Below are 144,179 nucleotides of genomic sequence, written 5' to 3'. Positions count from 1 at the left end.
AGGCTGCTGCTGCTTCTGGGGATTTGCCCCTGTGCACTCTAGGAAGAGGGCCTCCGCCAGCCATTCCCACTTGTTCCAGGTCCACCGAAAGCTGCGGTGATATTTTTTTTCCAGCTCTTGCAATCTCGTCTAGACACTCTGAGGAGGCAGAGGATGTAATTACAGCTTGAAACGCTTTACATGCACCAGCAACTCCGCTCCTCCTGCACGTGTGTGACTCAAGCCCCAAGAGGCCAGTGAAATCTGATGATCTGCTCTCCCAGATAAGCTGGAAGTGAAATCCTAGAAGAGGTTCAGGGTCCAGTTGCCTTTATCACACAGCACCCTTAACTCGAAACCAATTTCTCCATTTGGTTCAATTCAATTCAAAGCAGCCAATGTGCCTTGTGCGTTTCCTAGATGCCCACCTTCCATGTATGCGCTGTGCCGGCCATTGTGCTGGTTATCCCCCGGGGCCTCTGCACATTCATCCCTGCTTTCCTCTGCCCTACTTGGCCCTGGATGGTTGACCTTTATCGACGGCATCACCAGGCTCTTTTGCCCTCTGGCCTCCAGCTGGATTCATCCACGGCAGGAGCTGGCAGGACAGAGATTCGAAGGCTAGAGAAGAAACACGCTGGTCCTCTGCGCTCATAGTGGGCTCTCCTTTGGCTGCATCTTCTGTCTGGTGACTTCTTATCATAATCTAGGAATACCAGGTTCTCCCCTTGTCCCGGCCAAGGTGATATCAGCCTCCTTCTGTGGCTAGTCCATGGCAAGTCACAACCTCCTGCCATTCCTTCATCCTGCCTGCCCACATCTCTTTAAATACCACCTTCATTATGCTCTTTTAAATGAAAGCTATCACTGTGCCATCTGTCCCTTGGCTGGACCCTGACTGACATGAACAGGATCCTGTCTCTGAGAAGCTCACGGTCTGCTTGGACTGTTACCCCAAACGTGGGTCAGGTGCACACCACCTCACAGCTGCTCTATCTGAAATCCAGTTCTATTATGTGCTAAGTATTTGTCCTTCACTTGCCTCACCTTTCTTATTTTTAACCAAACATTAATTCAGTTTCAAAAAGAGACTTTTTTATCACCAGAAAAAAAGAATACTTACCAAAATAGAAGACAAAACAGTATGGTTAAGCTCTGCCTCAGTATCATTGTAGTTAAGAGCACACACTCTGGATACACTGCCTAGGTTGGAACCCTGGTTTGCCCATTTTCCAGCTGTGTGACCATGAGTGAGTCACGTAACCTCTCTGTGCCTCAGTTTCTTCATCTGTAAACTGGGAATCATCATCCTATCTACTTCATAGGGTTGTGAGTAGCTGAATTAATCAATGTAAATATAGGTAAAGCCCTCAGAACACTGCCAGGCATGCAGAAAGTTTAAGCTGCCATTGTTTTGATGATGATGGTGATGATGGTGGTGATGGAATTACATGACTCAGGCTCTGAGCTGGAGAGTTAATAGCAAGGAGGTGAAAAGCATCAGCCTCAGACGTTTCCCCTGAGGTAATCGGAGTTTGGAAAGAAGTGAAAATAAGAATGTCCTTATCATGTGGTTCAGTGTCATTTGTTTCTCTGTAGACCATCTAAAATTATTGATGTACCACAAAAATTGGCCTTAGCTAGCACCAGTGGCATACCTTCTACACCTTAGAAAATACAGGCAGGAAAACCTACAACTGTTATGCAAACAAGCAAACTGTAAGAGGCAGCACAGGGAAATGAATGCCTTGGGTGGAGAGTGGGAGGAAGCAGCTGGCCAGTCTATCAGCATCTGAACTGGGGTTGGAAAACTGGCAGATAAAGGGGTTCTTGGGGGTAGAGGGAATAGCTGGTTCTAAGGCAGGTGGATAACTTAGTGTGGTACCTTCAGGAAAGGACAACATTCACAAAGAAATAACAACTCCCTACAAAAAAAAAAAAAAAAAAAAAGAGGCAGCAATGTCTTATAAAGAGCTGTCTACAGAAGCAGTTCTCAAAGTGTGGTTCCCAGAACTGATGCATCACCAAGACTTAGGGACTTGTTAGAAATGCAAATTATAAGCTCCCAGACCTACGGAATCAGGAACTCTGGAGGCAGGTCCCTCGCAGCAGTCTGGGGTTTAGCAAGCACTCCAGGCGAGTCTTATGCATGCTAGAATTTGAGAGCCACTGGCCTAGAGGAAGATGGAGTATTAGCAATAACTGAGGGCAAGATTTTGCACAGAATAGTGGTAAGAGCCATTTACTGAGCATTTTTTATGCTCCAGGTGTTGTGCTAATCAGTTTACCTGTTCTATCACCTGTAATCCTCACAGCAACCCTGGCAGGTAGATACCCTATTATGCCCATTTTACAAATAAGCAAACTGAGGCTTGGGTTGAAGTTTGATAACCATTAGTGCCTAAGGCAAGAGGCCTAGAAGACTGAGGCCATTGGGTGGTGGAAAGTAAGCCAGAGGATGGATGTGAACTGGCTGTCAGAAGACTGTCTACACCAGCCAGCATTGTGAGTAGACCCTCTATGGTGGTGGCAGTGTTTCGCACTGGCATGTCTGATATGACAGCCAGTAGCCACAGGTAGTTAATGAGTTGACTAGTGACTACTAGTGAGACTAGTATGACAGAGGAACTAAATTTTCAATTTTATTTAATTTTAATAAAGAGCCATATGGGGCAAATGGCTACCACCTTAGTATAAGTCTCAAGTCAGGGAGCGAGGAAGTTCAGAGGCCGGGCTTGTCCGCAGGTCTGGGTGACTCCCACAGCCAGGAGCTTACCCACTAGCGCTCCTAACAGAGAGCCTCTCTGCTCAGGCCTGAGAAGGACTGGGATCCCTTCCTCGTCAAGTCTCTGGGGAACTAACCCTCTGACCCAGGATGGCGCTCTCAGCGCCGTATTCTTAGCAAATTGGGACTTGCCCGGTGACTGGAGGAAGGCAGAGAAAGGAGCCATAACAAGCTAGCCCCGAAATGTTCCTGGTGGTACGACTGAGAGCTTTCAGGGCCAAGAGATGACACGCGACCCCGTGATTTCTGAGCCCTGACCGTGCCCCTGCCGGCCCTTACATCAATATTAGACACGGAGACCAGACCAGAGACTCCAGGAGGTCTCCTGGGAAAGATGTTGTTTAAACTAAGTTCCAGAACTTGAACACATTTTATATTTTTACTTGCTCGATCCTCCCTGGAGCTGATGGAACATTGAAAACTCCTGCTCTCAGGAATTCTTGGCTGCATCAGCCCTATAAACTGTTCAAATCCACCTCCTGCCTTTCTTTTCACCATCCAATGACCTCATTATTCTAGGCCGGGGGTTGGCTGACTTTTTCCAAAACGAGCCAGGTAGTAAATATTTCAGCCTTTGTGAGCCATAGAAGGTCTCAGTTTCATATTCTTCTTTGCTTTTTTTTTTTTTTAAGACAACCCTTAAAAAATGTAAAAAACGTTCTTACCTCTCAGGCAGGGTTTGGCTTCCCAGCCATGGTTTGCTCCCTATTCTAGGCTCTCTTGCCTTGGGAATGAATGTTGAACAAGCTTCACTGGGAACAAGGATATTCTGGGTGAGCTTGTTGAAACCAGAGATTCCTGTGCTTCTCTGAGATTAAGACTTAGTGGGATGGGGCTAGGGTGCAGGAGCTGCACTTTTTAACGGATCCTCTAAGTGGCCATTTTAATGCATATGATCTGTGGACCACCTTTTGAGAAACACTGTTGGAGGTGGAAGGGCTGGGGAGTGGGGTGCTCATTCAGTGACTGGCCCCATCCGTGGACAGAGCCAGGACTAGGGGAGGGAAGGGCTCTGTCCGGAGAGTATCTGAGTTAGGGCCACCAGGAGAGAGAGTGTAGCCAGAAAAGGGTTCTGCCAAGGGCGGAGCAAAAGAGATGGAGAGAAACGGATCTCCGGTGACTGAATGTAGCCGCTGGGAAAAAGCCTTCTCTGAAGGTGGCCACACCGTTGCGCTTTCAACAAATTCCCCTTTATGACTTCAGCCAGTTTGAGTCAGAGTCTTTGCTGCTGGCAGTTGAAAGCACCCTAACTGATACAGACCCCTCTGCCCACCAGCCTTCTTTGATCCACCTCTTTTGAGAGAACTGCCTTTGAAAGAATACTCCCAAGGCATCATCCAGATGTTTAATCCTTTCCATGTCAAGGCCTTTGTAATAAGCTGGGTAGGTCACACGTACCTCCCTGCACCTGAAGGCAGAGTGCGTGGAGTTGAAAGGCGGCCAGGGCCGGAATTGGGAAATTTGGCTTCTAATCTTGCTTTTATCATCGTATAATTGTTTGAAACGGGTGAATTACAGAACTTTCCAGGTTTAGCTTTCTTATCTGGGAAATGAGGGGTGGAAAGAGCCATTTTTTAAAAGCTCCTTTTTGTTCTAGATAATACCACTGCGTTCCAAGTGTCAACACTAATCACCGTGATTTTCGTAATTCACTCCTTTCCCTCTTCCTTCCCACACTGTCCTCCCTCCCTCTTTTTCTTCCTTCCTTCCTTGCTTCCTTCCTTCTTTCCTCCCTCCCTCCCTTCCTTTTCTCCTCCTTTCTCTCTTTCTCTCTCCTCTTCCCCCTTCCTCTTTGCTTCTTTCCAAAGAAGAAACACAAAACGTGAGAGCTTTGACTCTGGCGCAGTCTGGCCTTTCCTGCCAGAAATTACATCCCCAAGAGCTCATATATATTCACATTTGAATCAACAGCCCTTAAAGGTTTCTCTAGGGAACTTGTACATTTCCTTCCTGGTTTGAAGAATGGAGCTAATTGACACAACATGAATTCTGATCAGGAGGAAAGGCATTTTTTTTTCCCATTTGGTAAAAAATAATCAGGCTAGTCAGTTGAACAGAGACAATGATAGGGAAAAAAAATGCGCTTGCCTTTCAGTTTGGTGGTGCTGTTGGAACGAATAACCAGCGCCCCATCTCCCTGGGAGAGCAGCCGCCCTCTCTTGGCAGGTCCTCCTCTTCATTGAAGGAGGACATTCCCTAATCCCGCCTTCAGCAGGTCATGACAGGAGCCAGGGAGGCCTTGGTGTTTCGGGCTCACACTCACGTGAAGTCGTTCTTATTTGACTTTTCACAACGTTTGTTCTTTATTATTTTTAAATCCCAACGCATTACCTGTTCAAAGCAGAAAATGCAGTAAAACAGAAAACACACAAAGGAGAGAAGCAGCAACACACATCACCAGTAATCCCCCAACCCAGGGATGACCACGTGCCGTGTTTTAACTGTTTTGTTTCAACAGTGTCTTTTTAAATCACCGAAGTGGTATATGCTCAATGCTCAAGCAAACATGAGACAGGAAAATTCAGCACCGCTAATCCCACTGCCAGGAGAGTGGCAGGAAGGCTGTGAATGCCCGCCCCCGCCAGCCACCCTCGCGCTCACTGCCTTTCCTCACCGTTTTGTTGTCCTCGCGCGCCAGGATTTCTTGTTCTGTGAGCTGGAGGCATCCGGCCTGGCAGAAAGGCACAGGGCATTTGCTTTAGTGTTTTGGAACGATGCTTCCCTGAGGGCTGAACCGCAGGGAAGGTCTGTGCACGAGAAAACCAGCTCCTGGAAACACCCAGCCCCCATGACTCCTCTGTCCTCATCAGTATTGAAACAAGAGGGTCAGGACCAATCCCACAAGAGGGTTTGCAAATGGGTTTCAGTGCCAGTGTACTTACTCACAGGTGACTATATGGCCTAAAACAGTGTTGTTTTATTTGCAGAGTTAGCTTCTGATGCCATTATATAATTGACCGGTTCCCCTCTTCCGTCAGAAATACCATCACTTTTCCTAACGCCCAGGCTCTACTTCCCTTGGCCCTGTCTTTTCCACCTAGAAAAAGTCCCAAATATTTTCTTACCAGGTATGAGATAAAGAGTAGTGTGATAAACATTCCGTTTGCTCTGGAGTCAGTTTGACTTGGATTTAAATTCCGCTCCTGACACTTACCAGCGTGTGAGCTTGGATGCACTAACGAGCCTCCCTGAATCTCTGTTTCAGTCTCTGTGAAAGGTGATAGCAGCCACGAAGTACGGAGTGTTTACCGTGTGCATAACACTCTTCTTGCTGCATTGCGTATAGGAACTCATTTATTCCTCATGAACACCTGATGGGTATTATTATTTTCATTTTCCCGGACAAAGAAATTGGCCCAGAGAGGTTAAGCCACTTGTCCCCGGTCACACGGCCAAGCGGCCAACTCAGAGTTCAGACTCAGATAGTCTGTTCTGAACCTTTTCTCTACTAACCCTTCCAGTGAGGGAAGTGTTTACTCCAAAGGGGACCATGTGGGTTCAGTGGGAACTTACATATAGTGCCCAGAGCAGAGTCTGACCTGTCCGCATGCTTTACTTTTCTTTAAAAAAACTCTTAGAAAATTTTCCTTTCTTAATTTTATTATCCTTGTCCCTTTTCCCCCCCTGGTGGGGGAGTAGAAGTTGTAAAAATTGGAATTTTAGGAATGCGTATGACCTATAAATTTTTAATGATCAGGTCGTAAAAACACCATTGTAAACTGTGCATTTACTATGTTCCAAGGACTCTGCTAAATATTTTAAATGAATAATCTTAGTGAGTCCTCACAGCAGCCCTGTGAGATGCACAGTGTAGTGTCCTTTTCATGTGGATGACAAGATTCTGCTTGGTGTGGTTAGGTCACCCTGGTGAAGGTCACACAGGTAAGTGACAAAGCCAAGATTCAAACTCAGGCAGCTTTACTTCAGAGTCTGGACTCTTACTCACTTTTGCTAAAAGAGGTCATTCTTCCCAGTGTTAATACGTTTTCTGGGGTGGGAGGTGGGGCTGGGTGAAGATAGATGGAATCCTCTTTGAAAGAATGTGACGTGGTCATTCACAGACATTGGCTCTGGCATCTGTGGGTGGGGGACTCCCTGAGCCACAGAGACATCCATCTGGAGCAACAGCAAGGGCTGAAAGCATTTGCAGGGACTAGACATTTGGGTCCCCCTCCATCCTCCGCCTTCTCCTTGCAAACACTTTAGAGCTACCCTGATTGGGGAGGAGCAGAGTTTTAGACTTTTTTTTTTTTAAGCACAGAGGACAAGAGGACCAGAGGACCAGAATGTGGGGATGTAGGGCTTAGGCAGTGAGATTAGGAAATGAAGGTGGAATCCCAGTAAATCTTGAGGAGAGTAGGGTTTGGTCTGCAAGGTTTTTTCTTTCTGTTTTTTTTCCCTTTTTCTGTCTTCCCTCTCCTCTCCTCTCCTCTCCTCTTCTCTTCTCTTCTCTTCTTTTCTCTTCTCTTCTCTTCTCTTCTCTTCTCTTCTCTCCTCTCCTCTCCTCTCCTCTTCTTTCTTTCTTTCTTTCTTTCTTTCTTTCTTTCTTTCTTTCTTTCTTTCTTTCTTTCTTTCATTCTTTCTTTCTTTCATTCTTTCTTCCATTTTTCATTAATAGTATCTCCTTTACTTCCAATGAGAAGGGGGAAGTAATTAAATTTATAGAGTTCCTACTATGTGCCAGATGCTAGTCTACTGATATTATTTCTTTTGAGCTCTGTGACACCTTTCTGAGGTAGGTAGTACTAACCCCATTTTGTAGGTGGGAAAACCAAGGGCCAGGAAGCATAGGTGACTTGTTCTGGATCTCGAAGAACTGAAATGGCTGAGCTGGGATTTGAAATCAGGCCCATGACTCCAAAGCCCACCATTTCTCCTGGGCCCAGAATGAAAGGACACTAGAGTGATTGGAGACCTCGTGTCCCAGGTGATGTCGAGGTACGTTGCAGTCCAGTGAGGCCAACACTCGGGGACCAGCACAGCTCAAAACACACAGTATGGGGTCAAGATTAGTCCTCCCATGGGTCAGAAATGGAATACTGCCCGTGTCCACACTGTTTGTGGAAATGGTTTTGTCCCAGAAATCACTGCTTATTTGTTTGGTTGGTTTAAATTTCAGTTGACAGAGTGAAGAATGCTCTATTTTTTTTTTTTCTTTTCTTTTCTCCCCTTAACAGAGGCACTGGGGATTGAACCCAGGACCTCGTGCACACCAAGCACGTGCTCTACCACTGAGCTATACACCCCCATCCCAAGAAGGCTCTAAATGAACGTTAGAAGCTGTTTGGGGGAGTGAAGCACGGTTTGTGCAGGTAAACGTGGTGAAGGCGGGCGCCCTCCCACAAACACAGCCCTACTGGAAGCTTCCTGGTTCAAACTCTGCTGGCTCCTGGATGGTTCCTGCGAGCGCTGTGCCTCTCAGCAGCTCCCACGTCAGTCTTGCTGGGTACCTTTGCTCCCACTGGGGGGTTCCCATCTCTGCTCCTCTCTGCAGTCAGTCCGCTGGAGCAGGACGGCCCGGGGCATTAGTGGGATTTGTGCCCTGCCGGCCAGCTCTGCCCTGGCGTGCAGGTGCCCTGGTGTGCAGGTCAGTGACTTCTGAGCGACCCGCGGCCCTGACACAAGCGGCCCCTGGGCTTCCTCAGCCTCTTCTGCTGCGTAGAGAAGCCAGCTCCCTCCTCTGTTTCCTAGGGTTTCCTGGTTTACTTCGTTTTGGGAGGAGAGGGAGGAAAGAAAGAAGGGGCAGCCTGCAAATGATCTCAGCGAGAAGGACTTCTGGGCCATAGAGTCCCTTCCCCACAGGCGACCGCCCGTGGAGTTTTCCCCGACGTCTCTGTGGTTCTCAAGTTTCCCAACCTGTTCCCAACGCCCGAGCGCTTGGCGTTGGCTTTTCAGCTCAGAGAAAACACTCGGAGCTGCCAGGCCACCAGTTTAGCCTTAGGGCTGCGACTACACAAATCAGGAGGACCTCCTGCCCAAGAAGGACCAGTTCATTGTCAGAAGCAGGGCTTTTCACAGAAGTCCCGGGAAGCTGGCAGGGAGGCCCCTGTGGGCAGCCGGCTGCTGCGGCCGCCCATGGGGCCCCCCAGTCCCGGGCCCCGACCCTGAGCCGTGTAAGTCACACTGTGACTGATGACTGGAATGGAAAAAAGGCAGCTGCAGAGGGACAGCCCTCTGGGATAAGGGAGAGACAACGGGGCCTGGGCCTGGCGTCCATCCCTGCCGGAGCGGGGGGAGGTGCTGCTGCCTGGGGATGAGAAGATGGGTTTTAAGTCGGACCAGTTCAGTTCAAATCCCATCCCTCACTGGCAGCGGGGCTTCGGGAGAATCTGTGTCGCTTTCCTGGAAAGGGACGGAAGTAGTAACCCCCGTCTCTTAGGGTTGTTCTGAGGATTACAGGCGCTAACGCAAGGGAAAGCCTGGCAAATAGTTTAGATCATTTTTAATTTTTTTATTTTTTTGAGTAAAGGTAGATTTATTTAGAGAGATATGTACTGCATGGGGTGTAGGCTGTATTTTGTGATTATATAAAATGCTCAGCTCAGTACCCAGCACTGAGGAAACGCTCCATGAATGGTAGCTGTCCCATGGGATCTCGGAACGGCATCCTTGGGAGGGGTCTCATCTGAAGCGAGATTAATTTTACCTTCCTCTACAGGTGAGGGTCCTGAGGACCAGAGAGGGACGCTGGCCAGTCCAGGATCACACCCTAGCTTGTGGTGGAGAGGGTGCCCACCATATCATGCTTTCTTGCCTTCTCTCCCTTCGAAGAACACTCTGCTTTGCTCATCAAATTTAGTTTGGGGTTTTAAAAGCTGGGTTTGCTGGGGGAGAGTCTCTTTTGCAGTGTCGCTCTGAAAGGGTCCTGGCTGCCAGTTCTGTTTGGTTTTGGAGTCAGTGGCACGACGGGAAAAAACACTAGACCTGGCAGCTGCAAAAATGGGTTTAAATTTTACCTGCGATCATCAAGTCTGTGGTTTGGGGGCCAGTGAGGAAACTCTCTGAGATTCAGTTTCCACAGCCCTTCCCTATTCTGGGATGCACAGGTGGGCTGGAGCACTCCTGAGTTTCTTGGTCCTTTCTTTCGTGGATGGATGTGTAATTTAAAAGCAGGGAGAGAAAGGAAGAATGTCTTAAGCTGCTGTGATGCTCTTGTCACTCCCCTGAGACTCCGTTTCTTCTTCGGTAAAATGGGAACATAAACAGTACCCAAATGTGTTGATGAAGATTACATGAGTTAATATAAAGAGCCTAGAACAGTGCCGGTCACACAGTACTCAATAAAGATTGCTGTTATTATTGTAAAAGGTCAGGTTGCAGGAACAAGGTACTTGGCAACTTTCCCTGCTCCAGGCCAGTTCTGTGCTTTTTTTTTCACTCTGGAAAATCTGACTTCTATTTCTTAAATACTGTGAAGGAAGGAGGGGGAAATGGTCTACTGTTGATGGAGGGCCACAGAGCAAAGAGCTAGGGATCATCAGCAAAGGCCCTGTGGGCATTCGAGCCACTCTGGGGACTGCTGTCAGGGTCTTCTTGCTGTTGCTTATGTACATCAGCCCGGAGCTGCTGCCCGTAGCAGTCCTGAACCTCTGGTGCCTCCAGATCCCGGCTCAGGCTCTCGGGGCTCGTGCCCTGGCTGGGTTGGTGCCCTAGTCATGAGACAGGGAGCTGCAGCCAGGTGGAGCAGTGGCACGTGAGCTACCCAGGATTTCTGGGATGGGAGGGCATTGCTTTATAATTCTGGCATGGATTTGCGGTGGGGCTCTGGAAGCCAAGATTTTCTCTGTGGCTGGTGGCCGCCAGAGACACAGATTGCATCATTCTTGTTATTTTCTGTGGCCGGAGCAGAGCAGAAGCTTTTCTTGGTTCAAACAGGAGTCGTGGGCCAGGCCAAGCAGAGAAGCAGGGCAGCTGTCAGGAGAATTCAGGCTGGAGTGGGCTCAGGGCCCAGACCAGCTGCCTGTGACCGGGAGGAACGTGGCCCAACCATGACCCCACCCGCCCGCCCTTGTCCAGCTGCTTGGAAGGAGGAAGGAAACCAGCATTTTCCCACCGCCATTGTGTACCTGACAGGCTCATCCATCTCAGATCAGCTCAGCTCATCCTCTTAGCCTCTCGAGACTGAGTGGTTCCTCTTTTAAGGAAGAGGCGGGGGAGAGGCAGGAGTGTCCAAGGGCCTGGGGAGGGGCAGAGCCCGCACACAAGCCGGGAGTCTTGACTGCAAAGCCCACCTTCCTTTCGTGGCTCCGGGTAGCTCTCGCTGGCCTGGCCACCATAGCACCGGCAGCACCTAGCCTGGGTTTCATCAGCGCCACGCTTGGCCAGAGGAGACAGAAATTAACCCAGAGGCAGCCAGCTTCTGGCACTCACGGCCTGAGGAAAGGAGAAGCTTGTGCCCAAGACCCCCTCCCGGTTTGACTATCCCACGCCAACCCCCACCTTTCACCTTCCGGCTCCCGGTGCCCTGGACAGACCCTTGGCCTGGAAGGGGCAGCCTGTCCCGGTGCCAGCCCAGCGGGCTTGGCCTGCGCAACAATAGCTGGAAGGGCCTCTTGGAGCAAGTACTTCCTGAAGTGCCCAGAACAGCCGCCGTCCTGCGGCTCAGGAACAATCACGGCGCAGCCAGCTTCCCGGCCGCTTCGGACTCCGAGCTCCCCGAGGGGCAGGCGGACCAGGAGAGCAGGGCTCAGACTGCTCAAAAGCCTGGAGAGTCTAGGACAGACCTCAGTTTTCTTTCCTTTTCTTTTCTTTTCTTTTTTTTCCTTTCTCATTGAGGCTGGGGAAAAAATCCTGGATTCTCACTTTTTTTTAGCCTTCCTGTAAACCAGAGGCCCCATCCTTGATCTTTGTACCTCTGTCATCTTTCTTCAGACTTTGTAAACAAAGAGGGGGAAAGGGAAAAAAAAAGCCAAAAGGAAGAAATAAATTTTGGAATCAGACTATACACTCAGTTATTCATTCAGCAACAGTGAACGAGGCCTGCTATGTGCAAACACCACCGGGGTCAAAAGAGAATCGTTCAGTAGTCACTCTCTCAGGTATTTATCTACTCATGTCCTGCAAATGGCAGAGCCCCTGCCCAGCTCCGGGCGCTGTGGGTCTGGTGACGCCTGGGCTGTTGGGCTCTGCCCGCTGTGGGAGGCAGACGAGGGAACCGGCCGTTGAAATACCCAGCTTCTGCAGTGAGAGCTGGGGAGGGAAGATTCTGGTCATGAGGGTGCACATGGGAGGGGCAGCAGACCTGACCAAGAGTCCGGGAGAATGGACAGGAGGGAGCCCAAGGGAAGAAGAAGCCAGGCGGTGGGGTGGGAGAATGCACAGGAAGAGATCTTGGCGTTTGTGAGGGCTGGACGTGGAAGGGAATGCGTGTTTTCTGAGAACACGCATTCGGAACATGCAAGAGTAAAGTCCGCGTGGCTGGAGAGCCAGTGGAAGAGCAGCTTCCACTCCTCCCCGCCTGGGCTACAGTCCTCACTCGGCCACTTATTACTGTGTGTCCTTGGACACGCTATCAGCTTTTCTGGAACTCACTTTTCTTGTCTGGACAATGGAGAGGATGAAAAGAATAGTCCCTACTTCATAGGTGGTGATAAAGTTGACGCTGAGCTGGCGGACGTGAAGTGCTTAACTGTACCTGGCAGGCAGCAAGGGCTAGGGAAGTGTCAGCTGTGACGAGGTGGGAAAGATTGGCAGGCAGCTTGGAGAAGCAGTGATTCCACACACCTGTCCTGAGCTCTGATCATGGGCCAGGCACTAGCAAACCAAGCAGAATCAGAAAGACCCAGCTCCCGCCCACAAGGAGCTTGCAGAGTTGGTGTGTTAAGATCTTGGACCTGGAATCAGACAGATGTGGATTCCGGTCTTGTCCCAGCTGTGTGACCTTGGGCCAATGATTTGCCCTCCCTGAGCCTCATTTTTTTCATCGTAAAATGGGTGTAATGACAGTACCCTCCTTCTAGGGTTAGGGTGAGGAACAACCGAGATAATCTATGTAATGTAAATAGCATCAAAAGCGCAGTGTTCGAAAAATGGCAGCTTATTAGGACAGCTGGTATAAGATGAAAGAGAACTAATCCTAACACAAGTGCAGATATCTTATAATAACCACGATGAGAAGCCCTTGGATACTGTGGTTACAGCCTCTCAGCGGCTTCCCATGGCTCCACAGGAAAGATGTGCTGCACTCACTGGCTTTATCCCCTCTCGTAATCTTTCCTGTCCTTTCTTTCTCTCTTTCTCTCTTTCTCTTCCTTCCTTTCTCTCTTTCTCTTCCTTCCTTCCTTCCTTTCTCTCTTTCTTTCTTCCTTTCTTTTCTCCCTTCCCTCCTTCCTTCCTTCCTTTTTCTTTATTCCTCTTTCTTTCTTTCTTTCTTTCTTTCTTTCTTTCTTTCTTTCTTTCTTTCTTTCTTTCTTTCTTTCTTTCTTTCTTTCCTTCCTTCCTTCCTTCCTTTCTTTCTTTTCTTTCTTTCTTTCTCCTTGTTCTTCCTCTACTTCATCTATCCTGTTTATATTTACGCTGCCTGAAATGTTCCACTTCCAAACCTCCAGATCACAGGTGAAGCATCATTTACCAACGGAAGCCTTCCGTGAACCCAGGTGTGGTCAAGTTTATGGTCTGCTGTTACCCATGCTCCAGTCCTTTTTATTTTGATTAGTGTCTGTCATCCCATCTAGACCATAAGCTCCATGAAGCCAGAGGGCATATCTATTCTAATTATTATTGTATCTCCAACTTAGTATGGTCCCCATATTAAAAAGCCAATAAATATTTACCAAATTGAATGAATAAACAAGAACACAGCATAGGATTAAACTCTTAGAACGGGAGAAGCTGCCCTCTGTGTCCTCTAAGTCAAACAGCAGACGTGAGACCCCGCTTCTTGGCGTGGACAGCAGTGTAATCGATCCATCACCCTGTAATGAACTAGAGGATGATTAAGAGCTTAGGTAAACGTTGAAACCTTTGGCAGCCTTTATTTCCCTCAGATTTTGCCATGACTCAAAGCACGGGAATTTTTCAAAAGAGAGCGCTTTCGCAGACAACCCACACCCAACAGTGGAAACCTTAGAAGCATGGAGCATGGGGGGATGTCCCTCGGTGAGGGATTAGGGGGCTCTGAACAGGTTTTCAAAGGCATATGGAGACAAGATGTCAGTGTGAGCTTGTTCCCCTGACAGCATCTGAAATGCTTTTAACCAGCAAGTTTCCAAGAAGCTTTTAAGTGAAGAGGTTAATGTTGTAGGTTTATAAATAAATGGATGTTTGTGGTGACTTCACTGTGGTTCATGTGATGGGGCGAACTGCAGGGTGAGGAGATTACGTGTTGCATCAATGGTTTAATTGCTTTCTCTGCCTTTTGGTTCAGTGAGCAGGAGAAGAGAGAGCCCTGGATGAGCACTCGGGAGACCTTTCTTTCTAATCCTAGCCTTGCCTCTGATGAGCTGTGTGGCCGTGGAACTGTTCTCTGTCTTGGTTCCTTCATATGCTCAATGAAATTGGGAAAAAAAAACCAAACAAACCCAAAACTTCATTGAACTGTGGTTTAAAAGAAAAAACTGATTTGTAATAAGAGTCTCTAGAACTTACAGAGTCCTTATTATATGTCGGCACTTGTCTGAACTCTGTTGATCTTCATAACAACCTATAAGATGGATTTTGCTATTGGCCCCACTTTACAGATGAGGACACCGAGGTGCAGAAAAGCTAAATGCTTTGCTCAGGGTCACACAGCTGGTCAGTGGTGGAGCCAAGATTTGAACCCAGGATGCCTGGCTCTGTAATAGGTTTTAATGACTGTCCTGTATTATACTGTCTTTCTAGGTAGAGGGTACATGGCTTGGATAAAAGGGCTTTAAGAAGAATAAGGCCCAGCTGCTCCCTGGCTGGCCAGGGTCTCAACAGAGTCCTCAGCCAGAGGGAGAAGCGAAGAGTGCCCAGGAGAGGTGTGATGTCTTTACGGCAACTGCCCCCTCTGGAAGGTGAACTTCTTGTTTTTACGGCTAGTACTGGGGGAAGACAGTGCTGAGATTCTGGGCCAAGAGACAGATACAGACTTGAGTCCAGGCTCGGCCATTTGGTGTGTGACTGTTAGGGTAATTACTAATCTGATCTGAGTTTCATAGCTCACCTGAAAAATGGCCCTATCAAGGTTATAGGGTGTTGGATGGTTCATATGAGAAAATGACTGGCGCCTAGTGGGTGCTCAGTGGGTTACTTCCCTTCCCTTTATCTCATGATCCCAAGAAGATGGATTTATTTAGTGTCAGTCACACCTTGAAACTAGTTTGGGTTATGTTTATTCTCTGGGTTCTTCAGACAAGCTGCATTTGTCCATCAAAGAGCAATTTCCTGTCCTTTGGTCTGCGGCAGAGGACCACGTCCCATGAGGTTTCAGCCTCATTGTAGGGTTGCGGCCCCTTTCTAGTGATGAGGTGAAATGGACATGAAACATGAAGCCACTGGATTCCACACACTTTTCCTGGGCACTACTTCTGTGCCAGGCATTAGAACCCAGGAATTTTGTTGTACAACCAGGAAACCAACTGGCTGATGGGCTGTGGCCTTGGTTGTGGGACTTGAAGACCTGGCGAAGGCTTCCTTTAAGGAAGCAGGAAGCCGGGAGAGCTGGCAATAAACCCAAGCCGGCGTCCATAATGAATGCTTGGAGTCCCTTACCAGGGATTCCAGATGCAGAGCCCTGTGATGTCAGGAGGAATAGGGAACCCACAGAGACATCTAAAAGCTGGACTGGGTCTGGATAAGCTCAAGATCCAAGTGGGGAAGGTTCTAGATAACCCCAGGTAGACATGTATGACCTGAATTTATGGAAAAGAGGACCATGTTGTGTGAGTGCCATGTGTTAGTTTAAAGATAGATAGTGGGGATGGGTCTCAGGTGATGTATGCAGTGTGGGGAGACAGATATAACCTGAAATTCCCTGGCCACACCAGCTCCGGGGCAACCATTCAGGTAGGGGTATAGCATTGTAACATGAAGGGAAACTGATTTTGGTTTCACTAGGTGGTGATAATAATATTTGCATGTATTGAACACTTACTGTGTGTCAGGGGCTGTGAACATGCATGTATTATCTACAGCAAGCCTGCAATATTAAGACCTGTTTTCTCCATTTGCAGACAAAGGACCCGTAGGCTTCAGGAATATGGAATGACTAAATGTTGGTCAAATATTTAGAAAACTGGAGGGCTGGACAGTGATTTCCAACTGCTTGGCTTCCTCTCTTCGCATGTTTTCTGGGCTCCTGTGCGCCCTCCATCCATATCCTTTCTCTTCCCCTGGCAGGGCTGTGGAAGGCCCTTGTGGTCTAGTTGAACCAGAAAATTTTGCTGGCTATTGCCATTTCTCCCACTTAGGGGTTCTTATCAAAGAGCTGCTGTGCCTTCTCTCCCTCCACCAGCCTTGGCCACTTGCTCCCACTCGTGTTGGGATTTCAGGAGGGGTGCAAGTTTCCTGCGCCTAGACTTGAGGATCCTTGAGTGGTGCCATATAGGGTCCCTCATAAACATGACCAGTTTTCTGACAATTAATGGCATTTCAGAACAGAACCTTGAGACATTCTCTCCTTCCAATGAATGATGTCCTTGCCCATTGAGAAGTCTTCCCCATTGACGCCTGTTTACCTATGTCTTACAGCATTTATCCTAGGACTCTGGAGGAAGCCTGTCTGTCGTGAGGTCCTTGTGACATTTTACTCAAGGGTTGTTATGTAGACAGAACACCTCAGGTGATGCTCTAATGACCACCGAGAGGAGGGAAGATTAGACTCCCATTTCATTGGGCAGAAAAGTGTGAGACTTGGGCTGTGTCCTCAAGGTGTTGATAATGTCATAGATCTGGTTGGATAGGATATCAGAAAGAGCTCTTTGGCTGGTCTTGTCCCCTACCCTCTCTTCCACGTTTAGGGCCTGAAGGCTAGTTTTGGTATCTGCTTGGTTGTAGAAGGTGGTTCCTCCCCTCTGCCTCATTCATTCAGTATTACCTACTAGATGTCAGGGAATGTTCTAGATGGTGGTGACATGAGATAGACCCTGCTTTCACAGATCATGCAATCCCATGGGGGTGACTGACATGAGAATAAGCACTCGCATCAGGGATGTAGCTGGTGTTATAGGGACTCGTGAATGGAACACCACTTAATGAGATCAGGGAAGACTTCCTGAAAGAAGTAACAACTAAACTATGCCTACACTTGTGAGGAGGTGGTAAGGAGTGAAGTTTTCCATGAATTGCATCATCAAGGTTTGAACATTTTCTTACTCCAAACAAGATGGTCATATTCATTGTATAAATTGGGATTGAGCAGATGTTTAAAACAAAGATGAAAAATTCTAATTAAAGACTCATGTGTGAAATAAAAAAAAAAAAAGGTCAGAATTTCTCTCTTCCACCTCCCTCACCCTTAGGGCCAGGTAGACCCACTTGGGTATGGTTAAATTTTTTGAATCTTGATTGATACTGACAAACAAGAGGGTGTTTGGGGGGCAGGTCACCAAGAAGTGGAGAGAATTGAACCCTTGTCATACAAGGATAGGGTCGTATTTTAAAGGGGATACAGTAAGGCAGAGGCATAGCCATGGAAAGCCTCCCATTTTGCCTGGGACGGAGTAGACCTCCATCCTCCTCCTCCTCTTTACACGCACACACACTCCAGATGGAATGTCCTATGTGATGACTCAGAGTCATTAATAACATGACCACTTGTGCAGCCCCAAGATTAGACAGCCAAAAGCCAAGAGTCTGTTGTGTTGAAGTGGTGCTGGGTGGGAAGTGCTCTCTCCAGAGACCAGGGCAGGGTATGACTTGCCAGAGGAGGGTTCATTGAATGTTTAGACTGTGACTCATGAAGGTCGTAGATGAATAAATAGCTCTCTTTCTGCCGTGACTGTTGACAGGGCTGGTGACAGCTTACCTTTGCAGTTGCCAAAAAGAATCTGACTCTGATTTTTGACAAGTTCAACTTTCCTAACCAGCCAGACCCTCCAGAGGGACCACGTTGGACACAGACCTGGCCAAATGCAAAGCGCCATGAAGCAACGAGTGATCTTTAAAGGCATGAAATCAGAAAAGCCAATATCTCCTCCCAGCCAAGAAAGAGTCATCATTGGGAAGGAAGGATTGGAGGAAGAAAGTTTTCTGCTGACAGGGCTGGGGGATGGTTATTTCGTGTCTTCATAGGGCTAGTTGGCCATAGATTACCACTTTGTTAACAGTCTTAGAGCTTCACAATTCTAATGAGAAGAAATACAGTCCACTTTTTGGAAACAACTATATAATTTAGAATATATTTGGCTACAAGTAACAAAAAGTCTGACTGATAGTGGCCTAAGCCATAAAGATGTTTGACTGTCTCACATAACAGGAAGACTGGAGGTAGGTAGCCTAAAGTGAGAACTGCAGCACAATAGAGTCATCAAGATGCCAGGAACTTTTCCATCCTTCATATGTACACAGGTTATTGATTCTTCTGTTTGCCTCATGGTTGAAGGATGGTTGCCACATCCCCAGACGTCGCAACAGTACTCAAAGACAGAAGGATGGCAGGCGGGTAGAGGTGTGGAGAAGCATAGCATCCTTTTCCTGGAATGACTATGTCATTTTGTCAGTGAAGGAACAAAAATATCCCAGAAGCCCTCCCAGCTGACTTACTGTTATATCCAAATCACCAGAATATTGATCAGAATTGGGTCACGTGTCCACCCTTAGCTATAAGACTGGGGAAGTGAAAATGTTAATTCAGTAGCCATGCATGACTTAGACCTATTGTGATTCAACCCCTCTGTTCTGGACACTTTGCTGTCTTGAATAAAACTGCTATTCTGTTGGCAAAGAAGACATTTATTGGAGGTTTCTACCATATACCCTTAGAAAGCTACTTAAACATTACACTATGAAGACACATCATTAATATAAAATTAAAAAAAAAACAGGGATAGAGGTGTGAATTAGTAGAATTTTCAAGGCAGAAAGGTCTATAGGAATATCATGGATCCCAAAGACTATCAGTGGGTGCTAACAGAAGATTGCAGAGACACATAACAAGACACTTATTGTGCCCTTTGCTGTCCTCATCTTCTGCGACACTTTCCACCCCCTCCAGGCAGAGCCCCAGTCCCTGCCCCCTGCTCCAGTAGCACTTTGCACTCACCTTGATTATACCTAGCACCACACCAAATCCAGAGTCAATGGGGATGTACTGTGTCCCTGCTCTGTCCTGGCCCTGTGCTTGGTGTCCCTCTGCATCAGTTCATGGCTTCCCCTTGTCATCAGGTAGTGGGCATTCGTGGGAGGTAAACTCAGGTAGCCTTGCTCTGTACTCCTTCACACTCTGCATGTCACTCCGTAGTGTTGCCCTGGGTTTCCCAGAAGTGGGACAGGGTTGCATTCACCCCTTCACTGCTGATGCCCAGTGCTGTGCCTGATCCATCCTGGTGGCTCTTTGCTGAATGGCTGAGTGATGTAAGTTTTTCATCAGAATGGAAGAAAATACTTCCAAGTGATGCTACCAACAAGGGACTAATTTCCAAAATATAAAAACAGCTCATACAGCTTAATATCAAAAATACAAGCAACTCCACCAAAAATGGGCAGAAGACCTATACAGACATTTCTCCAAAGAAGACATCCAGATGGCCAACAGGCACATGAAAATATGCTCAATCTTGTTAATTATTAGAGAAATGCAAATCAAAACTGCAATGAGGTATCACCTCACACCAGTTAGAATGGCCATCATTAAAAAGTCCACAAGTAATAAATGCTGGAAAGGGTATGGAGAAAAAGGATCCCTTTTACACTGTTGGTGGAAATGTAAATGGGTGCAGCCACTATGGAGGACAATATGGAGGTTCCTTACAAAACTAAAAATAGACTTACCATATGATCCAGCAGTCCCACTCCTGGGCATATATCCAGAGAAAACTATAATTCAAAAAGACATACGTACCCCAGTGTTCAGAGCAGCACTATTTACAATAGCCAAGACATGGGAACAACCTACGTGTCTATCAGTAGATGACTGGTTAAAGAAGATGTGTATGTACACACACACACACATACACACACACAGGAATATTACTCAGCCATAGAATAGAATGAAATAATGCTGTTTGTAGCAATATGGATGGATCTAGAGATTATCATATAAAGTGAAGTAAGTCAGACAGAGAAAGATAAATATCATATGATGTCTCTTATAGGTGGAATCTAAAACAAAAAAAAAATACAAATTTTATTTACAAACCAGAAATGGACTCACAGACATAGAAAACAAACTGCAGTTACCAGGGAGGAAAGTGGAGGAGAGCAGGGAGGAATAGATTAGAAGTTTGGGATTAATAGGTACACAATACTATATATAAAGTAGACAAACAACAAGTACCTACTGCATAGCACAGGGAACCATATTCAATTTCTTGTGATGAACCATAATGGAAAAGAAACTGAAAATCCATATATGCATATATGTATAACGGAATCACTTTGCTGTATACCTGAAAATAGTTGTAAATCGACTACACGTCAATAAAAAAATAAGAATTAAAAATAGTCAGAAAAAATAGAAGAAAAGAAGTTTTTCATCAAACATTTCGTGCGAGATCACCTGGGCGGAGCCCACCCAGTTGCAGCCCTGGTTCAGAGGAGGAGGTCACCGAATGCTCAGTAGGGATGTAGTAGAGTAAACCCTGGACCAGTTGCCCTGTCATTGGGTGACCCTGGGCAAAGCATGTCGACGCTCTGGGTACTAACATTTTTCCTCTAAAAAAAAATAAAAGTGAGAGAGAGTGATAGAAGAATTAGTCTTCATCTTTTTTTTTTTTAAGCAAGAAATGTACTCTTTATTTCCCAAATGCAATATCAGACTGAAGTCTGATCTCAAAAATGTACAGTGGAGAGGCTCTGGCTGAAGCAGGGTCACACCAATATTTGTTGCTGTCATAACAAATTGCCACGATGTTAGTGGCTTAAAATGACATCAGTTTATTACCTTACAGTGCTGCGGGTTAGAAGTCAGAGAGGTCTCCCTGGGCGAAAATCCAGGTGTGAGCAGGGCTATATTCCTTTCTGGAGGCTCTGGGGGAACCTCCATGTCCTTGCCTTTTCCAGCTTTGAGAGGTGACAGGTCTTGGCTCACAGCCCTTCCTCCATCTTCAAAATTAGCAACAACGTTGCATCGCTCTGACAATTCTCCCTTAACCGCAGCTCCCTCTGACCGCAGCTGGGAAAGGTTCTTCACTTTTAAGGCCCTCTGTGATTAGATGGGGCCCCCTTGGCTAATCCTGGGTAATCTCCCCAGCTCAAGGTCCTTAACTTAATCACATCTGTAAACTCCCTTTTGCCATGTAAGGCCACATATTCGCAGACTCTGGGGCTTAGAATATTGACGTGGTTGGCGGAGGGGAGGTGGGGGGAGGGTGGGGGTACATTATGCTGCCTACCACAAGCCGGGTGTGGGGAGTAGAAAAGTGGGGTGGGTTGGAGCCTTTCTCCCTGGCTTTCCCTTCCTGGGCAGCCCTTGTCCCCACAGTGTTCCCCTGAGCTCTAGAGCAGATTTGAAGACCACAAGGCAAAAATATGAAAACGAATATGTACGTTCAGGTATGACTGAAGCATTATGCTGTGCACCAGAAACTGACACAACATTGTACACTGACTATGCTTCAATAAAACACACACACACACACAGAATCTCAGTGGTCTCTAAGATCTCTTCTGGCTTGAACGACTGGGCTGAATAGCCCTGTGATCTTGGGAAGTTATTATCTCTCTGCCTCTCCATTTTCTCAACTGCAAAATGTAGACATTGGGTCTTTCTACCTGATAGGATTGTGCTGAAGTTAAAGGCAACAATCTATGCAAAGCGCTTAGCCCAGTGCTGGCACACAGTCAATGTTCAGCAAAATTCAGCTATTTTTGTTATTAGGTGCCTAAAGTCCTTTTCCATGCCAGTACCTGGCACCATCACCCAAGTCAAAATGTATCTGTCGCAGATGGGATGAGAAATTACTTTCCCTGGGCCATTTAGCCTCTAGGTTGAAAACTGAAAAACGTTTCCCTTATTTTACCTCCAAAACAAGGCATGTTTTTATGGTGGGTACCAAGGAGAATGGGGAGACTCGGGGACAGCAGATGTCTGCTCACATCGGAAGGCAGCGTGCAGGCCCCGGCGTTTATTTAGGAACATTTAAAAAGGGCTGAGGCGACAGCTGTGAGACAGTTTATGAAACGCAAACACCAGAGAAGTTAACCAAATATCAGGCTCAAATTTTACAGCTTCTGGAAGAAGTACTCTATTCCAGATGACAATAAAAATCTGGCCTCTCTATAATAGGTAAGTAGTCCCCTCATGTCACTTTTGAGGGGATGAGCCCCAGGGAGGGGCCATTCTTTCTCAAGAGATACAGCTCCCTTCTCTTGTCTCCAAAGCCTCACAGTGGCATCTTAAGCGACAGTCACCGGGTGTACAGCACTGGTGACCTTAAGGGGACTCATCTTCTCTGATTCAGTCACACCGCTTGGAGGATTCTACCCTAAACTCAAAATGTGGAAAAAACTTCCGTGTGCAAAGATGCTAATTGCAGCTCTATATGTAATAGTCCTAAACGGAAATTATCTCAAATTGTCTGTATCAGGAAGACTTAGTAAATTACAGCACAACCAGATAATGGCACATAAGGCAGCCAGCGCTTACCAGGAACTCTGCATAACATGAGGAATTGCTTAGAGCCTGTTAACCGAAAACACAAGGATGCAGGACACACATTTGTATGTGTAGTCTCATCTCTGTGCTGTTAGGGAATACACCGAAAAGTAATTCCTGCTGGTTCCCAGGTGTCAGAAGTATGGAAAAGGTGTTTCTCCCTTCTTATTACGATTTTCCTCTATTTTCCATCATTTACAACCGAATGAACAGCATAGGGGTTATACACCTGGGGGATGAAGGCTGACTGCCTCCTGACCTGCCCCTTAGCCACTCTGAATCTGTTTTCTCACCTGTCATGTGGGAATAGTCTATAGGATGTCTAGTTTGTTTGTAGTTTGTAGGATGTCTGTGAGCGTTAGAGAGACAGCCCAGGTGAAGGCTTGACATGGTACTTGGTACAGAGTGAGCACTCACGGGATGCCAGTGGGAGTTCCTAGTTGAAAGTATCTCCAATACAGCTGAAAACTAGAAAAAGAGGAATACAGTTTGCTTTCCTATCTTTCGTTCAAAGACTTACTCCAAAACGTTATTTAACAAACTTTCTTTTTTCTAATCCTTAAATCCTATGATATTTTGGGAAGTAGTTAAATAGTCAGCAGCCCAAAGTTCTTCTATTTGGAGAAAAATCTAAGACCCCAGATTTTTCTTCATCTGCCAACAACCCCTGCTCTTCTTCCTTCTCTAAGAGTCAACTCTCATCCGTGGATACCTCCCAGAGATCTCCCTAGATGCTCATCTGTGTATCTACCAACTGTATCAATTTGGCTGCACATCACAGAGAGCTGGGAGGAGAGGTGTAAAGGAGTGCATTAGTTAGTGATGCATTGCTGCAAACTTAGAGGTTTAAACCACACGCTTTTATCATCTCATGGTTTCTGTGGATCCAGAGTCCGGGCGTAGCTTGGCTGAATCCTGTGCTCCGAGTCATGCAAGGCTGCAATGAAGGTGTCAGCTGGGCTGCATTCTCATCTGGAAGCTTTGCTGGGGAAGAATCCACTTCCAAACTCACTCAGGTTGTTGGCAGAATGTATTTTCTTACCGCTGTGGGACCAAGGGCTTTGACTTCTTCCTGACTGGAGGCTGCCCTTGGCTCCTAAAAGGTGCTCACTGTTCCTAGAAGCCTCCCACAGTTTGTAAGGACTTCCTGCAGCTCCTAGAAGCCACCTGCAGTTCCTGGCCTCTTGGGCTTTTCCACCATGGCTGTTTATCTATTAAGTCAGCAAGGATTGTCTCTAGAACAAGTCCACTAACAAGATGACGCCTTATGTAACCTAACGTAATCACAGAGTGACAGTCCCTCATCTTTGCCCTATTCTATTGGTTAGAAGCAAGTCACCACAGGGAACTATATTTAGTATCCTGGAGTAACCTATAATGAAAAAGAATATGAAAATGAGTATATATATGTATATGTATAACTGAAACATTATGCTGTACACCAGATATTGATACAACTGACTATACTTAAAAAAAATTGATAATCTGATCACACACATGCACAAAAAGAAGCAAGTCACAGGTCCCATCCATGTTAAAGTGGAATAGATGGGCACCCTGGGACCACCCTCAAGTCTGTCACCACCAAAAGGAAGGGAGCTATTTTTTCATGGTAATGAGAAGCCTGATGCAGCGAGATGGGGGTTGAGGGAGCGCATCCATTTTGCTATCCATGTCCCAGGCTCTTTCCCTCTTTCTGAGCCTTTTGATCCTAAGGTAAGTGCTGCTCCCCTAAGCTTCACATCCTCTTTCAAAGAAGGAAGCATGGAAAAGGGCAAAAGACTCAAGTTAGTGAAGCAAGCCTCTTTATCAGTAAAATGATTGATTCCCAGAAGCCCCACCAACCCACAGGTCCATTGCCTCTCATGGACCCCATCCGTATCACCTGGCTGCTTCTACAGCACAGGCTGTCAGGAAATAGATGTATTTTAATAAACCGTATCCATGGGAACCCCCCAAAATCTGCCACAAACATTCCAATACGTGGGCACCTGGGTTAAAGCTTCCAGCAAGGGCTAGCCTACGAATAAGTTACAGAGCTGGGATGAGAAAATGATACAAATTCTATTTATACATCACAGACTCATGGACATAGAAAACAAATTATGGTTACCAAAGGGGAAAGGAGGGGACAGTGGGACAAATCATGGGGTTGGGGATTAACAGACATGCATTTCTATATATAAAAATGGATCGATAAGAAGGACCTACTGTATAGCACAGGGAACTATATTCAGTTTCTTGTAATAACATAATGGAAAAAAATCTGAAAAGAAAAAATATATATGTGTATATGTATAACTGAATCACTTTCCTATACACCCAAAACTAACATTGTACATCAACTACACTTCAATAAAGAATTAAAAAAAGAAAAAGAAAATAAATGCAAAATTCTTTGCACAGTGCCTGGCACATAACAGCATCTCAATCCATGTGGCCCCCTTTCTCTCTTCTCCGTTTCATTTTCTGCGCTGCTCCCACCTCTGGGTCTGAGCACCCCAAGCACTGCGGCGCCTTCAGAGTTAAGCACCCTGACACGCAGGCAAGTCTCAGTTTGCGTTGGGAGCCTCAGAGGAAAGCTGATGGGGGGAATGTAACAGCCGCAGCTGGAACCCTGCCAGGGACCATCAACTCCAACGCCCTTATTTGCTCTGGGGAGGAGCAGCTTGGAAACTTTTTATGAGATTCCAGAAGCAGCAAGGTCATCAGTTTTACAGCCGCGCTGCTTCATTTGTAAATACAGCCTTTGAATGAGAATGTTTGGGCTCCTTGACAAGAACAAGGCTGAGGCCGGCGCTTTGGGAACAGGGGACAGTGAAATAAAGAAAAGATATTCTGTTCCCCGCGATGGCGAGGACTTCCGAGGAACTTTAGACTCCCCGACAAACAACAACAACAAACCAGTTGTCCTTCAGAGAACTTGATTTCACAGTCCAGCCCCGGGGTGGGTCGGAGGCAGGTGATCTGATTTGCCAGGTCACAGGCGTGACAACATGTGTTTACCATCACGCTCATTTTCCAGCCAGCTGCAAGTGTCTGGAGGGGAGCTCGTGGTCAGGCGTGTTTGCTGTGATACAGTCAAGGCCGGGGAGGAGGGCTGGGTCCCAGCCAGCCTCTGTGTGCTCTTGTAAATAAGAGCCCACTCCTCCAGGGACACCTGGGCCTCTTTCTCTCATTACTCACTGGACCGTGGCTTTTAGTGCAGCTGCATATTTATGAAGCTGCGCCCAGGAAACATTCAGCCTGCGTTGTCTGGCCAGCTGCCAGGGCCGGCTCCGATGGCAGTTGTCTATGGGGACAGGGTCACTCTATCTTTGGGTGTCTTTCCTTTGGGCCACGAGGCACGAAGGCAGAGGCTGCCCGTGTGTGTCTGTTTGTCGAGATGGAAGGAGAGTGGAGGCAGGAAGTGGTGGAAAAGCAGGAAGACATTTTTCATCAGTGGACGAAATTCCCCTTTATAGACACAATTCCTGGCCCCTAAGACACCGTGAAGGAATATTTGTTGAAAAGATCAGGGATTTTAGTCATTTATCTAACATTTATTGAAGTCCTAGTATTGGTCAGGGGCCTAAAATCTGATGACACAATGCAAAGCTTGACAGAAGAGATCTGAACTCTCCTGGGGCTTCAATTCTGGTAGGGGGACAAAGACATGAAGAAATAAATGAGCAAGGTGATTATAGAGAGTGACGAATGCCCTATGAGGGAGAGATGGCAGGGGGAGGAGAGAGAGGGGTTGAGGGTGGACGGCTACTTCAGACTGGGGGGGCTTCCCTCCTAGGGAGATGATATTTGAGCTGCGACCTGAACGGTGAGAAGGCTCCAATCATAAACTACCCGGGGATGTGCATTCCTGGTGAGATGGAGCTCCCCCTGGAAAGTCGAAGGCAGACTGGCCATAGGAGGGAGAGGAAACTATAATCCAGACATCTCAGCTGAGGAGGGGCTCATCCTTCATCCAGAATCTGGGCAGAGATGAGGAAGCAAAAAAAAAAAAAAAAAAAAAAAAAGAAAGACAGAAAAGAAAAAGAAAAAAAACAAGCAAAAGGAGTAAAAGGAGTAGGAGAAAGAGGTGGTGTTGAAAACAAGGCATTCAATGGAAGTCTGTCTGTCTGTACTCAGAAGAGGTGGCTCTCCACCCTCTCACCTGGACTCCCAGCAGCTAAGCGTCTATCCCCAGGGCAAGCCAATTGAAGTGTCGTTCTCTGAAGACATTGGATGGCCCTGGAGAAATTCATGGGGCCCCCCGGTGTGGGGTGGCAGCTTCCTCAGGGGCAGCCTGCTGGTTGGTTCCAGACTCACCAGGGTGCTCGAAGCAGCTGTTGACTGCCTTCATTGTAAATAGGGACAGTTGAGATTTTCTCGACTGTGTGGACAACAACACTTGCAACATAAATGAATGAATATTTCCACTCGTTAAAATTCCCGGCTTAGAGCCTGTCAGAGTTGAGGTGGTGGTGGGGGGGGGTCCCTGGGAGCCAGAGAGGCCATTTGTCTGTAAGCCTCACAGCCCGAAAACTTTCAAAGTTGGTTTTTTTTTTCACATTATTTAGAAATGCAGAGAGGAATGAATGAGGAAGTATTCATCTTTAAACTTACGTCTCATTACTGAACCATAATGCTTAAAATAGAGCATGAATGAACACATTACATAAATCCTGCAATTGACCTTGCATTGTATTTTTGAGCATTAGAAGTGTAACTTCGTTAATATAAACATAATATAATTAAAAACAAACTGTTTTAACATTTTATTTTGTTTGCTATGTGCTTTAAGAAATGAAAATGACCTGGACACCCAAATCAGCTGGATGAGAGTTTGAACGTACCTAAAAGCAGCATTATACATTTACTACAGTTTCTTGGATGGTTCTCACTCACTTACAGCCAGTTCCACTTGTTTTGAATTTTACTAGTTTACACTCAGAAGTCCTTATATCTGAGGTCATGGAAAATCCTTCTGTTGGACAGAGCTAATAATTTGGACAACATTATCAGCCTGCTGGAGAGAGAGCATTGGGTGTCCCCAGTATTCTCTTGGAGCACATTTTACATAGTAAGAGAAGTCCTAGGTAATAAAGACATGGAATTAAAACCGTTTTAAAATGTAGAAAGTGAGAAGTCTAGGAGGATCAGAAAGGTGAAGGAGGGAAGACTATTACATGCCAAGAGAAGCCCTGACATCTTCCTGAAACTCAATGCAATTTTATGCTGAATGCCTTCTGTAAAGAGTTCCAAATGGACTTTTGCTGGCTTCTCCATCATTACTGCCAGTCAGAATCCTACCCATTTTTCAAGATCCATCTAAACCCTCCTATTTCTTTGAAGCTCTCTTTGAATGTCCAGCCAGAAGTGATCACTCCTTTCTCCATGTTCTCGTGGTGCCCTTAATTCATTCTTTCAGTCTCTCTCTCTCTCTCTCCCTCAGCTCTGGTGGGCACTAATATTTGTACTATGATTTATAGTTCATCAAGTGACTTTCATGTGCGTTTTTCATATAATTCTCAGAAACTCTAAGACACTAAGCATAGGGATACAGGGGCCCAGAGACATGAGGTTGTTAGTAGCCTGGCTTCCGAAATGGTCACTACAAGTCAGACAAAATAACCTGAGAGATCTAAAATTCAGTAGCCAAAGGCTGCAGGATTCCGTTAAGAGTCAGACAGTAAAGACATTCACGTAGCTTTGGATTCTGTTACAGTAAAATGCCTATAACATTAGACGGAAGAGACAGGCAGAGACCTTAGGAGCCAAAGAGAATGTTTGTAATCTAATCAAGAGATCAGGCTGGGCTGGTGTTTCAGACTCTGGTGAGTAGACTTTTGTGAGGCACAATCAGAGGTCGTGTATAACCAGAGTCCCAAGATGTGACCACGCCCCTACTGAAGTTACAGCTTCGTGGACATAACCTCTAAAAACAGAGTTCAGGATGCCATATCAAGGTTACCAAAATCTCTGATCGTCGAGTAATCCCAAGAATGCCGAGATGGCAACTCCCGTACTTCCTGGGATGATTTAATAGTTTTCTTACTTTTTGCAAAATGCACCACACAGGAAGCCAAACCTCCTGTCCAGCCAAATAGCTCTGTGGAAGGCAACTTCAGCAAACAGGGGCATGATTGCCTTTCTCACTGGGCAAGCGTCTTCCTTCCATTCTCTGGACGTTTTAGGTTACATGCGTATACACATGTTTAAAATAATAAAAACTACAGTATAAATATTTTTGTATTAATAAGGAGTCAGGCCATATTTGGTAATTCCTGTTTAAAAAATATTAAGGTGAAGTTTAAGAAAATTTGGCCTATTAAAATGATACTCTGGTCATTCTAATTTAAACTGTAAAATTTACAAATTATTGAGACTTACATCTTTAAGTGGATACAGCAATCACATACATTATTTATTAGATTAAAAATCTGGGAATATTTGTTGATTAGACAATTGATGTGCTTAAAATGAAAAATTGAATTTATAAGTGCAGTTTAAACTATTTGAAGGAATTCCATCACCTAAGTTTGCAAATGTAACCAAGCATTGGTGAAAGGCCCTTTAAAAGTGACTAAAAAAAGTGATGCTTAGAATTCGCTCCTCTTATAAATCGAAAAACAAGGTTTGTAAGTGGAATGTAAAACCCAAGGAGAAAATATAGTTTAAAATGTGTACCTTTCGTCAACTGACCATTCACTTGAAAGTCCAAGTTAAACTCCTCAATAGTCTTTTCAGTACACAGAACTCACTCAGGCATCAGAATAATTGAGGTTCACAGAGGTGACTTGTCCAAGGTCACATGGCTGGTAAGTGGCACAGTCACAACTTACACTCGGGGTCTAGATCCTGTATCTCTCACTTAAACTCTGCTGTCTTTTTGGCTGCATTTTTAGTACCTCTTTTATAGCCTCTGTAATATTTTGCCTTGGATTTGGGTTATTTATCTGTGTCTTATTTTGACTGCACGGCTCTCCCCAGCTGCCAGCACAGGGTCAGGCATGTGGTGGAGGTCGGGGGAACTCAATAAATGTATCAGATTCAAATTGCTGTGGGCCATAAACGGCCTCTGCGAAAGGGTGGCTGGCATGGGGGATGCTTACAGAATGTTCTCTGTCTGTGACGCTGTTTAGCTTTAAGGGGGGCCTGAGTCTTCAGCCTGGACTCCAGAGGACTGAGCTCTGATGCCGTGGATATAAACTAGCTCTATGCTGTCTGCCTTCTTTTAAGATTAATTCCATGGATATCCTCCATTATCTTCCCACTGCTCAGGATAAAGACCAAAATCCTTTCTATGCTTCATGAGTCCAGTGCAGTCCAGCCCATGCCCACTTCTCTGGACTTTTGTACATGACCTTCATTTAGTTCCCCGAACAAACCAAGGTCTTCCCCAGATGAAGTCATGTTTCTACGTTGAACACTTAACAGCTTTTTGAACCTCTCCTTCACAGCACTTCCTAGAGGTTGTCATTCTGTCTTTTTGTTTGCAGTTATTTAATAGCTTCCTCCTATCGAAGGCCTTTAGGTCTGGGCACCTGCCTCTTTTGCCCACCATCATGCTTGGTGTACAGTTACGAGCTTCATAAATGTAGCCTTTTATTGTTGCTATGATTAGCATTTATTAAATGTCTGTTCCTGGGATGAGTGAATGAATGAATGAATTTGGATGGATCGACTTTGTGGTGATCTTTTAGACTGGCCTGATCTCCACTCAGCCGGGAAGGATTTTAGATGAAATCTTATCAGACAGATAGGGGACATGATGTCTGAGATTCCTTCCAGGCCAGTGAATCTTTTGCTCCAGGAACGCTGTTTGTCACTTCGCTTTAGCCATTGCTTTTATCATTCTTAAGGGGAACTCTGTGTGTGTGTGTGTGTGTGTGTGTGTGTGTGTGTGAACCAGAGAGAGAGAGACAGAGATTGAGACAGAATGACAAAGAGACAGAAAGAGACAGAGAGAGAGAGAGAGAGACAGAGAGAGAAATAGATTTTGCTGGCATGCAAGGTGATGGGAAATGACCCAGAAAGGCCCCTGGAAACGACCACGGTCTCTCTTCTTGCCTCATTCAAGCCAGTGGAGATCTCATTCGGCAGAGGGCAGGCCAGCTGAAAAATGCCAGGCCCTGAAACATCAATGAATTTTGCCTTCCCAAATAATGGGTTTATGATTAAACGCCAATAACTCAAAAGCACCCTCCGTGAAGAATGCCAGTCTCAACCGGTCATTCTTGTTCTCTTGAATCCCTTTCCCCTTTATTTTTCTCATCCGTCCCTCACAATCCGTCTGATCGCAGCCATGAGTGGGAATTTGCTGAAATTTTCTGATGACATGGAGACGCTTACCCATGATGGTGAACCCCTCCTGAAAGTTGGAGGAAAAGACACCAAAGAGCACGGAGCAGGAAAGGGGGACAGATTCTCTGAAAATGGGCTGTAGGATCGCCACTTTCTTCCTCAGGGAGACTGGTGTAATACTGACCTCTAGCTGGGTGGAGGGAGTGAATTCAGCGGCTGCCTTCTCTGGTTGTTAGATGTTGGCTGATCTGAAATGGAAAGAGAATATTCGAACACCTTCTCTTCCCTAATAACATTTCGTGTCTCCTGCCTGGCTTCTCTTCTCCTCCTCGAATAACAACATCACCACTCATACCGGATTCACGAGGTGCTAGGCACTATGAGTTCCCATAGTAGCTCTAACTATCCCCAACGACCCAGTGGGGTAGGTGTTATAGCGTCCATTTTCCTGGCAGGAAAACTGAGGCTCAGAGAGTTTTGAAACCTGCCCAGCATATACCATAACGAGCTGGCTGAATCAATATTCTAAATCAGACTCGTCAGCTCCAAAGCCTGTCCTCTTCCTCCTAATTCTGAGTCTGGCAGAAACCCCAGGGAGGGTTTGGGTGTCTGTTCCACTCACCGGGATCTGCCTTTGGGGAAGGTCTCTCAATCATTGTGCTTATTTGTTCTTCTCCTACCTGACTAATTCCTGTTTATATTCAGAAGCCCGGCTGAGTCTCCTTCCAGATAAGTCAGTCCCTGTAAAAGCAACCAGCTGCCTCCCAGGCCCCTGACTTTCTCGGCGATAACATCTTCATTTTTGCAGACTGAGAGCTCTGTTTTAAGCCATCGGGTGACTGGTTAGTGGCGAATCCATGAAGCTACCCGATAATGGATGACCGAACATGGAATTTGAAAACCCACGGGGGGCTGACATGTCCAAGAAAGTCTAATTCCGATTTCTGTTTATCTTTCTCTGTGTGTGTGTTTAAGATGTTCTAGTTGAGATTTTTCTGGTGGATGGATGGGTTTCAAGCTGACTGTTAAAATGGAATTGGAGGTAAAATGTAGGAAAAGAGTTTCATTCTCACCTTCATGAAATGATGGAGCTGAGCCTGTGGGTGGGAAGGTGCGTGCAATCAGAGGAGGAGCTCTGGGGGAAAAAAGCATTACAAATTTTGTTCTTTTAAAACTGTATTAGCGGGGAAGGGTGTAGCTCAAGTGGCAGAGTGCATGTTTAGCATGCTTGAGGTCCTGGGTTCAATCCCCAGGACCTCCTCTAAAAATAAATAAACCTAATTACCACCCCCACTACCAAAAAAAATACAGTAATAAATAAATACAAATTTTTTAAAATGTTAAAAAAATATTAGCTGATGTAAGGCTACTATTGCTTATTATTGGGGTGTTTCAACTTTTCATGGTGGGGAGTCTCCTAGCATGTATCTGGGTCATCTAAGACTTATTGGTGGCTTGTAAGCTACGAGGCGTGCAGCGAATGGCCTTTGTCTGGATTGCTCCATCCATGTGAAGGCTTGCCTGTAGCAGTTTGATACATTCCTATTAGGGTGCAGTGTTGACCTGACTTCACAGTATCTTGTTTTTAAATTTTAAACACACAGTTACACAACTCATTAAAAATAATCGCATGTCCTTTTAGACATTGTCTGTAAATCAGATACATTACTTTTGTTCTAAAAAGGTGATTATAATAATCGGACTACAATTTTTATTTACTGCCATCTTTCTTATGCAAGGTGGCAAAGGCTTTTCTTTATTTCACTGACTTTCACTGTCCCACACTGACTGAGCGCACACTCCCCCGATGCTGGACTAGAGGTTAGATAGGTGCCATCTCATTCCCTTGTATAAATGAGCTGTCACTGGGTTAATGAATCTCCTGCTGTGGGGAGTTTTGATTTTTTAAATACCTTTTGGATGTGGAGGTTACACCACATTGCTGTGGTAAATGTGCTTGTCTGTATACAGGATTATCTCATTAGAATAAATTTTCAGAAGTGGAGTTGTTGGGCCAGGAGTGACAGCTCCACTTCTGAAAACATTTGTTCAAATTCCTCTTCTGAAAAGTTACACTAATTTACATTTTATCCACTCACAGGCATCTCCCTCCTAATTTTGTCGTGTAAGAAATGACTTCTCTTGAAAAATTTTTAAAAAAATTAATTAATATTTTTTATTGGAGTATAGTTGATTTACGATGTGTTAGTCTCTGGTGTACAGTAAATATGCTTCAGTTATACATCCGTATATTCTTTTTTCAAATCCTTTGCCATTATAGGCTATTACAAGACATGAAAGTTAGTTCCCTGTGCTACACAGTAGGACCTTGTTGTTTACCTATTTTATAGATAATAGTTTATGACTTCTTAACCTACTAATAAGCAGTATAAGAACACTGACAAAGTTGGAGACTTTAAATACTGTCCAGGAATCTCAATTTCGTAAACACACATAGACAAGAAGTAAGAGTGAGCATTCGGCAAGCTGGCATGAAGGTATTCCGACCAGTCATGGTCTGAAAGGAAGCTGTGTCTTGTGGCGGACTTGGACATGGAAGAGCAGAATGTGTCTGGAGAAACCCAGGCAGGCTGATGGGGCTGGAGTGAGGTGGACGATGGGAGGAGAGACAGAGACACGGTAAGTGGGGGGCGCTGGAATTTCCCTCTAGAGGGTGGGGCTGTTCTGTTGGCTGTGGATTGACATGAAGGCTTTTGAGAAAGGAGATGTTAGGAAGGAGTAGATGTGACTTATTGAAAGTCGTCCTGGTTCCGTCTCATCTTCGCCTTCTCCCCTTTGTCATCCCTCTGCTCCTGCTTTCTGTGGGAAGCCAGAAGAGAGGGCTGAGAAAGTACATGTTCGTTTGTGTCTGCAGGCAGTATTTACTCCTTAAAATGAAAAGCTGGGGGTGGGGAGGGTTGTCCTTGTTGCGTTGTGTTCATGTGGAAACCTAGGGGAGCTTAAGAGTAAAACTGGACAGCCAGAAGTGCTGATGGCCTCATGATGCAAAATGAACTGGATAGTCCCTTTTTTGCTCCGTCGCCCCCCGGGACGAAAAAGTATGCAGACTGATTTTGGAAAAAAAATTCTGGTTTTCAATTTGCATTTCAAATTCATCAGTTTAAAAATGTTGAATGAATAATAATAGTCTGACCTTATGTTTCAGGAGATTAAATATTATACATTGCCTTCTGGTTACAGATAAAGTAACACTATAGTTCAGGTCTGCCAAGGATATTATATCTGAAAATCTAACAAGTTAGAGATATTAATGCAGAAAGGATAAATCAGAGTGGGGGAAGAGATGGGTAAGAAGTGAGTGAAGAAAGAAGAGAAATTGAAAGCTCAAGTGTGATTTTTCAGGTCCATTTTTTCTGAAGCAAAGACTCTTTTGAGCATTTTTTTTTTTACCTCCGCATAAGCTGTGAGAAACAAAATGACAATAATAGCATTCTCCTAATTGCTGCTGGTGTCTGCAATGGTATTCCCTTCTTAAGGATCATGTAGGAGGCAACTCGAGAGCCATAGAACTCTGGCCTCCAATGTGACACGTGACCAGAATGGATGCCCGTCCAAAGCTGGAGCCTCCCTTTTGATCTTCTAGTTCACAAGCAGGTCTCCTCTTGGACCTGGAGAGGAAATGACATAAAATAACAGACATGGAAGTGTGCTGGAAGATTAAAAAATAATTCCATACAGACACAGATCTTTTAAAAAATTACTGCTCTCTTTCAGAGTAATTTAACGAAACAAACTGAGCCACACCCAAGAGACTCTGCTGTCAGGCCAGAAGTCTCCGGATGACACATCACATCTCTTTCACACTGTCACCAACACAGAATGAATCCCAAAGCAGTATGTGCTGTAACCAGTGTTGCTGTGCAGTTGACAACTGTTGTTCCTTAAATATCTCTGTTTCCAATTCTTCCAGAGCTATCAACCATATTTGCTTCGTTTCACATGTCTGAGTTTTCCCTCCTAATAACTGAAACCAGATTTATCCGTGACCCTTTTGGTGCAGATAATTTTTGCCTATTGGTCTTAAAATGTCTTACACATCGGTAGGAGTTTTATTATCTTTTAAAAACGAATACTAAAAAAGACCAAGAAGGACATAATCATCATATTCAAAAATTTCTGATACGGTTAGCACTGTGTTTGGACAATGACCTCTAATTTGCTAGCATAAACCTCTCCTTTGTAGAAATGAAAGGGTCCTTCTTTACACTCTGCTGTTTTATAGCTCATTTACACAGATTTGCAGTATAAGTCAATCACGGAACTTAAAGGAATATCCTCGTGGTTGTCTTCTCTGGGCTCCCACTTTAGACATCTGAATCCCTGTGCCATCACTTCTTAAGATGGCTCAATAAATTTTCCCAAAGAGACCTATCTCTCCCCTGCATTTTTATCTCCCATGCAGTAAAAACGTTGTTTTCTATGTACAGCTGGAAACTGTCCAACTTTTTAAAAATTTTGCTGGCTTTAGATGGGCCCACAACGTTCTACTGGAGGCAAACTCAGTAAGGGAAAGAATGTTAAGGATTATCTGGGGCCGTTCACTCAGCCTCCAACAGAGTGATCATAGGTCTCGGTTAAGATGAAGGGAATGGATGGTCCTGTCCTGGCTAGAATTATTGATAGAGGACCTGAGTTGTCCAAGCTGACCTTTGGCCTTCAAATCTGGTGTAACATGGAAAAGCCCTCCCAGAGCCATCCTTCTTCATGGCAGTGTCAGGAGCCTTCTGTTTGAACATCTGACTTGTTTGCAGTCCTACAGGCGAGACAGGGCACATTCTGAGAGACATGATGTTTACCATGAGCAGGAAAGAAGACTGATGGAAAGTCCCAGCTTATCTAAAATCCAGGGGCCAGACCTTGAGATAACAGCACTCTGCTTTAAAAGCATTTACATCCAGAGAGAGGAATTCTGCGAGGCATGAAAGCATGGTCCTTGTGGCACCAACAGGGTCTCTCTAACCACTGCCCAGCCCTAGGATGTCTACTGTGGCGAGTACAAAGATGTCCTTGGGAAAAAGAAATTATATAGTACCTCTGAGCCTAACATTTTAACAACTGGTAATAGTGAAGTGAGACCATCTTGGTTTGGGAGAAAGCGAGGTAAACTATAGAGGGAGATGTATTTATTAATCTTCCCTCCCCTCTTGCTGATAATAACTATCAACTTAAGGGCTTACTGTTCCTAATGCTTTACATAGATGTGGGACAACCTTGATTTAATCATCCTTTTTTACATATGAGAAAACTGAGGGTCAGAAAATTTCAGTAACTTTTCCATGACACAGAGCTGCATATACAAAATACACACACATGTGCGGACGAAGGCTACCTCAGCGGAGTGGGGCTGATGGATCTTGCGTGTTCACCAGCAAGAATGTCTTCATATTCCACTGTTAAGAGCAAGAAGCCAACTGGCAGGCAGCTACACGAATAGCTTAGTTTTCCTCAAAAATGCAGTAACAACAATAGCAAAAGTCAATCTCAGGGCATTTTGTGAAAGCAGTAACGATTCATTCCTATGCGTTTCTCCTTGTTCCCCACGACCCTGAACAGTGGTAACTGGGGTTGTTGCTGCTGGTGAAGCAGGGTGCCAAGGTCCAGTCATGTTTTCAGTTTACAAAAAATCATTACTATCATTTTTTTGCTGACTTTGACTTCCAGAAGACCACAGAGGAGTCATACTTTCTGGAAAGACTTTTGACCCCAAATCGCGGAAACACAAGCCTTGGTTTGCTTATTCCTCAGTTACCCGGAGCACTCTGGTGCATTAAGCTTTCTCTGTGTTGATTTGGTACATTGTGGCTGGGCAGACGGAGGGCCTGGAGAGGGGCAGATACGGCTGGAGAGGAGCATGACCAGAGAGTAGCAAGGGCCTTTCAAAGGATCTGGGGTTTTATTATCGTGCAGAGAGAAGCCATTAAACAGACTGGTACCAGAGGGGGACATGACCTGATGTAGAATTTTAAAGGACCATCCTTGCTGCTGCTTCGTGTAGTTAATATTTGTGAACTCAGGCACCTGAAGGGGATGGAAGAGGTCGTGGCATCTTAGGCTTGGGGAGCGGCCATGATGATGGAAAAAAGTGCATGGATTGGCAACGTTATTTTGGAAGTAGGAATGACAGGATTTGGTGATGGATTGAATGTGGGAAGATGGGGGCGGGGGAGAAGGAAGCCTTAAGGATGACTCAAGTTTTCCTGGTTTGAGCAACTGGGTATATAATGATGACATTTGCTGAGATGGAGAAGACTGCCAGACTAAAAGGCTTAATGGAGAGAATGAAGAGTTAATTACAGATACGTTAGGCAGATCTGGAAGCACAAGCGTGCAGTGAGCGGTGGGCAGCATTGATTCAGAGGTCAAAGGGCTATCTGGAATAGAGATACAAATATGGGCGCCATTGGCATGTGGATGTTCTTTGAAGTTTGGGGAATGTGTAAGACAGACGTCTCATGGTAAAAAATGTCAAATGAGAAGGGAAAGGACTCAGCACTGTGCTCTGGGGACGTCAGTATTCAGCAGAGGGGGTGAAGCCCATAAAGGAAACAGAGAGAATGGAAACCAAAGGGGATTTCAAAGAGGAGGGAGTAGTCAGCGACAAGTCAGATGAGGCATCAACTCTGTTGATGAGGACTGTGTTGCCAGATTACGTATAATTCACTGGGGGAAATTATATGCCTTGGGCGGTCTCGAAATGAAAGATTTACAAAGATCTCAGGACATATATTGGGCAAATAATAGAAGTTTACTGTTAGCTAGTAGAGTGTAAAAGCTGTGTTAAATTACTTTTCAACCTAGCTATGTTATTAGTATGATGGGAGTAGGACTTGGGGCAAAGTCAGGACTCCTTCCCTACTTGAAATCCCCAAATGGACAACTCACACCGAACACCAAGTTTGGAGCAATCTACATGATAATCAAGGAAGAGAGAGAATTCAGGGAGCATGTTTTGCAAAACCTAGAGCTGTGTATCAGATAGGGCAGAGTATATTGTGTTCATGATCACAGAGAAGAGTTAGTAGGCATTTTTTTTCCATCTTCATTTAGCAGACTCTTTTGAGAGTAAATCCAACAGGGGGATCTTGAGAAAAACAGAGGCCGTATTTGGCTTTAAAGCCTGGATCTTGGTTTTGGGGTCTAGACTGAGGAATTCAATTTCTCTTTAAGAGCAAGGGAAGAAAGGTACCCTCTTCTTCTGTGATTGATACCAAGATTTCCCTTCAGGTGAATTTGAAAATAAACTGAGAAGACCAGCTTTGCCCCATTTCGGTTTCTTTTGAGGTTGAAAAAAAAAATCTGAAGACTGCCATAGAAGAGGAGATCATCTCCACAGGAGATTAGGAGATCTCTGGCCATCGCTGCAGAGACTCAGAGGGGACACACACGCACAGCTGGAGAGACAGAGAGAACAGGACACAGGTCACACAGAGAGCAGCTCCCAGCACTGGAGGGGGACAATGGATGCAGCTGGGAAGGGATCACGTGCTGGAACTCTCCCTGTAGAGTAGCTTTATTATGGAGGATCATTTTCTCTGATTAGGTCCCAAACCTTTTCCCAGGATCCTTCAAATCAGAGAAATAATGCACACGGGAAGGGAAAGAGTTAAGGACACGGGTGGTTTTATTTCTACCGCAGAGCATTTGCGCTTCTTTGGACTTCTGAAGTCAGTTCAGGGTGAAGTGAACTTCTCCCTTAGAGGACAAGAGTTTAAGTTCCAAGCAGGACTGAGAGGTAAGAACAGTAAGAAAAAGTAGCTCTTATGAACATCCAGGACAGGCCTAGTTGGATTCTGGTGCCACCATTTACAGCGAATCATTACTCAACAACATTAAATTCAGTTATTTGCTCAAGAGACATTTATCGGTTGTCTAGCATGTGCCAAGCATCCTGCAGGATGTTGGAAGCACAGATTAGAGCGAAGCAGACAGGGTCCCCTACCTCATGACACTTACATCCTATAGGAAAACACAGAAAGGAAACATGTAAACAACAACAACAAAGTACTGTAATTGCAGTTAGTGATAGGAACGGGAAGAAAAGAAGACAGAGTGCTGTGATAGAGAACGCCTTGAGGATAGGGGGTGGGACGGGTGGAATTTTGCTAGGAGATCAAGGAAGACCTCTCTGAGAAGGTGACCCTTGTACTGAGGTAAGAAGGAGGCAGCTGTATTCGGAACGTGCCAGGCTCTCAAAGCTGCAAATGCAAAGACCTTCGCACTTTTGAGGAAGCCAGAGAAAGTCTATATAGCTGGAGCTTTGCATGGGGCGGGAATGGCAGATGTTACATTTGGAGAAATCGGCTGCAATAGGCCAGTCAGGGGCTTGAGGGCCAATGGCTGATCTCAGGCTGCCTAGGTGACATCACTGAACACGGAGTCGGGAAAAGTGAGCATGACTGCCTCTCTGGACCCCGTGCTTCAGCACATCACAGGGCACCCCCTTACTTCCACCGCTGCCTCCAGCTACTGTTCTCAGCTGGAACCTGGGCAGCTGGAGCCACGGTCTCAGTCACAAGACTTATGGAGAGATGGGTATCCCTCCTTACAAGTAGGCAGCTGCCTCCTGGTCTTTCTGGAGTAATTCTGGTTGGACCCTGCTAAAACATCCCCCACTGTCTCCACCCGTGCTTGGAGTTCTGCCATTTATAAATAATCTCTTCCTTCTCTTCCTGGAGCCTATGCCTTTTAGGCTGTTTGTCAGCATTCCAGCCCTTGCCCATTAGTCAGGAGCAGTTTTCTTCGCCCTTCTCCTTCCACCCATCTCCGCAGTTGTGACGACAATGTACCCAGACACTGCCAAATGTCCCCTGAGAGGCCAGCCCGCCCCAGTGGAGACCTCCTGCTCTAGAGAAAACCTTACAGGTGTGTCCCAGATGAATAAACCAGAACCTTGGATATTTTTGGAATATTGTTTTGAGTGAAAACTCAAACTACAGAAGAATGCGAACTCCATGGTTCTGCTGCACAGCATTTGAAGACAAGTGAAACAAACAAGTGCAGTGTCTAAGGAAATATACATATGTAGTAAAACTTGAAAGAGAAACCAAGGGAATGAGAAAAAAAAGCAAAATTTAAGATAGTGGATACCTCTTGGCAGGGAAGTAGAGAGGGGGGATGAGGGGAGGGGCACACAAGTAGCTTCTTTTTTAAATTAAGGTGTGGATTATGGAGGGGTGTTTATTACATGTTATGTTTTATTATTTATGTGTGTGACATGCATTCTTTAATAAGCAGCAACAATTCCACAAGAAAAAAAAAATGACAAAGAAAGAAGAAAGCATGGGATATTTTCAGAGGAAGCAGCAAGTTGGTCCAAAGTGTGCCAAGAACAACTAGGTGAGGTGGGAGAACCACCCAGGGCGTTCAGGACAGAAAAATATCCATCTAATTCTGGATTGAGCTGCCTAGGGTTGTAATGCTTTAAAGCATATCCATTGCCACTTAACTGAATGAACTTGACCAAATTTCTTTCCTTTTCTGGGTCTCAGTTTCCCCAACTGGAAAAAAAAAAGTGGGGACTAGATTGGAAATCAGAGTTGGTAAGTTCATGCATATCTTACTCCATTCCATGCCATGGCAGACATGGGTAATTGAGCCCAGCACTCATTCTCTAAATTGGGAAGAGACCTCCCATTGTTTTCAGCACAGAGCTTCAATTGATCACATGCAGCAAGAAAGAAGTCTACATTCCTAGCACTCGATTCCTAAAGTTCCTTCAAGTTTTGTCATTCTCTGTGCCCCGTCCCTCCCATTCTCTATTTAATCACCCTAATTAGTTCAAGAGCTCTTTAAAGGGTGGGACTATGTCGCATGTCCTTTGCACCACCCATTCCTCGTGCTTAGCAGACATCAGGGTTTCAGTAAAAACTGGCTGCCCTGAAAACACCATCTCTTCCACCTTTTGCACCATTCATATCCCAGATCAAGAGCAAAGCAAATCTTCTAGAAGTCAGGAGGTGGATTCTGGCCAGCTGGATCAGGCCCAGATCAAGAGGACTAGGATCTAGTTTCTGTTCGAGATTTGAAAAAAAGGCAAGGGAACTTGGAGAAGCCATGTGCAGGAGTGAGGAGCAGAAGATACAAGCTCAGTATAGAGTAAAGAGAGGATGTGATGTGAAGGATTGCGGTGCTCTGATTAAGAGGAGATAAAGGTGGTCAAAACGGCACAGGGCGGATGAAGTAGACTTCTCTCTCTGTTGACTCTGCCAACCCACATAATCTGTCGGGGCTGCACCTCATCTGTTACCTCTGTCAAAATAGGGAGGTGGTTTCTTTGACTCTCCGATTCCAGTTCAAGGGACTGAAATTGAAGAAGGAAGAGAGTGGAAAGCCCAGGACACTTTACAACCAGGCACCGCACGCCCTCCAGTGGCGGAAAACCAATTCATTCAGGTGAAAATGGAGAAAATGTCTGCCTCACCTAGATTCTGGTGCTATAATTTTCTTTTCTTTTCTTTTGCTCTCAGCTGGATATTTAGGATACTATACAGATTTCTTAAAACTCTGGAATTCTGCCCAGGAGTGTTATGTAATGTTGTCAATACACAGAATGTCAACGTGGAAATTAATCATAAAAAAAACTTACCCAATTTTTCATTACCCCTAAGAAATGAAAGCTCAGAGAGCTGGTGGGACAGAGCTTGCTATGACCACCATCTTCTGGCTCCAAATTCAGTGCTTGCCTCATTCTTCATCTTGGCTTCCCTATAGCAGTATTTTTTAAACATCTGCCAAGGGCATGGCCTGTGTCAGGCATTGTTGGGAAATAATGATAACAGGTAACAGATACCAATTCCTGAGTTGTACTCTGTACAGAGTGCTATTCTAAGCACGTCACATTTAATTTTTACTTGTTAATTCTCGCAATCTTAGGAGATAGTGTTATTCTCCTTGTTTTGTAGATGAAGACACTGAGGCTAAAAGTGATACTAAGGGAGTTACTAAAAGAAGCAGATATATCCATACCGTCAAGCCGTTTACAGCCTAGTGGAAAGACAGGCTTGCTCATCTCTGCTGGAAGGGAAGATACATCCTTGATTGAACTGTGGCTAATTTGTCTAGGACACAGAGTTCTGGAGCCAGGACACTAAAGCCTAAGTAAGAAAGTGGGTTTTGTAAATGGATTTCTTTTGCAATGTTGACGGATGGGACTCATATCAGCACTTTAGGTCAAGGTGACCAGTAGGCTTCATCTCATGTACTCGTCCCTACTGAGCATCACCTGCTGTTGACTGCACTCTACCCAGTGGTCCTGCCTGGGCCCAGGAGGAAAATGTGTTTGGACAATTAGTGGTCTCTGCTATGGGGAAGGGATGCCCATCAGGATGGGTGGCGTATATTTGCCAGAATTGCTCCACAGGAGCCTACCCATTCTACAGTGTTACCTGCAGGCACAGAAGCAAGGAGCTTTATGGAAACACAAAAACTCAGGCCCTGTTCCAGGCCCACTGAAGAGTATCTTCACTGCAACTAAAGCCTGAAGCGACTCCTGTGCACACTGATGTTGGGAAAGTGCTACGGTAAAGTCTGTTTACAAATAGCGCTGTGACATCTCAGGGAACAAGGCTTGTGTTCTGCTGCATACGATTCAGGGATGTCATTATTTTTTTCTCTTTTTCTCTCATTCATTTTATTTTTAAGTAATTATACAGGAAAATTGACTTATTTTTGGTGCACAGTTCTACGAGTCTTAATATACGTATAGATTTGTAAGCCACCATCCCAGCTGGGATACAGTACAGTTCAGTCAACCCCGCTAAACTCTCCGACTGTCCCTCTCTCTCTGGCACACTCCGCCCCATCTTGAGCCCCTGGTGACCACTGATCTATTTTCTGTCACTACAGGTTTATCCTTTTGAGACCATCACATAAACATACCATGTGTGACTTTTTGAGTCCTGCTTCTTTCACTGAGCATAATGTTGTCCCTAATGGAATTTCTATAACATTTGTCCCTCTTTGTTTCCCGGCGGTAAAGAAAATACTTTACAGTAAAATTCTGTGACTCTATTTAAAATGGTGATTCCTCAAAAAATCTTGAGTCTAAATCATTCTAGGAATATATCGATGTATTTGTCCCTATGCTCTTTCAGGTGTGACACCATGAACTGAATTTACTTCCCAGACATACAAACTTTGATGTCTTGAGGTAAACTGTCACTTAGCATTTGCTCTACTTCATAAAATGCTAATTCATATTCCCTTTATTAGGTTAATATTTCTTTTCTTTTTCTTTTTAAACTGTTTTTTCAAGGATGGTGTGCCTTAACTGTCCTTGTAAGTTATGTTTTGGTTGGAACCCATAAGTACACACCTGCCCCATGCCACCCAACGGTCCAAAATGGAACAGACGTAAAAAAATACATTTTGAAACAAACAGCTCTAAAGACTCCTTATGAGGAGAAAAACAGCAACAATAACAACAGTAAAACTTTAAAAAACTCTACCCTAGAATGTAACCATCTTCATAGTCCTCCTCCACGTTTGCCAATTAGCATCCCATCCGTCGATAGAGAAACGGCGCTGGGACATGAAGGAACCGAGCAGGCACTGTTAGGCTCATTGTGCGGAGGAGGGAAGTGAAGACCAGACCGGCAGGTGAGCAGCCAGGTGACACAGCCAGCTGGAGGCAGAGCCAGAACGAGGACGGGGAACTCTGAGTCCCAGTATGTGCATTAGGCACTCGATATTACAGCTTTTTTTTTTTTTCTTTCTATTAGATAATCACAAAGAAAGACTATTAGATGTATTGCATTCTAAAAGACAGGAATAATTTCTTTTCCTATGAAAACCCAAGTTTTTTCTATTCATGGTAATCTTCTAAGAGTTCATGAATATTTTGATAGCAATTCTTTCTTTTCTCTTTTCTTTTTAGTTATCAATTCTTTTTTTTAAATGAAGGTTAGTTGATTAACAATGTTGTGTTAGTTTCTAGTGTACAGCATAGTGATTCAGTTATGGATATATATGTATATATCTAGTTATACATATGTATTCTTTTGCATATTCTTTTTTCATTATAGGTTATTGTATGTAGCTCCCTGTGCTATACAGTAGGACCTTGTTGTTTATCTATTTTATATATAGTAGTTTGTACCTGCTAATCCCAAACTCTGAAAGACGAATATCATATGATATCACTTATATGTGGAATCTAAAAAATGTAACAAATGGATAACAATTCTGCTCTGTTAAGTTCTCCTTTGACTCTAGTCACACAGAGCAACCTGATGTGAGGATATAATTCATTTGCCATCTGATCACACAAATTGACATTTTTGTTTCTAGAGAGTAAAACTGTAAAGACTGAGCCATTTTCTAGTTCAACTCCTCTGCTTCCATTTCAGCCCTTCCCGAAGCTGGAGGCCGTGACAAGGCAGGACTTTTTAGAAAATGAGACAGGCTCATTTTCTCCCTTGGAATTGCCACGGGACCTGGTAGCTGCTGCTTTACATCCTCTGCGAAGATTGATGGGGCCATTTTACAATCCAGGGAAGAATGGATTATTTCAGTGGAAGCGGTTATAATTTTTAGTTCACATCTTTGGGGACACTTTGTATGGCATCTGACCTGAAATGTGCGGGACATTTATAAATTGAGAGCCAACAATATCTTCAAAGTTGTGGAAACTGAAGCTGAGAGCCCCTTAGAATTTGATTAGGACGGTTAACCTTCATGCTTAAGGCTTGCTTTCCTGTCTCTCAGCCACTTTTTACCCATCCCCACGCTTGCCCGGCACTGCCCGGGATTAAGACCAGTGCCCAGATGCTGTGCGGCACCCCTGAAGGGGGGGGGACCTGCCCCCATCCCGTGCTGCAGAAGTCTATTCAGGGTGAGCAAAAGGCCCAGGATTCATTAACTAATGAGGGGGACGGGAAGTTGTAAACACAGCTGTCGGCTGCTGGCTCCGCAGACCCGCGTGCATAAGGCAAGTGAAGAAATGTTCCGTGGTAACATAGCCTCATTGTCCCGGGCCTTCTTAACTGAACTCGACAGCAGATCTTTGGCAGGGGAGCCAACAGCAGCAGGCCAGACTGTCCAGAGGCACCCAGAGGCAGGGCTCCCTTTTGCCTGGAGTTTCTATCCTCAGAGCCAACCCAGCATCAGGTGGAAGAGTCTTGGAGGACAGTGGGACGAAAGCAGTAACCTACTTACAAAAGGGCGTATTTCCCAGTCACGGCACACCTGTGCTTTCGGTGAGTCCTTGGAGGAGACAATATCCGACCTTCCCTTCCCCTGTCTCGTAGTAGTTACTTACCCCGCACCCCAAACCGGGCCATGGCCATGTTCTTTCTAGGAGAGACGCGTCGATCCCTTTAGCAGACAAAGTTGTTTGGCAGATGAGAATGACAGCACCGTATTTTCTGGAGAGCTGCAATCTGCAGAATATTCCTACACCTGTTTTTACGAACTCATTTAAGCCTTGTCAGTCCCAGTTGAGATGAAGAAACTGAGGTTCAGAGAGGTGGTCCAACTTGCCCAAGGTCACAGAAGAAGCCAGTAACGCAGCTGGAACTTGGGAGGCATCTTCAGTTTCCATAGCCTGAGCGCTTTCCACCACGGGACCTTCTGAGCGAGGCGGGCACCCACCACGAAACCTGACTGTGGGCTGGGGGTGCTGGAATCCCTCCGCGCGGCTTGGGAACCAAGGCCCAGCCTTGATGATTAGCACTTTCTGTGCCAGTATTTGGACCGACACTCAAAGCTCCCTGACAGCATGTTCCAGTAGCAGAAAAAGGAAACGCATGAGGCAGTTTGTAATGTAAAATGAGGGGGAAGAAAAAAAACAGGAAAACAAGTGAACTCAATGGCAGGCGGAAGATGATGGTTGCTTTGATGAGTTCCTTCCTGCTTCTGACAAAGTGTTCTACATTCATGCTTCAGAAGGCCCACGAGATGACCAGTGCCCTGGAATTTCTAATACTGGGCTCTTCAACGATTCAGCCTGATATATATTCAAGTATGTGTGTGTATTTATACTTTTAATTTATTTATATTTCTATAATAAATATATTAGAATATATTTATTATAAAATAATAAATATAAATTAAATATACAAATATATTAATATCTATTTATAATTGTTCTTTGCAAACTACAGATGCCCTCTATATTATTATTATATTAATTATATATGATAATATATATATAATTCATCTGATCAAGTTTATTGGGACATTATTTGGCTCCTAAATTACAATATATTATTGTGCATCTGTGATTGGCAAAGCACAATGGTAGAAGCTGAGGGATGTCAGCAATGATTAACCAGGCTCCCTGCTCCTGCACTGCTTCCGGTCTCGTAGGACTCACCTGTTGTATAGAACTGTTTAGAACATGAAGCAGAATGAAATAAGGGCCGTAAACTGAATGAATAATGAAGTGCTCTGTGAGCCACAGGAGGGAGAACTCACTCCCATGGGGCTGACGGAAGACTTCAGGTAGAGGAGGGATCTGTGGTGGGTCTTGAAGGACAGTGGGATTTAGATAGAAGAAAACCTGGGAAAGGATGGCCATGATGACAACTGACAGCGTCTTAGGCTGGGTGTACACAGTGTATGTAATAAGTGCTCTCTATGCACTACTTCATTTAATCCTCACAATAACCCTATGAAGTAAGCATAGTATTCCCACTTCACAGGTGAGGAAAATGAAGTGCAACAGGTAAGTTGCTCGAGAGGATGCACAGCTGGTATGAGACCCAGGTCTCAAACCCAGGTCTGTCTGATGTCAAGGACAATGATGTTAAAGCACTCACGTGACTGCTGTCTAAGACTTTCACTCCAACCTCTGCTGGAGAGTAAGGATCCTTGTCTCTGAAAAATGCTTATGGTATTTGGATAGGGATGGCACTGAATCTGTGGATTGCCTTGGTCATTTTAATGATATTAATTCTACCAATCCAAGAACACAATATCTCTTTTCATGTAAGTCAGACAGAGAAAGATCAATACTGTATAGCACTTACATGTGGAATCTGAAAAATACAACAAACTAGAGAATATAACAACAAAGAAAGAGTCACAGGTGTAGAGAATAATGATTACTAGTGGGGAGAGGGAATGGGAGAGGGGCAATATAGGGGTATGGGGTTAAGAGGTACAAACCATTACATGTAAAACAAGCTACAAGGATATGTTGTACAACACAGGGATTATAGCCAGTATTTTATAACAACTATAAATGGAGTAAAACCTTTAAAGATTGTGAATCACTATATTGTACACCTGTAACATATAATATTGTATATAAACTTTACTTAATAAAAAAAAATCCTTGTCTATTCTCACAGAATATGGTGAGGGAATCAAATGAACAAATGTTTGTGGAAAAAAAAGAAACACTGTAAGCTACAAGTGCTTTAAAAAGGAAGCAATTATTATCCTATCAAAATCTGGTGCTTTTAAATATTTGTTGAATGAATACATACTTAATTGGAAATGCAATTTATCTATTTCCCTATCCATTTATCTCAACTTTTTTGGGGGGGGGGCTACTTATGTGAATAAGAATCGTTATAAGTCACCAAAAAACCATCTTCTAGAAGACCTTTTAGTAGAAAAGCTTCTTCCCCAAGTTTATGGTTTTTGAGGATTAAAAAATGATTTACCTTGGGGTACCTTTCATGAAAGGAATCAGAAAAAAATTTCCTCTTACTAGGGGTCCTTTTTATCTTTTTAAATCCTCAAGTGTGGGCATTATTATTTTCATTTTATAGGTGAAGAAACTTAACCTTTGAGTGGTTGAGTAATTCACCCCAATTTTTTTGTATATACATATATTTTTATTGAAGTATAGTCAGTTTGTAATGTGTCAATTTCTGGTGTACAGCATAATGATTCAGTCATACGTGAACATACATATTCATTTTCATATGCTTTTTCACCATAAGTTACTAGAAGAATATTGAATATAGTTCCTTGTGTTACACAGTATGAACTTGTTTATCTTGTATATATATTTATTGGTTAGTATCTGCAAATCTTGAACTCCCAATTTGTCACCCAAATTTTATCTAGCTTGAAGTGCAGTCATGAAGCCTGAAAACATTGAATGCCTTGGAATAGGAATCCAGCTTTGGAGGCAAAGCCTGGGGTTGACTTATTATGTCTTTCACTTCTTACCAAGCTAAGAAAAAAAAAAAAGGGTACCAGTGACTCTTAGAAAAGCACTCCCCAGCAGGGAGGGTCTAGCTCAGTGGTAGAGCACATGCTTAGCATGCATGAGGTCCTGGGTTCAATCCTCAGTACCCTCATTAAAAGTAAATAAATATAATTATTCCCCTCCCCCCCAAAAGTATTCTCTAAAAGTTTGGCTAAATATGAATAGTTTCAGCAGCCCTGTGACCCTGAAGAGGGAGGGCTGGTTCCTGCCTGGAGCCCTGGTAAGTGTCTCCAGATCTCCCCAGTAGCCTTGGCTCCAACAGCCATCTGGCCAGGATCTTCAGCATAGCTGGGCTGGAGTTTTGATAGTGTTTGACTTCAACAAGTCTCCACATGAGCCTCTGATCTAGTGTTGGAACAAAGCAACAGCAGAGGGAGGCCGGGCTTGGAATGAGTCAGGTGGAGACGGATGCCTTGCTTCTCGTTAAGCACTGTTTCCCCCTCCAGGCATGTACTTTTCCCCAACAGTCAACCTCTGTCAACACAAGTCTGGGCTTCCCTCTCCCCACTCAGGCAAACACTGTTAATAGCGGGCAAGGAAAAGAAGTTCATGGTTGAAAGGGGAAAAGCTGTGCTTTCAGGTGGAGGATCAAGAGCCCTTCACCTCGCCAAACATTATTTGAATTTTGTAGAACAAACGCTGGAGTTTAATTTACATCCTCGAGTTCAATATTTGGCGTAGGCTAAGAATCCCCGGTGACCTCTCCCACTTGGTGTACCTGCTAACTGCTTTGAGATAAAGTGACAGACCCTATCAGAAGATTGTGAGTTCACTTGCTTTCCCCCACCTTCTGTTTAACTAGTGAAGAAACTGAGTTTCAGAGAAGTTAAGTGATTCACTCAGGATTATACAGCCCTGTGAAGAGTGGGCTGGGCAGAAAGAACCCGGGGCTCCTAACTTGTAATACAGTGACTCTTCAACCACACTAGACTTCATTCTGTTTTTATTGGTAACCATATCCTCTGACATATGGCTGTTTGTTCTGGATCAGCTTGAAAACACGTTCTTAAGGCGTCATCTGCTAGTAACTAATAGTATTTCCGATTGCTAAGTATTTTGACTCAGTTTACCAGCCTCTCAAATGTTGTGATTCAGAGTATAGCTTCTGGGGTCGGCCTTGGTTTGTATCTCAGCTGCACCAATTACAAGCTCCATTATCACAGGAGATTTTTACCTCTTGGCACTCCAGGTTTCCTTTTCATAAAACGGGGATACTAATAGCATCCACCTAACCCCGAGTGACTGTGAGAATTAAGTGAAAGTACATACACAAAGAGGCCAGACACGTGCCAGGCACTGAGCACATATCCAGTGAATGTCAGGGCTCACTACTGTTAGGTGGAACCTTGAAACGTCTTAGTTTTGACTCTGTCATTAACTAGCCTCTTTCTCGCTGTGCCTCAGTTTCCTCATCTGTGAGATAAAATTCTTATTGCTTCACCATTGGAAATTGAATGAGTTTATTTATATGCTGTGCCATGGGGACATTTATACGTTGGACAACTTATTCACTGCTGAATGAATCCTTACTGGTTCACTGATTCAGTCAACTGTGTCAGCCACCTTGTGAGCAAGAGAGAGGAGTTCCCTGTTTTCAAGGAGTTTATAGCCTGTCGGGGAGAAAGAAAATCACACAAGCATTTAGAGTAAAGGATGATAATTGTTTTGAGAGTGGAGTGAAGGCACACAGCAGGGGTCCTCACATAGTCTGAGGGTGGGGGTGGGGAGGTGAAGGATGACTTCTTGGAAGTGATAATTAAGCTGAAACCCAAAGGATGGGTAGGAGTAACCAGGCAAAGAAAGAGAGGCATGTTCTAAAAAGGAAGAGCAGGACACTGGAAAGTCCAGCGATTGGAGAAAGCAAGAGAATAAAGTGGTTCTGCCGGATTTCACCTCCTTTGAGACGCCATTCATTTTTAACATGTGCCCTTATTTTGTATACCCTTAAGAGAGAAAAAACCTTTCCAGTTGAACTATGGCCTAAGGCTTTATCACTTAGGGTTTTAATAGTTTCTGAGAGAGTGTTTAAAATTTTTAATTGGACATACATTTTGATATATATTTGTTAAAACATACAGCGCTCTATCAATTATAGCAAAATAAAACTACACGTGAAGTAATTTGCTTTCAGTATCTTTGAAACTTTGCTGTTAGAGTCAGACTGTTCTATATGGCGTTTTTGCTTCAGAGGCACCAACATCAAGCTTTCCCACACAACACAGTCAAGAGAGAGCCTTGGTAATAGGATGTTTCTTAAAAGAATCTGTGGACAAACTGGAAGTCACTGGGGCTGGGCTTTTCCGCTGGGTTTGTGAGAACGTGGAATTAGCTGACTTTTGATTCCCACTTGGGTGATGCTGCTAAATGCCACTGATTCACCACTTCCCACAACATTTGGTGCCCAGAGGTTAAAAGGGTGGCCCACTGTTGTTTCTGGGATTTTCTTCCAAGCTAACAACCCATTCTGACAGTATTGAAGCTGCTGCTTTTCATGTTTGTGCATGCAAAAGCCAAAGCAATTAGTTAACAGCTGTTGCCTGTTCTACAATGATTTTCGGATCCATCCATCTCAGTCAGCGGAGCGTTATAATATGAAAAAAAAGGTACATCTCCAAGGATGATGAAATATGGCTAAAGCAGTGTGTGCATGTGTGTGTGTGTGTGTGTGTGTGTGTGTGTGTGTGTTAGTGGGAGCAGGGCGAGGTGGGCAAGTGGTAGCCTGTGGTCAAACCAACCATCTTAAGATGGTTCAACTTTATCCTAAAAGTGTTAAGCTAACAAGGTTATCAAGCAGAAGAACGACAACCCTTCAGCTAAGTGTGGAATAGACTGGATGGGAGAAAGGTGAAGTTTGGCAGATCGAGGGAAGAGGCAGGCTGTAGAAGGTCCCTGCATTGTGGGTCATTCTAACAAAAAGAGAAGGCATGATCTTCATGATCTCAGACCTCCTAGTGGAGGCTTTGGCCACAAAGATTGCTAACCCAGGGTGGCCATCTCTCCTGCAATTCCCAGGAAAAGGTGGTGTCCCAGGGAAAGGATCAAACAAGACACCTAGCTTTTCACCTCGAATAACTATTCCAGGTAATAGAAACTCATCCCTTTAAGAACTAAATTCTCTGCAGCCATTATGCAAAACAGTATGGAGATTCCTAAAAAAAAACTAAAAACAGACTTAATATATGATCCAGCAATCCCACTCCTGAGCATATATCTGGAGGGAACTCTAATTTGAAAAGATACATGCACCCCAGTGTTCATAGCAGCACTATATATAGCAGCCAAGGCATGGAAACAGCCTAAATGTCCATCGACAGATGACTGGATAAAGAAGCTGTGGTATATTTATATAATGGAATATTACTCACCCATGAAAAAGAATAAAATAATGCCATTTGCAGGAACACAGATGGACCTGGAGATTGTCATTCTAAATGAAGAAAGCCAGAAAAAGAAAAATACCATATGATATCACTCATATGTGGAATCTTAAAAAAAAAAAGACACAAATGAACTTATTTACAAAACAGAAACAGACTCAGAGACATAGAAAACAAATTTATGGTTACCAGTGTGAGGGAAAGAGGGTAGGAAGGGATAAATTGGGAGTTTGAGATTTGCAGATACCAACTACTATATATAAAATAGATAAACAACAAGTTTCTACTGTATAGCACAGAGAACTATATTCAATATCTTATAGTAATCTATAATGAAAAAGAATATGAAAATGAATAAATGTATGTATATGTATGACTGAAACATGTTGTACACCAGAAATGGACACACTGTAAACTGACTATACCTCAATTAAGAAACAAAAACAAAGCAAAACAAAAAAGCTAAATTCTCTCTTGGGTGGAAATCACCAATTCAATACAAATTTAGATACCTTCTCACATTGGGACTTATTAAATATGATCTAACACTTTTTTAAACTGAGTATTATCATAAATATAATTATTCTTTGCATAAACAACAACAACAAAAGAGTATCAATTTTTTTTTACTGCAATATAATCAGTTTACAATGTTGCATCAATTTCTGGTGAAATAGCACATATTTCCCAAATGTTTTCAACTACATAATAGCATTTATTTCCCAAATGTGTTCTGGTGAAATAGCACATATTTCCCAAATGTTTTCAACTACATAATAGCATTTATTTCCCAAATGTGTTCAGAATCCTAAATATGCATATGCAAACATTTTCCTATGGAAGACACTTTAAGGAGTGCCAGAGGAAAGCGTGGTGGACTGCCAAAGATTTCAAGCAGCAAAAGTGAATCCCTAGAAGGGATAAAAAGGAGGCTGAATGCCAAGATTACTCTAAAAATTCTCTCACATTAGGAGGTAGTCCAAACCCAGTAACCTTTGTCCTTTCCCACTTCAAAATCTGTGAGTCAGTGGAAGCATGTGTATTAGTCAAGATCCTTAGTGATAAATAAGGGATTTGTTATAGGACATTAATAAATTTATTACATTTAAATAAGGGCCAGGAAACTGGTTTTGATGTTACACAGCTGGAAGGACATTGCAAGGAGAAACTCCCAGATACAATATGAAGTAAGTCATCTAGAAGAAATTTCCATTGCCAGTGACATCGGGCTCTTAGCACCTGTAATGCTGGAACCTTAATTATAACCTCCCAGAAGAACCCAGTGCCCCAGCAGTTCTGGCCTCACTGAGGGTGACCACTGTGATGGTGGTCATGTAACTCTATCTTATGTCATTTCTCCTTTCCAGGGATGGACTGGATGTTTTTCTTAACAGACTCCACTTTTACTTACATGTTTTACTTTTTTTTTTAACTTTCTATTGATGTTTATTCTACTTTAAGTAACAGAGCTGCGAAGTTCCATGTTTTAACGTACAGCGATAAAATACTTTGCAATGTAAAATACAACTTACAGGCATGTCTATCAAGTAAACCTAAAGAAACACACTTGATTTTCACAGTTGTTGTATTTGAATAAGAAAAATTTGTTTTACATGTGAAAAAACCTTCACAACACATTAGATGTTGGGACTTGCCACCACTTTAATGCAATTTAATCTACTGACACTGGTCTGATAACCAGTCATCCCAAATGGCTAAATTCTCCCTGTTCGCATACCTTAAAAAGTTTGTGCTAGAAAGTGAAAAATCTGCAGTGATGTACAATGGAATCGACTCTAGAGAACACATGAAATTCTCCAGTTTTACATTTGCAAAAGTAAGTTTATGAAAATATAAAAAATTATCAAAGTATATTGGCAGTAGCTTAGCTGCAAAGAGTTCTGGGAAATGTAGTTTTCTCCACTTTTTCTGCAGTTAACAGTATAGGAGTGGACCACAGGGTGCCAGAATTACTCACTCTTCATTTGACATATACAGATAAGAGATTAGTTTCACACCATGATTGTCAGTATTTTCCATTTCTACCCAGGCCATAAAACTATTACTAAAACACTGAACATGGTAGCAATAATAAAATCTAGAACTGTAAAAATGATTATCATCATCACCATAAAACTAACATAACAGTAGGAAAATAATGCATGTGATATAATATTTATAACAAGACAAGCATTATACTAAAATTCAAAACTGTGGTAATAAAACTCAATACTAATAAAATTTATTACTAGAGTAAAATTCAGTATTATGATGGCAATAAAACTTAATATTCTTAATAGACTAAACAATATGGGTTACACCTCAATGTTTGACTTCGTTTTTTCCTCTTGGTGATTAAGAACTTGGGTTCTGGAATCAGAGTACCTTGCTTTACCTTGACTTTCTGACATTTGGTTAGTGAGTTAAGCAATTTAGTTGTCAGTTTCTTATGATCAATCAGAGATAATGAGAATTGAATGAGAAAAAGCAGGAAAGTGTCCTGCCCACAGGAAGCACTCAATAAATGTGAGGCTATAGTCAGGGGAGACCTCGAGGACAAGCAAATGAAACCCATTCTCTCCTTCCGCAGAGACAGGAAGCCGGCCTCTGTAACCCAGCCTCCTGTGACGGATTGCCTCGAATCTCCCTGTTTAGCTATTTCCTGCTGAGTTACCCACCCGGACTCAGAAGGACGCGTCATCCACTTCCAGTTGTGGATTGATCCCTACTTTACAGACGTGGCGTTTGGGACCCACGAGGTCTTTTCTGGAGCTCTATCTTCAGGAACTAGCCTTCCCTCAAGCTCGGGGGTCTGCCTATACCTGTAAGGACCCCTCCTTGGTTGCGGTTTTACACAGAGATAAAGACTTTGGAGTCAGTCTCAGTTGGATTCAAATACTCTCTACATCTCTTACTAGCTGTGTGACCTTAGGCAAATTATTTTACCTCTCTGAACCTTGGGTTCACATGTGAAATGGTGTTAAGTTTGTTAGGAGAAGAAATAAAGGATGCTGGATGATATCTGGCACAGTTTCTAGCACAAAGCACGTAAGCTGTAGCCAACATTACACCCCCCTCCACCACCTGCTCTCTGCTGTGCCCCACGGAGCCATTATTCTTTGTTCTAACACAGTAACATGCATGTGGTTGTAAGGGCTGGAGGCTGGACCTTGACTTTGCTCTGACCCCAGGAGACTTCTGGATGTTGTTGTGATAGTTGTTTCAGTTCAAGAAAAAGAAAGCCAGCTTGTTCCCTCATGTATTTCTCCCCCTAGAAGTGGAACTCAGCGAAAATTCTGGGAACAGAGAGTTCAGGTTAATCGGGTTCTCCTTGACAGGTTTTGCTGTGTCTCTGCATTGAGTGGGTCGTTCCGGGTCTCTTGTTTGGGCAGATATTTTACTATCTCTTTACTTAATAGGTTAACAACATTTCCCCCAGGACCCTAGGGACGTCATACAACTTGTAAGACTCGACATTAAATCTTAGTAAAACTGCATAGTCTTAGTATAATCTCAGTGTAATTATTACCACAGTATTGGCATTTACAAGCTTGGTTGTACAGCAGAGAACTCAAGAGATTACACTTTGGTGTCAGAGACGTCTTTCTGTATCTCTCTCCCTCTGCTCTCACACTCTCATGGCCTTTCAGAGCTCGTTCCCTCCCATCATTCACCTGCTTTCCCGTGCTGCGTTTTCTGGTTCCCCCTTCATGGGCACAGAGTTTTCCTTCAAAAACACTGTTTGCTTTTAGTGGGGCTGAGAGGAAACATGTCAAATAAAGGAAGCACGTAGATGGAGAGAAAAGACACAAATGAATAATGGAAAACACAAGTGGAAGCAATGATGGGGAAAACAGAGTCAGTGGTGTTGGATGCTGTGTGAGAGCACATGAGGAAGGCACTGAAAAACACTTAAGGATGGAAGTAAGGAAATATTAAAGAATGGGGAAAACCACACCAGGGCTGAGAATTGTCACAGGCCTATTGTTTATGGAATAACGAACCTAGAGATTAGGGATGGTTGGCGGGGGGGGGGGGGGGGGGGCAGACATCCTTAAACCAACGAAATTGTGTGCCAATTATATATACATGGGAGAGGAGGGTCTGGAGAACTTCTCAGAACTGCAAAAGGGTACGGCGCCAAAGAACTTTTGAAATACATTGATAAAGAATGTCGGAGCTCATCCAGAGAAGGCATGTGATCAGTCACACGCTGGTAGGAGCCGGGGGCTCTGGTAAACCCAAGGTCACTTGCTCAGGACTATGAACTACGTACATCCCCGCTGATATTTGTCTCATTTCAGCCACACCCTGCTTCCCAGTGCTGCCAGGCTCCATGCTGTCCCCCCCTCCCCTGCACATTTGTGCATCTGCTTGAGTCTCCTTGTCCACCCGTCCGTCCATTCCTCCTCCTGTTCTTACTGATGTGTCCCACCTCCCCAACTTTAGCAACTGCCGTGGTCCACTCTCTTCCACAACTGAGCTCTTCCTCGGAACACCCCAGCCCAGCACCACTCACACGCTCACATAGCTTTGTTCCTCTTGGTCATTAGAAATCACTTTTCTTCTACGTGCAAAGAGGCAAACTGGATATAAGATTGCCATGAATGGAGACGGTATGGCAAAATCTAGAGGTGAAGAAATCTTCAGTTCTTGGCAATGGGGGCACACGTTTCAGTGGGTTCAGGGGGAATCTTGCCAGGTAAGAAGGGGAAATTCTATATTTTCAAAGTTTGTGAAAGGAAATTGTGTGAGGGAGACAGAGACGGAGACAGAAAGCGATAGAGAAAGAGAAAGGCTGTGGGATAATTTCCAGGTCCAACCACTAGATGGCAGCCCTGCCTAAAGAACACACTGGAAGGGGCCGGCTCCGCAATCCGCAAGCTTCCTCCTCCGTATGAGAATGTGGGCTGGGGGCACCGGGGTGAAACCTCAGTGTATCCAATGTATCCCTGTAATCTTGTTTTGCTCTGGAACACACTTCCTCTCAACCTGCTTCAGCAAGTTTCCATTTTCTCAGTCAGAAACTGCTCCAAATACGGGCCATTCAGTGTCACCATAGGAATGTTCATTTTTTCTGTGCTTTTTTTTTAAATTTCAGAGTCAGAATGGCCAGTTTTGTCTTTTATTCTCCATTTCACGAGCTTTAAGTGCTGTCTGTGAAGGGTGCTTTGTTCCTTGAAAGGAAAACTTGCAAACACAGGTAATGCTCTCAATATGGGACTTTGCGTGCAGGGAAGGCAGTAAATAAACTCAGACAAATCTGAAGGTAGCTGACCTCTCTTTCTGGGAGTTGAGTTGAATTTTTCTGACTGATCCTGATTACCCCATAGCTGAGGAACTTTGTTTTTATTGCGAGGATTACTAGAAGCAAATAAAACGCCATGAATTTAAACATACTATAGATCGAGTTAATGAGCTATAAACTCACAAATATTTGACATTTTTGCCAACAGAAGCTTCACACTTGAGATTTATGAGTGAACTGACAATTCACGGGGTCTGCCTGTTTCCCTTTTGTGTGTCAGAAGGAAACAATGTTGTACTTGACAAAGAATGATTTGTTTTCTTGCTTAGCCAGATGATGAATTAGGTTACACTAACATTAGCCTTGGGAAATACACCAAGTGACCTCTGAACCCCTCCTTGCTGGGCTGACCAAGGTCAAGATGGCCGATTGAAAACTGGGGGCTGAAGACGTTTCTGTCCAGGGTCTTCAATGCTCAGATGGGGTCCCTGCCACTGTTTGGCCTCCCTTTATCTCATCACTTCTGCAGTCAGCAGCAGGGGACATGGGGGTCAGTTGCCTGCTTGCTGCCATCCCTTGTCCCAAGACTGGGAAGAGGCCAACAGTATCCTTTCATCCCAGGTGAATAGGCCAGGGGTGATTCCATCAGTATCCACCAGGACAGCTTAAACAACTTTGAGTATTTAAGTCACAGAAAATTTAACGCAGGTAATTGGTTACACAAGTGATGAAAGATCTACAGAGCTGAACGAAGAGGGCAGTCAGGCAACCCGGAGATTAACAGTAGCAAGAAGTCATTACTATCTCTAGGCTGGAGGGGACAAAGAGAGGTGGTGGTACCTGAGCTCAGGGGCTAGGATCACCAATCAGAACCTGGAACCAGACAAGGTCTGACAACAGGAATGGAGCCATGGGGAAGATACCTTCCCTCCCCGGGATGTTACCCAAGACAGAGCAGGAGGGGGAGATGCTCTGGCTTTTCCCTTCATTGGCTCTTCAGGCTCCCAGTGATGCATCCCATAAAGTATTTTTAAATTAAATATGTGATGATCTACGGAGAAGAGTCAGTTAAAGGTGTCATCAATTTATTAATCAAAGTGCTACTTTGAAGGTGGCAAACAATTTCATGAAAACATTCAAAATAAGATCATGTAAAACAAATTTCAGTTCAGTGGCACCCTGAGTGACACAGTGTGAGGCCCAGGTGCATATTCTTAGCCTATTCTGTTCAGTTATTTTCTTAACATTCACATTATCAATTTAAAGAGGCTTTACCAATTGTTTAATGTACACAGACGACTGTCATTTTCACTTAAGTGACTTAAAAAGTTGTTTTAAAATTAATCTACTTTCTAGATCCAGTAATGCAACAAAACCAGTGTGTTGATCACTAAATAAGTATTTAAAAAAATAATCAGGCCCACTTTTCCCAAGAAGGCCTTTGTGGCATTCAGTCTCAGAAGTGCTCTTTGTTCACTCTGAGCTCGCTCCCAGCAGCACCCACAGGGGAAGGTCATGGCCTCTCATCTCATACTCCCCTTAATTCTAACCACTTGTGGGCGTTGAATCTCCCCAGGAAGGGAATTTAAGCCCGTAGTTCTCAGAGAGATTCTGTACTGTACTTCATTTTGGTTTTTAGTTTTCCACCCTGCGAGCAGACAGCTAGTCATTCTTACTAACATCTCAGAAATTACCCACAGAACAAACTGGTAGTTTCCTAGAGGAGAAAGATTCCACCTTCTTGCTTGGACTATGGCTTATTCTTGACAGATGATATCCACATGCTTTCCAATTATGTAACTTCAATAACCAGAAAAGCTAAAACACGAAATAAATTGACCAGAAAATAAAAAAAGGATGCAGTAAAATTAACAGACAGGATAAAACAATAAAATAAAATTGAATCATGATCAGGTCCCAAAAGAATGAAGATAAAAAAGCAGTATATACACATAGTAATAAAAACACGCAGTTGACCAAGGACAACAAATATACAAAGAGTTAAAATGAAAGGAATCAAAGATTCAAAGAATAAATCAAGCTAAACCGTTGTAAGTATAGGTTTAAATTTGTAAAAACTAAATCAGTTTAAGATTGGAGGTGGACTTGGCAGAGTTAGGTGGGCTCTGTCTAACCCTGCCACGTGAAAACCATCTTGGCCTTACTGGCTAAGCTGGACCTGTAAATTCTGGAGGCCTCGAAGGACTGTGGAAAGAACTGTAGAGCAGAGGGTTCTCGGTGCGCTGAAGCGAATGCTGGAATGCAGCTTAAATCTATTAAGAAAACCCTTCTCTTAGACGTAATTGACTATTTAGGTCCCAGGTCATGGTGCAGTACATGGCTCCTAAGAAAAACCATCTAGTCCAATCTCCTTTGTATAGATTTTTAACTGAAGCGTATAGTGAAGAAAAAGGTGTTAATTCTAGTGATGAGGGGTGGAGAGATGAGAGGGAGGCATAGGGAAACTTTCTTGGCAACACCATTTGGTTACGAGGCCTGTCCAATTAAAGATGCTATTCTCAAATTCTCTTTTTTCTTGTACCTGAGATTTTGGCATTGACACAAGTGTGCTTGACGTGCCGGTGGATTGGCTGTAGTGAGCTGAGCTGCACAGCCGAGATACGTCCAAGAACAGGGTTTTCCATCAAGGACGCAGCAAGCCTGGCTGGGGTGAGTCGAGGATGATGCAGAGGTGAAGAGTGGGGAGGACGGCTCTGCAGGACCCATGGCTGGGCTGGGTTTGGTGGAGCAGATGGAGAACGCTCCCCATTGCGGGGGAAGATGCAGAGCCTGACCCTGGGCCGGCCCAGCTTCACTCAGCACCTCAGGTGGTGCCTGGGCACCTCTGCACAGCTGCCCCTGGAGAAAGGGCCCCACGCACAGGCTGGCGACGTGGGTCAGGGCATCCACCGTAAGACCCCGGAGGCCTGCAGGCTTCCTCAGCTGTGCTGTTCTGGAGTGAGGGGACCCCATTCATTTCCTGTTGCTGTTGTCACGCATTACCACAAGCTTAGTGGCTTGAAACCACACAAACGTCTTATTTTACAGGGCTGGAGGTTAGGAGTCTGAAATGAGTCTTGTGGGGCTAAAATCAAGGTGTTGGGAGGATAACTTTCTGCTGGAGGTTTTAGGAGAGAATAATTTCCTTACCTTTTCGAACTTCTAGGGACCACCTGCATTCCTCAGCTCCCCCTTCAAGGCCAGCAACATAAGATCTTCAAACCTCCCTCCTGACCTTTCACCCTCTCTCCTACCTCTGCTCCCGGCTTTGACCCTCCTGCATCCCTCTTATAAGGGCCTTTATGATTATATTGAGCCCCCTTGGATAATGTCCCAATTGCAAAATCCTTAACTTAGTCACTTCTGCCAAGTCCGCTTTGCCATGTAAGTTAACATTTTCACAGATGCAGGGGATTAAGACATGGACATCTCTGGTGTGTGTGGGGGGGAGTGTTGTTTAGATGACCACAAGAGCTTCCACCCCTTTTCGTTTCAGCAGGTGGCCCAACGTCCTGGAAGAACCACCCACACTGAAGATGCCTCCGGCTCCTGGTCCTCCCCACTCTCTTGGTGGGAGCTGGAGGCAGGAACTGCCCTGTGGCTTCATTAAATGATGACTTGAGCCAGCGGCTTTAGGGCCAGCTTAGGCTCCACTTTAATAAATATATGTGTGTTCATGTATGGCTGAAACATTATGCTGTGCATCTGTGAGAATTCTCATAGTTCTTGACATTGTTATTCTTACTTTGGAAAGGTGACTTTGTCATAGACTAGTAGGTGGTGAGGTTATAGGTAGGGAGATCTGTTTGGAATTTCTTACATATCAACAGTTACCATATACTGCATGTTAAGTTTAGTGTGTTAATGTAAGTATTTGTATTATGGTAAGGATACAATCTTTGTATTAATCATAAGGGTTGAGATAGTTTTCAAACGTAATGTCATTTGTTTCTTGCATCAGATCTCTTCTGCGCAATAATCTCTAGAGGTAAATATGACTATTCTAACCTCATTTCACAAGTGAGGAAATTTACATATTTTGTGCATTTATCTTAATTACATAATCTATCTGGAGTTTATTTTTGTAGGTAGAGTGAGGTGGTGGTGGTGGGAGGGGACATTGTCCCAATTTAATGCTTTCAAAACAGATGACCAATAGTTTTTAATGCTGTTTTGAAAAGAGTATCTTTTCTCCATTGATATGAAGTGTCACTTTTATCACCAATAAAATTATAGATATGTTTCTGGACTCTATCTTATACCATGAAAGAGCCTTCTATTCTTGCACCAGTATAGTGGTTTTTGTTAACTACGACACAGTTTTCTTTGACATCTGGTAGGAGAGAAGCCCCTTGTTCTTCTTCCTTTATTCTGTTTTTAATGTTCTTGGCTGGTCTTGCACATTTTGTCTTTTACACGAACTTTAGTCTTAGCTTGTTACAGTTTATAAATGATCCAGATGGAATTATGTTTCTAATTTCATTTTATTATGAGTTAATTAATTGGAACAGAACGGACGTTTTTATAATATTGAACTTTTACATCCAGGACCACGGTATCTCTACATCGTTCAGGTCTTTAAAGCGCCTTAGTAAAGTTAGCATTGCTTTTTGTCTACATCTTTCGTGTTTGTTGCTAGCTTTATTTATTCCTATGGATTCTAAATTTCCTTTCAAATTATCTGGTACTGCCAGTCTTCCTTTGGCAAAATTTTCTCAGAGGAACTGATTTGTTTGAATCATGTAAGATTCTGTCATGCTGAGTAATAATGGTAACAATTCTAAGTAGAAGAAAACATGCTAGATTTAGAGTTACGAAACTCGGGCTTGTGCCCACCATTTAGTGTATGTAAATCATTTAACTGTTTTGTCCTTAGATTCTTATCTGTAAAATGGGAGTGATAACTTTAACGCACACAGTCATTATGAGTATCCAATGAGATGGCATTTGGGAATATGCATTATATGAATGTAACGGAATATCAGCAGAAAACTTTTCACTAAAACACTTAGGAAAAAGGTGAGTACACATTTTTATGGACATAGGAAGCTCTGGAAGATGCCTATAACTCAAATATCCCTGCATGCTACAATATCCCTGTAAGTTAAAGAGGAGTAAAGACTTGTCAGAAACCTTTTTCAAAAGTAATTAAAACCACTGCATAGGTATATTACGAGAGCTTCAGGTTGGATAATAGCAATCACTTATTGAGCATCTTCTGGGTTCTAGCCACAGCACAAAGCACTTTACACATATTATTTAAATTTACGAGGTAGATATTATTATCTTCATTTCAAAGATTTCTTCCTTCTTTCCTTTCCTCTTTCAAATTTACCGAAAAGTTGCAAGAAAAATAAAAATGATGTCTATATAATCTTAATTCAGATCCTCCAAAAGTTAACATTTTACTATATTTGCTTTTTCATTTTTCTACTGTATATTTAATTTATAATTTTTTATTATTGTATTATTATTTCTCGAACTTTAGAGAATAAATGGAAGATGAGAGGTACTCAGCATATGCTAGTCTCTACTTTGTGTAGCTCCACGAGTAAGGGAGATTACAAATGCTAGATAAATACAATGCAAAGTGAAGTAGATTTTAACAGAGGGGTATACAGAGGAGCAATGAAGAGGGACTATCTCTCACACTATGGAAAGAAATGGGGGTGCACAGTGTCCACCATTATTCATAGGATAATGCAGTGTTCCTCTTCGTGTCTTGTGCATTTTTTTGTCTTGAGTACTATTTTGACAGCTTGCTGCCCCATTTTGTTTTGTCTCATATATTCTTTGTATGTCATTTTTTCATTCTTTCTGTGTTTTTTGCCTTTTAAATGTCTTTGATAGATAAAAATATCATTGGATTAAAAAATCTTTAAAAATTCCTGTTTCAGAGTCTCTTTTAATTTGTGAGCTTAATTCGTTTATATTTAATGTAATTGTAGTTACCTTGGGACTTATTTTTGCCATCTTATTTCATCTTAAAACATTTCCTACATTGTCTTTTTCTTTCTTTTTTAATCTAATTGTCCTAATGATGAAGTGTCCTAATTTATTTTTAGCTGAATTAATCCTGCTGTTTGTCTCATATACTATGCTCTCTCTTTTAACTACTGTGTTCTTCATATCTATTATTTCCCCTAATTTCTTTTTTATGAATTTTACTATTACTTATATTACTACTATCTTTCCTTATCTCCTCAAATATTACTACTGTCTTTCCTTATCTCCTTAAATATATATTTTCATGTTTACTTTAAATTATTGACCATCTGTCCTGGCTAGTTCTTTAGTTGTCACCTTTTACAATGGTCATATTTTTAGATGGCTTGTTATTTTGTCCTGGGAGATCACACTGCCCTAGGGTTAACAATTACTCTGGAAATGAGCGTTAAAGAAGGGCCACAGGTCAGGCCCTAACCTGTGTTCACCTCAGTGAGTTTAAGGAGAGGGGAAGAAAGAGGACTTATACCACAGCACCACTGAAGATCCTTCTTGCTTACCACTACCCTACTAGGTAACTTCTCTTTGAACTCTTAAGAAAAAAAAAAAAACATGGTGACAATGTTATCAACATATGTTGTAATATTTCCAATCCTACGGATTTCAGAAGTAGGGTAGGATCTGGGCAGCTGTGCCCACTTTCAATCATTCTTCATCTCATTGTGGCTGTTGAGCTGCCTTGATTTTCCGTAGCTGACCCCTGTGGCTCTGCAACTGCTGTAGAGTTGGGTGTTGAAGGAACAGGCCATGATTTCCCCAAGGTAACAAGCCTGAGAATGAAAATAAAACTTGAAAGATCTCCAGTTTATCTTCTCAATGCTTTTCAGACCCTCTTTGACTCCAGGCTGCCCTGACCCATTTCTTTTGCAACCTGGTCAAGACAATCATCACATTCTCCAGGGTTCCTCACATTTTCTTAATGGCTCTGGGGATCCATATTTCCCTCTTATGTCTGTGGTTTTATGAGGTTTGACATTTGACTGGGAGCCAGCAACAGCCCCTGCTTGTTTTCTATTCAGACAAAAAACTTGCTAAAACTTTTCTATATAGTCAAATGGCTATCATTCCTATTTTATAACGCCTGGGTTCTCAGGCAGATTGTACTTGCAGTCTCCTAGGTTTATTTTCAAGATGTTATTCTTAAAAATATTAAAGGCATTCATCCATCTGTAACTTATTTTTGTGGATGATGTAAAATTGGGAGAGAGAGGCTTCTATTTTTATTTTTCCAGAAAGATAGCCAGTTGTATTATCATCACTTAATAAGGAATTCATCCTTTTGCTTCAGAATTGAGCTATCATTTTCTATCATACAATAAATTCTTTCAGATAGTAAGTTTTATTTCTGGATGCTGTATTGCATTTCACTGATCTTTTTGGCTGTTTCAGTACCAATACCATAATAAATGAAATAAAGTGTTTTTGTTATTAAGCTCTTGAATCAGTGACTCAGGTGAAGTTATCTCAGGATGGTCCTACAACTGAGGATGAGACACATATCCAGAGTCACTAATGCTGGCTTTGGGTCCCTATTTTAATTGGAAGTACTTAATGAATCACTTTTTTGGTATGTCAAAATATAAAAAATAAAATTTGCCCATAATTGGCTTTTGATGTAAGAGTCATCCGGTTTGGTGGCGTATTGACAAGTAAATCAGATTTTTTTCTGTTTTTCTTTTTAAACACCATATTGTTTTTTAAAGTTAATTTAATTTTAAATACCATATTGTTAGTTAAAGTTAATTTAATTTACAATGAGTGGTTGTTGCTAAGGGAAAGCAAATGATATCTTAGATTGTCTTATTTAAAAGGTTTTTCCAGTTGGATACTTGTTCATTTTCTTCAGTAGATAATCCCAGTAGGGGACAACTTGGTGATGGCTTAAACTTGAGATCAGGTCCTCCTTTGGTTCCTGGGAAAGAAGGTACATTATTTATCACCCCCAATGCTTTCAGCTGTATCCAAGAAAAAGTGCGGGACTTTCCAGATCATTCAATGCTAACTTTCACAAGGGTTTCATTTTAATTCTGGTTGAATCCAGCATTTCAAAGACACTGCCTAAAATTTGAAAGCAAATTGTATGAAGGGAATAAACAGAAACCACTAAATAAGGTTTCTTTTCATGTGCATATTTATATTCATTGCATCATGTTTCCCATCTGGCCCTGACCCACCACTGGCCCAAAAATTAAGTCTCTCAATGTACGTCTTAACTCAAAACAACTAGGGCTGCAATTTTGCCCAAGTGTATTAAAAAGGAAATGCTTGATTTATGTCTAAAAATGAAACCACATATCTGTATGAATTGCATCTTTTGTATCCTGCTTCCTCACTGCCAGTCGAAGAGTTAGGTTTCTCTGTACATGAGTTAACCCAGAACTCAGGTGGTCAGATCTGTAATTTTGCATAAATGTGTTAAAAGGGAAACCTTGTGATTTGTATCTTTCAATACATAATGAACACGAAGCAGCTGGGTCAGCACACTGATATTTCCTGGAGAGAAACCATAGCAATGTTTGGGCTCATCAAGCCTCATTGACAGTGATATTTTCCATATGGTTTCCAGGGAATGTAAATCTTAGCTCAGTGCCACTGCTTACATCATACATAAACAAGCCCCAAACACCCTTTCTGCACTCATTTTAAGTATCTTCTCATTATACTGATGTCAGCAGTTTGAGAACATTTATAACCAGCATCTTCTGGGCCACATCACAGAATGGCCTTTGGAAACACCACTTTCTCCAAAAAGAAAAAGAAGGGAAAACTTCCCTGTCTTCTACCTAGCAAGTGTGAAATTTGGCTCATTTTCAAAAGAAAAACATCTGTGCCCAAAACTGCTTGTTTATTCAGTAACTCTTCATTAAGTGTCCACTTCATTAAGTGTCTCATGTATGCTGTGTATTAAGAATACAGCAACGTCCAGGGAGAGAAAAAAACCCTGAATAATTAATTATGCAGAAAACCCTTTTATTACAGTTATGGTAAATGCTTCCAAGGAAATGCTCAGTTTATAAAGAAAATGTGTGGTTGGCAAGAGGCTGAGGAAGAAATATGACTTCCTGGGGCTGACAGAGGGATGTAGTTGCTGACCTCTAATAATATAGAATAGGGTAAGGAGACCCTCTCCGTGACACTTCTTTTGCTACCGGTGTACCAAAGGAAAAGAAGGGAAATCTTTGAACGAGGAGAGAGAAGCAAGTGCAGACCATGTGTGGCTGTTAAAAGTCCCAGAGGCCTTTTCAGTAGGGATTGCATTGCTTTCTTTGTACCATGTGATCAGAACACTGTTCCTTAAAGTGTGATCCATGGACCACCTACAGCCAGTCCCTGGGGATGCTTATTAATTATCAAGACTCCCAGACCTAGGCCTGCTGGATCCAAATGGAGGTGTATCAGGAGTCAGCATCTTAAACAAGCTTCTCAGTGGTTTTCACATAATCTGTAATTTGAGAACTTTTGTTCTGATTTAGATTCTCATGTTTACTAGACCCTCAAATGACCTTTGTGCCCTTTCACTCTTGTCTCTGGATCACCTCTGGGATTACTTCACAGGGAATGTAAAGTAAAGTCACTGGTCAGACATGTGGAAGCAGCAAGGACCCAGCCTAATTCCACATGAATTAAAATCCTCATAGTGTGGGGAGGCAGAAAGAGATCTGAACAGGAAGCCAACATGTGTGTTTGAATTCTGGCTCTGTCATTCATTACATGTGGCCATGGAAAGTCATTTCTCCTCTCTCATTTGATTTGTTCTTAAGATGATCAACATTTTCCAACTTCAGTCAATAGAGTATCACCTTCAAAAATGTATCACCTGTGTTATTAGAAATATTTTTCTTCTAATGGTTACTTAAGTTTAATTTGAAAAATGAACTTTACATCATTACCGTAAATGGAAAACCAACCACCACTATAATCAGAAAGTCGTAAGTATAAAACATAAAACAATTAAAAATTTAAAATTCTATTCCTGAAGCTCTAAAATAATCTCATCTACCTTAAATAATATTGTTACCAGACTTTGGGAAACAACAAATTAAATGATGTTTAAGACCATTTTCTGTTTTATAAATCTAAGTATTTACGGGAGTATCATGCAAATGGTAATTTCATTATTTCTGGAGAAAAAAAGTTTTAAACTTGAGAAGCAATTTCTGAAAAATCAACCTTGGGTGATTATCAGGTGAAAATTTCATGACCAAAGCTGTGAAAAACACAAAGATCTTTTTCCCTCAAAAGACATGGCATTTAATGCTACTGAGTGTTTAATTAAATGCTTATATTAAGTATACAGTCTTTAAGCAAGAAACATTTTCCTTAAAGACATCTGCTGACTCCATGTTTCTTTTTTCAAATCATTAAAACTAGAATGGGATTAGAAAAAAATTATTACAGTTTTAGCTGAAATGAAATTCTAAATTTGTTCACCATATACTAATTGTGCATCATTTTTTAGCTTTATTGAGATATAGTTGACTTACATCACTGTGTAAGTTTAAGGTATACAACATCTTGATTTGATACATTTTATATATTGCAATATGATCACCACCATAGTGTTATCTAACACCTCCATCACGTCGCATAATTACCATTGCTTTTTGTAGTGAGAACATCTGTGGTCTAATCTTTAAACAACTTCCAAGTATGTAATAATAAAAGTGTATTGTCATCTGTAATCACAATGCTGCGCATTAGATCCCCAGAACGTACTCATCTTCTAAGTGGAAGTTTATACTCTTTGATCAACGTCTCCCCATTTCCTTCCCCTCCAGCCCCTGGGAACTCTCTGTTCTCTCATTCTACTCTATGTTTCTACAAGTTTGGCTTTTTTTAGATTCCACATATAAATGATATCATATTGTATTTGGCTTTCTCTTTCTGACTTACTTCACTTACCATAATGCCCTCAAGGGCCATCTATGTTGCTGCAAATGGCAGGATTTCCTTCTTTCTCATTGCTGAATATTGGTCCATTGCATTCATGTGTTTTTATATGTTCATCTGTTGACAGACACTTTCATTATTTCCATATTTTGGCTATTGTAAGGAATGCTGCAATGAACATGGGAATTCAGATATACCTTTGAGATCCTGTTTTCATTTCCTTTGCATGTATGCCCAGAAATGGGATTGTTGGCTCAGATGGTTGTTCCATTTTTAATTTTTCGAGGAAACGTCATACTGTTTTCTGCAGTGACTACATCAATTTACATTCATGCCAGCAGTGTGCAAGCATCCCTTTCTTCACATCTTTGCTAACACTTGTTATTTGTTATCTTTTTGATAATAGCCTTCTGACAGGTGTGAGGGGATGTCTTACTGCGATTTTCATTTGCATTTCCCTGATTATTAGTGATGTTGATCATCTTTCCATTCCTGTTGGCCATGTATATGTCTTCTTTGAAAAATATCTATTTAATTCCTCTGCTCATTTTTAATTGAATTGTGTTTTTCTTTTTTCCTTCTTTTTTTTTTTTTTGGTTGTTGAGTTGTATGAGTTCTTAATATATTTTTAAATTGAACTATTGTTGATGTACATCATTATGTTAGTTTCAAGTGTGCAACATAGTGATTTGACATTTAAACACATTAAGAATAGATCATCATGAGAAGTCTAGTATCATCTGTCCTCATATAAAGCTATTAAAGTAGCATTAACAATATTTCCTATGCTGTACAATACATCCTCATGACTTATTTATTTTACAGCCGGAAGTTTGTACCTCTTAATTCCCTTCACCTATTTCACCCATCCCCCACCCCCTCCCCTCTGGAAACCACCAGTGTCTTCTCTGTATCGGTGAGGTCTCTCCTATGCTGGAGCAGATGCTGGCAGTTCCCTACACATCATCTAACCATCTTCATCCCAGTGTTTTAGTTATCCATTCTTCCTCCACACGACCATGAGCATCAGTGATAGAGACCACCCCCCTGCCTGGGGGCCAGTCCTGACCTAGTAAAGTTTAACATGGAAATCCCATTTCCTTTTGTCAGTAATTAGTTTAGGAGAGTGTATTTGACACAATCGTGGTTGAGGAGGCATGGGAGGAGAGATTCTAGGAAAGATTTTTCTGCTTCCAAGAAGGAAAGTTGGTCTTTTTATTCCTCCCCACGTAGCCACATCTGGATGTGATGTCTGGAACTTCTGTAGCCATTTTATCAGCTTGAGGATGAAGCACACACACGAAATAAAGCAGGAGCAAGAGAGCTACAGGGTGTGGGACTGAGGACATGTGATGCGGGGGTCCTGCCTCATTCCAGGGCTCCATGTTTCGGGAGACAAAAAATGTCCTTATTCTTAGATTCAGCATTTCTGTTGATTGAAGTCAAAAGTCAAATATATACATTATTGTATATCATTCTTCATAAAACAACTCACAAATCACTTCCTCGGGGAAGGCTGAGCTCTACTCCCTCAAATTAGTCCTAGCCTCTAATTGTATGCCCTTGTAGTTTCTCAGATTTTTCATCTTTATCATTTAGCACAATTTGTAATTATTTATTTCCGTGATGATTTGATCAGTGCCTGATTTTACCACTAGACCATTAGCCCTATAAGGACCCGTATGCCTGTCCTGCTCACCGCTGCATTATCAGTGCCCTGAATTGTGTCTGGCACATAGTAGGTGCTCATGAATGTTGCTAGAATAAATGGATCAATATCCAAATGTTTATGTAAAGCTCAGTGGGAGCAGAGGAAAAGGTGCTAAGCCCGATGGGGAGAGCCAGGGAAGGAGTCACAGAAGAGGCAAAACTTACACTTGATTTTGAAGGAGGAAGATGAGTTTCCCAGGTGACAGGGAGGAGCAGTCCAGATGGTTGGAAAAATACGTGTAGAGACACTGAGCTCTGCCTTAATCCATTATGTCCAAACAAATCACATTTTCATTGCAAGAAGTTTCAGTTCAAATCTATCCTTAAAATGATATTTAAGATAAAAGCATAGTTTTGCTTATAAAATGTCTCCTATTTCTTAGTTTCAATCCATAAACAGAGAAATTACCCTCTGTGTCACTCAGTTTTTCCATGGATTTCCTCTTCTTACATAAATCCCCTTGACTAAAGTTCATTTATTTATTCACCTTTTAATGGTCTGTTGGGGGAGAAATAGAGACCAACAAAGATACCTTGTGACATGTCGTTCTGGTGACCTGTGGAGTTATTCCGCTTAACCAGCCAAGAAGCTAATATCCTGCAAGACAAATCAGAGAAATAGAACAGACAGTTAGAGTCCAGACTGCCAAATAGGGGTAAATTCTAATCCAAGTTACATCAGATCTATTATGAGTTTGGGGGACAGTCAAATCTTTATATCCAGGAAATCTAATCATCTTCAGTCAGCAACAGCTGCTGTAGCCCATAATATGTCATGTCCTATATAACACTTCAGAAATTGTTGCAACAGCATCCAATCCCTCTGTCCCTCCTTTCCAGGGCAGAAATAATCTTTTCAGCGAAGAAGGAAACAGCTAGTCCATAGGGCACTGGTTTGGAATGCTGCCTTCTAGTGACAACACATGATATGTAAGAGGTCTAGCTGATTTTGAGCATAAGCCACCACTGCTCCTTTATGTTCAGAGTGCAACCGATTCCACAAACTAGGCCAGTGTCATTAGTTTATCATCATACCATGAGGTTTGTAACCTGGGTCACGATCACTAATTGTCTCCAGGAAAACAAGTAATGATTTCATCCATCATCTATATACTTTCCAAATGCCGACCTCCAGTCCAGGTTTGTATCCTGAGCTGTATGTATATGAAGACTCAACTGCCAAATGGACTAGCTCGAGGGCAATTCAAGTTCAGTCTGTTCAAAACTGGATTCATTTTCTTGTCCACAAGCTTGCGCCTGCTCTTGTGGCTTCTCTTCTTGTGCATGGATTCACTATTAATCCATTTCTGTTAACTAGAAACCCAGGAGGCCGCCTGGTCATCACCCTCATTCTTTACATGCAGTGAGTGAGTCATCAAGTTCTCTAGATTTAGCCTTGTAAGTGTCTCTCCATCCCATCTCCCTGTGTTCTAATTCAATCCTTCTTAATCTCTCCCCTGGCTTCCTGCAGTAAGTAGATTTATAGCTTCTAGCTTTGCTCATTTACAATCTCCTCCACAATGTAGCCAGACGGATCCTTAAAAAGTGAATATCTGATCAAGGCACTTTATTATTTAAAAACCTTTAAATGGCTCCTCATTGCTTTCAAGATAAAATATCAACTCTTTAGTGCAACATACAGTTTGACATTTCATGACGTCGTCCCCATCTCTGTCTTTGGCATCATATAATCTCTTCTCATCCTTATCCACCCTCTCCCTCTACAACCTCTGTTATTATAACTAATAATAGTTAACATCTATGAATACTTACCCTCAGCTAGGAATTATGCTAAATGCTTTACATTAATGTTTTCCAGACTTCTCCAGTGATGCATATCACCTGGGATCTTTGCTGAAAATACAGTTCCTGGTTCTCAGCCCAGACATATTGAATCATAATCTTTAGGGAGTGAGTCTGGGAAATTGTAATAAACACACACACACGACTGATCATCTGAGAAGTTTGGAAAAACACTGCTCTACATGAATTACATGTTCACATAAGCCTTGTAAAAATTTAATGAAATAAGAACTGTTATTAGTCTCATGTATAGATAGAAATCTGAGTCTTAAAAGTAGAAGCTGTTTGTCCAAAGGCATGCAGCTACCTGATTATCGCTATTACAATTTGTACCTAGGCATCCAATCCTAGGGTTCACACCACTGCTGCATCCTACTATCTTTCACTTGTACATCAGCACGTGTGCTGTGTTCACTCTCAATTCTCTGTGCCTCTTCTGCTCTTTGACTTGGAAAGTCATCTCCCCATCTTTGCCAGGAGAACTACTACCAACCCTCATTCAACTCAGACTGAAGCTTTCATGAACCCTCTCCAGTCTTACTTGCTTTCCTATGAACCATTCTGTTAACATAAGACATCATCATCTGTATTCTTACCTGTTCCCCTACCAGATTCTAAGCAGGCAGATCTTGAGTCCCTCTACAACCTTAGTCCAGCAGGGTGCCTGATGTATAACAGGTGTGTGATTAAATATCTGTTGAATGAATAAAAGTATCATAAGTCACTTTTTAGCATTGCAAGAACCTGGGTTTAGATGTTGAAAATGGGTGGAGCTAGAGTTATTCCAAAAATGTATGTGTTTTTAGGTATTGAATGCTGCCTCTTCGAACTGGGCCATAACCTTGTTGAACTGACCTGTTTTCATTCTAGGAGTCTCTTAGGAGAGATGGGATTGAGAACCCAACCCATTCCTTTTGAAGTTTAGAGGAATCAAACATGTGTGGCATATATATATATTCTAGTAGCCCCAGTCAAGACCTGATGATGAGAAAGGACAATGAAGGCCCCAGGAAGGGCGGAGTTACAAGTAAAAGAGGAGTCTGGGCTGGCGAGGTGGAGTTCATACCAGGGTTTAGAAAACAGAGGGGTGTGCTGGCATGGGCTTAAGGCACTTTTGATCCAGATTCCCAGTGCCATAGGCACAACGTGAGTTTGAAGAAAAATTGGCACATGAATGGCAGTAGTGTTTCCACTCGGTCTTAAGGCAGGTAGAGCTGTACGGTGGTGGTGGTGATTGAGACTTTCACAGTAGGAGGCTTGGTGAGGTCCCAAAATATATGGACTAAAAATTCATGTACTACGAGGATTTCAGCCAATGGTGACACCGAGGCTCCCCTTAGCAGTGGGGTGTGGAAGAGACTGGATGCAGCAGGAAAGGGACTTGCATGGTTGGTGGTGACACCTGTGTCCCACCAATGGGGATGAGGTGCTCATAGAAGAAGCCAAGACCACAGGTGAAGCTGTCCAGAGGTTAACAGACATCGTGTCCATTTACGAGTATCACGTACATCTTGGTTCTTCCTTTTCTAGTTAATGATCGAAGGCAAAGAATGAGGAGAACTGAGTCATGGGCAGGTGTGAGCTATGCTGGCAGTTCTTTGGAGGATTTATTTGGGGCAAGAGAGGCTTAGAGGGGACTACATTTTCTCTTAATTTGCCATATTCTTGGATGTGGTGCCATAATTTAGGTACCAAAGGAAATGTTGAGATCACCAGGTGGTGAAGTCTGGAAATCTGGGTAATAGAATTCTATAATAAAAGTGAATAGAAGAGATTTTGAAAATATGAAGACTTTTCCCAAGCCTGCTAAAGACAGTCATGTGCAGCCATAAAAAATGAGACCCTGGAGGCAACAGAGCAGAAACACGCTTTATTTGAAACACAAGCTTTATTTGAAACAAAAGCTTTATTTAAAAGAGAGCTTATTTGAAGAAAGATTTTTCTTGATACAAGACTATTTGTGGGCCTTCTGGAGACTCTCACATATGGGCAAGAGAAATTAGATCATACATGCAATGGAAGAGGAGAGCTGCTTTATCTGGAAGAGAGAGAACACGGCTACAACATCAAACAAGCTGGCACTGTGTACGATTACAAAGGAAAGAGAACTCTTGTGAGAAAGAGGACGTGTTCAATGTTAAAGAAATTAACACATAAATGACATGGCTCATGGCCTCTGAAGACACAATAATCTTGCATGTCCTACAAAATACACTCATTGGAATCTTACTTAAAGTAGAGACGGGAGAGGGTCACTTTCTCTTCTGGACACGCTCTTTTAAGATCCGGAGCCTCGACATGACCACATCCCAGTCCGCGTAAGCCCCTTCCAGATGGCGGGATATCTCGGTTCCTGCTTCGTAGCTGCGACGGCCGTGAAGTAAGCGCCAGTTATCAAAGGTAATCACGTCCCCTAGACAAAAGGGTTTCTCAGCATGAATCCAGTCATGATTGGCCGAGCTCGAAAGTGTAAAATGCAAAACAGCACTGCCTGCTTGGTTCACACCAAGAAACAGTATACTGATTTCTTTACATAAAATTGTACTTTTGAGTTTCCACACGAATCAGGCCACTGGATGCGCACTGCGTTAGACTAGACCTTTTGCCATTTAAACCTTTGGCCATAATCCAGCAGGCCCCCGTAGACATGTTTATCCTTCTGACTTAAAATATTATGTCTGTGCAACGCATCTGAATTGCTCTTTCTGATTGTGATTTGTCTCTTACTTGGAAGTGTTTATTTCTAGTTTAGCAGCTTCAAATAATTCTAAGGATAGTGACATTTTATGTTCCTAGCATTTTGTGTACATTATTTCTAAGCCTCATAAGGATCCTGAAAAGAGAGCATTATTTCATTTTTTCACACACAAGGAAGCAGAAGCTCTGGGAGGTGGAAGCAGCTGTCAGAAGATACGCTGCCTCCACGGGGGAACCTTGGATTCCGACCCTGTTTTGGGGGCTACTTTTCTACCGTGCTATTTCCATTTTATGTGGTACTGCTCTTCACATCAACCTGGTGTGGCCACCTGGTGGAGGTTTCTAGTATTACTCTATGATGCCAAAAATCAATTCAAAAATAATTACAAGTGAAAAGTATCTTCCATGTGGCCCAGTCAGCAGCAGGGAGAAATTAACGCTTATTATTTTAGATTTCAAAAGCCTCAAGTCTGATGTCACTTCATTGAGTAGAGGTGGTCCAGATTAAAAAAAAAAAAACAATGCTTTCTGCTCCTTTATCCAGGTGGCTGGAATACCCCAGGCACGTCTATTTCAGGTAGCACTATGCTTGCCAGATCAGATATGCATGATGGGTAAACATTACTCATGTGCTTTAAAGGGAGAATCATAGGGCCAATTTTATTTGTTTACCAAGACAGAGAAAAGTTAAGTACAAGCTTCAGTTTGTATTGACTGGCTATCAAAATGGAAAATATGAGTAATCAATCTTCATCTCAGACATGAGATTGTATTTGGCCTGTAGCTTGTCTTTCAATATTTATTCTTTAGGCTGGAGATTATTCAATTCTGGTCTGTTTCAGGATTGCCTAGGAGCTTATCACAAATCACTGTTTGAAAGTGTGGAGAGTCAGCTTAGAGCAAGGGTAGGGGCCAGGCGTCTGCTCTAAGTGTCCCAAATACCATGTTTGAGAAAACCTGCTCTAGATAGTGTGCTAGATGGTTAAGGCTGAAGAAAACCCATTCTCCCAGTTGTTTGAGAAAATGTGTTCACTGACCTGGATTCATCTTGAAAGTCAACTTGAATTCTTTACAGTTCATGAGGTCAACAAACTCCTTAAGGGCAGCGTAAAAAGGCTGAACTTTCTCAACAGGTACATCAAATATCGTGTCTCTGGTTGCATTGTTGAAGTTGATGCGAACCACTTGGCCTTTGTCGTCTAATCTATTTTTTTGAAGGGAGAAAAATAAAATATGGAAGTCATAAAGTATCTATTCACCTTTGTAAGGGTCATTTCATCTTGGAACGTGTTTCTGAAATACAATATTAAAGAATCCAAATGCATGCACAGAAGATATTAAGGTTATCTGTGGCATAATGTAGTAACTTGTTTTTTTTTTCATCTATTCATTTAGCAAGTATTTTTCAACATCTTACTACGTAAGTTCCAGAATGATTCAACTTAATTTAAAATGAATGTTATTCAGAAATTCCAGTTCAAAGTTTTTTGTTTCTTTAAGAAAACAAATTCATTCTTCATCCTTTAAAAACAGTAGCTTTTACATATTAAAATGTTATAAGTTCATAGGTCAGTCGCTTTATATGTTTCATCTATTGGGGTTTTAAATATGATTTTATTGGCGCATCATTGGGAAGAAAGATCCTTTTTTTTTTAAAGTTTGAAATATACTTGAAATCCCTGGGTTACAAATGGGGAAACTGAGGCACAGAGAAACGAAAGTTCTAGCTTGAGGCACATTCTTTGGCTCTTTCTCTACTAAGTATCTTTGTGTATAGGCTTCTAGAAGACTGATACTGTCCCTCCTTTAATGTTGTATTCCCAGCACTTAACACAGAGCCTGGACATAACAGGACATAGACAGTTAATATCTGTTGCATATGTAACTTTTTGTATTTTTTTCAGTATCTTGGGAGAGTACCAAAGTAGTTTTAGAACCTCAGGAGATCCTAATACTGTGATCTCGATATTCTTTCTTTGGATACGATTCATGATTATGACAATGTACCATAACACTGTTTTCAAGGTGAGAAATGATAGTATTATTTGTGAATTTAAGTTTGCTGGTTATGATTAGCATGAGTCATTAGCATGAGTATTGTCTAGTCACAGAGATAAAAGGAAGAGAAAAAAAATTGTTTTAGCTTATTGGGAAGGTGGACTTTCAGCCAGTTCTAAAGCATCAACCAAATTTACCTTTTCTTTAGGTGGAAACAGGAGGGATGGATAAAAACTGAAGGTGGGCCAAATGAGGATGATGACAAAGTGCCAAAAACTATTGCTGGACCAGCTTAGGAGGTGGTAACGTGAGCCAACAGCTGACTGGATCCCGGCATGATGGGTCAAACCAGACAAACTGTCACATGTTCCAGGGCTTGGTGACACTGATTTGGGGTCTAGATTACACTTAGCTGGCCATTTGCACAGAATGAACCATTATCAACAAGTCAGGTTACAGGAGGAAGGATGCAGTTGCCCATAGTTAAAAAATTATGGCGATCAGGGTCCTGTGCTTTGTGCCTTGGATTAATAGTCAATCCTTTGGGTTAATGGCAAGTACAATGATCAATTCTAAGAAATGGTGATCGCCAGCAACTCTTTGCCTACTGAATAGTAACCGAAAATTACCTACTGAATCCACACAGGGAAAGGAAGTGTAAGAAGGAAACAGGTTTTCAAAAAAGGCTCTTAGACTCTTAGAACTTGAATTTGTATACATTGATAAAAATACAAATAGGACTGAAAAGGTGGCGCAGTGCCCTCCCCTGTCGCCCCACCTTCTCCACATAGATGAAGAACACTCTGCGGCCTGCAGCTTGTGGCTTCACGAACGAAGAATTAAGGAAAAGGTCAGTTGGCACAAGAGACTGTGGACCTCCAGGTCTGAGTGGCACGAAGGGCAGCTCTTGACCTTTCAGCTGCACTGTTAGCACGCATCCTGCTGGTTTCAGACCCTTTCACAGCTGCTGAGGACATTTTGACTTTTATCTTCAAAATACCAGCCCAAATGCTCCCGACCCACCTCCCCACCTCACCCCCTCTTTTATTTTCTATACGTATAACAATGACACCCTTTGCACCATGCTCCGTGTTGCTGACAAGGATGTCATGACTTTGAAACTTCCTGGGGGGTCTTCTATCCCAGCCCCTCTGGTGACCTGTTTCTTTTTTCACTAACACCCTGATTCCCACACGGTGATGGCTATGCTAGTTATAGCTCTCTCTTTTAGAGTCTCTGTGTGGATCACATACCAGTGAAAGGAACTTCATGATTCATTAATCTCACGAAATCAGAATTATGTGTCTCACAGTACACTGTATTACGCTCTCATTTCTGAAAGCTCACGTATGCAGGTAAAAACAATCAGTTTGTGTGTGTGTGTGTGTGTGTGTGTATCACAGTCTCTGTCTTTTTTCCCCTGTTTACTTTTTCTCTGAGAAATTAAGGCCCAAATTCATTATTTCGCATTCTCAGCAGTGACCTGAGGGGAAATGGAGAGTGAAGTTAGTTCTGAGGGCTAGAGGAGACGTCATTCTGAGGACTGGGGCATGTTAGAGGAGATAGGTGGCTGGCATCTTGAGAATCAACCTAAAATGCTAGATTGAACTTTATTAAGTGAGATATTCTATGGGCCAAACAGGATGAAAGGAAGGTCCTGATGCAGGATTGCATGCTGAGGAAGGGTAAAGAGCCCCCAAAGGTGAGGAATAACCAGCTATGTATCAGCTGTGCGTAAAGAACCAGCATTTACACATAAACCAGCAACATGTTGAGTGCAAACCAGCAAAACCAAAACATCATTAGTGATGCCAATGAAAGAACCCAATGAAAGGGTCGTGCATCTCCTGTGATCAGAGGATCAGGGTGCTGTGGAGACTCCTCACTGCGTATAAAGTGATGTCTCACTGAGAGATGTGATGTGAATTTGCTGTGGGGATATCGCTACGGTCTGGCCCACCATACCGCATCTCACGAGGACCTGCAGGAAAAATGTATTTCTGATTTTAGAAGGATTTCAAATCTTGCAAGTTGATGACGTTCTCTCCTTGTTTTGGTCTTTAGAGACTCAGAGACAATACTAAAATCTATTACCAATAAGTGTGTTGGACTATGGAAAGGATAGCTCGCTAAAATTTACTCTGTCCTTTCTGAGCCAGGCACTGGGACAGTCATCCTCACTGCAATTGTACGTAGCAGGGATTATTAGGGATCCTTTTTTTTTTTTTTTATTGGCAATATTATCCCTTTTGGTGGCCTACTTAGCAAGCACAAGTCACTTGACCAAGAGCGCACAGACAAGAGGAGTTGTGTTCATGTGACTGAATTTGTAACCATCAGGATGCCTTAAGTTAGCTTAATTTCACCATGATTATCTTTGTCTTTGTTTCTTCGTTTATTTTTTATTGTTCTGTATTATACTTAGCTCTCTCAGCAGCCTCCAAGAGTTTTTTTGTACTAGATAGGACATAAGCATCTCGAAAGAGTTAAAAGATTTAACCAGAGGAAAATAAACCCTAACGCTCAGGAGACAGAGGACCTTGGTTAACTGAAAACCCTCTTTGTTCCATCTCCTGTTGTTAAAAATACATTTTCAAGTGAATTAATGTTAACCACTTGATATTCTCTAGGGATATCCCTGGGACCTTGATAATGGCCAAATTCTGGAATTTTACTGCAAAAAATAACAAAGACTAATCATGATTCAGATGGTAGGTATTCGGTTACTCTCACTAGCTAAGTTGTATTTTTTTTTTTTTTGCCTGTATTCACTAGCCTTGTGGAATCTGCAATCCTATTGAGTCACAACAACATGGTAATTTATTATGGGTTTTTAAGATAACTTCTAAATAGTTAAAAACTGTCATGTTAAGACTAGGAATCTCAAGAGTTGCTTCTTCTCTCTCCCACCTCGATGACTGACCTCTCAGAGGATGCTGTTCTGAGCTAGAATCTATTTTTGATGTCTGTCTGTCTTTCTCTCATGCCCTTCATTCAATCTGTCAGAAAAACATAATGTTTCGATATGCGAAATATTGCAGTCTATCCTCGAGCGGACACTTCTGCACACTGCTGCCATCGCCGCTCGGACCACTCCTGGTCAAGCCCCCTCCTCTCTAACCTGCAGCCCTGGAGTAGCTTCCTGGCTGGTCTTCCTGCTCCTGCCCTTGTTCTCCTGAGCTATATTCAGCACAGCAGCCAGGGTGATCCATTTTAAATGTAAATACATTTATATAAATATAGATGTCTCTCTTTTGGTCAAAATTTTGCTGCAGGTCCCTATTTCACCGAAAGGGAAAGCCAGTGTTCTTACAATGGCTAACATGGCTCTAGGTGAACTTATCCCCATCTGACCTCCTCCCTGCGCCACACTGGCCTCGTTGCTGTCCCTGGAACACACACGGGGTATCGTTTTGGGGTCATCTTAGGATCTTGGCTCTAGATGATTCTGGAAACTGTTCATCTTCTGGGCAAAAATCCCTCATTCCTTTAGGTTTTTGTGAAAATGTTACCTACTCAGCAAAGCCTATCCTTGACACATTATTTAACGATAGAAATTTCATCCTCCCTAAGTCTTTGGCTCTACAGATTCCCTTATCCTGCCTTACTTTTCTTTTTCTCTTAAGCACTTAAAATGTTTTAACATTCATTACAAGTTACTCATTTATTTTAAAATTCCTAATTCTCCCCTCCCCCATTAGGAAGCCAGCTACGTGAGGCCAGGAATCTTTGTTTTGTCCACTGCCGTATCCCAAGCACCAAGAAGGGTGACTGGCCTCAATAAATATTTGTTGAATAAATAAATAAAGATCATATGTGTATATAAAGGAAGCTGAGTTAGTATACTGGGGATTTGATTATTTATTAAATGGGTTTTTTTTCATATTATTTGGTTATTTCTCCTAAAAGAAGAATACACACTCAATTCTAAAATTGGAAACATCCCAAAATTCATCAGCTGATGTTGGATTAAATAAAACATCTCCTAGAAGCACAATGTAGGATAATTCTCAAATAGGAGGTTACATTTGTGGCCTTTGTAGATCCTTGAAAAATTATTACAAAATAATGTTAAATGAAAAGAGCACACAAAGTGTTCTGTGTAGGGAACATGATTTGGGGGGATCATTCCGGGGAGACATCACTATTTCATTCTCAGATCTTGTGGTTCAGGTGAGGCTGACTTCACTTCCGAGATGAACATGTGATTTAGGAATGGCCAGTCAGAATTCTCTCACTTCCTGGCCGTGGTGATGCTTCAAGGATAGACTTGGACACAAGCTGGGCAGTGAGTCTACATCTTTGTTGAAGCTGTTGGGAAATAAGTGGCTTCTCTGTGTTATGATGAACAACTCTAAGAAAAATAAAAACTTGGAGCTTCTATGATTATCTTTGAAAACAAAGCCAGCACAGAGGATATGTGATCTAAGAGGTGAAGGGAAAAAAGAGATCAATCTCAGATGATATTTTTAAACTGCTGGATCTAACTAATTTGAGTTATATTCTTTCACTCCTGAAAGTGTCCTGACCAGTACAATCACATTGATTATCACTATACAGAACTTATATTTTAAAAATGAAGTATACATGAAATCTTACTTTTTTAAAATATTGATTAAGAACAGAGATTTCATAGAAGTTGATAAAGATTTTTTTTTTTTTAAATGGTGAAAGAGTTCTTTGCTTCTCTTCCACTCTGGAATTGAATTAAGGAGTTCCTAAAAAGTAAAGCTCTGGAGTTAATTGAAGCATTCTGCTGCTTAAGATTTAGGTAAATGAAGCTTTCACTGTCAATTGTTATGGCTATGAGAAATTTACAAACAGTACTTACTCTATAATTTTGTGTTTGGATTGTACAGAGAAATCGCAGTAATCCACTCCAATGTCTGTAAAGTCCACAAAGGTAGAAGACAGAATCTGGAACGCCTGAGGATTTTTTTCCTTGAGCTTTCGGCATACGTTAAATCCATCTACAATTTCGGAATCACCCCCAGTGACTGTCTGCTTTATGCAGTGCAGAAGCTGAACCTATAAAAAGAAATAGAAATGCCTTTTAAAATGGTATGCACTTACATTTTTGACACTGTGTTAAAGGAAGATTCATAGAGGTAAATGCATGAAAATGATTTCTTTTTTATATGTATATTTTGTGTCAACAGAGAAAGAAGTTAGGGAGAAAAAGTTGCCTGTAATCAATATTTTATAGTTCAAATATCATTAAAATTGAAGACACGGATACAGGGAGCTAATATTCATTAGTAAACAGAAGCCACAGATCATAAGAGTAGTAGAGAGTGAGCACTTCATGCTGGCTTTACAGAGAAGATGGGGTTTAATTTGGGCAAAGGAGGATGGATAAGATTTTGAATATGGAGAAGAGAATGGAGAGAGCAAACCAGGTGGCTGTGTTGATGGGCATGCTAAAATTCACCCTTCGCTGGGCATCCAAAATTTTGGCTGCAATAGAGGGTTGCAACTGGGAATAGTAGATCCAGTTGGAAAGGTAATTCAGTACCTCATCGTGGAGGCTCTTAAATGTCAGATGAAAGATATTGAACTGTCTTGTGCACAGAGGGGAATTGTTAAAGGATTTTGAGTCTGGAAGTAACGTAGTCAAGACTGAGTTGAAAATTATTAGTCCAGTGGTGTCAACAGAGATAAATTTTTTTGAAGGGGGGAACTAGTGAGAGAGTAACTGTGAGAGTCTAATGCAATAGTTCAAGTGTAATGATAAGGAAATAAGGCAGGAGGGGGCCATGAGGATGAATAAACCAAAAGGATAGTAAGTTAATAGTTACTTTTACTAAGATTCAAGGGGAAATGTTTAACATCATTTCATTTTGGAAAGCCAAGTGTAATAATATTTTAAACAATATTCTTTTGAATGGAGTTGGTTAGTTTTTCTTGGTGATGTGACTCCTTTTGTTAAGTCAGCATGAGTGGATGATTTTGAATATCTAAATTTAGACTGTGATTTTCTGCTTAAAGAGACTAACACTATTTAGCTGTGAAAATTTCATTCTTATTGAGTAAATAAAATAAAAACCAATGTCTGACAGTTCTTGTAGAAAAGAAGAGGCAAATGTGATCAAGTACTCAGACTACAGGCATGTTAAGATAAGTGGGGAAAATACCCAGTTAGCTTGGTTATCTCCATAGATGGCTAGAGCAGTGCTGTCCACTAGAATTGTCTGCAGTGATGGAAATGCTCTTCCATGCTGCCCAATGCAATAGTCCCTAGTCCCATTTGTCTATTGTGCACTTGAAATGTGGTTAGTGTGACTGAGGAACTAAATTTTAAGCTTCACTTAATCTTAATTTAAATTAAAACTTAAACAGTTATAGGTGGCTCGTGACTACCATAATGCACAGTGTAGATCTAGAACACAAATCTTGCCTCCCTCCCAAACCACACAAAATTTCTCAATATTTAAAGTCTTGTACGTACTTGTTCTTACATTATGATGGTATAATGCACATTTATCCACTCTTCAGAGCAGTACTTAGAATTTCTACTTTCATCTCCATTTTATAAATGAAGAAACTGAGACTCAGAGGTGTAAAAACTGGCCAGCTGGTAGGAACTCTGCTAATACATGGCAAAGCCAATATTCAGACCTTGGCCTATTTGCTTCAAAATCCTCATAGAGCAAGTTCCTTTCCTATAAAGGGAGAAATCCCTTCACAGGACTCTTACTAATTCAGTATTCTGTGGTGTGTGTGTATATGTGTTTTGTAAACCTAACCTTCCATTTCAGGTTGATGACACCTTATTTTCTGATGTTAGGAGAGAGCTGAGCTAAATGAATAATGGTTCAGTCCTTAAGTTGATGCCATTTTTTTTAAGCTTGAAAAAAAAAAAAAGGTGCCTAAGCTGATCAAGTCATCTCATCACCAGGACAAGGAGGGATGAAGCAGCATGATTCAAAAGAAGATGAAATGAAAGTATCAACTTCAAGTCTCCCAAAGTCCAAGAAAGCAAAGCAATAGCATAACTTTGTCTTTGGGAGAATCTGAGTGTCTTTAAAATCCTTGTAGACTTTGCCATAATGAAGTCACAGAGTATTTCAAATATAAATCTTTAAAAAGGGTCAGCTGATGTCTTTTACATATGGCAAGGCCAATTAATAATCTTCTTTTGTATATTTGCATTTTAATGCCATCTTCTGAAAGGAAAAAGGCAATGGGGCCAGACAACACTTTTGTTGTGAATTCAAAGGTAAGTATGTGCCTGGTGTGTACAAAATGCAATTTCATGTCATGTAAGTCATTCAGAACCAAAAATCTTTTCTTTCTAAATGTTACTTCATGGCAGCAGGTGACTTTTGGCCCAAAGACAGGGGACGAAGCAGCATCTGTGTTTCATTAAAGACGTGGCTCCTTCTCCCTGGCCCACGTGATTGAAATTGATCAAACTGAACTCTCAACAGGTAACTCATTATCCAGATCATTTCATCTGTACTGAAAAGAACATTGACTTATTCTGTTTGTTATAAAAGAGCTCAAACATTTGTTCAAAAACCCCTGAACAATTCAAAATGGAAACCTGAACAATAGCACAAGCAGGTGCCTACATTTAAATCATTCTTTTACCAGAAATTAGACATTTCAGGAACCACCTTTTATTTAAAAATCTCCTATCAGGTCATTTAGCTTCAGATATTTCATTTGCTGGTGGAGATTGATACAATTTTGTGGCATTTTTAACCTCTCTCTGGCATATTTATTAAATCTCTATTACATGCAAAGAGCTGGTTTAAGCCTTGACACGTACGGAAGTATAAGATTCAATTCCTGTATTTCAAGAGTTTGTAGTGTATGACAATGTCTATAAAAAATCAATGTGATATAGAAATTATAGGAATTAGAAAGTTCAACTCAAGATCAGGATAGTGTGGTGAAAAAAACTAGATGGAGGCTGATTTCCAAGTTCAAGTTCCCTATTACTCAGATGTCACCCTGTGGAAGGATTTAAGCATGCCAGGAACCATTTCTTCATTTAACATAAAAAGACAAGAGCACTCCTATCTACCTCAAGGGAATGCTAAGAGGGATCAAATAAAGTAACAGAAGTAAAAATGCTTTGAAAGAATATAAAATGCAAAAGAAAAAGAATATAAAATACTAAGAATGTCAAGCTTTATACTTTATTTCAGGAATATTTATCAAGTCATTTAATTGCTCTTCCATAGGCTTTCAATTTTAACAGAGAAATAAAAACTACACTCATTTTAAAAAGCAGATAATTTAAAAATTCAAATAGGATCTTTCGTTCTCCAGTCTGATTTTAAAAACTTTATTCCATTTAACTTCTCCAAACTGTCCTCTGCAGATGAACTGAGTTGATTAGTTTGGCTTTCAACCTCCCAGGTTTTAGAAAATTTCTGGCCCAGATTTAAAAACAAATCACATTGTGTGCCTTCCTCTCAATCCCCACCCAAAAGGGTGACTGTTGGGGGTCATTCACTGTCGTCATTTAGTTTCAAGAAATTACGTGGTGTTTTATAATCAACAAAATAATCTGAAACATGTGAAGTCAAATACTAGATTAGCTTAGTTAATACTGGTGAGGACAACGGGTAATAGCAAAGGTACAGAGAAAATGTGATGGAAAAAAAATAGATGAATTTTGATTTTCTCCCACTTTACCTTCATTAGCTACAGAACAACCCCAAATTTTCACTTTCATTTACCCTTGACGATACAGATTTCTGTGTGTGTATTTCATTTAGTCCCATTAGCTCTAAAAATAGGGGGGAAAATATCTTTTCAAAGGTAGTTTCCTCATCATTTATTTCTTAGTTTAGCAAAATGATACTTTTGTAAAAATATAGCTGGAAGATTTGTGGCTCTGTGGTGAACATCTGCCTCCTTGATGAAGGATCTGATAGATGGGCGAGTAAATGCTTTCCAGAAACAGCCAAGGTTATTTTGCTCCTTGTATTCACACTCCTTTGTAGTACATCTTTGCAGCTTCTCCCATAAAAGGTGGCCTCCACTTCCTCACACCTTGAATCTGGGCTAAACTTATGACCTGCTTTGACGAATAAAACAAGGCAGAGGTGACACTGTGCTGATGACTAGCCTAGGTCTCAAGAGACCTCGTACGGTTTGGCTTGCCCTTTGGAAACTCTGCCACCTTCTGTGTGCATAAACGGGCTAACCAGGGGTGGGGGTACAGGGAGAGGATGACAGATCAAATGGAGCAGGGACAAGTCATCTCAGGCACCACCGGGGTCTACCAGTCCCTAGCAGACTTAGAAGCAGCGTAACTACCCAGCTGAACGTAGCCCAAATCATAAAAACATGAGCTAAGTAAATGCTTGTTCTTTTAAGTTGTTAAGTTATAGTGTGTGTGTGTGTGTGTGTGTGTGTGTTTGTGTGTGTGTGTGTTTTCAGCAATAGCTAACTGATATGAATGATGGCCATGTGACTTTTTGGGAAAAACTCTACATTGTGTTCCCTGGTTTCATTTTCTCTTTTAACTCTCTTGAGAACAGTACATGTACAAAAAGACCTTAAAATGTACTGCTATGGTAAAATGTCTTAGCAAAGCGAAAAGCGCCAATAGTTATTTCCAGGGAGAAACAAAGAAATGTTAAAAAAAAAAACAAAACCAACATGGAAATCTTCTATCCCTTGGGACGCTGTTCAGAATTTAAGCACAGAGATTTTGTGAGCTTGGATTGTGTTTGGAGAAAGAGCTCCATGACAAATTAGCTAGTGAAACATATAATCTTCTAGGCTCAAAATAGAGGAGGATATTGGGTCTTGGCCTGCCTCGTGGAAAATATGTCGAGGCTCACCTTACCCCAGGTGGGTGATGGAGGGCTGGATAATCAGTGTGGAAGCTTAGCTTCCCAGTTGTGTAAGCCACATTGTTTGCGTCGAGTTTATCTTGCACTTGCCAAGTATGTCTGTAAAATACAAGAAACATATGTTGAAACAGGTTGTCCCTAAGCCAGAGGAAATGTGTTAGCATGAACTTGAGACATGGGGGAAATGGAAACTTCATTTTATAAAATAATTACCATAATGACTATGAGCCAGGAAAGGAGGCTGACCTTTCTTTGCCCAAAGTAACTATTTCAGAATCAGCATCCCCTTGTTTCTCGTCTCCTCTCCAAAAAAGAATACGTTTACACATTAGTCTCTCCTATAGAGTTTATAAAGAGGTGTATATGGGATTGTAGGTTATGTTTTTTGGTAGCTTAATGCATTTGAAAAAAATGATTTATTGAGGCAAAATTTACCTAACATAAAATGAACCATTTTAAAATGAACAGTTCAGTGGCAATTAGAACACTTAAAGCATGAGTAACCAACACCTCTATCTAGCTAGTTTCAAAACATTTCCATCATTCCAAACGAAAACCTCTTACCCAGTAAGCAGTTTCTTCCCATTCTGCCCTCTTCTCAGTCCCTTGCAAACACCGATCTGCTTTCTGTCTCTATGGATTTACCTATTTTTGAATATTTGATGTAAATGGAATCATACATGACTTCTTGTGTCTGGCTTCTTTCACTTAATTTTTTTGAGATTCATCTATGTTGTAGCATGTATCAGTACTTGATTCTTTTTATGGTTGAATAATATTCTATTGTATGGATATACCACAGTGTGTTTATCCATTCATCTTTTGGAGGATACCTGTTCTGTTTCTACCCTTTGGTTATTGTGAATAGTACTAGTATGATCATGCAAACATGTTCATGAACATGCACTTACTTGAGTAACTGTTTTCAATTTGGGGGGGGGTAATCCCTAAGAGTGGAATTATGGGATTATATCATAATTTTATCTTTAACTTTTTAAGGAATCATCAAATTATTTTCCACAGCAGCTGAACCATTTTACATTCTCACCAGCAATGTGTGAGGGTTCCAATTTCTCCACACTCTCTACACTTCTTGTCTTTTTTTTTTTTTAATTATTATAGCCATCTTAGTGGATGTGAAGTGGTAGCTCATGGTTTTGATTTGTAATATCCTAATGACTAATGATGTTGAGTAACCTTTCATGTGTTTGTTGGCCGTTTGTATATCTCCTCTAAAAAAATGTATTCAGGTATTTTGCCATTTTAAAATTAGATTATCTTTTTCTGTTAAGTTGTAAGAGTTCTTTATATATCCTACACTAGACTCTTAGATAAACAATTTGCAAATATTTTTGCCCCTTCTGTAGGTTGTCTTTTCATTTTCTTGGGATGTCCTTTGATGTTCAAAAGGTTTTAATTTTGATGAAGTCCAATTAACTTCTATTTGTTGTTTTGATGTTATATGCATGAATCCATTGCCCAATTCAAGGTCATGAATACTTGCCCCATAGTTTAATGATTTTAGCTCTATAATTAACCCATTTTGAGTTTTTTTTTTAAGCAAATGGTGTGAGGAAGGGGGTCCATATTCATTCTTTCACATGTGTGTATACAGTTGTCCCAGTACCACTTGTTGAAGAGACCGTTCTTTCCCCATTGAATAAAAATAATCAGCTATAGATGAATGGAATTTATTTCTGGACTTTCAATTGTACTCTATTAATCTATATGTCTATCCTTATCCTAGTACCATGATTATTTTGATTCCTGTAGATCTGCAGTAAGTTTTGAAATCGGGAAATGTGAGTCCTCCAACCTTGTTATTTTTCAATATTGTTTGCACTACTTAGAGCCCCTTGCATTATATACACACACACGCACACACACACACACACACGCACACACACGCACACACACACACACACACACACATACATATATATGTGTACATTTGAGGATTGGCTTTTCCATTTGTGCAAAAAGACCATTGGAATTTTGGCAAGGATTGCACTGACTCTGTAGCCCACTTTAGGTAGTATTGCCATCTTTAACAATAGTGTGGTTTACAATCCATGAATATAGGAGGTCCTTCCATTATTAGACCCTCTTTACTTTCTTTCAGCAATGTTTTGTAGTTTTTCTTTTACAAGTCTTTTACCTCCTTGGTTAAATTTATCCCTAGGTATTTTATTCTTCTAGATGCTATGGTAAATGAAATTGTTTTCTTAATTTCCTTTTCAGATGGTTCATTGCTGATGTACATAAACACAACTGATTTTTGTGCATAAACTTTGTATCCTACAACTTTGCTGAATTTATTTATTAGCTCTAGTAGCCCTTTTGTATACATTCTATTGGGTTTTCTACATATACAGTCATGCCGTTAGGGAATAGGTTTACTTCTTCCTTTCTTATTTGGATGCCCTTTTTTCTATTCTTTGCCTAATGGCTCTTGCTGAAACTTCCAGTATGCTGTAGAACAGCAGCAGTGAAAACAGCATTCTTGTCTTATTCCTGATCTTAGGGAGAACTTAATGAATTTTTAATTATACTCTTGTAACTTTACTCAGATCAAGAAATATAACTTTAAGCTCAAACATATGCCCTGTCCCAGTCACAGTTCCTTTCTCTCTCCTCTAGAGTAGCCATGACCATAACTTCTACATTTATCACTTCCTTATATTTTTATTCCTGAATGTGCATATCCTTAGGCACTACATTTAATCTTGCACATGAAAAAGTTGTTATGTCTTTTAAGTCTCTTAGTTATATGGTTATTTTCCAGACTATTCTCACCACAATTTATGGTTTGAAGAACTTAGGGAATTTGGCTGATAGTGTTCCTCACAGTCTAAACTTTGCTGGTAATATACTCATAATGTAGTTTAACATATGCTCCCGTCCTCTGTTTTTTCCTAAAAAAAAATGTAAGCTAAATGCAGAAGCTTGGACAAACTCTTTTTTCTCTCTTTGGCAAAACTATAGATGTCATTATGTTCTTTTATTACAAGGCACAGAATATCTAGATGTCTTTTTTTTTTTTTTTGGTGCTACTTGTACTTGTTCATGCTCAGTGGCTTGGTCCACTAATTCTTTGGGAATTTCAAATAGTGAAATGCCAAATAAATAATTTCTTTTTAATTTATCAGTTGGAATACTTTTAAAAAGATCCACTTTCCCTCATCTACTATTTGGTTACTCCATATAATAGCTTACATAGGGATGATGAGATAAATGCTTAATTCTCTCCTTTATTTACCATTGTGCAATGTAATAGATTAGTTTTCTATCATTCTAAGATGAATAATTAGTTTAAAAAATAAAATAATAATATCGATAAAAATGTCTTAAAATTAAGTAGAGGTAATGGTTTCACAACATTGTCAATGTGCTAAATTACACAGAATTGAATACTTAAAAATTTAAAATTTTATGTTACGTTACTTTTACCCTCATTACCAAAAAAAAAATAGCTTGACTTACACATTTTTAAAAGTTAATTAAAAAAAGAACCAGAGATTACTTGCAACTCTATGGCAAGAAAAGCAACCATTATTCAGATTTTGTAAGGCTTTTCCCTTGGAATATTGAGACAATGGGTAATTGGAAGGAAGCCATGTCTCAAAATAAAACAAAGGCTGGCTCAAAAAAAAAGTCACTATATATGCATGCCATTTTATTGCTGTTAAAAATGTCTATTTGTTAATTGAACACCTATTCTATTCAAGATATTGTTTTAGCATTAGAAATATAGCAGGGAACAAAAAGGACAAACAGACAAGAAATTACCAAATCTTATATAAGAGATGAGTGCTACAAATAAAGCAAGGCAAGGATATAGGCACCGGGGGCAGGAGAATATCATGGCAGAAATGATGCTTTTGAAAGTGCTCTAGAAAAAGCCACAATTTTTCATAGAAATCTGATCAAAATAAGGGAAGGAGAAATGCGAATTCCTGGGAGATGCATTTTAGGCAGAGAAATCTGAAAGGGAAAGGTAGGGTTTCTTCCTCGTCCTCTGGGATTTGAGGATGAAACTAGCTATTTTGCTCTGTGTGTGTGTGTTTTTTTTTTTTCCTCATTTAAATTTAAGGTAGAAAGACTGTATATCTTTCATTAAAGATTTAAGAGCCCTCCATATGTGGCCATGAACTGGAAAGAGACTTCGTGAAAGGAGGAGAGGGTATATATAGCCTGCTGCAACTCATTTCAAGTATAAGTTAGATGATCCACTATATTGTCACGACTGTAGCCAAGAAATACATGTTCTCTTTGTGTCACTCCATGGCCCATCCACAATACAGATTCAGACTATTGTCAACTTCAGCATTCCAAGAATCATCAACATGTAGGAAGGGATTTAGGGTACAAAAAAAGTGATTTCATCAAGTTGTAGAATATATAACATCTTCTAAGAAGATGATGCTGTTGACACCGTCAGGAGGAAATGACTTATTTAGATTTTCTTTCCAAGAATGATGCTGGTTGTGCATTGATCCACCTACATTCTCTTTCCTGGTTCCACCTATGATCAGGGATAAACTAACTGAGTTTTGCTGTGGTCAAGAGCTGGCTGAGATTCGAGGTGCAAGCTTTAGCCAGGGAACAGATCTTTTCTTTGACACTAACTGGCTTCTACAGAGATGGGGCTTGTGACTTGGCTTCATCAGAGCAGTTCTCCAGCCCTCTGAGCTAACTGGCAGGGAATGACAAACATATTTCAGCCCTAAAGTGTCTTAGGCACGGTATGGGATGTATAGCCTAAAAGTCTATGCTCACACATAATGATACATCCCGGGAAAGGAGTTTGCCTGTTCCAATCGTAAAACATTCTCTTAATAGTTATAGCATAAGTCTGGGAAAATCTTAGAAATGTCATTTGATCTACCTTTTTACCTCCTATAGAAATGAATCATGCCAGGAAGCCTGCTGCTGGTTGTCTATGACTCTAAGCTTTCACTCATCCCTCTTGAATCCAAATCTCCAATAAAACACAACAGAAATAAATGCAAACATGATTCACTGGTCTGTGTAGGAAGCACTTTTTAAAAGCCCACTGTGGGCCCTTAGTGAGATTAGGGTGTTCTTACAGGCACCTCTCATTAAGACCTATTCTTAGGTTGTAAGTAAGGTAACAACTCAAGCAGATTATCAAGAAGTGTCATGACGGAAGCAGAGGTGCAGGACCAGATTGTTCTAAAGCTGAAGAGGCAGGCTCAGTAGAGCATCTTAATCTAATGGAGTAGACTTCCTGGGTATTGTACTGGGGCAGGTAATTATAAATGTACAAATAATACTGCTTTTGCCAAAGATGTTATTAAGCAAACCTAAGTATTTCCACTGAGCTATTCATGTCATTCTCAAATTTTAATTGTTAGAATTTTCCCTTTTGAGTTTTGTCAAAAGCTCCTGTACATTTAAATCATGACTTTAAGAGAGTATTTCATGGAATTGTTTAGGAAGCTGATTTACTAGATTCATCCTAATCTAGATGGCCAATCTTACATACCATGGCATTTCATGATATTAATAGTATTTTGTGACAAATTTGAATCAGTATTCATGGGATGCTTAAATTTGTTTTTGCTAGATTTGTTCTTTGAACCCACAGTGATAAATTTTATACTCTTTTGGTTCGTGGCTCACATTTGGAAAATGATGCTGAATTTATTTATACTCTTTCATTTTTGAAGTACTACTCATATGAAACGGCGTTCTAAACCTGCACCCTGGATTCACTGTCACCAGCAGCTACAGCCTCCAATGCTGACCTGCTGCAAAGTCTTCTTGTCAGATATGGAAGAATGCCTTCTTTTGAAATCATTACTTACCCTATTGGATCAAAAACATAATGTTCATATCTTTTTTTCAGTCTTTGCGTTTTAATGTGAAAAACACTCTCCTAGCTAAAATAAACAAAAAAAATTGGATAGTTAACTATCTGAAGGAATATCACATTGTATATTATTTCTAACTACAGTCATGACACTGCCACATATGACTTCCCAGGTGCGGTCACTCACCAGAGCTCCTGAGATTTATTTTTCCTTTATCATTTATTAGACACATACCATGGGCCAGGAACTGAAGATGCGGGAGTGAATGGAATAGATATGGTACTTGTACCTCATGGAACTTACAACCTCTGGGAAAGACACATTGTGGTGATTTATCTTCCAAAGCTAATGTTCAGGGTATTATGAGAATAAAGAAGTGACGATCAAGTGAACACCTGAAGATTGAGTAGGATTTACATAAAAGGGTAAAGGTCATTGCAGGCCAAAAAATAGCTTGTGAGAAGGCCCAGTGGAGGGAGAGAATATGGTTTATCAGCGGACATGAGAGATGGTGAATCTGGGCTGAACTGAGGAGGATTTACTCTGCGGCTATTCTTGTTTCTCTTCAAATTTCTGCTTCCCTCATAGTCCCGTAAAGTCTTACCAGCACATCTCATTACATCAGGGAACTGAGTTCCAACATTCTTTATCTCAGGCGCTTAACTCACTGCCAAAAATGTTTGTTGAATGATGACATGGACTCTAGGATAGTAAATTGCATTATTTTCCTGACTGTCTATTAACTTTAATCCTAGCCTAAGCTATATAGTTTAGGTATATATAATTCATGAATGCTTTAGCCACCAATCATGGTTGTTGTTGACTTATTTCTAGGGGAAATTGCTAGAGTTGTGCTTTAAAAAGTCATTAACTTTGCAGTCCTACTTGTACTGTGGACATATGTTTATATTGCATTTATTCCTGAAAATGAAAAAAAAAGATTATGCCATTAATATCCCTAAACACAACAAGAAAAAGGTAACCTTTCGTATATCTACTTTTGCTCTTATTCAATTCACTGAACTAATATGGAAATCTCCATAAGACATAAAGATATGAAGTAAACAAGGAGGATTCTGGAATGAGGGTGGTGACATGGTTTTTAATCTCACTGAATTCTCCCTGCAAGACATCTAGAGTGCAAACTCAAAAACTCAGGGGCAATATCTAAGCAAAATTAAGTGACAAGATGTTTCCACGAACCCACAGAATGAGTGGGTATAGAGATGGACCTTCCAAAGCCATAATATGTGGTACCAGCAACTGTGTAGGAGGAAGCAGAGGGGAGCAACTAGGTACCTGGGGGATGTGAAAAATTCCACATCAACGACAGATATTCACTGGACCATATAGGAAGGCAATTTGAGGATGGCTGTTAAATCTGGGAGGGGATTTTCACCTTCCAATATAGCTGAGTACAAGAGATCTGCCTGTGGCAAGGAATCGGAATAGTCTGGGCCCCATGAACTCTAAAACCTCACTGGACAAACTCCGCTCCATGATAAAGCTTCCTTCTGAGAAAAAGACCCCACAGCAAGCATTACAGGGACCAGGAAAAAAGAAGACGTAGGTGAAAGTGAAGAGAAGACCTAGGAGGTCTTACAACGTTATTAGTCATAGGTTTGAAATATAGCTTAAACCCGTAAGTTACAAAAGGCTTCTGAATCATATCTCCCCTTGACAGTTAAGAAAACAAATTTTACGTAACACTTAGTAACATAAAAATGATTAAGGTTTAGTCTGAAAGTTATTTTTAAAAAGAGAGAAAGAATGAATGGTAAAACAGCACACCTATAGACCACACCTCCCAGACAGATATTCCCCTAAAAGACAAAAAATATTTTGTTTCTAACTTCTATTTTCTATTATAGCTGGTTCTAATGAATCCAGAAGACTTTGATGTAATATATGAAAGAACTACTTACATCAGAGTTAGAAACTCAAAAATGGATGATACATTTAGGAAAGAAAAAAAATCATTAAAAATGAAGACTAAATTAGAAGGAATGCAAGATCAAATAAGCATAACAAACAATGCTTTTAGATCCGTAAGAATAAAAGGGAGAAAAATTTAAATGTCAAAAAAGGAAAAGATAGAAAGATTTGAGAGAAAGTAACAAATTAAGAGGATAGGCAAAGAAGATTTAATATATACATAACAGGGGTGGTCAAAAGAAGAAACCCAAAGTAAAGAACAGAACAAATGCTAAAAACTACATTTCAAAAAAAAAAAAAAAAAAAACTTGAAATAAAAAAAAAAAAGGATTTGAAATTGTACTTCGAAAGATCAACCCATATACTCCCCGAAAAATTTGCCCCAAAACAGCCAACACCAAGGCTATAAAATTTCTAGTCTTTAAAGAAAAAAAAAATCCTTTTGGGAATCTAGATAAAAATATCAAATTACTTATAAGGAAAAGAAAATCAGATTACCAATAAAACTACAGCGACACGTTAGAGCTGTTGTGAACCAAGAATTTTACATTTAGCCAAGCTGATTCTCAAGTATAAAGGTCTTAAATTGTTTTCAATATGCAAGAATTCAGAGAATATTGTTCCCATGAGTTTTTCCTGAGGAATTTACAAGAGAATGGGCTCAGACAACTAAAGTGAGTAGAAATAGTTGACAGCACTCGTGCTGATTAATACATTTATATTTACCAATAGAACTAGTTGTAGGTAAGGGGAAAAGTAACAGAAAACTAAAATGTTGGGAAAGCAGACTGTAGTGCTCAGGGAGGCACACTGGGGTGATAATACTTTAAATAGGAAAAATAAGGTAGTGAATACCAGAAAATTCAGGAGAGCCATTACACGTGGGGAGAAAAGAGGTCTGCGATTGCTTGGGACTTGTGGGTAGACGACGGAGTGGCTGGCTATGTTCCATTTCTTGTCCTGGATGGTATTTAAGTGTGTTTCCTTACAGTAATTCATTAAGTTATACATTTGTTTTATGTGACTTTTCTGTCTCTATCATATTCTACCATGAGAATTGTTTTTTTGAAAATTTAGTTTTAAAGGTTAATAATAATAATAAAATAATAAATAATAATATTTATTATTATATTATTATATTTATAATCCCAATAATAAAAATGAAGATAGGTAATGATGGAAAGATAACAAGTACCTCTAAAAACATAAAGAAAAAAAGTTATAGCAATTTGCTCCAAAGTCCAAAAGCCTTCATTATAAAAAAGCTAGAATACAGTACATTGCGTGCACACACACACACACAAAACTATGAGAATTCCATATTAAGCATATTTAATAGTTTTTTGGGGGGGTGGGAGGGAAATTGTGCTTAATTTATTTCATCAGAACAAGAACTGGAGGCTAGTTTAGCTCATTAGTGTGAAAGATTCAAATATAAACTTTATCTTCTTTTGTGACAAGTTATCTGATTCTTTGCCAACTGTCATTTTCCTTCTGCAGAAACAGTTGGCTATGATTTGAATTTAATAGCGGGGAAGGAAATGAATATTCTGGTGCTGTCATTATGGTTTAGTTGGAGAATTTTCCACATGATCCTGTCAGATGATTCCCTTGCATCTGAGCTAGCAATATGAGTAGCAACCACACTGGAGAGTCAACAATTACTATGGCGTTAGGAGCTATGGGAAAACGTTAGGTAACAAGCCGCTGCAGAAGCATGGTGCAAAGGAAAGCCTGCAGACCGCTGCATCGAGTAAACCTGGGTTTGCGGCTGATTCTTCTGCCTCAGTCTCCTTACCTTTAAAATGGGGATGATGATTATCAGAATTGTCAAGATTCAAGATAATGACAGTAAAGCATGGAGCTCAATACTTAGCACATAAGAGATGCTTAGTAGAAAATTATTTTCTCCCATCTCAATAATAGCAGCTGCCTGTCTGGACTGCACAGAGCATAACCAAGGAGGTAATGGGGGTCACAGGGCTTATGGGGAAGCAATTGCCTTATTAGAGTATCTTATAAATTTCTTCAAGTGATTTCTGGAGGAGCACGAGACATAGAAATTATTTTGCTTTTCATTCATGAGATGACCTCATATTCAAGTGGTTTTATTGGCAGTAACATTACTGCAAACCCTAATATTACAAAGAGAACTCCAAGGACTGGCTCTTGGCTGATAACATAAGCTGGGGTTCACAATAGCCAAAAGAACATAGCCCATTACTCTGCTAGGAAACTCACAAGAACACACATTTTAAAAGTTCCTCCGCCCCAAACACTATGCTCAGTACTAAATCTAAAACAACTCATTAAGAAATCTCAGTGTGAGATTTATTTTACAAAGTAGCACGACATTACAACTAAATTCAGAACTCAGACAAGTTTTCTTCCCAAATCTGAATTGCTGCTACATTGATTTTTCCTAACTCCGAAGCCATTTTTATTCAAGAAGTTGCTGTGTGGTTTTCACAAGCTCTTCCTTGACTAGAAACTTCATCAAAATGGGTAAACTTGTTTTTTCTTTGCCTGTTCAGGCTCCAGATTTCACAAATGTTTTCTGGTAACATGTATTATCAAGCAAGTAGCCGTCTCAAAGTCAGATTTGGAGGCAACACTAATGGTAGGAACAATTTCTAAGGGGCCAGACGCCAAGGAATAATAATGTTTTTCACTCATACATTCTCAGTCTCTAATACAACATAATGTGTGAAATGCTGCTGGTCTGGCTTACAGAAATGCTAGCAGAAATCCAGTGAATGCTGGAAAAGAGAGATACTTGTACTCCCCAGAGGCCATTTCAATATTGTTAATTCCTAACTGGCCTGGCTGGTGTATTTGACAAACAGCCCAACAGAAACATTTGCTGTTTGACATTATTTTATTCATCCGATTGAAGTCTGCATACAAGGCACTCATGTAGATGCAAACTGGGCAGTAATATTTTATATTTTTCCAGCAAATTTTCATCCAAAGGCTTCAAAGGGCATGAGAGATATTACAACACTCCTGTAGAAAGAGAGAAGCAAGTCCTCAGTAGAGGAGAATCAGAACTCTGGAAAATTACATGAAAAGTTTAGATCACCTTTTCACCAAGTAGCCAGTGGTGAAGCCATGATTAAGCTCTGTTTTCCCATTGGTCCTGTGGTCAGCTCTCTGGGCAGTAATGCAACATAGATGTCCTAGGGCACTGAGTCCTCAATTCTTTCCTAAACTTTTTGAAATGAAGTGTTCCAAAGTATTTCTTTTTATTCTTCCACTATATTTGGTGGCCTTAGAAGTTTTATTTAGCAGTTATACAGCTTTCATGCTTGTCTCCACAAGATAAAATCTGACTACCACCAAGATCTGTTAAATTTTTCTTTTACCCCCTTTTCTCATTGTTTCTCACTGTCTTTATTTTATTCCTGATGTTAGTGTTTCAGAAATTTTTTTTTTTAATTTTCACCTCATTATTCTTCGTCTAACCCTTGCTACATGTGTTACTGTGCCTTGCTTGTGCCAGAAAATAAAACAATCTTAGAAGAAGAAAGAAGAAAATCTGATCTTCTGGGCTCTGATATGGAAAATCTGAACTTCTGGGCTCTCGCTAGCCAAGGTCGATATCTGTATTTCCTTCTGCTTGACTTTCTGATGGCTTATTCATGAAGTCAATTTTCTAAGGATTGGTAAGTGTTGACAATGCTAAGAAAGAATTTTTGATGTCTTGACCAAGTGAAAGTCCTCAATATCTCTGTGTTAGATCTCTTTCTTTTACTTTAAGCTTTGTATTCTATTGCTTGTTAACCACTAAAGGGACCTTGCCTATAAGCTATCTCTGGGAACCCTGCCTCCCAGGTAATGAGCATTAAGCTATAATGCCTTTGTTCAGCTCACAGGAAGCAACCTGACCAGGACCACCTGTGAAGAAGGAAGAAATGAACACATCCCTTCCAGAGCCTGGCTGGAGCCAGGACTTTACCCCTACTGCTTTTACTATAAAAAAGCCTGAATTCAAACTCAGGGAAGGATGGTTTTCTAGGACTCCAGTCCACCATCTTCGCGGTCTGCTGGCTTTCTGAACAAAGTTGTTATTCTTTACCCCAACACCTCTTCTCTTGATTTATTGACCCGCAGTGTGGCAAGAGAACAAATTTGGACTCAGTAACACAACAATCACCAAAGATAGTTTTTCATAAAATTGAAACCCAAGTCTAGTTCTGAACAAAATGCCCAACACAGCGCCTTACATGTGGTACAGTATTCAAAGAATGGTCATTGCATGGATGAGTCAAATGACAATACCACTAATCAAGACATTCTCTTTGATTGACGTGATTGCTCTTTCTTTCAGATTTACTCTGTGGGATGCATCCTTGAATGCGTTATTCTAACTTGATATAATCATTGACGATGGCAGTATATAGGTAAAGAGTAGTTTATTTACAATAACTATTTCCCATTGGATTAAATTATGTCATGAAATTCAGAAAATTTCTTCAATAGAGAAATGATCCAGAAAGCTATTTTTATTGATTTTGGAGCAGAGGGGGTCAGGGTCATGGGATGAGGCTTTTGGCCCCACTCTATGAAAGGTATATTGCTGTAAATCAAAGGGTTAAATCCCCCTGAAAATGTTATCTTTTTACATTGTGATCTACAGTATATATATATATACACACACACATATATATATACACATACATACACACACACACAAATATATATATTTGACAAAATTGACAATGAGAGTTGTTTTACCAACTTTTACTCTTTTCTCCCAGGAAAGATCTCATCATTAAGGCAGTAAGATTACTGAGCTGCATGAACAAAATACTGTCTAGGTGATGCACTGTCAAAAAGATGACAAGTATCCGAGAAAATACAGATGTGGAAAACGGTGGATACTTTTGCCCTCAAAGCTATTGCCATCTTGCTTTGGTAGGTGAACGTAATTTTATAATTATGAAATGCTCTGATGATTATTGCATTCATCTGCTTCTTTATATCCCTTTAAAGCATCTAGGTGTGAATTTATGATTACACATTTATTTCTTGCCTACTCTATACTAAGACTGCACACAGTTCTGGAATTTACTGTTTTGGTTTATCCAACTAACCATTTAACAATGAAGATGACAGCCAAGAACCAAAAATAGGTATTATAATTCTCATTTTTGACCCATGCAATTCAAATTCTCTAAACTAGTAGCCCTCTTTGAATGGAAAAGTACTAGGTGGATATTCATTTCCCAAGGCAAGCGTGTTTAAAGTAGCACCAAGCTATTATTGTTTTTGGCATCTAAGCAAGAGTGGAAACTGGGCTCCTTGAAAAATCTACCCGGAAAGCAAAGTTTACCTTTAACATTCCCCACTTTCCTGTCTCTGTCCCTCTCCGATTTTTTCTTTTCCATTATTTATTGCCTTCATTTACTCTTTCCGTTCACTCACTCACCAACCAGTTATTTCTCAAACAAGAGTAGGACCAGTGGAGAAACAAAGATATGAAAGGGAGAGGCCCTGTTTAAGGCAACTGCTGATTCTGTTATAAAGATAAGTCATGTCCAGCCATTCCCACAGCACAAAGAAGAAAGTGACAAATGCCACTTAGTCTATATCATCGTGAGAATTCAGACGACGTAAGGAACCCAAGCTATACGCCAACTGAGACCTGCTTTCTCTTGAACTAACCTTTCCTCTCAACCAGAGGTTTATAACCTTTGCTGCAAAGGAGTCTTCCTTGCAGAGTTTCTAAAAGTCCTGATACCCTGGCCAAATCTCAGTCCTGCTGAAAAAAAATCTCTGGAGATGTGACCCAGATGTCAGTATTTTTTTAAATTGGCCATTCCAAAGTGCAGCCTTGGTTGAGAAACATTGTTCTAAAATATCTCTTCTTTTTTAAATCTCATTTATCCTAATTTCAGTATAGAAAAGGCAAATAACTTCAGCAAAAATACTCACTTTTCTCATTCTATTAACAACCCCCCCCAACAAATAAGCAAACAAACAAAATCAAAGCAACAATAACAAAACCGTTCTCTGCTGTTAAGTTCTTGAGGTAGGGAATTAAAAATTACAAAAAAAATTAAAATAAAAAATGAAAAAAGAAATCTTGGCTCACAGACATAGAAAACAAGCTTGTGACTACTAAGGGAGAAGAGAGGGTGGAGGGATAAATTGGGAGTTCAGGATTTGCAGATACTAACTACTGTGCATAAAACAGAGAGACAACAAGGTCCTGCGTACAGCACAGGGAACTATATTCAATACCTTGTAATAGCTTGTAAGAAAAAAGAATATGAAAAGAAATATATATATATATATATAAATGTATAGCTGAGCCACTATGGTGTACACCAGAAACTAACACAGCATTGTAAGTTGACTATACGCCAAGAAAAAAAAAAAGAGGGAGATCTTGGTAATCATTGGTGGAAGAAGCAGTAAGGTGGAAAGAAAGGCATTTCCTGGAGTGAGGTATAGTTTGAGAGATTTAGGAAAGAAGTGTGATCACCCGCTGAAGGTGACGTTGAGTAGGTTAAACCTACCTGGTCAGATGCGAAGATCTTGGACAAAGGAAATGGAATAGCAGTAGGAGATCTGATTTGTTTTGACAGCAGACCTTTAGTATTTATTCCAATAAATTTCACAATACTAGAGTAAGCCTTTTTACAATGTTTAACAACAAAACAAAACAAAAAACAAAACACAAGCCATAAATCAGGACTAAGAATCTGACCCTTAAAATGATGGATGGGAATGGGAGTTAGAGAACTGTAACAAAAAGCCCCCAAATTTGGCCAGTGTTGTGAAATTGTGAAATGTGCTGGCATCGTTACAAAAAGACTGTTATCAGCATAAAAACTAGTAAAATAACATAGAAGAGATTTGTTTTGAAGTGTTCTGTTGACCTCCGGTACCTGAAAGCACCTTTCCTATGTTTTATCTTCATATTATTATTGATGTGAGGTGGGTTAGGAAGCCCAGGGGTTGGACAGACCCAACTCTGGTTCCATTTTCACTACCTGTGGGAACTTGGGTTATGGTTTAATTCTCTGGGCATCAGCTTCCTTATCAGCGAACTCAGGGATAGTATCTATTCCAGAAAGTTGCAGAAAATAGTAAAGAACAAATAATACAGCTGAGGCTCTTACTAATTTCAAGACTGTTCCTCCTCTTTCCTTTGTCTGTTGTCACTGCTGTAATCTCTTAGGCAGCTTAAATTCTTGCCGATGCAGGGGAAATAAAAATTTTGTATGACACAAATTTGTTGATGGTAAAAGTAAGTTCTTGGGGTGGGGGTGGGGGCTGGATCATCCAAGCCTAAATAAGATAGAATCTTCTGCCATGAATAAACTTGCTTGAATCATTGGGAGCATCAGTGACTGAATATTTTTGACCCTCTGTTTATCTACAGACGAGGTCTTACTCTGGAATAGCAAACCTAGTGGCAAAGTCAAAGACTAGCAGGGCCCTTGCAGGTTCGAGGTGGGAGTTGGGGCAGGATTTGTGAAACTGGAGACTGAGAATATGCTCTCTTCAGGACCCAGCCTCATCTCATATCCAGCAGGTTGTCAGCAAGCAGGGGGTTAAGCTCATTAGTTGCCACATTCAATTCTTCAAGAAAAGTCAGGTCGATATTTAAGGTAAAATCTCCCAGTTTTTAAGTGTTGACCATGAATTCCGTTTTCTTTCAACATCACGTGGGCTAAACAAAACACATCTGAATACCACCTGCGCGCTACCAGTTTGCAACCTTTGCATTTTGAAGGTCCTTTTCACTTTTAGTGCCCTCTACTCTATGAGCCCAAGTTTAAATGTATCCGTTGCAAATGATGGGCTCACCCTGAAGATTAGAAACACAGTCATACCCCCACTTTCAGAGAAGTGTTTCCTGTTGTTAGTGTTTTATTACCCATAATTAATGCTACCTCCCAGGCAATTCTTACGCAAACAGCCTCTTGTTCCAAAGCTAAAATCAGTTATGTTTCCTGTTACTTGCTAAGGTTCAGAGACTTAATTTTCTGTATGTTAGTTTCATCTAACACACCTGGTGGCTGGTTTCAATACCCCAGGGCCCCATCGGATTTTGCGCCAACTCTTGGGAGGTAAAACTTCAATGAACTTTAACATTTGTAAAGCTGAATATTTTTAAAAAGTCTTAGAGAAACACAGTTTTCTATCCCACCTGTTAACAGACTGAACTGTGTTCTTCCCAGATTCATGTGATGAAGCCCTAACCGTCAATGGGACTATATTTGGAGATAGGGCCTTCAAGGAGGTGATTAAGGGCTTTCTCTGTGTGTGTATGTGTGTGTGTGTGTGTGTGTGTGTGTGTGTGTGTGTGTATTTTTTTTAATTGAAGTATAGTCAGTTTACAATGTTGTATCAATTTTGGTTGTACAGCACAATGCTTCAGTCATACATAAATATACATATATTTGTTTTCATACTCTTTTTCACCATGAGCTACTACAAGATACTGAAAATATTTCCCTGTTCTATACTGTATAAACTTTTTATCTAGTTTATATATACCACTCAGTATCTGCAAATCTTGAACTTCCAATTTATCCCTTCCCACCCCCTTCCCCCTGGTAACCATAAGTTTGTTTTCTATATCTGTGAGTCTGTTTCTGTTTTGTAAATAAGTTTGCTTGTCTTTTTTTTTTCTTTTTTAGATTCCATATATGAATGATATCATATGGCATTTTTTCTTTCTCTTTCTGGCTTGCTTCACTTAGAATGACATTCTCCAGGGCCATCCATGTTGCTGCAAATGGCATTATTTTATTATTTTTTATGGCCAAATAATATTCCATTGTATAAATATATCACAACTTCTTTATCCAGTCATCTGTCCATGGACGTTTAGACTGTTTCCATGTCTTGGCTATTGTAAACAGTGCTGCTATGAACATTATGGTGCAGGTATCTTTTTGAATTAAAGTGATTAAGGGTAAATGAAGTCGTAAGGGTGGGGGCCTAAGCCTGGAGACTGGTGTCCTTATAAAAGGAGGAGATACCAGGAGTGCAGGTATGCTGAGGAAAGGCCATGTGAAGATACAGTGAGAAGGTGGTATCTGTAAGTCAGGAAGAGAGCACTCTCTCCCCGAGAGCCAAACCTGTCAGCACCTGGACCTTGGACTTCTGGCCTTCAGAACTGTGAGGAGCTAAATTTCTGTTGTGTAGGCCACCCAGCCTGTGGTGTTCTGTTGTGGCAGCCCTAGCACACGACTCATCACCTATAAGTGTCCAGCCTTTGGCATCTGATGTCTTTCCAGTCCTTCTCAGAGAAGTCTCACTTTTTGACTTGCCTTCCCATTGGATTCCCTGTTCAAGAGGTTATGCACATTTCTATATCATCAATCGAAAAAAAAATCTGCCTTCTGGGAAACACGTCTAACTTTATATATAATGGCAGAATACCAACTCTTTGGTGACTTACCCATAAAATGTGAGATAAAGGAAACCAATCCTTTTCCCAAGTTTTAAAATTTCTCCTCGTTTGTCAGCTGCTCCTGTGAGCCGCACAATGCCGACCTTCTTGAGGTTGGAGAGCCACATGTATGCATGCTCATCATCTTTTAAAACATCTTCAAAATCCAGAGTAGGCAGCTGGAGTTCTGAGCCCCAGTACTGACATTCTGTGAATTGAGAAAAAGAAGACACCAGGTAGGAAAACATTGTTTTTACATACAATGAGACCCTCAGAGAAGGAGCTGGTTCGTCAAAGTTTACCATTGGTCTATCATGAAATTGACCACATTTCAGTCCTATTTAAAAATAGCCAAGTTACCAGCACTTCTGCCCTGAAGCCAGGCTAGTGTACTTCCTGCCTCCTGCCTACAACTGTGCTGGACCCACGACATGATTCACTGTCATGTGTTTGTCAAGAGAATGTTGTTTATCTTATGGATGGCTCTTGACACATATGTCCTTAGGGCTTCTCTGCCTGGACACTGCTTAGAAATAACCCTGAAATACTGTGTTATATTGCTCAACTTCAAACAGATGATAAAATCAGAATGGTGTGTTAGAACAGCGTATGCCTGTCCAGGAGGTGGGGGTGGGGGCAGTGTTTGCCATGGTAGGGACTGCTGCTTCTTCCTCTTATTTTGCTTGATAAGAAGCTTTCTCTGGGGTCCACTCATTCATGGGAGTCATCAGAAGCTGTCCAGGGGGAGGAAAAGATGAAGCTTGTGGTCATGGGATGCATAGACCCTTTGCTGACAATGCCAGCGGGATAAAGTCAAATGCCTTTCCTAGATCTCTGAGTCCTCATAATTAATTGCTCATAAAAATGTTTACTTGGAAAAACAGAAAGGAAAACAAATGCAGCGAACAATTTGCTTGCAAAGTAGGCTCTCTCAAAGGAGGTGGAAGAGAGAAGACATGTAGTTTTGCCAAGGGAAATAACTCAGATATGAACGACCGTGTTCAGGAAAGACCTAACTCCTGCTAATCCGTTTTAGGGGGAACAAATTTGCCTTAGGAAGGCAAACAGGTGACAGAACAATGCCTGAACATCCTGAACAATGCCTGCCTTGTCTAACTGGGGAATCTACGTCATGTTACAGAAAACCACCCCAAAGACCCCAGTCTAAGAAAAAGGAATGCGAAAAGGTGGAGAGGAAGAGGGGATAGATTAGGAGTTTGGGATTAACAGATATACTACTGTATATATAAGAGATAAACAACAAAGACCTACTGTACAGCACAGGGGACTATACTCAATTTCTTGTAATGAGCCATAATGGAAAAGAAACAGAAAATACATGCATATATATATGCATATGTATAACCGAATTACTTTGCTGCATTCCTGGAACTAACACTGTAAATCAACTACACTTCAATAAAGAATAGGAATTAAAAAAAAAAAAGAATAAGGAGTGGGTCAGGGTTCCTTTGTCATAGCTGTCAGACAGAGGCTTTAGTCGCAAAAAAGATACTTGGAGGTGCAGGAAGCCACTTTCTGATCTTCTACCACTGAGTTGCACAAGGGCATTTGCAGAGGCGAGCAGGTGTGCGTATGTGAGAAGACCTAATCAGATTATAAATGCCTATGTTCTCAAAGTTTCTGGGTTATTAAGCGTAACAGCTTGCATAACGAGGCAGAATTTCCAAGGCCTAACTTGCAAACTGTAACTGAGGCCTCCCTCGTGGCTGTGTTCATTATCTGGGACTATGTTAATATTGCTTGGTATTGAACACATTCCACAGGCCCCAGTGACTTACTGTATCCTCTCAGGAAGTCGAGCTTATACTCAGCATCTGGCTCCTAAGTTTTCATTTTAACTCTTCTCTCTGTGGGACTAACCAGAACTGAAAGAGTTAGAGCTTTTTCTGCTTCTTTTTTTTTTTCTTTTCCCAGTGTTGCTTATCAAGCGCTTTTAAGTGCTTCCCACATTTGAGAAAGCCTTAGAATTTAATATTAACCAAGTCAGCTTGGCAAAGAGAAGCACCTCAGCACGTGGGCCAGGTTGTTTATGGGAAAGCAAGTTGGCCAAAGCGATAACAATGAGGTGTGAAGGACCTGGGATAGAAGCAGCAAGGTTTTTCTTGGTTGGCAGGGTGAGTAGGGTATAAAATACAAGCTTTGGGTCTTCCTTGATTCTATTAGCTACCCTGTAATTACTTGTTGGTCTATTTTTTTCAATGAGCCTAATATTTCATCACGCCGTGAGACACTGGGATGGGCAGGGGGCTTTAAGGAGCTCATCTTTTCTGGGAGACTTGGACGTGGAAACCAACACTCAAAACACAACACGGTAGATGCTATAGTTGAAGTACATTCGGGACACCACGGAGGTGTCGGGTCTTCTGATCCCTTATCTCACGCTCCTTCGGCAGTGCCAGCTACTCTTTCACGTGCCTGAAGTGCCCAGGTCTGTCCCTCATGCCTCAACTCTTTCTCCCGAAGTTGGAGTTGGTTTTGTGGGCCCGGCGGGCTTCGACTGCACCGCTCTGCCCTCTCACAGAGTTGGTTTTATATGGAAGAGCTTCTTTTCAAAGAGGCGATCTACTCGGCTGTGTTTTGAGTTTTGGATTATATGGTTGTTTGCTTTGCCACTCCCATTGCCCCGTTTGCAACCTCGAGGCTGTGAGACCTGACAGCAATCAAAAACGTCTGTGAAAAGAAGGCAATAAATGTCATAAGCATTACTTACGGCCTACCTAGCTAGAAAGTCATTTGGCTTCTAGTTAGGAGAAAAATTTCCCGGGTAAAATACCGTGTTAAGGACACACATAATAAATCATCATGTCCTCTTTCCAAAGCTTACACCTAAGCAGACCTACACCCAGAAACTTAAAAAAGATTGAAAACAGCTTTAAGCTTATTGAGACCGCAATGACAGTTAAAGGCCCACAGAGCGTTAGGGATGGATGTGACGTTGGGGACTCACGTGGCATTTTTACACGGACTTTTAGGATCTCCCATCACCATTGGTTCTTATTATTGTGTAAAAAGGTCATCTAAACTGCCGCTGGGGGTTTTCCTAGGTCTTGGGCACGATGATGATGTGGCCAAGGGCATGTTCTCCATTCCCGCGTAGACTGTCAGATGGGTTAGCTGTTGCCTGCGTGGCCGTTTATAGCAGTGTGTTGTCTTCATTACAAAGAGTTACATAAGTTATTCATGAGCCTTTGTTACAATATTTAAAAGAAAAAAATCTTATGTCCTACTGAGGGCAAACCAGCCTGGAGAGAGAGTATGGTTTAGACTGAAGTGTAGTCAAACAGGACTTTCTGAGATGATGGAAACAGTCTGTACCTGCCCCGTGCAGTACCAGAGCCACTAACAACGTGTGGATGTCAAGACTTGGCATGGGGCTAGAGGGACCGAAGAGCTAAATTTTTTTCCTTCATTTAATTTTAACTAATTTAAATTTAAATTTAATTAGCTATATGTTACTGGTCCTGTATGAAATCAGACATGAATAGAGTAAAGGACTTGGAGGCAAAGAGGCCTGGGCTTGGATCACTGTCTGGCTTCTTACCAGCTCATTTCCTGGTCTCTTTTCTGAGCCTCTGTCTCGTCTCTTAATTTATAAAATGTCCATACTTATGTTTACCTTGTAGGTCATATGTTGACCATGCAATGAGATTATGCAAGGAGCCTGACACAGTGCTCAGCACATAGTAGAATAATAATACAATAATAATAATAATGATAATAGCTAATACTAGCTGAGTACTTTCTGGGTGTCAGGCACAGTGCTAGGTGCTTTCCACACAGTATTTCTTTTAAAGTCCATAATAAATACATGTGATGGATGCTCCCAGTGTTCTTATGTTACAGAGCAGAGAACAGAGGTCCAAGTCACGTGGCTAATGATTAGTGGGGCTAGTTAGTCAAATCCGGGTGACTGATTCCAAAGTCTGTAATTCCAACAACTTTGCAGAAAAGAGACACTGAATGCCTTGGAATACTGCTGTCATCTGTATTTTTAAGTCCTCTGTCTGAATGTCCACAGTATATCCTGTCCCTTAGAAAGGAAATCTACCAGATGAGAAAGAAAGCAGGGCAAGTTACCATTAGGAACACTTTGTCCGGACTTGTCCAAGCAGGAGTGGTTAAAGGTAAACCTTGGCTCCTACTCAGGATTTTAAAGGCAGAGAAAGACTTCAGGGCCAGGTTCCACTGCACAACTCTGTAACAACACTGCTCTTCACTTTGTGTGAAACGAACCCAGGCTTACAAATTGGCTAGCTTCTCATTTTCAGTTTATGCTAGTGTATTTCAGCAATCCATGCTGTTTTCACTGTACTCAAGGCCATTATCACTTTCCAGAGAGTTCCAATGACTGTGTAGTAGGGAAATGTAATAAATAGAGATTGGAAAAACATTTTCACTAGATGTAAATATTTTCAGAACTTTGAGATTGTATTTTGGGCACTTTGTAGATTCAGGAAGGATTTCCTTAGGGCACACACTCTACACATCTTTTTATCTTTACAACATGGTTTAATGAATGTTTGTTTCTATGTGAGTCATTTTCCCATTATAGAATAACACACACACTTATGCTCTCAGACACATGTGTACACACACATGATATTCTTTGTTTTTAAAATGCAGAATGAGTGAGATTCTTTCAATAAATGTTACTCTTTGTGTCTGTAAAATTAACCATATTCACACACAGTCTCCAGCGTAAAGCAAGGCTGTCAATACCATGCATAGATTATAAATAATTTCAAATTTACAGGATTTTACTATCAGGGGTGGTTACAGTATCTTTTTAGCTCTACAGTGTTTGCAATTTTCCAGCCATAGCTCTCATTTTGGCATACCCCAGCAGGAGCTCTGCAAAAAATCAGTGACCAAGGACCACAGCCCATCACAGAATCTGTGCCTAATATGAGACACTCACACACTCACTTATGCCAGCTGTGACTTTCAGAGACAGCACTGTGAGTGACCAATTTCCAAATGCATCATAACATCCCCAATATAAAATAATTTTCTGGGAAAAATAATCTACATCTTACTAAATCCACCAGTAAGATCATTCCATGATACATGTACAGAAACTCTGACATTGAAAAAGTAATTTCGAAGCATTTTCCCAGTGTCCCCTCGACTACAAAACATGACCACTGGGGTCCAAAAGAAAGCACGTTTGACTAGAGTAAATCATTGGTCAGGTGAATACATTAAAAGCAAATTTAAATTTCACACTGGGGTCTGGATACATAAACAGTATGGAGAATGACGGAATATTTAAGGCATGAACCCCCCTTTCTAATTTAACTTATGGCCTTACTAATAAATACTTCCTTGAACATGTGCTTCACACTTCATAAAATTTATGAACAGGCTACAGGCAGGCTTTCAAGAAACCGTTTGTACAAGGCTTCCTTTTCAGGGTTAAGCCTCACATGCCTGGATCCTGAGCTGTGTTTCAAAAAAGGAAAAGATACAAAGCAGCTCTTTAGTTAAAGATTCATGGGTGTAGCAGGCAGGGTTGCAAGGTGTTATTTTGAAAGTTTAGGACCATCAGTCCACCTGCACGGAACTGTGCATTTGGCTCTGAAACAGCTCGTCTAATGTGCCTAAAATCAGCTGATCTCTTACTATCTTTTCCAATAAATACCTTATCGGGGTCCAGCCAAAATGAAAATCTGACCCCCAGGAGAGAAGGGCACCGCAGTGGAAATAGGGCTGACGCCCTTCTCCACGCTAAGGGCATCCTGCCTTCTTTGGCTATTCCTTCACCTCTTGTCTGGTGAACTCGACATGCCTTTCAGGATTCTGGTCACTTGCCTTATTTTGGACTGAGATCTTCTAGAGGCTGGCCCTGAGATGAAGATTTGAATGCAAGTAACTTATGAAAGAGGTCCCCCTGGAAGCACTAATAGGAAGCAAGGAAGGGAGCCTCTAGAAAGTGTTTTCATGGGTGATTTCCTGCTTTTGCAGTCGGGGCTCAGCACTGCTGGCCCTCACAGCGACACTGTAGACTAGACTTCAGATCCAGGGTTGTCCCACCTGGGGCAAGAGAACCGAGAGACACAGGCCATCTATGCCCTCCTCTTATTGGCTGAGAGCTGCTTCCCCAGGCATTCTCTCCTGGGTCTTTCTGGCCTTCCCTGTGTGTTGGCCAAGCACGCTCCCCCAGGAGAGAAAACCCTCCAGGAGAGCGGCAGTCCCGTGACGGGAAGCTGCTGGCAGGTGCAGGAAGTGTGCTGAGGCGCTCTGCTTGGGCAGCCTCTGCTGTGCCCTCCTTCAGGATCTGCAAGCATGGATGACATGGCTGTCTTCTGTGGTCCCCCAGCACCAAGACATACCTCAGTCACATTAGTGAATTAAAGTAGACATGATGGATGCTGCCCTTGGGAGGCAAAAAGTGAATAATCACGGAAGCAAAGAAAGAAAAACATAAAAATAAACACTGTAGCAAGTGCCATGGGTATGACCAATGACGTATACAGATGAATGGTGATTGGGAGCTGGACGGGGAACTTAATTAGACATGGCAGTTTAGAAAGCTCTAACTGAAAGGATGCTCTTTGACTCACAGACACAGCAAACAAACTTCTGGTCACCAGAGGGGAAACGGGTTGTGAAGGGATGAATTGGACTTTGAGATTTTCAGGTAGTAACTACTATATATAAAATAGATAAACAACAAGTTTCTACTGTACAGCACAGGGAACTATATTCAATATCTTATAGTAACCTGTAATGAGAAAGAATATGAAAAGGAATATATATATATATATATATGGCTGAAACATTATGCTGTTATCACCAGAAGTGGATGCAACATTGTAAACTGACTACACTTCAATTAAAAAGACGATGCTGTTTAAGCCAATCCCAAGAAGTGAGTGAAGCCAGTCACACAAAGGGCAGGGAAAGTGTGTTCAAGAAGGAAAGACAGTAGGAACAGGGCTGATCTCTTCGCCTATTGGAGGGACTCAAAGTCACTGAGGCTAGAACCCATGAGACAAAAGGGTGAGGGTCCCAGATGAAGTGGAAAAGTAAGCAAGGGTGGGTCAGGCGGTCCTCACCTCTCTCTCCTTCACCAGACTGTGAGTTCCTTGCAAACTGTGGAGATTGTGTCTCTTAGCTTCATTTCCTCACCACAGTTGCCCTTTACTCTTCCTTCCCCTCGTTTCTAGCCCAGGGCTGGAGCCCAGTAGATTTTCAGAAAAGTAATATGTTCTGTATCCTAAACAAATCTTTGCTTATTTCCTAATGATGTCTGGAAACTAGAAGCAACCCCTGAAAAAGGACACAGTGTTTGAGGACACTTTATTATTTTAAAAGATGGAAAAATTTAGAAAAACCTTTCCTTTTCAAAGTTGAAAAGTCTCCCTGAGAATGTACAAAAGATGCTTCTCAACAAGTTTAAGTTGCTAAAAAGAAGAGAAACACATTTTGTTTTGGACTCTAAGGTATGTGTTATATTACATACACTCAGCCGTATGACAAGAGCGACCATCTAGTTGGAAAAAGACAAGAACATGTGAAATAATGAAGCAACATGTAGGGCAGTGCATAATAAACACTTGGAAAAATGAAAACAAACACTTATCGGGCACTTGTCATTCCAGACACTCTTCTAAGCACTTCACAAGGAGCGGTTCGTGTAATCTTCACAACAACCTGCGTGATAGAGCTTCTTTTACTGTTCCCATTTTATAGACGAGGAGACAGGCATCGGGACCTTAGGGAAACTATGCAATACCACCCAGCTCATAACGTCAGAGCTGGGATACCCATACGGAGAACTGGACTCCAGATATTCAGAGAAAGACGCGTTGAAGGGTAATGAGCACCAAAGGCTGTCGAGAAGGGAGATTATTTTCTCTGACTTCCTGACAGTCGGCGAGGCAAACAGAGAATTCGGTGTGACTGTCCCCTCTGACATCCATGAAAAGGTTACAGAACACCCTCTTGACGGCTTTTCATCACACAGCACAGGTCTCCCTCCGGAGCAGCCTGTCCTGGTTCCAGACGGCGCCAATGGACACAGTCTCCTTCCTTACGCTGAGACACGTCTCCTCCGTCACCCTTCTCTGTGCTAATTCTGTGCTCCAGAACACTGCAGTCTTAGCGATGTGTATAAAGACAGCCACTGTGCTAAGTTTGCCTTTCCAAGGCTAAATAGCCTCTTTCTTGCCCACATTTTTCGTGTTTTATGGCTCCCAAGCCCTGCATTACTTGGATGCTCTCCTCCAGATGAGGAGTTCAAGTTTGCTGATACCCCCACACCAGTGTGGGTGTTCTAAATCAGACATAACATGGTAGTTGTTGGTCTGGCCTTGCCTGCCTGGTGGCTTGCTACTTCTATTCACGCAACCTAAATCTTTTTTTTTTTTTGACTGTCTCAACTCTGTTGACACATATTAACTTTTTAGTCAACAAAAATGTTTCAGAATTGCCGGTCAGCCAAGTCTTTATTTCTGAAGCTGGTTCACTGAGAACGTACTAAGCACACATAGAGATAGGGGTGTGGGTCCGATTCGATAGGGACTCTGTGTCAAAGTTCAGAACTCAAGGTTGGAAGGTGACAGATCTAGATTCAAATCTGAATTCTGGAACTTTCCGTCTGCATGATCTTCAGAGAGTGAAATATTCTCTGAGTTTGATTTCTTTGTGTGGAAATTACAGGGTGGAAACAATCCACAGGGTTGCTGGGAAATTTAAATGAGATGATATCTAGAAAGAACTTAACATGGTGTACCCGATTAAATCTGCCCTTGAACCAGAGCAGCTGAACGTGGCTGGAGGAAGACACACTATGATGACCGATTTTATTGCATGCCCATTAATCTCCTGTTAACTCTCTTACCCTCCCCTTGCTGACTGTTTCTCACATTCGCTATCCTCAGACTTCCCGCACTTCCTCTTCCGATTCAGGCTCAGCTGACAGCTTTGCTTCCTATTTCAGTGAAACATTAAAAGGACTCAAAAGAGACCTCCACACACCCCCACCACCACATCTACCAACCTGCCTGTGTCGGGGTCCTTATCGCCACCTGATGTATTGTATATACCTTTGGAAATTTAGTGATCTCTTTCTCTGCCAAAGTGTAAACTCCTTAGGGATAGAGTCTTTCTGTTTTGTTCATCACCACATCCCCAGCACCGAGAAAAGTGCCTGGTACATAGCGGACACTTACTCAGTATCTGCTGAGTAAATTCCATAGTGCCTGGTAGATGCTCAGTAAATGGTGTCTGTTACTAATACTTATTTCTCTAGATTCCAATTGCCTAGTGGGGAAGACCAATACATAGACACTGACCCTTCAGTGTAATAATTGCAGTGACACAGAGAGAGAAGGTGGCGCAAATTACTGTGAGCACATGGAAGAGGGGGAAGATGACAGAATGGCATTTAATAGAGAAGATGCTCTTTAGTCAAATCTCGGCTCTGTTACTTCTTTGTCTCTTTGACTTCGGACTAGTTAACTTCTGTCAGCCCCATTTTCCTCATGTGTAAAAAAGTTATAATAATGCTGCCTTTGTAAAATTGTTGCTAGGATTAAAGAGAGCAACAGATACTAAGTGTTGAGCTCAGTGCCTGGCATATAGCAGTGCTTTAAAAAATATGAAGAAGGAAGGTTGGCCAAGGAGGGGAAGAGCTAGAGGGAGAAGGGGGCGTGTGACATTGGTAGTTCAGACAGAGGGTTGGTGGTGGAGGCAGTGAGATGTGGATGGGTTCTGGATTATTTTGGTAATTGGGCTAACAGATTTTTCTGACACATTGGATGCATAGAATAAGAGATAATGAGGAGTCTAGGATGATCCTGCTGCCTGAGGGAGGAACTTGCCATCTACTGAGACAGGAAAGACTCTGTGGAAAGCAGGATTATCTAAGGCCATCTGCTCCCATCAGAGAATTCATCTTTCCTCTGGCTTTCCTCATTTTTTTTTTCTTATTGCTCCAAGTAGATCACTTGTTAAACCCCCTTTTTTGGTTGTCTATCATGTATTATGCTTGATCAATTTATTCTAGGCTAGAAACTTCCATCGTGCCCCATTGAAGTTAGAGCTGAGAGACTCTGCCCCCTCCTTGTATGAACACGTTGTTCTCTTTAGATGTCTGCCCTTGATCTTCTTTACTATTATCTGGTTTTGTGTGGTCATGAGACTGTATCTAGTTTGGGTCTGGAATTTTTTTCATCTGAGTGTCTGGCTTGCACATGAAATACATCTGCTGAGTGCTGGTATTCCATCTGTAGTGATCCTTGACTAACTAGTGGATAACACAGCACTTTTCCCAAGTTTGCTGATCATATACCAGCTTCAGCAAACATTTTTACAGCCCTGATTAGAGTTAGGGTCATAGTTGACCAGTCTTTTCACTACCTCCCTTAGTTTTATTTAAAGGAAACCAACTGACAGGTCGGTAAAATTTTGGTCCAAATTTCAAACCAACGTTTGAATGACTAAAATCATTTTCATGGCAATAATTCACCTGTGAGTCACTCTCATGTGTTTAATCAGGACCATGACAAGCTTATTCCTCATGTTAGGGGAACTCAAGCATGAGATGTGACCACAGCGCCATTTCTCTCTCCTGTCCTCACCCACATGCTTTGCCTCTTACTAAGCCTCTGCTTCTATGTCCATGGCTCTTTAAGTAGGAGAAGACAAGGGACGGGAAAGGACCTAACAAGGACTGAACATCCATAGCGTTCCAGGCACTGAGCTAAGCACAGGACTTACATTTTTTCCATTTATTTTTCATGTCCCAGAGCTAAGAAGCATTGCCCCTCTTGCATATGGAAAAAATGAGAGTCAGATCATTTATGACACTAAGTCAAGTTCCCAGAGCAGAGAGTCAGAGCCCCTCTGCTGAATCCAAAGCCACTCTCCTTTTTCATCCTGCTACATTGTCGCCCAGGAAGAGCTTTCTTGGCATGCCACAACTCTTTCACTTCCTTTCCTAACAAATTTGAACAAAATTCTTTTGGAAAATGTATATGCTTCCATTAAGATACTACAACCTTGTATTTTTAGGTTACCAGTGAAATGATGTCCATTTCCTGGGCTTAGTTTCTTTCTGGTCTGTATTTTGTAGTTTGGCTAGAGGATAAATATAAAAATAGGGTGGGATTGTTGGTAAAGAGCTTCCCCGGGATGTGAGCTGGACCTTGCAGGCTGGAGAGGTGAAGTCTGGCCAGACAGAAAGAATAGAATAAAGGATCCAGGAAATAAGCAGAGTTTGGACAAAAGTAAGAATCCACATGCTTGTGGAGAAGCCACTAGATTCGATGATTAGAAAGTTCCAGAGAAGACTCTGGATTTTACTGTGCTGCAGTGAAACACCAGAGCAAGGGGGAGGAGAAAGGATGGTGGCGTTGGGAAGATTACCCTGCAGAGCTGTGCAAGCTGGGAGTGAGCACAAAGCTCATGTTATTTCAGTGATTTAAGTGTCAGATGATAAAAGACTTCAACTAAGGCTGGCAAGAAGGACACCCCTATGCAATCTTTTCCCCCTAAAACCGTGTGAATGTCAATCTTCTGTGGGCAAACAGGCAATGTGCCAGGAAGCTTGACAGCCGATGGAAGAAAAGGAGAACAAATTTCACTCATAGGATTTTTTTTTTTTTTTTTGTAAACAGATACACTGCTCAAGAGGGTCCAGCAGCCTCTCAAGGCTGTTCTCTATAATTATTCACAACTGCTTTTGCCGGAAACTTGTGAAGATGAAGTGAGTTAACATGTAAAGCACAATGTTGTTTTTCACTCAACATGGCGCTACTCAGGGAGGTAAGTAGGTGTCATCTTTATCATGCAGCTAAGATTTGGGGGCACAGAAAGGTTAACTGCCTAAAATCACAGACCTAGCAAGACCCAGGGTCAAGAGCACTTTTAATTTCGGTGCTATACTGCTCTTTTGATGAAGAACAAAGTTACAGATTGAGAAAAATACAGAGTTTTGATGAAAGGAATAAAGTTAGAGAATTCACTGAATGGAGGAGAGATTAAAAATTATTTATCTAATGTACTTAGTTGATAAACAACAAGAGTCTAGATAAACAACAAGGCCCCAAGGTATAGCACAGGAAACTATATTCAATACCTTGTAATAACCTATAATGAAAAAGAATATGTATATATATATGCATAACTGAATCACTATGCTGTACACCAGAAACTAACACAACATTGTAAATCAACTATACTCCAATAAAAATAAATAATTTACTCAGATAGAAGTTAGGCAAATCAACAAAATGGGAATAGTAGTATCAAAAGTCTTTTTAAAAAAATCAATTGTTTTCCTACAGGGATAGAAATATTTAAAAAGAAATTAAAAATCATTTTTTTCCATAAGCACATTTGAAACTTTGGGACTGGAAACTTAAAGAAGAAATTTAAATATGATGAAGCTATCCACTACCCCAAAACTATAGTCATGTGGTTCCATGTTCTGTCATCTTGAAGAAGCAAGTAGAACCAGAAGTGAGAAATAATTGTTTTTCATCATTTGTCCTTTTTTGTGTTGTTGGTGGTAGTGAATCTCCTGATGTGTAAGCACTAGCAAAACTGGCAGGCTAAACTTATAACTTATGTGTAAGTTTGGTAAAAATGAAGCCAGCATATAAAGTAATCCAACTTTACTTCTTGAAATTGCCAAACTTTGGAATTTTCTAAATTTATAAATTCTAAATTTGCACTCCAGTTTGCCCATGTTATAAAACTTATTCCTGGGCTGCAAGAAAAAGTAAGCCTTGTTTGTGAGAAATGAGTTTTTCCTTCATTGAAGAAAGCCCACTCTACTTTTACTGTTTGAAAAAAAAAAAAGAGAAAAAGAAATAAATTTACTTCAGTGTCACCCTAGAAAATTACTTTTCCAAGAATAAAAAAAGCTAGTATATTTTCCTTAATTTTTGATGTGGTGAGTATACTAAAAAATATGAAAAGGAAATAGACTGTAATAATTCTTCCTTAAAATAGATCTGCTTTAGGTTCTCAAAAATATCCTCACATTTTTTCAAGGCTTTTAAAGCTATCAGCTTTCTAGAGGCACCAGCTTTTCAAAGTCCTATTCAGCACTAACATCGGGTGATGCTATGATACTTTGTTTTATGAAGTTGTTAAGTAATACAAAATGATTTTAAAAAAGAATCTAATTAATGTTTCTTGGCTAAAATGTTTTGAAAAGTAATAGAGGTGCTCAGGCCTTTCTGTGTGGGGGTGGAGTTTGTTTCTGTAAGGTATCCAGTTGTAAAATAGACTTGTCTTTTATATTCAACTCTTAATATGTGGTTCAGTGTTTTCTAGCTGGAAGTATGGATGGAGATGAGAAAAAGCAGAAGAAAGAGGATCTGACCTAGCGTTTACAAAGGGAACCAAAAGCTAGGCAGATGGCTATGGGAAGAGACTCCGGAGTCGGGGCATCGCCTGAGTACACGGCGCTGCGGGTGTACTTCTCAGTCCGTGAACCTTCCATCACGGAGTCACTGACAGGACAAGGGTGGCCGCAGCTCGTGGGAGGATATTAGACCCTTTACATATTATGCCCACGCATACCAAATACAACGCAGAAACTGAGTGGGGTAATAAACGATACGTAGTTCAGTAAAGAACAGGACACTCTGGAAGACATCACAATAGCAGAGAGAAAAAGTGAAGCAAAATACGCACTCGTAAACTCACAGGCATTTGAGATCCTTGTACCGATTTCATCAAAACCCCAAAAGCATTTTTCTGAAAGTCGATAGGTCCGTTTTGCATATGGCAAGCAAAATAGAACAGAGACTTGCTTCTTAAACATGCAGAGATTTTGAGCCATTCTCCCAACTGAGCATCAGAGTGTGAGCCTGGGTGACCTCAGGGAAGGAATTTTTATTATGCCTTTCTTGGGAAGGGAATGCATTTTGGTACGTGACACGGTGGCTTGATGACTCTGACGCAGCTGTTTTAACAGACGCATCTTCTGAGATGGCCCTGCTGAAGCCATTCTGACCTGGCAGTTCTGATACACTTGGAACATTTTAAGGCAGCCTGAAAAAAAAACAAACAAACTCCCAGCCCTTTTTATGATTAGCAAGTAATATGTGAGGCAAATCCTCTCATTCCATGCCTGACTTGTACTGCAGATTTCCACTTCTCGGGGCTTCAGGATGGAAGATGGGGCAAAGCTTAGAGACGTGGGTGAACCGTCACATGGGAGTTAGGCATGTTTATTGTGTACATTACTTGCTAATTAAAAAAAAAATAGTGACTTTTGCTTTTTTGGCAAATTTCTGTAAAAACAGCCTGTGTCCCCAACCAACTCTTTGTTTTTTGGGGCTTTTTTTTTTTTTTTTTTGCAGTGTAATAAAAATGTTCAAGGAAACATATGGCCCTCTGCAAGAAAGAGGGAGATCTGTTTTTATCACCATGTGCAAGGCATAGAGATCTTAGAGGGCTCTGACAACGACTTGGTTTCCACTTCTGTGGCATGTTCCTTTGGAAACAAATGAGATAAACACAGCCGTGGACTGACGGGTTGTAGTCCGATTAAGCAGACAGGTGAAGACTTGTTCCACTATAAGAGGGATATATTGGAACAAGGGAAAATATTCTTTTCTGACCCCTGGAAATGCTGAGAAAACTGAGCAGATGGCTTCCATGGAACCAAGATTTTCTTCAAATTCCCACCTATAAAATTTCAATTTGCAACAACAAATAGTACTAATGTCAGAGAATAATATGCAAATCTATTTCAGTATGAATTCAAGGAGGTAGCTAGGAAAACAAGTGTTCATTCTGACACTAAGTGTTAATAAAAAGAACAAATATTTAGGTTCATATGTGTAAGGTCGCACTGTGCATTGATTTTTTTTCTATTTTAGTCCTATCAATTTTATGTTTGGAATTGAGCATCTTGAAGTTAGTCACAAAAAAATGAGTATATAATTACGGCAATTTCACATGGAAGCTAAAATCTGGTTACATTCAAAAACTTCATCTTTCCAATGTTTTATTAAAGTCTCCAGTTTCATCCATGTGTTTGGAAACATCCACATGCTGGGCTTTAGCAGTCTGGTTTTCAGTTAGTAGAGACTGAAGAACAGGACCAGCAACCCACTGTCCTCCAGGTCAATATATGTTTCTCTTGAGTACAAATTCTATCCCCATCCTCTTTGCTACTTCTCTGGTTTAGGTTCTTAATGCCTCTTTCAGGATGATTTCTAGGTCATGATATGGTTACCCTGCTCCCAAGCACTCCCCACGCCAAGCCATCCAGCACAGATGACCGTGACCGTTCGACAACACAGATCCGACCACTCCACCCTCTTTAGTAAGACAAGTACAAACCCGAGAACCAAAAGGGTCCACTGGAGGAGGGAAGGATGCAACAGGGGAAAAGGAAGCTAAGGAGACATTCACAGGCTGGTAGGCGTTTGAGAAATTATATGTGCTTGGTAACAATCAGAAAGACACAACTCTGAAAATGCAAAATGCATCTTTTTTTTTTTTAAAAAAAGCAATCTTTTTCTTAAACTTATAAAGACCTGAACTCATTTCTCTGGCCTTCTAGGAAGAGAACCAGCCCAGGAAACTTACAGAGGGAATGCACCTGACCTCTGTGAGCCTCTGAGTAGGGCACTTAAGCCACTTCCTTTTTTGTTGGATAACAATTTGGACTTCATCAGTATTAAGCTCATTGCAGTTTCCTAAACCTACTCTGCTCTTTTACACGTCTCTGATTTTCTTCGTGCCCTATTCTCTGCTGAGAGTTTCCTTACTTTCTATCTTTGCCTGACAAAAGGATCCCTCAAAACCCAGGTCAAGTATTGGCTTTCATCAGAGTCCCATTTCCTCATCTCATCAGAATCCTTCTACGTTAGAATTAACTTTCCATGCACGCTTTCACATCCTTAAAATAACGTGTATTGTACATACTCGTTTCCAAGGCTCGTTATCGTCCTCCCCTAGACTTGATAATCCTCTAGAGCAGAATCCATGTCTCCCTTGAACTTGGTATTTCCTTTCCGGACCCAAATAGGTGCCTGATATATGTGCAACTCAATAGAGATCTCTGAGGGAGAGCGTGTTACCCATGTCTTCTCTCCAGCTGTGACTTTCCTGTGTCAAGAGTTCTTTTTGGCTGATGATCTCGTGCCTTTTCGCTTTTGAGCTCAACTCCCAGTGCCGAGGGGAGACCCAGGGCACGTGAGCTACATCTTGAAGCCAGATTACAAAAACCTTTCCTCACTTGAGGGAAAGAGCAGCAGAGGAAACCGTTCCACTGAGGATGACAGACACAATTCCTTCACAAATGTAGCTGAGCTTGTTTACTTGTTCTGGGGTATGAATGTCTGGAAATACGCAATGGCCAGGAAATAAGGTGTCAAATGCTACAGGCAAAAAGCCATAGAAGCAATATTTCAAAAATGGCTTATTAATGTCTTCTCTAACCTACCAACTGCACAGCTTGAGAATGTATTTTGAGAATCTGATCTTGTTTTAAACCATTAAAATATTTTCCATTGTCTAAATGGCAGCCAGTTCTCCTTATATTATTCATGATTGCAGCCTGTCCGTGTGACCGGTTTTTTCCACTATTTAACTGGATGTGGTATCATTTCCATCCTGCTACTGCTTGATAGTCCTGAGAAACATAAGCTATAAAACTGCACTCATCAAGAAATATTAATAGAGGGGGTGTCCATGGACTTTTACAATGCTTCAGAGTTTAAGCTGTAATAATAAAAAGCTGGCTTCTATTCCCTGGAAGAGTGAAAAGAAGAACTTGAAGGAAATTAAAGTAAAATCCAATGGGATTATAAAATTAGGGCAGAGTTAAGGAAAAATATTTTGAGTACCAGAAGAAATCTAAAATAAATAAAAAATAGTAAGACATTTGTGGTATTGCTATTTGACCCAGACAGTTGCTACTCAGTTATGTAATTGGAGACTCTTTGAAGAATCTAGCCACACACTCCCTGGGGGAAGGCAGATAAAAACATCTCTCTCTGGATGTCCATCTACCAGCTAGCTGGACTAGATAAAGAGGAAAATGGATTCCTGGTGGCTTAGACAGAAAGCACTAGAACAAAACTTTGTCTGTTGTCAGAATGGTGAGATGAAGAGAATAGAGGAAGCTAGCTCTTGACAAGACTGGCCCAACCTTGAACAGAAAGGACATCACACCCTACTGAGGACCACAGGACAAGGTGAAGCTGGGTGGTTAAGCTGACTAATTTTTTATTTTTAAAGAAAAGGTGCAAGGTGTAATGGGTTGGCAAGAAAGCCAAGAACCGATGACAAAAATGACAGATCCAGAAATACTTCGGCTCTGAGTTAAGTTAAATTAGAACTAAAATACTCATTCAGGCTCCCTGAACTCAGAAACATTCAATTCCTGATCACGAGACTCCAGTAGGGTAACAGGATAACAGACCTGGTAGTAACTCCACACACAGTGAACTATTGTAAGTCTAGCATTTAAAACCATGGAGAGTTACCCCACGTGTCTGAGAATTTCAGATTTGAAAGGAGTAAGGCAAAAAACCTCTGTCTTGGTGTATGACCCAGAATTCCCAGAAGAGTTGTGTTACAAAATTCAACAAGGCTGGTCAGTTGCCCAAAGAGACAGTGGTCCGATATATCTGGTTAACAGTGGAAAAGAAGGTTTAGGGAAACTTGTCTTGTTAGCATGTTTGTAGAAGTCAAGATTCTAGTAAATCAGCGTGTTTTTAGAATTTGCCTTGACCCACATCATCTTGTGATAGAAACCTTCAAAATATACAGAAAGCAAATTCTGAACACTTCCCACTTCTCCCCAGCACCTCTCTTTGAGCTGTGTAATTGTGTTTCTCCAGGAAGTCATATTTTAAAAATAAATTAATCTCTGTATTAAGTATTTATTTTGTCTCAGAGCAATAATAAAATCTTTCTTAACTGAATCTGTCTATGGGAGATTTTCTGAATGTTTCTGTGGTCAGATTCCCTTGGGACTCATAAAAACTTCCCCCAAGCAGATTTGCTGCGCACACATCTGTGCACACACACACACTCACACGCACACTCAATGTTGTATGTATCATTTCATGGGATTCGTGGATCACATAATTTTATCTGTGGATGCCCAGTTAAGAAGTTCTGCCTTATTGATTTTGTCTTGTTCAGCCCTTAGAGAAAATTATTGAGAAGGGCAAGTCTGCCTCTGGTTCATCCTGCTCCTTTGCAGCAGACCATCACAGAGTGTCTGTGGTCTGCCAGTTTTCGTGTTAGATGACAAGAACACCGCTTAGCGGCTTTTCTTTTCTGTCTCTTTACAATGCCTAGAACTTCTCTGTGTTTCTTTTCATCTTCACCCGCATGATCTGTGTTGGTAAATCATAAACATTCCACATAACTTATAATAATATTTTAACCAAAGCACAAGAGTTTGAATTGGCTTCTGAGCAAATTTCTTACCATACGAATTTTAAAGGACATTGAAGACTGTAACAAGGTTACCTGGCAAAAATAATTTTCTTTGGAGTTTTTCTCTGGCCTGCTTCGAAAAGCATCTTTTCTTCAGCCAATCAGCTTCAAATTCACTGTAATGGTCATTTGGCCACGTGATATGAACCTTATAACACAGAAAGCAAATATCACGTGTCTGTATATTCTAATTCCATGTACTTTGGTTCTCCGCTATTCCTCTGTTTCTGAATGTTACTTAAGATAATCAGGAAAGCCAATTAGCCATTGTACCTTTTTTTTTAAACTTATGTATCCACAGGCATCGGATAAGCTTTTGGAAAACAAGGAAACTGAAAGCCAAGAAGATATAACTGAGGTCTGAGCCCCCTTAAATATCACACAAGAAATAAAACCAGGATAGATCTGAAGTTCTTGTTTTATATTCTTAAAACCTGTGGTCTCCAAACTTTCTGTGATGACTTGAAGCTAGAGATGAATTCAGATTCCTGCTGAGAGTATCAGAAACAGCAATGATGGTGAGGCAGATATAATATTAAGAATAACACCAAGTTGAGTGTATGCAGTACAGTAAGTACTATAAACATAACTCAGTCCTCTTACAACTCAAGGGAGAAGGCACTACTAATATTCACATTTTTGGGGTGAGGAAAGGAAGAGTAAATAACATTTCTAAAGTCCCACAGCTAGCAAGCCGTGAACCCGGGAATAAAGCCGTTGAGTCGAGATGAAGACAGGAGTGGGAGAGATTGACCTTGCTGGTCACATTGGCTCTTCCGATAATGCTCCCAGCAAATCTGGAGGAGAGAAACATGGTGGTGGCCACATCTAGCTTGTGGTTTTGAGGGCTATGCTTTTAAGAATTCCAGAAAAAGCTTTGCACCTCTACTCACTAATTTGATTTAAAAAATATTAATCAGCACAAGGTTTTTTTAGTGCTCCCTATATGCCAGGCACTATGTTAAACATTTTTACTCATAATATCTCACTGAATCGTCACATCATCTTTAGAAACACATTTTGTTAGTATCCCTATTTTATAGATGAGTAAACTGAGGCCTAGAAGCATTCTTTTTATTATGGAAATAGTTTAACCGTGTCTTCAAGGCTGCCACTCACTGCAGACACAATGAGCAACAATGGTAATTTTTATCAAAGTGAGTAGTAAGATTGAAAAGAACAGCAGAAGCTTCTAGGTAGTGAGCATGCTTACTTTGCACCAAGCACTATGCAAACTGCTTATATATAAGATCAAATTGAAAAAAATCATTATTTAAATGATTGGAGACTAGTCTCTATTTAAATTGGTAAAAAGGGAGAGAGAATTTAGGGATAATTACCTTTTTTCTGTCAAAGGTCAAGTCTTTAATACCAATGTTCACATCGAGAGCTTCGACAAGAAGTTTCCGTGCTTTTGCAGAATCCAGGTAGCAATCAGGACACTGGCAGTTGTCTCTCAGCCATACTGCGGGGTAGAGAGACTCTGCACCATCCTGCCAGAGGATTCTCATCAGATGAGCCCCATCCAGGGCTTCTGCCTTTTGGATGGCACAGTGCATGTTGCTGGTCCTTTGGGGGGTTAAATCTTGTCCGCCACCTGCTATGACAAATCAGTGTTAAAAGGAATCTCAGGCAGGTCAGGTCGAAACCTGACCTCTTAATGATTCACATGGACTCTGGGTTCTGCTATTCGCTCACGTTCGCAGTTTATCTTATCAACGCTGGGACCTTTGTTCCGATGAGAATATTTCATGTGCTGTAAATAGAAACACAGTGACTAAAAAGTAAACAAGATAAACGCGTGGAGTCAGGATCCAGGCGAAAAGAATTCCTTGTTTTTCTCACAGAAATTTTAGGTAATACGTTCAGAACCAATGACACATGCACTTTTATAATTATGTTTGCATAAAAGCACTGGACTTTTTTTAAGGGAGGGAAATACTCTGCAGATTGAAAGTGCAACAATCATACCTGTGCTATGTTAACTGATGCCAAGTACACAGGCTCCAGCCAAACCAAAAATTTTCTATCGTTCAAACTCCATACTCTCCAATCTTAGTTCCTCAGCTCGTTCTGCCACCTCTGCTTGGTATGAGCTTTCACGGACTTTTCTCGTGATCCAGCCTATCTGTATCCAGATATTCTGGCAAACAGAGGCTTAAATGAGCAAGGAGTTTATTTTTCTTGTGTAAAACAGACTCCCAACATGACTATCCGGTACTGGTTACGTGATTTCACAGAGCCATGGGAAGCCCAGGCTACCTGTAGATTTTATCCTTCTACCTGTTGCCTCATGTTAACAAAATGACTGCTCCACTGCCAATACTATGTCTGCATTTCGGGGAGGAAGAAGGGAAAAGAGCAAACATCAAGTGGCAGCTAAGTCCACCTCATTTTTAAACACTTCCCCATCCAGCAACGTCCAAATATTCTTCACTGGCCAGAATTATATCACACTCTAACCTTAGCTACAAGGGAGACTGGAACATATAGCTGTTTACTAGGTACATGCTTGCTCTGCAGAAATCAATGTTTGTGAGGAAGGGAAATAAGATGGAATCAATATGCATTCAGCAGCATTGATCACATCCTTTAAGACTTACTCATATAGACATCTTGAAGGAAGTGACCTGGAGCCCTCAGACAACTATTAATGCCACTTGTGGCCAGCTGTCCTTATTTTTTGTTTACTTTCATAATTATGTGTCTCTCTCTTTTTTTTTTTTTTTGAGGTCTGGAACTTCATGGTGTTCTTTGTATCCTCTAGTGCAGCAGCCACATAGAAGATACTTAATATATATTTGAATGATAATTTTAGCTCTACATGTGAAGAGGAAAGAGAGGTTTTTTGTTTTGTTTTGTTTTTAAGTAAGATTGTATCTACTCTAGTAAAAGCACAACTTACATCACTTGATCAAGGACAGGCAAACTACTGCCTGTCAGCCTGATATGACCTATAGTTTGTTTTTGTACATCTCATGGGGTAAGAACAATTTTTATATTCTTACAAGTTTAAAAAAAAAAATAAGACTATGCAACAGAGAATGTATACAGCCTGCAAAGCTGAAAAAATACACTGCCCTTTCACAGAAAATATTTGCCAACCTGTAAGTAAGATAAAAATTTACTGTATTTCCTCTTTTTATCCTTATGCATCATATGCTGTTTAAAGATCTGGTTCTATTATCCCAGATTAACGGGAACACCACTGTCCAGTGAAAAATCTATTGTAATTACCCAAATAAGCAGCAGGAGAAAGAGGCTGGAGAATATCAGAATAGAGATGTTACCATTTTCAGTTCTCCAAAGGAGTAAGACAATTAAGCGGAAAAAAAACTCCTTATTTATTTTTATCATTAAACTTGCACTTGCGTTGGTGTAGATTCTATAGTCAACTCATTGTCAGTAACGTTCATTCATTCATTCTTCCCCCAGCCCAGGGGCCAAATGGATGCTCTGAAGAGGGTATCCTGAGACGGGTGGCCATGTCAGGAGGGTGGCTGATGGTGGCTGCCCGAGGCACCGGGAGGGTGTGGAAGAACTGGAAAGACCTGAGTGTGGCTGGCGTTAAATTGTTTGGGTATCTAGGAAGGAGCTGGGCGGGTTATTTCTATACTTCATAATCCCTTTCTCAACTTTATGACAAATGTGAATGGTAGTCCAAACAAAAGCAGGAAGTAATGGGAAAATAGTTTCCCTCTTTAACTTTTCTTCATTTATTTAATGCTGTATTGGGGCAAATGGGATGAAAATTTCAAAAGAGAAAAACTCATCAAGGGTCATCAGTATTTGAAAACAAATTCTTTCTGAAAATTCATCGGCTTGGATGTGAGTGTGATCTGTTGAAATCTGGTTTTCAATCAGACTTGTTAAAAATGAGCCCCATTGAAGCATGATGATCATTTAGTTATTTGATAAACTATTGAGTTTTTCTGAAGAAAAGAAAAAAAAAAAAGAAAAAAGTTGATACTCCTAGCTCGCTCTATTTTTTTTCTTGGTGGGACCTTTTTGCTGAATTAAAGAGGTCTTTATAAGATAAAAATGTTTATTTATTTCCCTCTTAATTATTTTGCTTGTTATTCACAGTTATAATTTAGCTTATGAAATATTAAATTGGTTTTGGTGGGAGGAAGTAGTTCTACCTGTTTTACTTCTTGAAAAATATATCTTGGGTTCGGTGGGAAGGATTCCTATTTAGTGGGATAAATTTCTCTTAATTTCATCCCACCACTTGGGGTGTGTGTGTGTGTGTGCGTGTGTGCGTGTGTGTGTATGTATATATTGGTGGTGGTGTTTTCCTTCCTAGTTCACTTACATTATTTTTCCCCTTCAGAGTTATGGAACTTTGGGACTCCTATTCTGTACAACTAAATTGTTTGTTTTAGAGACGATCACTTCAGCCATGGGAGTGCTCTTTGTCTTCTTTAAAAGCTTATAAACTCAGTTTTTGCCAACTGGTTTGGAAAATCAAGAAAGTGGCCCTGAAAGTTAGTTTATGTGTTGATGTTGGAGAAAAGAGAAACTTGTGATGAGAACGCTCAGAGCCAGAAAGAAACCACCGTCAGTATCACTGGGCTCAGTGGCCTCACTGGTTACACAAGGGAAATGGAAGTGCAGCGATGCTGGCTGTGACTTGTCCCAGCACGTACTGCCGGCTGGTGGCAGAGGGTGCCCCAGTCCCAGCTTTGCCAGTCCAGGATACGCATGCACGGTGAACACCTTCAAGGTCTCATACAAGAGAGTGTAAAAATGTCTCTAAACCCTAATTACGACTAACTTGAACCACAAATTTTGGGTAGGATTCTCAGGAAGTTGATGTAGAAACGTCTTACAATTTATAAGATTAAAATTGATGAAGGTTAGTAATATACCCGAGAAGGCTAAATCATCTACTAGATTACTCACCCGCCAAAATAAAAGGCTATCATTTTTTGACTGTTTTTTGGGGGTTTTTTGGTAACATAAGACAAGATAGACTGGACTCATGTTATCAATGTCAGTATCTGTTGAAGTCCATCTTCTCTTGCTTAGGTGAGTCATCAGACCTGCTGTCACATAGCAGGAGTCTCCGTGTTTGACCTCCTGCTTTTAGGTACTAGGATACAAAATGCAGATTGTTTGGTGTGTGCGTGAGGTGTATGTTCAAAACCGTGCATTTAGCACTTTTCGTGTTCTAGCTGCTCGACGGAGGCTTTCTAGTGCGTAAACCTTGTTTAATCCTCTAGAAAACACTGAGATCTGTGCCATCACTTCCATTTCACAGATGATCTTGTGCTTTGAGGGGTGAAGAAACCAACTCGAAAACAGAGGAAACAGAAATCTTGACCACTATGCAGGACTACCTCATGGAGAATCTAATGGCTAAATAATTTTCCAGGCAGTAACTTCAATTTACCAAAAAGGTATTATTAAAATAGTAGCTGAATCTCAAGATTGCTGGTTGTTAGTTGATCTCACCATCCGACATTTCATCATTGAAAGGAGAGGACAGGAAGAAGTTTTCCAGACATTACACCATAAAGGCTTAAAATATTATTATTCTTTTATATATCAACCTTTAAATCATAAAACTCAATTAATTTCCACTTGGTAAGGTAGAGGTTGACCAGTCTGAAGCTTAATATGGTTTGAATATATACACACTCTACTCATTACACTTGCTACCTAAGCCCCTTCAACTTTTGGTTTTTTTTTTTCCTAACTTGGTTTAATAAGTGGCTGAGTTACTTAATAATTCATGAATATACTCTCATGGGAATAATGAATTCTATGCAGCCATTAGCAAAACCAGTCCTTGCTCTTGAGTAGAGGTTTGCTCTTCTGCATGTTTGCTTGTTTAAAGCCTCACATTTTGTGCATACACTTCCTTCCTAAATTAAAAAAAGGAAAATTGCAGCTTCACTCTGGTGGAATTAAGACATTCAGATCGAAATTCACATTATCAAGGCATTTATTTACCGATGGAAAGCAGAGTCCTGGGTCTAGATTTTAAAGTTTCTAAATCTTTGAACCAGAACCTATATTTATTATAAGTCCTATGTCTTTAAATAAAATCAATCCAAAATACCTAACATTTGTCTTCTTGAAGTATACTCAGGGAGCAAAACAATGGAAAGGAGGTATAATAGTCTTAATCGACCAAGATTCTAAAAAAACAAGCTACATTCAATTTGGGGGCTTAACAAAGGGCCCAGGTATAACATGTGGTCACTTTCTTTAGTTTGGATTGCGGATGGTTTAGTGAATGTTTCCAAAATCTAGCTGGAACCCTCCCTCGCCCACCATCCAGTCTTCCTTTTAGACAGTATCCTCTCTGTCCCCTCTGTCTGCTTTCTGGTTCAGCTTAGCGACTGCAAAGTAATTTGACTACTAGACAAAGCCAAACATAATTGGGAAAGGGAAGATGCCAAGAAGCAATCAGATCCACAGGATTCCAAAGCCAAGCCTCTTCCAAATGCCTGAGGAACCATCCCCATCTCAGCTCACATGGCTGTGAGACACATGTGACTGGATTTCCAATTGGATGGTCCCTCTGCCCCCAATTCATTGACTCGAATCCACAATCTGTTCACATAAGGGCAAGTTGAGCTCAATCATACCTGTTCTCAGATGTGCATTAGGCGCCAAACCGTGAAGAATTTACCAAGGAAAGGGAGACGTCAGCTTTGATCTTCAGCGTCCCCTGGGCAGGAGCCTCCTGGTATCCGTCACCTCCCAGATGGCTCTGTCCCCTGTTTCCTTCTGTCTGATGCAGTGCTTCTATTTGGAAGCTTTTCTGCCTGCTCCTGGCAGCTCCACCGCCCTGCCCCCAGACACAGCTGAGGTTTGCAAATGAGGGAGGATGTCCCAATCTGAAGGTGTAGCAACTACTGAGGGGAGCTTGGAGGTTTAAAAAAAAAAAAAAAAGGAAAGAGAAGAAAGGTAAGAGCTTTTATGGCCTAAAGGAGAAGCAGTTACAAAGAGAAAATACTTTAACTCTTTCTAGTGCTTGAAACTGCAAAACTCCAGGACTGAGCTCAAGGCATCACCTTAGTTAGAAGCTTTCCTAATAAAAGGAGAGCAGTCTTATCTTCTGCCCCCGAGCCAGTAGCAGCAACAGAAGCAAGTGAAAGAACTCTCCACTCCTGTCCTGCTTTATTGTTGCAAAACTCTCTTGGAGAAAAGACATTGAGATGCACGTGTCACAGGGAGGAGCTACCAGCTCCCACCTGAGCAAAGGTGCGGTGGTATCTCCATGCGCATAGAATACTCCATATGAGACTATTTGGAAGGAGCTTGAGCAGTTCTCAGGGGCTGGTGGAAGGTTGGGAAGAGTTCTCCTGAGCCTGCTGTCCTCCATTCTCTGCCTTTTTGGCTGGAGTGAACTGTAGCAGCCAGAACCATGAAGGAACCTGGTTGACCAGTGACTTGATTCTCAACACACAGCCCTTAGGGCAACAAAAGGAAAAGGCCAGAATGGGGAGCATGCCAGGGACTCAGAGCCTGGCTGCCAGGCATTCAGCCGGAGACTGCCCAATGCAGGGGGAGAGCTGGTGGGCATATCTCAAGTCCTAGTTCCACAGAGGGTCCAGGCTCCATTAAAAGAACGCCTGCAGGTGGCCACTAAGTCCAGGAAAGAGGCACATGAGCCTCTACCCTCCTCCCCCCAAACACCACCCTTCCCAGGAAGACACCCAAACAGCCTCAGCCCACAACTTGTTGCTTCTTGCCCAAAGGAGCTGTTAGGCTCAGACAGGCAGGAACAAAAGAGCTAAGCAGAGAGAGAGAGAGACAGAGAAGAGAGAGAGAGAGAGAGAATGCAGCCCTTGTGGCCTTCTCTACGGTTTCTTGCCCAGGACAACTCCGCCTTCCAGAACTACAGCGTCCCCTCCCTCAAGGGTGCTCTGGCAACTCCTTTCACAGTAAAAATTTAAGCTGTGTCCCTTCATCTGTGGTCCTTCTCCTCCAGCTTCCTCCTTCCTCCCCTCAAGTCTCCAGGTTAAATTACTGACACCCGGAGATGAGCAGAAATAATGGCAGGTTTTGTTTCCCACGTATGGGAGGAGGGTGTGTGTGTGTGTGGGGGGGGAGCCCTTAGCAACGTGGCCCGCATCTTCAGCTCGCAGTAACTGAGGTTCTAGGTCTGCCAGAAGCAACCAGTTAATTATATTTTAAACATCCAGATGACATAATAGAAATACACTCCACTAACTTTTATTTCACACTTTGTGCATTAATAACAATCGCTGGAATAAATTAGGTAAATTCTGCTCAGCTTTCAGAAAGTTGTCCAAAAAATGTGTTGCATGGAGAGCATAATCAAAGAGTAAAAACAGACAAAACAACCCCAAACAAACCTAACAAGGGTTAAAGTTTAAAAACCTGCACATAAAGAATGAATTCCTGCGTTGGAAAACAAACAACAGACAAACAAACAAATCCTACTCTAAACTGTGAGAAGCCTCTTTAAGACTGAAAAAAAATATATACAAGTATTTCCCTGAGGTTCTCTCTCCTGTTGGCGTGAATCCTTCACAGTTCCCAGCTTGCTTTCGCATATGGCCTCTCAGTGTACCATCCTGGAAGTGTAAACATGACCAGTATTCTGGATTTCAGATGGTGAAAATCAGCCTAGAGAGGTTCATGCACTACAGAAGATCACAAAACGTGCAAGACGTGGCATCGGTGCCAGGGCCAGAAAAGTTGACACTTTGCCCAGGTGTTTGTTTTTTTTTTAGTTTTAAATTTAAGAAAAGTTCATTTTAAAAATTAATTTCCTGTTAAGTCCAGCTAATGGAATTTAAGGACAGCTCATGCATTAGGCATTAGAAAAACAAAGAAACTCAGTTTTTATTTGAAACAGAAGTATAATGAATGATGGTGCCTCGTTTCAGTGAGCATGCACGGATGAGATGCCCTGGATGGCCTGAAAGACTTCTTCAGTCTTGTTGGAGCAGTAGAATTCGGTGAGGCGGAGCAAGATCTCACTTGGAGATCTGAAGGTGGGTGGTATTTCCAAAGGAGGAAGCCACTGGAGCCTGGTGACTCCAGTGACAACATACTTGTACTATATTTAGCATCTGGCGATGCTCAGGGGTTGTCTTGGGCTTAAGAAAATATTGTAAGTGGCAGGACTATTTAGCTTCGGTGAAATCTAGTACCTCTGGAAAGATTCTGCTGCTTATACCATTGCTAATTTTAAAGAAGGAAAAACAGCAAGATTTGCAAAGGATACTTCCCATACAGTCGACCTAGAGCGGCATTCTTTTTCATTCAAGTTTTAGTAATTTCATAAAAGTTAAAAAAATGAAAAATAGGTTAGTGTTATCAGAAAGACAGTAATTTATATATACTTCTATATAAAGAAGAAAACCAAAATGGCCTGTAATCCCACTGCTCTCATATTATTAAGGAAAATATGGAAATATAATACATGGAAAGTCTTCCTTCCCCCTTTTCTGAATTCCTTTTCCTAAAAGTAATCACTATTAATAATTTTTTAAAGTCTATACTGAAGTACTTACTATCCATATGTGTAACCCAGTGGTATGCTAGTGAGCGTGGAATAGCCAGCTCTGTGTGCCCACAAGTTTCTAATTCTCAGATAAATAACAGAAGTGCTTTTATTATCCAGGGTGACAGGACCCAAGAGCAAAAGGATGGAGCCCAGTCTGGAATTTGCAAAAGAACTCAGCCAGGGAGTTAGAAAGAGCACTTGTATTGAGTGGGAAGCTGTTCTGTGTCCTGATAGCAAATACGCTGCTGAAAAATAAATATTGGTGATCATTTTGTGAACTAAAATCAATAGCCAAGCTCTGAATTTTTAGTCATTCAGTCTCCAAGAACTTAGTAATTTCAGAATAAATAATAAGCTGTTAATAAATAGTCATTAACATTTTATTTTACTTGGATGAAAAGAGGGGTGGTAATATAACCAATTTGATCTTGAAAATAATTTATTTTAAATATTTAACATTTAAACTATTATATGTCCTTTTAGGGGAACATGAGCTCCATAGGCTTTGGGACTTCTGTATTTAGCATCATTCTTAGAACAGACCATAGAAACTGTGCTTTAGGAAGCTCTACTTTGGCCCTCCTCCATCTGTACCACTCCCCATGGGTGATTTAATATGGGCCCACTCACAGCCTGCACCAACCCTCCATTCTAGATGATACTATGTGAGCCCAGACTCTGACATTTCAGACCTGCAAAGACTTGCATCCACTACCAGGGTCCGTAAGCCTTCCCTTCACCTCCCTTGGGCCACAGAGGTTGTACAGCACCCGTGGCACATACACCCGCGGACTCAAGACATGGTCAAGGGATGGCTCTACGTATGTGTGTGCGGTGTGCAGAGGGATGAGCTTAGATATGTCTTCTGGAGTGTCCACATGCTCTTCCTCCCAGCACAGAACGAAACTTTAGATGGAATGAGAAGTGGAGAGAGCTGTGGACCTCAGGCTGCAGGCTGGGGGCTAGAGTCTAGGGATTGTCTCTCCCTTCTGTCATTCTCGGGTAGAACAACAAGAAATGGGAATTCTAAGTTCAAGCTTGGACCTCTAAGTTATTTTGAAGGAATATTTTTCAAGGTTGGGGGTAGAACATATTTTATTCAATGGTTCGGCTGTCATAACTAGGGGTGTGCTCATAAATGTTTAACAAGAGGCTCTCTGGAAACAGTGACAACAACAGCAATGGCAGCAGTGACCCAATTTATAGTGTCTGCCATTTGCTGTGGTGTAAATGCTCCCGCCAAGGCCAATTTCCAACTACCACGCAACATTACTGAACGTGAATTCAGGAAGACATGCCTGTAGCTGGCTCTCCTGAGCTGATAACAACTGGATCTGGCACAACATTGTTTATCATCTTAAACATTTAGCCCCGTGGTATTGGAGCCTCAATTTGCACTCCCACTCTTGCCCCCACCACAAATGTTAATAATGCACCCTAGTGCAGAGATAGGTGCTGGCATGTAGTAGACCTTTAATAAATACATCTTGGATAAGAGGCTTTGTTAGTTGCATGACTTTAGGTAAGCCATTCATCTATAAATCAATCTGTACTTTATGGAATTCTTGACCAAATGATAACAGTTTGTATGAAACATCTAGCAGAGTTCTTGGCCCTTTATACTTTTATATACAATCAATAAATGTTGTTGAAAGAATGAATAATAGACATTCAATTAATTTTCATATCTTTTTATTATCACCTTTGGGAAAAATTCAAGTTTTTTTACTTTAAGCTGTTCTTAGGTGTTGGTAATTTTTTGCAGTTGTTGGTAGGTCAAGACAAACACCCGTTTTTTCCAGGGTTTTCCTTGGAGACTCCTTTGTGATAGACATCTCATTTTCATACAGTTCCCAAGGGAACAGTGCTCACACAATGTTACTCATTGGAGGAAGTTTGGTCAAATTCCATTTGGCTACAAGTCTGTTACCCGAGCCCAGGGAAGGAAAGGCTGTGTTTCACGCTCTTTGTTCCCAGCTGTATTCTGTACCCTGGGATAGTGAAGAGAAAAATGGCTTTGAACTAATCGTTGAGATTTAGTCATGTCATGTGTTACCCTCAGCGAGGAATGTCTTGGATTTTTAAGGTGAACGCATGATAAATAAAGATGTGTAAAAGATTCAGCAGCGGCATTCTCCCTCTCATCTGCTTGGCCAATTGAATAAAACTTAATGGTGAGTAATCATTTCTGCTGAGATAGCTGTTACCCATGAACACATTCCACTGACTGGTTATTGATATGCTTGGTACAAGCATTGCTTTTTCTGAGTAATTCCTAATAGCAGGTATTTTACTTTTCATGAGGATGTCTTCTTCCTCCTGAAGTGTTTCAGTGTTGTTGCCATGTACTCAATGAGCTGTTTTTTACCCTCCTCAATATTTTTTAGCTTTAGCCATCTTTTTTCTTCCCGGTGCCACAGATAGCTTTTTGTTTTCCCTCCCAATTTTTCCAAAAAAGTTGCTTGGCTGTGCTCTGTTTCTATAAACTCAAACTCTGGGAAACACATCTCTTGTAAACAGTAAAAATCTTGTCTGGGAATCTTCCTGTATACTATCCAAAAAAAAAAACAAAAACAAAAACAAAAAAATAACAAAACCCAGTTCTTTCTCCAAAAGATCTCCAAAAAGGAGTATCCCAGGATGACATCCCAAAGTGTTGAAAACCCATCTGAACAGGCTGCTGAACAGAAACACAGATTCATCCACATGTACATCAACCGAAAGCAGAGCTCAGGAAAATCACCAGTAAATGTAGGTGTATGATTGTGGTTTGGAAGAACCTTAGACATCTTCTCATCTTACTTCATAGAAGGTGAATCTGGACTATTTCCAAACAAAAGAAAAACCAGATATCATCAAGGGACACTCTAGCAATTTCATTTCTGTGTTAGTGAGGATGGGGTGGGCTACGGTGCATGGCTAGATAATCGTAAAAGTTCAGGGGCTTAAAACAACTGAGGGGTGTTTGTCACACATGTGACATGCCCATCCTGTGTGGGCTGCGGCATCTGCTCCACAAACTTGGGGATCAGGGCTGATGAAGTCTCTACTACCTGGAGCATCACCCAACATTGCGGCAGGGGGACAGCAAGCATGGCTAATCATGCCTGGAATTTAAAGACACCCATCTGTAAGTGTTACTTATCACTTCCACTCACCTCATTAGTTAAGGGCAGGGATCATTTAGGGCAGAAGATGAGAGCAGGGGAGCAGCGTCTGCTCTTGAACGAGAGAAAAAGAAACAAGACGGAAAAATTGAGGAGTCTTGGAAAGCTGAGCTCTTTAAAAATATTTCTTTCCAGGGCCCAACCCTACACTCAGTGACATGTACTGCAGATTTGGTTTTAGCGATGCAAACCATTGCATTCCTTCGAGCACCTGTTGAACACAAGACACAAGATTGCCTACAGCATTGAACGCAGTTAGGTCAACCTGAATTACGAGCAGCTGTTTGTAACTAAAATTTTTACATTTAGAAAACTGTAACACACTGATGGTGGTTGAGGTTAACACAAATAGCTGGAAATGGGACTAAATAAATGGTACCCGTGGATTTGAGGACATAAACTCATAAACTCATGCCTTCCTAAGATTATTAAACGGTCCCAAATCAATACTGTAACATGGGTCTGAATCTTACAGGTTCACCTTGAAATTAGGGGTCTTCTCTAAGTTCAAGTGATCTCAAAGATGGGGCATGTCTCTTACTCTTCGGCTAAATTGTAGGAGAGCTGGGGGGACCCATGGGAACTTTCCTTGCTGTTTTCTTGTGAGTGTGTCTCCTGCAGAAATCTTTTCTGCAAGCCAGCAATCAACTTACTCCAACAAAGTAACAGATCTGTTTTGTGATTTGTTGTTTAACAAATGAAGTGCTCTCCAGGCTATCTGAATACCTCAACAAAAGACTGAAATCTGTGTGTGGGCAAACGGATTTAAGATTTGATAATATGCTGTGGAAGATGAATTTAGAATGTGACTGGAAGAAAATACATACTACACTGAAATGCCTTCAAGAACCTGGTCCAACGTGTGCAATTTGTGGGCAAACTTCTGTTTCAGAAAGCGTATTAAATGTCTTTTGCTCCCTTGAAACTAGATCCTAAATATCACATTCCTTTCTCATCCAGATGTATTTATAATACCTTTTATTTGTTCTTAGCTTTATAGGGTTCCATAACAGGCTTGGTTTTTCTTTCATGATCATTTTTCTAATTAGCCCATGAGGAGGCTCTGATGGCATTTTTGGCTTAAAGAGGGTAACTCCTTACTCACCGCGTGATTTGAACAGTGGGAAAAGAGTTAACATGCTGTTTATATGAAACATTTGGGAAACAATGATTTGTGGGTTCATTATTTGCCTAGCCAAATTTTAATTCCTCAAAATACTCTATTTTTTCCGACTTCAGAGAATATATCATCTCGAGTATCGAAAGCCACTAAAAAATGCCTAATCCAGACATGTGTGCTTGATTTTCAAACGTAGGAGTGAATTTTAATTTTGAGATGCTTTTAGCTGGATAAACTAGAGATCTAAACACAACGCAGTGGAAAGGTTGTTTTACTTTTCTAATAAATTACTTAAAAGGGTTAGCTGGCACATTAATGGCTTTAAAAAAAAATTGGTAAACACAGAGCTCTGAGACTGAAATACAAATGGAAATCTGGAACTCCTTTGTTTTACATAGTACATTAGCATTACTTGGTTACCTTCATGAGCCCAGTCACAGATACAAGTAGAATGAGGCTTTTAAAAAAATTTCATCCCTCCTTAATTAATATGAGGGTTATTATTATTACTCTATCAATAAATAATGTTTAAAATATTTTTGATTGTAACTTACTATATTTGATGTATTACTGAATTAAATAACATTAATCATAAATACCCGGCACAGAAGAATTGTGACATATCACATGAATATATAATTTCTTTAACTCTCAGTGAGATCAGAAATAAAAGAAATCATTAATTGAGATTAGAGCTGTATAATTTTGGATAATGAAGAGCTTTGTTTTATATTTAAAGAAATATCTTTTTCTGTATCACTTTACTATAAAACCTTACATGATCATAAAATTTTAAACAATATAGAACTATGTAAATACACGACTAAAGTTCTCTCCTTTCTCCCTTCTCCTCAAATTAATTTGCCAGAGAGAATCACGGTAACAGTTTGGAGAATATGGCTTCAGATTTTTGATGTTTATATAGATGTACATAAAGTTATGCTTACACACACAGTCACATATTTTGTTTGAAAAACTCTCTTTTTACAAGTCCTATTTCTGGAGAACCTATGAGTAATATTGGTGATTCTTTAATATATTAGACTCGAAATGACTATCTAGCCAAAATTAAAAATGAATTTAAAATATGCTATATTTTATGAAGCAAAGCCCAGGAAAGGTGGTCTTGGATGTTAACCCATATATACTGCTTTTCAACACTCTGAGTGTTTGCATTTTTCATTATTTCCCTGCACTCACTCCAGTGCACTCACACCACTACTTTGTAAGTGCAGCTGCTCTCCTATAGTTATCAGAAGAAGGGTGGCCAGCTCTTTGTATAACACAGTTGTTTAATACGCATCTGTGGATTCAAGCATACAGAGGAAGCCCCTCGTGCAACTTTGTTGGGGATATATATATATATATATATATTTTTTTTTTTTTTTTAATACTCTGGCCGAATCAGTACATTAGTTCAGAAAGTCCATGTACCCCAGCATCCCAGAACTGGCGACCCATGATCTGCTATCATCATGTGACATTCCAAAGCCATTTTTGATCTTCGACATTTCTGGGAGACCAGCCTGCAGTGGCTTGGTCTTGGAGTGTTAATTTGTACTTCTTTCTCAATTCTATTATCTAAATTCTTTTCAACACTTGGCAATTGGGAAACATTGTTAATTACCTTTATTATTTTGCCAATCAAAAGGGTCTAAAATGGCATCCTATGTTGGAATTGGTATTTTCTAGAACTCTGATGGCACTGAACCTTTCTCTGGATGTATGTTGGCGAAGTGTGTTTCCTTTACCTTGAAGTGCGTGCTCATGCTTTTGACTATTCATTATTGCATTATTTGTCTTTTCCTTATGATTTCCAAAAGTTCTTTATATATTGTTATTAATCTTTTATTAGTTCTACATGTTGAAAATATCTTCTTCTAGTTAATAACAGTTATTTTCATTTTCTTTCATGTGTCTTCTGGTTAGTAAGTGGTCTTAACTTTAATATAGTTACATTTATCCATTTTCTCCACTTACACTGTCACATTTTGTGCTTTAAAAAAAATTCTCTCTACCTTAAGATCAGAAAGAAAGTTACCTGTATTTTCCACTAAAATCTTTACTTTTGACATTTAATTCTCTAACCCATCTGGAATTGGTTTTCATGGAGCAGGCAGGAATCCAATTTTTTTTTTTTTTCCTGTAAGGATGACCATTTTGTGACAGTCTGTCTATTACATCATTTGACTTCTGGGATTTGGGTTTGCCATTCTATATGGATTAAAATCATGCAGGATACAGAATGGGCTACATTATTTCTTCTTTAGACGAAGTCTACCCATCATAATTGAGTGAGGGAAGGTTCTGTCCTCTCTAATGCTACTTTTTTTTTTAAGTGAAGCTGATTAAATTTTGTTTCTTATATTTTTCTTAGTAGTAAACTTTTCTGATTTGCTTTGCTTTAAACCATTTTTCTCACAGAAGTGTTTTCAGGGTGATTTTTTCCAAACCCATATATTTTTGCCCCCCAGCCCTCCCTCCTTGATCACAATCAATGACTGAAGATGAGGCAAGTGTGCATGGAGTGTCTCATCACCTTCAGAAGAGGTTTCATCCAGGAAATTCAAGGGGCACTTGGAAGAAAGTGTAAGTTCGAGTGTTCTGCGAAGTTGGGGAAGGACACACTGGCGCAAGGGTGAAAAGCTGCTGAGATGGTTTTGTCTGCGTGGCGTGTGTGTTCAGCGAGTTCTGTGGCCTCACTGATAAAACCCAGAGCTCTGTGATTAACAAGAACTAGTGGTTTCCAATGACAGTTCTCAGCAGCAGGAGAGGTTCATTCTCAGGAAAAAGTAAAAATACCAGTTGACGAAGTTAGCATATAGCCTGGTTTTAGTAAACTTTTGAGCCACAGAAATACAGGTCACTTCAAAAAAATCAAAATCTATTCCTTATTCTTTTTAAAATGTAACTTATCAAATAAGTTGTCTAAGAAGAAGAGTTTCCCAGGGGCATAACTGCATTCTCTCATTTTTATTTAACAGACTTTGGCACAACTGCCAGATAGAACTGATCTAATGCTGGATAAGAGAGATAGTATAGAAACCCAGCGACAGAGAGAGGAAACTTTTTTTTTTTGAGCTTCAGAAAGAAAAAACCCAATCCATGCTATTACCTGCAATTCCTATCCAGCATTCATTCCTTCATCTGATTCTGAAAACCAATGTTGCCAAAGTCTGTTGAGTCAAAGTCTGTGGTTAAGCCATAGGCACTAACTATGCTGCAGTCCGTTACAGCCTCTTCACAACGACACGCCACCTACAAACATAGGCAGTTGCTTTGGAACAACATTTTCCTTGGAAATCCTTGCCTGAAACCCCAATAACGCAGTGAGACACATAATTTGTCTAAGATGCGTTTAAATAAGGAGTTGCTGAAATCTCCTCTGTCAAGATTCCAGAACGTAATCTTGTGAGCACAGTTTTCTGAATGGTGGTCAAACATTCTAGTTTTATAGTTGCTGTGGGTCTAAGAAAAATCCTGTTCAATCCATTTCTATTCGATGCAATTTGACTCGATTCAATACAATGCAATGCAATCCAACTACAGTTGCTGAATACTAACACATAGTAGTTCAATTATGCAAACTTTAAGGAGCATCTATTATGAATAAGGCACTGTGATGGGGGAGGGGATGAGAAATCATTTTGCTGCTTTCATTTTATGTGAAGAGACTAAAAACTTCTTGGCAGCAAGCAATAAAAAAATCCATCTATCTGCTTTAAGCAGAAGGGTTTAGCAAAAGGATTCAGGGGGTCAGGGACTGTGTATTTATTTTATCTTGCCATTTACAACACCCGCATAAGCAAATAGCCACATAAACAAAATTCATACAACCATGGATGACTTAAATATACACTTAACCATTGTACATTCGTCCTTAGCTCCATATATTCATTTTTGTAAGATATGCAACAAAATAAACACCAGAAGTTTATAAAAATGACTGATTATATGGGTCCTTGTTTATGCCTTTTAGAATCTAGATTAAAAATTTTGAGAAAACATGTGTAGTGGTGCGTAAATATTATTACCCTTGAAATAACTGGAGTACTCTTATTGAAGGACTAGGGAGCAGGGGGGCATGTAGAAGGTCTTTTATTGCTTTCTTTTATGAAGAATCTGCTGATTTGCACTATATATTAAGCACCTACATTGGTTTGTCTTATAACGAATAAGACAGCTATGAACAATTGAGTACAACATTGAAATATGCAATGTGCTTGAGTGCTTTGTGCTTTGGTGATAGATGGGGCAGCAATGAAAGGCCCTCTAAGAACACACAAGAGATGAAATAGGATGGCCAAAGCTATATAAAGAAAGAGTGACTTTTAGAGAGAGAGAGAAAGAAATAAAGAAAGAGAGAAAGAGAGAAAGAGAGAAAGAAAGGAAGGAAGGAAGGAAGGAAGGAAGGAAGGAAGGAAGGAAGAAAGAAAGAAAGAAAGAAAGAAAGAAAGAAAGAAAGAAAGAAAGAAAGAAAGAAAGAAAGAAAGAAAGAAAAGGAAGAAAGGAAGAGAAAGAAAGAAAGAAAGAAAGAAAGAAAGAAAGAAAGAAAGAAAGAAAGAAAGAAAGAAAGAAAGAAAGAAAGAAAGAAAGAAAGAAAGAAAAAGAAAGAAAGAAAGAAAAATCAAAAGAAAGAAAGGAAGGAAGGAAGAAAAGAGAGACAGAAAGCAAGCAAGCAAGCAAGCTAGCGTGCCTTTCAGGCAGTAAGAAAAGACTGAAGCCTAATTGAAGGCATTACTTTATCTAAAGAAAGCATGTGTCATTCAGAAGGGATGTTGGCCAGCACAGAGAAACAGAGAGACACAAGCCAGAGGGGAGAGTTCCCTGATTAGATGGTATAAACACCCATTTCTCGCAGGCAGGCAGATCCATCCTTATCCTAGAGGCAGACAAGCTGGTGTCATTAAACATTCCAGTCACTAGAGTTGACTAAGAGAGATCTCCAGTTCTTTGCTGATCAAGGTATGTCTTAATAAATTGGTTTCATGTGACTTTTCTACAGGAAGAGAGTGCACAACAGAAAAAAGATTGTCCAAAAGTTCTATTTCTCTTTTTTAACACATACCCTGGTTTAGATAGTCAAATCGGTACAAGTTGTTGCCCCAAATATAATCAACTCTGAAAAACTGCTAAGGCCAACTTTTCGGGTAATTTTGGAGAAATGAGTCTCACTTTGAAGAGACGGTTGGAAGAAGCCGGACTGGAGGGGATTAAAGCATGAAAGTGTCTTCACAGTCACGCCCCTTTATATTCGTGTAGTCTCTTGTAGTTTTCAGAGCACTTTCACTTATGTTATCTCATTTGACTATTTTGGGAGGGAAGCAAAGATTTCAAAACCCACTTGAAAACAGGTATCCTCGCATTTAGAGATGATGTGATTTGCAGGTGAGAAGTAGCAGAGAAAGAATTCTTCCTCCTGTCAGTCCCGTGTTTCCCTATTAGTCTAGACTGTAATTTCTCAAGCGTTGTGCTACTTACCATAGGGTTTCAATAGGTGAGTGAGACAGCTCTCTGGCTCTCAAAGAGCAGGCAGTGTAGAAAGCTACACACTTACATAATTTATTTTGTATGTAAGCTTTAAGAAGTACCAATTCAGCCATTTACGAATCCAATCTAAGCATTAGATTTACGATGATGATCTTTGCTATCATTAGCCTTTCAAATCTGGAAGGTGTTGGCTGTCTACTTTCTGTTTGCTTCAGTGCCTAGGGAGGGGCTTGGAACTACAAATTATTGAATGTCTACAATGTGCCAAGCATGATCTTAGAAACTTCACAAGCATCATTTAAAAAATCCTCTCAACTAATTTATAAGGAAACTTCGCTAAATCAAAGTCTTTTAAAGAAATTGCCATTTCACTTATAACTTTCTTTATAGATGTCTCTTTCTCTGGATAAAATATAAGCTCCATGAGGGCAATGGCTAGCTGTCTTGCCGCCTGCTGTCATGTCAGAATCACCTGCCATAGAAGATGCTCCATGATATTTGTTGAATTGAATAGAAAGAACCTGTTCTTCAGAGATAAAATGTTAAATCACGTTCTCAGTTTCTCGAGATTCTAAGTGTGGATCAAAGGTTCAAACAAAGATCCAAAGGATTCCAGAGTCTATGTTTACTTGTGGGTCTGAATCTTGCTGTCTATGTACTGAATGGGTAGTATTTTTTTGTTTAAACTCATCTCAGAGTTTTATAGCCATGAGTATCTCTTCTTTTTGTGCTAATAATTTATCTTTTTCCATTAAAACTAAGCTTTAAACAAAGATCAAAACAATGATTTAAAGAAAAATGTAAAAACAGAAACTCAAGATGCATATGTATATTTACAGATACCCATGCATGTATATGTATGTGCGTGTATAAAACCAACATTTATAAAATCCAGACAATTATAAGGAAGAAAATATAATTTATTTAATTCTACCACACACTGTGTATATTTTACACACACATCAAAATTGACATCAGCTCCATTATTTCCTTACTGTTTTCATTTTTATTCTTTTCTCTTTCTGATCTTCATTTCCTCCCCCCCTCCTCCTCCCCTTCCTCCTCCTTCTCCTTCTCCTTCTTCCTCTTCCTCTTCTTCTTCTTCCTCTTCTTCTTTTTTCAGTTTAAAGGAAGGATGTCAGCTGCTTACTCACCAACTTACCCACACCCCTGGAACTATGTGTCTACAGCTCTCTGGCTTCTGGTTCACTCCACTCCAGTTCCCTTCTGCTTTCCTCTTTGCTAATAAGGAAACATTTTCCAGGAAGAAGGAGAAAAGAGATCTTTCCATGTTTCTCTCTCACTTTCTTTCTCCTTAAGAACTCTTTCTCTTTCTTTATCTCTGTAAATATTCCCAAATAGATTCTGTACTTAGGAAACCCAAAATACTTCTACAAATGTCTTCACATTTAAAAAGAGGTATTTACTCAAATTGAAAAAGAAGAATTTCCACTTTTATTTAGATTTCTAGCAGAGGAATAGAGCAGATTCCACATCTTCTTTTCTTGAGCAGTTCTGTAAATTTAATTTTTTTAATTCAGGGGATTACCTGCTTATTTCATTAGTAGCTGGATCCTCAGAAGGTTGTTCTAAAAATGTTTTGAAAAAGTCCTATGCTCTACTACCAAAGAAAATTTAAAGTGATAATGTCACTTATAAGAGAATGATTAACTGAACAGAAACTGGAAAGAAAATAGCCCCCACCCCTTCCTCTTGGATATATCCCATGAAGATCTTATCAGAACGAATCTTCTCTTCCCTGACTTCCTTCACCAGGTCTGGTCCCCTTATTAAAGACTGTGATAACATCTACTTCTCAGTTATCTCATCTATCAGAGCTGCAACTGTCCATCTATTTACCTAATCTATAGTATTTTCCAAACATTCTGCTTTGTGTCAGACATTGTTTTAGGCACTGGGGTCACAGAAGGAAAAGAGTAGAGACAAGGTCCGTGCTTTCACAGTTTTCTCCTCTTGGGGGAGACAGACAACAGAGAAATAAATAGAATAATTTTAGGTAGTGACAAGAGCTATAAAGAAAATAAAACAAGGGAATGTGATAGAAAGAGATAGCGATGGAGGATGTGTTTCAGCTAGCTATTGCTGCATAACAAATGATCTCCATGCTTTGTGGCCTAAAATGATGACAGTTGACATTTCTCACAATTCTCTGGATTGACTGGGTTCAGCTGGGTGACTTTTCTGTTCCACACTCTGAGAAGTGGTCACTCATGTGGCTGCATCCAGCTAGGGGCTCAGTTGGCCCTGCCATGCCCATCATGGCCTCTCACCTTCCCGGAACTCTCTCCATGTGAGCTCAGTCATTCAGTAGTGTAGCCCAACTACTTCACAGATTGGTGGCTAGCTTCCAAGGAGCAAGGATAGAAGCTATTCTCGACCTTCTAAATTGTGGATCCAGAACCGGTACAGTGTCACTTCCACCACATTCTGTTGCTCAGTGCAAGTCACAAGGCCATCCTGATTCAAGGGGAGGAAAGTAAATGCTACCTTCTGATAAATGAAGAAGCAAAGAAGGGAGCTAGCTCTCATTTTTTAGAAGGTACATGATTATTTGATTACTGACTCCTTCTACTAGACTTTGAGCTCTGCTCACTATTGTTACACTAGTGTCTAGCACTGGTACCAAAAATGAATGATACTGTCAGTAAATAGCTGGAAAGGATGAGGAAAGTAAATACCTGGTTCACTTATTACATCCTCCCCATCTTGTAAGTATGAAAGGCATTGCTAACAGATCATAGGATTCTTTCTCCTTGAACTTTGATAAGACTTTAATATCCTTCTTGACACAGTGACCCAGGTGGTCTTTACCAGTCACAGGTGTTATGTGTTCTATCACCATTGACAGGAACCCCAGAGAAGGCTTTAGAGTAGGCTGGGTTGGAGAGATATGTGAGAATTGGAAAGGCAGAAAAAAGGGACCAAGGTCTTCTTTGGTCTATATTGTTCCTTTAGATGAATTAGAAGAAGGTGTCACCTCTTGGTAAGTAAGAGACACAAGAAATTGAGAAACAAACAAACAAATAAAAATCCAGTGTTTCCCTTCTGGGTAGATGTTTTCTCTTGGGTTTGTGAGCAGACAGTAATTTGTGTATGAAGGAAAAGAAGCCCCTTTTTCCAGGCAGATACAGTCCTGGTCCAGGGAGCCTGGCCTGATCTAACACTTTGATGGATTGCACAAACTTCCCAGGAGTTTAAGGCAACTTTGAGAGGATATTTGGATGAGAGCAATCACAGCGAGACATAAATGAAGGTTATCCTTGGGTTCTTCACTTTCAACTCTAGAGCTTCTCTCTCTTATAAGCAATTGTCTTTCAGGTTGAAGAGTCATACGTATAATTCTTTATTTTAGGATCAGTTGATTCTACCCTGCGATCAGCTGAGTTGATGATGATGACTAGCAAGCATCCAACAATGAGTGTGTTTCCTCCTTGTCAAAACCACCAAGCGAAAAATGAAAGTGCCAATTAACCAGATGTTTTGTCTACATCATACCAAACTGTTAGTTAGAAAAATCAACCTCCTTCAGCCCCTTTAATCGACTTGCCAGCGTGTAGAGGGAGCCCTAATCAATGGCAAGTCCATAAATCCGGCCTTTTCTTTTCTTTCTTTTTCTTTTGAAGCCAAGGAGATAAAATTAGCCTGTTGACAGATGCTTCCACTTTTCAGCCAGATTCTGGGGCATTATAAACATGATGCTATATAAAATGCTCAAATTCACCTCAGGATGCCTGAAACACTATAGTATC

The 144,179-nt window shown here is 41.1% G+C and overlaps 1 protein-coding gene and 1 non-coding gene across 5 annotated transcripts; both read right to left on the bottom strand.

Annotated features, from left to right (window-relative positions):
* Nucleotides 1-7,938: 7,938 nt before the first annotated feature.
* Nucleotides 7,939-8,012, bottom strand: TRNAT-GGU (transfer RNA threonine (anticodon GGU)). Its single transcript has one exon. It is a non-coding gene; the product is annotated as a tRNA-Thr (tRNA).
* A 64,826-nt stretch (nucleotides 8,013-72,838) lies between these two features.
* BBOX1 (gamma-butyrobetaine hydroxylase 1) lies at nucleotides 72,839-128,267 on the bottom strand. 4 transcript variants are annotated; one of them, XM_072969693.1, is made up of 9 exons: nucleotides 128,165-128,254; nucleotides 127,736-128,015; nucleotides 122,477-122,733; nucleotides 121,170-121,284; nucleotides 102,693-102,891; nucleotides 85,490-85,595; nucleotides 80,510-80,706; nucleotides 74,718-74,884; nucleotides 72,839-73,396 (listed from the first exon to the last, which is right to left on the bottom strand). In XM_072969693.1, the coding sequence occupies exons 3-9, from the start codon at nucleotides 122,693-122,695 to the stop codon at nucleotides 73,236-73,238; spliced, it is 1,164 nt and encodes a 387-aa protein (XP_072825794.1). In that variant the 5' UTR covers nucleotides 122,696-122,733; nucleotides 127,736-128,015; nucleotides 128,165-128,254; the 3' UTR covers nucleotides 72,839-73,235. The 4 variants fall into 4 exon arrangements, with proteins under 4 accessions (XP_072825794.1, XP_015107544.1, XP_015107543.1 ...); XM_015252058.3 differs by having other exon boundaries at nucleotides 122,477-122,736; nucleotides 127,736-128,251; XM_015252057.3 differs by having other exon boundaries at nucleotides 127,736-128,248.
* Between the last annotated feature and the right edge of the window lie 15,912 nt (nucleotides 128,268-144,179).

The sequence above is a fragment of the Vicugna pacos genome, chromosome 10 (genome assembly GCF_048564905.1).
Source record: "Vicugna pacos chromosome 10, VicPac4, whole genome shotgun sequence".
In the NCBI taxonomy this organism is placed as follows: Eukaryota; Metazoa; Chordata; class Mammalia; order Artiodactyla; family Camelidae; genus Vicugna; species Vicugna pacos.
Note: the sequence above shows the minus strand (reverse complement) of the source record. Positions and strands in the feature narration are given on the sequence as shown.

What these genes read in the sequence shown, in the direction of transcription:
- BBOX1 (XM_072969693.1), bottom strand. Translation starts at nt 122,695, where the DNA reads ATGCACTGTGCCATCCAAAAGGCAGAAGCCCTGGATGGGGCTCATCTG. An exon ending in CTTTATCTCACATTTTATGG is followed by an intron (nt 85,596 to 102,692) that starts GTAAGTCACCAA and finishes TGTATTTTACAG; the next exon opens with ACATACTTGGCAAGTGCAAG. An exon ending in CCCTCCATCACCCACCTGGG is followed by an intron (nt 80,707 to 85,489) that starts GTAAGGTGAGCC and finishes TTCTTTTTATAG; the next exon opens with GTTCAGCTTCTGCACTGCAT.